Source organism: Erpetoichthys calabaricus, chromosome 14 (assembly GCF_900747795.2).
Source record: "Erpetoichthys calabaricus chromosome 14, fErpCal1.3, whole genome shotgun sequence".
Taxonomy (NCBI): Eukaryota; Metazoa; Chordata; class Cladistia; order Polypteriformes; family Polypteridae; genus Erpetoichthys; species Erpetoichthys calabaricus.
In genome coordinates this window covers 26951511-27080045 of record NC_041407.2, presented here as the reverse complement: position 1 = coordinate 27080045, position 128535 = coordinate 26951511, and the positions used below count along the sequence as shown (strand labels likewise).

General features: G+C 43.4%; 2 protein-coding genes across 5 annotated transcripts; one reads left to right on the top strand and one right to left on the bottom strand.

Annotated features, from left to right (window-relative positions):
• Positions 1 to 8442: 8442 nt before the first annotated feature.
• LOC114664781 (endonuclease V-like) lies at positions 8443 to 108570 on the top strand. 4 transcript variants are annotated; one of them, XM_028819047.2, is made up of 9 exons: positions 8444 to 8559; positions 66365 to 66536; positions 67358 to 67492; positions 67576 to 67615; positions 67725 to 67837; positions 68203 to 68271; positions 68446 to 68574; positions 102594 to 102655; positions 108168 to 108570. In XM_028819047.2, the coding sequence occupies exons 1-9, from the start codon at positions 8492 to 8494 to the stop codon at positions 108232 to 108234; spliced, it is 855 nt and encodes a 284-aa protein (XP_028674880.2). In that variant the 5' UTR covers positions 8444 to 8491; the 3' UTR covers positions 108235 to 108570. The 4 variants fall into 4 exon arrangements, with proteins under 4 accessions (XP_028674878.1, XP_028674877.1, XP_028674880.2 ...); XM_028819046.2 differs by having other exon boundaries at positions 108165 to 108570; XM_028819045.2 differs by lacking the exon at positions 102594 to 102655 and having other exon boundaries at positions 8443 to 8559.
• An 8322-nt stretch (positions 108571 to 116892) lies between these two features.
• Positions 116893 to 122078, bottom strand: nptx1l (neuronal pentraxin 1 like). The gene is made up of 5 exons (XM_028819042.2): positions 121558 to 122078; positions 120580 to 120787; positions 120096 to 120340; positions 119384 to 119563; positions 116893 to 119123 (listed from the first exon to the last, which is right to left on the bottom strand). The coding sequence occupies exons 1-5, from the start codon at positions 122005 to 122007 to the stop codon at positions 118902 to 118904; spliced, it is 1305 nt and encodes a 434-aa protein (XP_028674875.2). The 5' UTR covers positions 122008 to 122078; the 3' UTR covers positions 116893 to 118901.
• Positions 122079 to 128535: the final 6457 nt, after the last annotated feature.

Below are 128535 nucleotides of genomic sequence, written 5' to 3'. Positions count from 1 at the left end.
ATTTTTACATTTTGTAGTTCATTGTGCAATTCATGCAAAATTTTCATTTACAGTGCATCCGGAAAGTATTCACAGCGCATCACTTTTTCCACATTTTCTTATGTTACAGCCTTATTCCAAAATGGATTAAATTCATTTCTTTCCTTAGAATTCTACACACAACACCCCATAATGACAACATATAAAAAGTTTACTTGAGGTTTTTGCAAATTTATTAAAAATAAAAAAATTGAGAAAGCACATGTACATAAGTATTCACAGCCTTTGCTGTTAAGCTCAAAATTGAGCTCAGGTGCATCCCGTTTCCCCTGATCATCCTTGAGATGTTTCTGCAGCTTAATTGGAGTCCACCTGTGGTAAATTCAGTTGATTGGACATGATTTGGAAAGGCACACACCTGTTTATATAAGGTCCCACAGTTGACAGTTCATGTCGGAGCGGAGCACAAACCAAGCATGAAGTCAAAGGAATTGTCTGTAGACATCCGAGACAGGATTGTCTCGAGGCACAAATCTGGGGAAGGTTACAGAAAAAGTTCTGCTGCTTTGAAGGTCCCAATGAGCACAGTGGCCTCCATCATCCATAAGTGGAAGAAGTTCGAAACCACCAGGACTCTTCCTAGAGCTGGCCAGCCATCTAAACTGAGCGATCGGGGGAGAAGGGCCTTAGTCAGGGAGGTGACCAAGAACCCGATGGTCACTCTGTCAGAGCTCCAGATGTCCTCTGTGGAGAGAGGAGAACCTTCCAGAAGGACAACCATCTCTGCAGAAATCCACCAATCAGGCCTGTATGGTAGAGTGGCCAGATGGAAGCCACTCCTTAGTAAAAGGCACATGGCAGCCCGCCTGGAGTTTGCCAAAAGGCACTTGAAGGACTCTCAGATCATGAGAAAGAAAATTCTCTGGTCTGATGAGACAAAAATTGAACTCTTTGGTCTGAATGCCAGGCGTCACGTTTGGAGGAAACCTGGCACCATCCCTACAGTGAAGCATGGTGGTGGCAGCATCATACTATGGGGATATTTTTCAGCGGCAGGAACTGGGAGACTAGTCAGGATAAAGAGAAAGATGACTGCAGCAATGTACAGAGACATCCTGGATGAAAACCTGCTCCAGAGCACTCTTGACCTCAGACTGGGGCGATGGTTCATCTTTCAGCAGGACAAAGACCCTAAGCACACAGCCAAGATATCAAAGGAGTGGCATCAGGACAACTCTGTGAATGTCCTTGAGTGGCCCAGCCAGAGCCCAGACTTGAATCCGATTGAACATCTCTGGAGAGATCTTAAAATGGCTGTGCACCGACGCTTCCCTTCCAACCTGATGGAGCTTGAGAGGTGCTGCAAAGAGGAATGGGCGAAACTGGCCAAGGATAGGTGTGCCAAGCTTGTGGCATCATATTCAAAAAGACTTGAGGCTGTAATTGCTGCCAAAGGTGCATCGACAAAGTATTGAGCAAAGGCTGTGAATACTTATGTACATGGGATTTCTCAGTTTTTTTATTTTTAATAAATTTGCAAAAACCTCAAGTAAACTTTTTTCACGTTGTCATTATGGGGTGTTGTGTGCAGAATTCTGAGGAAAAAAATTAATTTAATCCATTTTGGAATAAGGCTGTAACATAACAAAATGTGGAAAAAGTGATGCGCTGTGAATACTTTCCGGATGCACTGAATGGTTTTATGTGGGAAAAGAAAGTCCCGCTACCTTAACATCACTATGTCAGATGCTAATAATTAGAATCGGGACCCAATGATTAGAACAGAGGGTCCTCAATTATGGTCCTGCAGGTTTTCCTCCCCACTAATTTCCCAATTGGAAGACGGTCCTCCCTGATAATGAAACTTGCTATGTTACTGTGGAGCTTGTTCGTGCTTTCATTCGTCCAAGAGAATTTTTAATTGCACTGTAGAGTTTCCCTCTCTGAGAATGTTATCCATGCATTTCGTGGACCAGAACAGATTTAAACTAAATGGTCCTTCCAATTCCGCTCTTCATTTATTTTTAAACATTCTTTTTAGGGTTTAAAAGGAAGCACGTTTTATTATTAACTAATATTTGTTAAAGAAAACGGGCAACAATTAAAACTTCAATGCAGCTGCTAAAATGTAAAGTATGCAGTTAAGGGTTCTGAATTGTAACAGGCAGTAAGCACAAAAATGCTTTGATTTAGTAGTAAATAAGTGGGTACTAATTAAGAAATTGGTTGAAGTGAAAACCTGCAGCCACTGCGGACCTCCAGGTTTGTAAATGAGGACCTCTGAGCTACAGTGTAACTAAAATCTGTCTTTGAATGAAAGTGCTAACAAGCCATACTGTATATGTTATCGGCAATGATTGTGTTCTAATTAAGCAACTGGTTAGAATGAAAACCTGTAGCCACTGCAGCCCTCCAGGACCGTGATTGAGGACCCCCGCTTTAAGGGCTGCTTTGTTGCAGGGCCTGGGCAGCTCACCACTGTGACTTCTGCAGGGGAGTTTGAGGTTAATGTGAGACCATCTGTCAGAAGACTTGACTCTCAACCGAAAAGTAGACCTTGCAACATGGCAATGACCCTAAACATACCAGTAAATCCACCAAGAACTTAGCAAAAAAGAAAGAAATGAAGGGCTCTGGAATGGCCATCAGGGACGCCGTGGGGGTTATTTGAAACAGGCTGTGGATGCGAGGCACCCCTTAAATGTCACAAAGCTTAAAGAACTGTGCATATAGGGGTGCAAAAAGCGTTCTAGTCAGGCAGTTACAGAAAATACCGTCTTAAGGGACAATACCGGCTAACTTTTCCACTGATGGAAATAATAATTCTTCACATTTATATAGCGCTTTTCTCACTATGCGGGGTAATTTTTTGTGAATAAATTATAACAGTTGTTTCTTAAATCGCCTTTATCAAAAGGTGCTGCTTAAGTGAAGATCAAATCTTGACATGTCCACATACGTTAAAAAGCAGAAAGAATTTCATGGGGTGTCCTTTCTTTTTCACACGAGTTTTCTAAAGCAATGCATTGATTCAACTGCATAATGGTTTAACCCTGAATTAATATTGTACGTATATTTTCCAAGGATCATGAAACAAATTACTGTACATTTTACCTTATTCTGTATTTGCAGCACAGTGTCTGTTAATGGAAGGCTGAGATGTTTGGCTCTCTGACTAATCCAGGATCTGAAACAGCAGGGTTTTGTTAGAGCCTGAGCCTCATTTAGTTGTTACCATCTGATCATTTGGGTCTTGTCAAGGACAACCCTCTCTCTCTCCCGCATCAATGCAAATGTTTTGACTCCTACAGCAGGAGTTCTTATCTCTAAGTCCAAGCTGACCAGGTATTCATTGTTCCAGTAAGTGTGGTAGATGTAGTGAAGCAGATTAGAGTGATGAGCGGGTACTGTGGAAATAAAAACAAAATGGAATTTCTTTTAAATTCCGCGGACACAATACATAAAAATGGGACTAACCTGGTTTGGGACTGGATATCTGGCCTGCCTTTCTCAATCGCATGTTCATGGGCCATCAATCCATGTGGAAAGGAATCCTTACTCTGTCTCTGTGCATGTAAAGGGTGGCACATGAAAAACCGAACCGTCTCCGACCGGCTAGCTCGAGCTGTTATACAGGTGGGTGCCATTGTGACATGAATGGAGTGACATGTCACACTTCTCGCGAGTCACTTTCTCGAATTCACAACGTCTTCACAGAGGAACGAACTGTCAGCAAAGGTTTGTGGCCACCAAGATCACTGGACTTATCCACTTGGGACTTTTACCTGTGGGGCAATCTGAAGGGAAAAGTGTATGTCGATAATCCAAAGACATTAGAGGAACTGAAGTACAATATTCGGAGTGAAATTGGACAAATTGAAGCGGCTGAGCTGCGTTGCGTCTATGACAACATGGTGTGGCATTCAGAAAAGTGTATTGATGCCCAAGGAAATCATTTCCAGCACCTCCTCTAACCAGCAAGTACAGATTTTTGTATTGCATATCTTTCGTTTGGGCGGCACGGTGGCGCAGTGGTAGCGCTGCTGCCTCGCAGTTGGGAGACCCAGGTTCGCTTCCCAGGTCCTCCCTGCGTGGAGTTTGCATGTTCTCCCCGTGTCTGCGGGGGTTTCCTCCCACAGTCCAAAGACATGCAGGTTAGGTGGACTGGCGATTCTAAATTGGCCCTACTCTGTGCTTGGTATGTGTGTGTGTTTGTCTGTGTCCTGCGGTGGGTTGGCACCCTGCCCAGGATTGGTTCCTGCCTTGTGCCCTGTGTTGGCTGGGATTGGCTCCAGCAGACCCCCGTGACCCTGTGTTCGGATTCAGTGGGTTGGAAAATGGATGGATGGATGGATATCTTTCGTTTCGTGTATCGGCTAAGAAACGTATGTCGACGTTGGAGTCGGAGATGGTTCCGTTTTTTCGTGCGCCACCCTGTACAATTTCTTACAGGCTTGCTTAGGAAGATTTCAAAGCAACATAGTTGTAGGTGGCCCTCTACTCGTCTACGGTCAAACACTGGAAGTTCTGGTTGCCATTTCATGTGCGGTGCAGTGGCCCAGAATTCTGTATGTGGCTGTAATTAGCCTGTCATTTGTATGTACCTAAATATTTACTGTATATAGAATTTTCAATGTAATGGTAAATGTCCTTCTATGGTGATCAGATCATAGGTAGTCCACCCTAAATGGCAATACTGAAAGGGGGTTTAATTTTGAACGTAGCACTCTGTGTATGTAATTTTTGGAGATTGTTCAAGTAAGAAAGACACAAGTTTCTAGGTAAGGTTATGCAGGTGATGGTTATTTGTGACGAGATTGCGGGTAAGGTTTCCTTCTGGTGCCTCTGTTTATGTCATGCTACACAGTACAGCAGTGCACCACCACAACTTTCTGTGCTAACCCTGCCTGGTGGTACCATGGAGTCATGGAGGGGGGGATTTGCTTATCTTTCCTCCACAGGATACAGTATGCGCTGTTCTATCTGCTGGTTTTCTTGGTCTTCCAGATCTTGTCAGTGACATTTCAGACTGTGGGAATTGCTAGCAGGATGTGCTTTGATAATCATTTTCTAGCCTTCCCCTGCTGTGTATGCATCAATTAGTTTCATTTTCAGATCCTCAGAGGAGCTCATCGTGGAGTGTTGCACAATGTTTGAAGTGTCAACGAGTTAATTAGGCTCTGGAATTGTCATCAGTGGGCTGATCCTGGTGACAATTCCTGACCAAACACAGCCCTTGTGAACCAAGCCAGCCTAGACATAACACTATGCACTTCACTGCCCAAAGAACTGCTGCCATTACAGTTCACGTATTGCTCCAGTAGATCCATGGACGATGCCAAAATTACCAGCTCATCTGAATGAGAGAAGAGAGAATTGCGTGTGAATGGTACTTACTGTGTTCAATGCTGAACTCTAGTGTGTAACACTTCTAAAGCTCATCATCACCAAGCTCAGGGACCTGTGTCTGAACACTTCACTGTGCAGCTGCTTTTTTAACTTCTTGACTGGCAGACCCCAGATGGTTCGAGTGGGTGGCTGCACTTCATCATCCCTGACGCTCAACATGGGCTCTCCACAGGACTGTGTTCTGAGTTCTCTATACATATCACTGCATACTGCATTGCGGCTCTAGAGGGCCTGATCTCTAACAGCAATCCGCAGGCTTACCTGGACGAAGTGGAGATCCCGTCACACTGATGTCAGGACAACAGTCCTCTCCTAAATGTCAGCAAGAAAAAAAGACCAGGGGGGTATTTTTCGTACGTGAATTACTCGTTTAGCTGGATGTAATTGTTGACGATTTGGCCTGATCCTGGATCGGTCGGTTTTTCGAAACTCTTGCTGGAATTGTTGTCATAGCAACACATCCTAATCCTCAAACCTGCTCGGAGCAGTTTGTTCTGTGTAAACAAGGATTAGTTTACACACGTGATCAGTGACGGTGCATGGAAGTCATCCAGTCATGGCTTCATCGTTCAAGAATGAGCAACCAATTGATATCGGTACGCAACTTATAAGAAGAGAATTTCATATAGAGAGGGTTTTGCGCGATCGGCAAGATCCTTTATTGCTCCCGGAGGAAATTCTTTTCGAAAGATACCGCTTTAGCCGAGGGGGAATATTGTACCTCAAAGATTTATTAGCACCTTATATTCGAAGTCAAACTCGGCGAAGTCGTGCTCTCACAACCACACAGACAGTATGCATTGCTTTGAGGTTTTTTACAAGCGGCACTTTTTTATATACTGTAGGTGATGCGGAAAATCTAACTAAAAGTGCAGTTTGCCAGGCAATTCGTAAAGTCTGTTTGGCTCTGAAATATTTCCTTCGGGTTTTCATAGTGTTTCCTGGACACCTGTGTGTGCAGACAATAAAAGAGGCGTTTCATGCCATTGCAAGTAGGTAACACAGATGTAAAAACACCTACAGTTCCATGAAGAATCTCACAATCAGCCTAACATTCTCATTACCCAGGATTTCCAAATGTGATTGGGGCACATGGAACTGATCAGAGTGGAGTTTGATCAAACATTATTTGGAAAATGTACCTCTCCTCCTGATGAATAATCAGACACAGTGTGTCTTCATCAAGTATTTGACCTTCGTCAATATCTCGTTGGTCAGACACAAGTTCAAGGGAGATGACATTCCCTGCAACTGACCCAACAAAAAAGAGAGGGCTATATGGAACATACCTGTGGCACACATGGAGGACAAATATATGCAATGACCATCCTTTACCTGAAATGAAGTACCACTGCATCCTGCCACTGGTTCTGAGGAGGAGCTTCCCCCTGGAATGCCCTCAGAAACAGGGCGATGGGCATTTTGCTGGAGAGCCAACTCTTCTGCAGGGGTTAGGTCTGGACCGCGTGGACCTCCACCTGTTTTTTGCTTTTCGCCTTCTTATTAGCTTTAAAATTAATGTTTTTTATATTATATGATTATGTCAACAATTCTTTAAATAGTTATATACCAATATTTACTAGTTTGAAGTATATTCTTGTACTTCACTTTAACCTGTTACCATGTTCTCCTTGTGCTCACGTTTGATCTGGAATTATGCTATATCAAATATGAATTTACATGCATATTTAATATATTAAATGTGAATTTCCCCTTGGGATGAATAAAGTATCTGTCTATCTATCTAATTAATCTGACACATAGGAGATGAAACGCTGTATTCAGTAAGTACAATGCACACTACTTAGCGTTTAATTTGTCGGCCACTTTTTGCCAGCCGTCTTTTCTGGTTTGGGCTGCTTTTGCAGTGTTACCCCTTGTGCATATTAAATCTTCAAATTTTTCATGTCCTTCGAATAAAAGGTCTTGCTCAGCTTGTGTGAAAAAAAAAATGTGCCCGTTCTTTCGTCATTTTGTTACAGCCTATCAAAGACTTGCTGATCGTGTTTTCTAGACTCAATATATATGGGCTTTTCACTCAGCGCGGGCGTGCGCATTCATCTCGGATGATTAGATCCAGCTTGACTAATCTAATACACGGCTGCGTTTGAAAAACCGACTTATCCCGGATGAGTTTCACCGACATTAACTCATCCAAGATGAGGCATCTGATCTCGGATGATTTAAGCGACGTACGGAAAATACTCCCCTGATTGTGGACTTTGAGAGAAAATGGCACTACCACCCCCTCAGTATTAACAGCACTCCAGAGGTCCATACCTGGTCCAAGCACATTTACACCTTGGCGAAGAAGGCTCAGCAACTTCTGTACCTCCTCAGACGCCTGACTAAAGTGCTTCTATAAACAACACGGAGCAGGCCAGCAAGGTTCTGCAGATAGTGAGGCAGTCATCTGAATGCACCAGGGACCTGTGCACCCTCTAACCTTTAGGCCGTCTACAGTAAGCGATGTCAGACGAGAGCAAAGAAATTGATCAGATGTACCAGCCATCCCAAACTTCATTTTGCAGCAGCCAGGGAAATGCTATGGCTGCTTGCACATCCAGTTCAGAAAGACTGAGGAGGAGCTTCTGGCCACGGTCCGGCCACATCCTAAACTAGGACGGGTGCTAGAGCTACATGATGGCCTGCTGTTAATTTTTCCATATTGTTATTATTTACTTATTACATATTTTTTATAATTTTAATATAATGCATACTATCTGTAAAATACCATTTACATAAAAATGACATTGTTGTAGTCAGCTGGGAACTGTATATATTATAAATGTAATAATCTATATGTAACTAGGCAAAGGAAATTCAACTTCAGGTACTTTCGTCTAAAATGAGGAACTACATGCAGTTTAAGTGAATGGACACCCCAGACGTTTGATGACAATCCTGTGGTGTATCCCCGTTCCCGGCACAGCAGGTCTTTGCAAGCAGGACTGGAGGAGATCAAGTGAAAAGTTCCGATTCTCAAAGTGGAGGAAGGCAGAACTTCCTACCGAGCCACTTGCAATCCCGTAAATAACAAGGTCAAAATACTTGCCACGCCCATGGTGACGCATCACAATTCGACGAACTCAACTCTGAGGACATGTGCGACAGCGGGCAGCAAAAGGTCGAAGAGAAATTACCAGAGGAGACCCTGAAACGTTGGGAGAGGTCAGACTTTGGGATCGCGGAGGGAGGGAAGTGAAAAGAAGTTGTGATAATAAAACTATCGGAACACAGGTTGTTAGTTCGACGCGCGAGTAACGAAGTACAGCTGGATGTATGATACTCTAGCATGTTCACATATACAATGACGGAACGGATCGGTGATACTGAGACAGCGTTCGCTTAGGTTAGCTTGACATTTGTGTCCGCCGGTGTGTCCAAATCGGATAGCGACAGGATTCTTTTTGTCCTTGGGCACGCCCACTTCCGAACACTTCGATTGGCTGCTGCTTACGTCTGACAGTTAAAAAGAGCCTTCTGCTGTATAATTGATTGGCTAGTTCTTGCGTGGTCTTACACTATCGTCATTTTTCTGTCCAATTACTAAAAGAGTTGAGTAGACAGACACGTAGATAAGCCAATCCCTGTCAAGGGACTATCCGGACCTAATGGCCTTTTCTGCCAATGGTATAGTTGCCTCTGTGAGAGTCGTGTTTGGCGTGTAAAATTGAGGAACGGAAAGTGACGAAATTAGAGTAAGAGTGAGTACAGTTTACCGCAGGCTCAACAGAAAGGTCTTACAGGGCAGACGTGTCTGCAGATTTTAGTCTTAACCACAGTCTCGCTTCTCCTTTTAGAAAGTATTTTTGCTGAAATCAATGCTTGGTTTCCCGTACGTGCGCTTAGTTGATTTCAATGTTCTTCAGCGTTAAGAAACGTATCCAAAAAGTTCATAGTTGTCAGTTTTATTTTGTGGATGTTGTCGTTGTCAAAATTGTGCTTTTAATAATTTATAACGTGTCTTTTAATATTAAGCATTTGGCAGTGAAGGACTTTTGTGTGTGTGTGTGTGTCGGGCAGTAAAATTAGTACTTAAAGTTTTTCCATGACAAGCTCGCATCATATAATTTGGTAAGTGCAATCAGTAGCTCTCCATAACAACTGAAAACTGTTTGCAGCACAGTCTCGCTTTTTATAAAGGCATGTTGAGGCCCATAAACATACAAGGTCAGTAATGCTTTAAAATCCTTATCTATCCCCCTGAATTCCTAAGGTTGAAGAGTGTTGCCCTAAGATGCACTTTATCTTGAGAAAATGGAAGGCTGGACAAGCAGTTGTTTTTTTGTTACTGCGTCCAAGGAAGTAACCAACACACACTCCCTTAAACAGGCAACTTAGAATTTCCATGGAATTTGACGCACATGTCAAGGAATGGGTGAGAAGATGAGGTTACCTTGTGAGACCGCAGGGCCTTGCTGCCCATACGTTTTCTGAACCCACGTATCCAAATAAAAAAAGGGGGTGCACAACACAGCGTGTATGAGATCCACCTGAATGATGGATGCGTTGGTCTCCTAGTTTGACTTATAAACTGCCAGACTTAAACAAATGGACTCAGTAAGTTGTCATAAGTGTGCCCCATAGTAAACTTAAAATTGAACTTTTCCGAATAGCCAATTTCATCTCACGCCGCAGATGTTAGAATGGGATGGAGATCTGGTGACTGGGAAGGCTGCTGCTTATTGTCTTTCGTTTGAATCATTCCCAGAATTTCAAAGCCTTTTTGCTGAAAAAGCCCCCTCAGAGATAGTTGCACTGCACAGCTGACATTAAGGGTTGCCTCTGATTGACAGGTAGGTATATTGCTGACATTTTTATGGCAGACAGGTATACTGCTGACATTAAGGTTTACTTCTGATTGGCAGCAATGATCAGATACCCTGTGGCATTTAAGTGCATGGGCTCATGCAGCTTCTGTCACATCCTCGTCATGCTGAATCCTCAAGTTTATGTGGCTTAGCTTACTAAATGTGACAGTTGTGACCCTGTAAATGTATAAGGCAGTAACATCTTGACTTTCACTAGTGGAAGTGTGTGTCTGTTGTACTGTGTAGAAAGGCCAAGAGTGAGCCTCCTGCTGCTGCTGCTGCTGTTGCTGCATAAAAGGTCCTTTCCCAGTTCTGGGCTTGAATGCACTCTGTCACCAATGGGGTAACTCCTTTAGCTCCACCGGCTAAACTGGGTGTTCTGTAATCCAAAAGCCCCCAGTTCAAGTCCCAAAGACGCTCAGGAAGGTTGTGCAGCAGTTGGACGGGTTGACACTCTGACTGAATCAGTGACGGCCCTTTTCTTTTCTTGTTTTTTTTTTGAACCACAGTTAAACTAAGCTGCTTGGTGGTCTGACTGTAGCTTGGCTGCTACTTGTCTCAAGTCACATAAGCCTTTATCCAATCAGTCACAATCAGTCTGTATTATCGGTGGGTGAGTGGGGCTGACTTGATTCATTATAGGTTGGTCTGCTCTCATGCGCCTTAAGCTTAATGCACTCAGAAAAACACACACACACACACATTCTCTATCCACTTAAGCACTGATTATGAGTGACACCTGAGCAATCCATTGTAGGAAGGGATCCAGTTAGAGGGGCTTGGTTTGAGCCCACCCAGGGACAACAAATTCATGCAGGAATTTTAGTAGTTTTAACTTGTGTTTAGCCCACCCAGGAACTCCAAATAACGAGTTTATCGATGTGAGATATACAACTAATTCATTGATGTTAATCAATCACTTAATTAATTATCAGTTGTGCCTTTGGCGATGCCAGTAGTTTACTAAATAATGGGGAGCATGAACTGGTACATAGAATTGCTGCAGCCATCTCACAATGAAACAGCTCAGGATTCCAGTTGGCAAAGGCGGACACGTGGTCCAGTCCCACCCTCTGGAAATGACCCTCTATCTGCCACAGCCAGGTGTTAGGTGGGTGTCCACTTGACCTGGTCCTCAACAATGAGGGTCCTGTGATTCGTGTTATATGGTCGTAGTGCCGTAACTGACGCTCCCTCACAATGCGGGTGATATGCCTCATTGAGGACTCCATGAGCAACACAAAGTCAAACCAGCGATACCCAAGGATTTTCCGGAGAGACAGTACCAAAGGAGTCCAGTCTTCATCTCAGGTCACTGGATAGCGTCCATGTCTCACAGCCATATAGCAAGACAGGAAGCACCAGGACTCTAAAGACTTGGACCTTCGTCCTTTTGCAGAGATATCGGGAGCACCACACACACCTTTCCAGCGACCTCGTGACCCCACATGCTCTCCCAATCCGTCTACTGACTTGGGTCTTAATTTGATTAGACTCCCACTTTATTTTCCTTGCCTCTCTCTATTGTAGGTGGTCTCTGCCCGTTAGACCTATATCAAGGTAACTGAAGCACACTTGTTATAAGTGAGAGAATAGTACAATTTATTGATAAACACAAAGATTATAGAAATATGACATCTGCATCTCTCTAAATACAGTAGACCCCCACAAATTTGCGGTTCAGAGTTTGTGGCCTCAGGCATTTGCAGATTTTTCCTTAGAACCTAACTAATACTGTAATTATTATTATTATATCAAATATCCTTCTCAATTTTTTGTGGCTTTTTTCGTGGTAATACTGCACTGTAGAGAGAACACAAAGCAACTGTAGAGGAACATGCGTCATGGGATGGTGAAAGTAGCCAATCCGAGAGCATTATTCATTTCTCCTTGCTGCTGATTGGCTGCTGCCCTGTGACACATCTCTGGCAGATGCAGCCCAGCGTTCCCGTATCGTAACAGTTTACCGCGTGTAGCTATCTCGAGTGTTTTGCTGAGTGTTCTCGTGTTTTTCGTTTTGTTCTTCTTAAAGCCCTAAGATGCCACCCAAACGCCCTGCACCTTCTAAGGCTTCTGGCAAAACCTAAGTGCTAGAAAAAGTTTATGACACTCCAGGAAAAGGTTGAACTACAGTAATCCCTCGCTATATCGCGCTTCGACTTTCGCGGCTTCACTCTATCGCAGATTTTATATGTAAGCATATCTAAATATATAACGCGGATTTTTCGCTGCTTCGTGGGATTCTGCGGACAATGGGTCATTTTACTTCTGGTACATGCTTCCTCAGTTGGTCTGCCCAGTTGATTTCATACAAGGGACGCTATTGGCGGATGGCTGAGAAGCTACCTAATCAGAGCACACAGTTAAGTTCCTGTGTGCTGATTGGCTCAGCAATGGAGTGCTGCATTAACCAGGAAGTCTCATCTCACGCATTCATCATTAACGCACGTTACTGCTACTGCTGCAGGGGCCGTGTCCAAGCGCCAACAGAAGATGCAAATGATTACAGAAAAGGTAAAAGTTTTGGATATGTTGAAGGAAGGGAACAGCTACACCGCTGCAGGACACCATTACGGCATCAATGAGTCCACGATTCTTTTTATTTAAAAAGGTGGAAAAGCATATAAGATCTACGGCCGCAGTGTCCTTTAACCAGGGCGTAAAACGAGTTGCAAGTGGACGTGATAAGGCAGTAGTCTGGATGGAATCTGCTTTAGGGATTTGGATTGAAGAGTGATGGAAGAAGAACAACGGCGGTCCTAAACAGTCACCTGAAGAGGCACATTTAGAAGAGCTGTAACGCTCTCCTTTGTTGTTCAGTAAAATTAAACTCATCGTTATCGGACAAGTCGTCGTGTTATTGTTGGTGAGTAACCATAATTAATTATCTACATACAGTACTTATTACATGTACATAGTTTAGTGTAACTGTACACACATTTTATACAATTTTTCTTGCATTGTACGTATTTATTGCTGGTGGCCTGTCTGCCGTAATGGCTGTAACATATGTGATATCGGAGACGCTCGATATGTTTAAAATAATATTTAGGTTTTACTGTATATAAACTGTGTTTACATACATAATTTCAACAAATCTTACCTAATATCTAAGAGAATACAAAGGGTTTATGCTGTATAATTGTGCGGGAAATGTTTATAATAGTGTGGGAGAGTTTATAAGGGCTTAAAATATATAAAAAGAACCATATGAACATATGGTTTCTACTTCGCGGATTTTCACCTTTCGCAGGGGGTTCTGGAACGCAACTCCCGCGATGGAGGAGGGATTACTGTACTCGATTTGCTCCGGGAACTAAAAAGTTATGCCGCAGTAGCCACCTGAGGAGCTGTGAATCCTCTGCATTGCTGTGCAGTCATTGTCTTCATTGCATACCTTCATCGTACTGCACAGCTAATTCATCATCATCTTCAATCAATATCATTCATTATTGCTGAGTACCTGTACATTTTACTGTATTTTTATTAAATTATTACATATTTACCCTACTTATACCAAAGAAAACGTGCTTGCATGAATTACAATACATATTGTGGTAACATCGGCATTTTATATTCTAGCACTGTGGGAGACAGTACAGTACTGTGCAGTATACAGGTTACCTTTTTTTTTAGGGTAATGTATTAAGCTGAGTTTGAAATGAAATTAAAGTGTTTTGGGGGCATATTTAGGGTTTAAACTATAAAAATAGGCATTTTTTTTAACCAGATCCAAAATTTGCGTTTTTTCACAATTCATGGGTGCTCTAGGAATGTAACCCCTGCGAATTTTGGGGGTTGTCTGTGTATAAAATCCAACACCTGTCTGTATGTCTGTCCGCTTTTCACAGGAGAACTACTTAACGGATTTAGATCTTTTTTTTTTTTCTATAATTTGCTGGAGCATTCCTGTTGATTTTGTGATTTCTCTCATCACGCTAAGAATCATAGTTTGCTTGCAGGAGCAATTTATTCGCGCTAATCCAAGACACAGGCTGCAGGCCGAGGAGGGAGGGGGGAGCGTGACGTCAGGATTGGGTTGCCAGGCAAGGCCCTCCATAACTGTCTACGTGGGCAGAGCCGTGGGGGACGGCTACTACTTTATATATTGACATAAAAGGCAGAATGTCCGACACAAAGGAGGCCTGCTGTTTAAAGTTCTAATTTTTGTTACCACAGATAAACAGTTTTACATACCATTGCATTGGAGTGCCCTCTTGGTTTTTGCTACGTTGTCCTTTTTCTGTGGTGTGCTGTGCTGTTGCCTTCTGCAGCTCGCGGTTAGGCTTTTTGTCGTGCCCTCTGTAACCTCATAGGGAGCAGTGTTACTCTTTCTGGCACCAGAGAAGTTCTCTGCTGAACTAGTGCTGCTTTCCAGTTTGGGCCCAGTCACTGGCATAGCGCTTGCCCTGGGAGATTGGATCTTAGCATCAGATCAGGCCTCCAGCTCTAAGTCTCTCTTCATAGAACCTTCCAGGCCAAAGAAAGTTTGTGAGCTTTTTTTTTTTTTTTTTTTTTCCCACGGGAAATGGGTGGCTTCTTACCCCAAAGAGAGTGGGCTCTTCAGCTTTCAGTTCCCCCAAGGAGAGCGCAGCTTATCAGCTTTCAGGTCCTCAGACAGAACGGCTGGTTAGCCTTTAGCTTTCCAAAGAAGCAGCTACTTTTGAAGAAAGGTGTAACCTCTGGTGACTGGATGAAGGTCTTTTCCAGTTGCAGATCCAGTGCCTGCTTACAGTTGTGTTATTTTGTCCTTTTGTCCATCAATGCCAGCCAGAGTTCAAGTAGCAGTTGTAAGCCTAAGACGAATGTCCATTTGGATGCTGTTTTGTCTGAATGAATGTCTACAAAGTGTCATCTCAACTCTGATTTATACCTTTGTTATCAGATGAAGTACACGGCTGACCAGAGTTTTGGTGGAGCTGCAGATCAGCAATTAGCCTCAGGAATGCAGGTCAGTTGCAGCTACATTTCTGCACCCCTGTTAAATCTGCTGCCTTACCAAGCCTTGTGTGCCACTAAAAAGTTTAGAAAAATGGGCAATACCCACTTTGCCCTACACCATCTCTCCGCACTACTCCACATACTGTAGGTACGTACTGCCTTTGGCTTGGCAGGCCAGACGGGTGTCCCCATGACCAGGGGTTCTCAAAGGCGGTCCTGGGGGCCCACTGTGGCTTCAGGTTTTTCTTCCAACCAAATTCATAATCAGTGACTACACCTGATAACACTGATCACAACTAATTAGCTGGTATTTTTTTCCTCTTCTCTTATTCTACATTAAGAAAGCACCACAGCATGATTTTTACATTTATAAGACATTTAGGAATATTTCCATTTTTGCCAGAGATTTAAATGCTTAACCATCTTTTTTTGTTGATTGTATTATATTTTGCCCTTTCTCTGTGCAGTTTGCTTCCTTCATTGAATTTTAATAATGACAACCAGCAGAGCAGACAGCCAGGCAAACAACACTGAATGATCAAAGGCTGCAACTACTTTAGCATTAGACCCACTAATTAGAAAATAATTAATCAATTAATTAAACAATTAGAACACCTGGCAAAAAATAGAATGAAAATCAAGATGAAAATATTGTTAAAAAGAAAAAAAAACATTATTCCCATATAACTGCTTGGTACATTTTTATATATATATATATATATATATATATATATATTTACCAAACTTAGTTTTCTAATTTCTACATTTTTCCCAAAACACAAAATATGGCAAATAACATTTCACTTAATTAGCCCAGGAGTCCGAATAAAAATAGAAACTGGTTGGAACAGAAACCTGCAGCCACAGTGGGCCCCCAGGACCGACATTGAGAACCCCTGCCCTACATCAGGGGTGGCGAACTCCGGGTCTGGAGGGCCGCAGTGGCTGCTGGTTTTCATTCTCACCCTTTTCCTAACCAGTGACCAGTTTTCACTGCTAATTAACTTTTTCCCCATCCCTTTAATGGCCCTGTTAGAAGAGTTCAGCCCTCTGAATTGATTCCTTTCTTCATTAAATGACAGCCAGACAGAAAGGAGATGTGAAACGAGCTAACAGATGACCAGCTAAACTTGGGCTCCAAACTCCAACCAATTTCACTCCAATCACTTTCTTAATGAGAAGCCGATTCTTGCTGTTAATTAAACCCGTTATTTAATTCCATGGCTTGTTGCTGCTCTCATTCTGCCACAGCAGACATTTTGAAAACTGTTGTTTTTCCGTTCTTTCTAAGAGCACCGTCAAAATGTTTTGGTGACCTGAGAGATCAACCTTACCAAGACCATCACCTCTCTTTAATTTCAGATATTGTATGATGGACACTGGTTAGCTGGTCATGTGGTGGCTTGTTTTGTGTCTCATTATTGTTTGGCTGCTAATTAAAGAAAAAGAAACAACTATGGGGCCTGAGTCGAGTTAATTAAAGGAAGTAATCAGCAGCAAAAACTGGTCACTAATTAAGAAGATGGTAAGAATGAAAACATGCAGCCACTGTGGCACTCGAGGCCTGGAGTTTGCCACCCCTGCCCTAGACAGTGGAGACCTGGCACTTACAATAGACTTAAAAAACTAAATCAAATTTTATCTTTGATTTGATATACTTTATTAATCCCAGAGGGGAAATTGTCGCATGGCCTTTGGGGTGTCAGAACGCATGGTTAGATTATACAGCGCCTTGGAGCAATTCTTAGGTTAAGGTCCTTGTTTAAGGGCCCAACAGAGTAGGATCCCTTTTGGCTACATAGGACTATAAAGTAAAACATGAAATAGAGTCTTACAACACTGCTCCATTTAGAACATCTGTGAGTACTGGTCCAGGTTTGTAGGTTAAAAAATAAAGACCAGAGTTCAATTACGGTTCACACAGTCGGAGGAAAACTTAACAGCAAAAAATTTGGACGTGAGTGTCAGTAGGCTTTGAGCCCCACTTCAGTAATTATTTACTGCTCTGATGCTGATCTCACTGATCATAAAGTAGTTCATTATGACAGCAATTGAAAAGAAGAATTCATAATCAATTGCAGAATTAACAGTATTTGGGGGTTCCTTTAGATTCCCTCTTTCTCTTGTATGATTTGGCTCAAAAACTAATCAGCACATCGTTATCTCATAACAGGCTTAAAGTTTCGAGTTTGGTATTTTTCATCCAGCCATTTTAACTGTAGATTGTCCTCAAGAAACTGTGACACACAGACAGACACACACCCATCATTGAGCTATCAGTGTTTTCAGTATTGGGGGGACCCTAAAACTTCAAGATGCATCGAAAACCAGAGAGTGTAATTTTTGACGAATCTAAATCTTTTGCTTCTCCCCCAAAGATGATAAGTTGACTCCTTCAGAGTTCTTGTGTGTATCTTGCTGGCCTCCTTCTCTTGTTGTCTTCTGGTATGTTCACGCAGTTAGCCTGTTGTTACAGTTGTTCCATACTTGTTCAATTTCTTATCGATCGATTTAACTGGACTTGGGTATTTTCTTTTCCCTATTCCCAGACATGTGCTTTTCAGTGATCTTTTCATGGAGTTGCTCGAATGTTCTTCTGTCTTTTGTGTGTAGATTAGGCCAGGGGTCACCAAGTCCAGTCCTGGAGGACCACCGTTTCATTGTGACACTTTTTTTTAATGAGTGCCCTGTTTGTGCTGCTAATTAACTTCTTTTGAATTCATTTTAATTAAATTGCTTTTTTAAGATTTGTTTCCCTGAATTTCTTCATCGTTCCTCTGAATGGCTTCATTTCTTTCATTAAATGGCACCCAAACAGAAATGAAATGTGAAGTTAGTGAGCCAACAGAAGACCAACTAAGTCAGGGCCTCAAACTCCAACCAGCTGCTTAATGAGGCGCCGACTCTTGTCATTCATTAAACCCGTTCTTTGATTCCGTGGCTTGGTGCTGCTTTCGTGATACATTAGCAGACATTTCTGAAATTGTTGATTTTCTCTTTCTAAGCGCACTGTTAAAATGTTTTGGGGACCTGAGCAGATCGACATTCCTGAGACATTCATCATTCTTTATTTTCAGATATTGTATGATGGACACCAGTTGTTTTGGCTCATTTTGTATCTCATTATTGTTTGGCTGCTAATTAAGGAAAAAGAAACAAATAAGGGGTCTGAGTCTTCAAGAACAAGTCAGTGAAAATTAGTTCAAAAGAAGTGAATTAGCAGGAAAAACACGTCACTAATTAAGTAAAGGGTTCGAATGAAAACCTTCAGCCATGGTGGTCCTCCAGGCCCGGAGCTGGTGACCCCTGGATTAGGCCACCATACTGACTCACCACAAGTTGGACCTTTCACATTCAGTTACATCCATTCTGCAATGAAGTGGAACACCAGACCGGTGACCTCCACTGAACTAATTCTATGACTCCAGTAATGGTGTAGGTGTGTCATTTTAAAGTGGGTGAATGCTTATGAAGTAAATTATGTTGTGTGTTATTTTTGTAATTAATTTAGACCATTTTGCAGAAATCTGTTGTTGTTTTGACATTACAGAGTCATTTTTTTCAGTTGATCAGTATCAGTAAAGTCAAATGAAATCCACTGTGGTTCAAAGTTATATAACAAACAGTGCTGGGCAACGATTAAAATTTTTAATCGCGATTAATCACAGACAATCACAACAATCACATTGTTATGTGCAAAATTCAATAATGAACTCAAAAGTAATGTATTGTGTGTATTTTGTTTGCAAACACATTAAACAAATAAGGTGCTTTTTAACAACAGTATTCCCTTTACATAGTAGCAGTTAAAATATTTCTTGTAAATCTCAACTTAAACGTTAATGTAATCAAATCAAATATAAAACCAAAGCTGTTTGCCACTGCCAGGGCATTAACATTTTCTCTAGTTTGTTATAGAAAAACAAGTTACCCTCAGAGTCCAGAGCCACAATCGCACCTTCTGATCAACAGCAAGTTAACATTTCTAAATCTGTTTTCTTTTTTAGCTGAACAGATACCAGCAGAAACATTTTCTTTTATCAGGGAGCAGCATAAACAGTCGATGTTCAGCAGCAACTCTTTGAGGGCTAATATTTTTTCCAAAAAACTCAGTTTTTTGAAAAGCGCACAAAGTACTCAAGTACTCAACTTCGAGCGCTGAGAACAAATGCCAGTGCCGGTGTGGTTCCCTATTTACCCGACGAGGTAAGAAGGCGGTATCGTGGCAGCAGAGCCGGCACTAAGCTAAAAATGAAGCAGCTTGCGAGAAAGTGGCGTTTTAAGCCTTCGGTGCCTTCTGTTATTCTGGGGAATGTGAACTCAATCTCAAATAAGATCGACGAACTGGCTGCGCTGGTGAAAAATGTCAGAACCTACAGAGAATGCAGTTTGTTGTGTTTCTGCGAAACGTGGCTAACTAACACCATCCCAGATGCTAATGTGGAGCTACCCGGGTTTAGCACAGTTAGAGCGGACAGAGACGCAAGTACCTGTGGGAAGCACAAAGGAGGAGGACTCACTCTCTATGTTAATACACGGTGGTGTAACTCTGGACATGTTAAAGTCAAAATCTCCACTTGCTGCAGGGACATCGAACTGTTGGCCATAAGTCTGCGTCCCTATTACTTGCCCAGAGAGTTTGGACAAGTCATTGTTGTCATCGTGTATATTCCTCCTCGGGCGGACGTGGAGACAGCGAGTGACATCATCCATTCTGCTGTTGCTAAGTTACAAACGCAGCACCCTGAGGCACTTGTGCTAATCGCTGGAGACTTTAACCATGTGACGCTGGACAAAACATTACCTGCATTCTCCCAGTATGTGGACTGTAACACCCGGGGAAATAAGACTATTGATTTACTGTATGCAAACGTTAAAGACGCATACAGTGCCACCCCGCTGCCTGCGCTTGGGAAAGGAGATCATAACCTAGTTCTGCTTCAGCCTCACTATAAACCAAAAGTGAGAGTCCTACCTGTAACCAAACGATCATTCAGGAAGTGGACCCCGGAGGCTGAGAATGCTCTGAGACAATGTTTTGGAACTACAGACTGGGATATCCTGCAGGGATCACATAGTGAGAACATTGAGGAGGTTGTTGACTGCACTACTGACTACATCAACTTCTGTATGGACATTGTAGTTCCAGTAAGAACTGTACGCTGCTATGCTAACAACAAGCCATGGATTACAAGTGACATCAAGGGCCTTTTGAACCAGAAGAAAAGGGCTTTTAAAGACGGTGATCAGCATGAGCTCAAGCGCGTGCAGAAGGAACTCCGAGTCCAGCTCAGGGCGGCGAAGGAGCAGTACAGGAGAAAGCTGGAGCAGAAGTTGCAGAACAACAGCATGAAGGAAGTGTGGGATGGGATGAAGATCATCACTGGCTGCAGCTCGAAGCGGGGTGCCACCATCGAGAGAGACGTGAAGAGAGCAAACCAAATGAACATCTTCTTTAACAGGTTTGACCACCCTAACCCACTCTCACCTCGGAGTACTGCACTCTCTACACATCCTTCTGCTGATACCAACATAGGAGAGACATCCCCACCCACAATTACAGCAGCGCAAGTGAGCAGAGAGCTGAGGAAACTTCGTGCCAGCAAAGCAGCAGGTCCAGATGGAGTATCGCCACGACTGCTGAAGGTCTGTGCATCAGAGCTGGGGGGTCCTCTACAGCGCATCTTCAACCTGAGCCTGAAACAGGGGAAAGTCCCGAGGCTTTGGAAAACATCTTGCATCACCCCAGTCCCAAAGGTATCACGTCCTGGTGAGCTGAATGACTTCCGGCCTGTCGCTCTAACATCACATGTGATGAAGACCATGGAGCGGCTGCTGCTTCACCACCTGAGGCCACAGGTCCAACACGCCCTCGACCCTCTGCAGTTCGCATACCAGGAGAAGGTGGGAGCGGAAGATGCCATCATCTATATGCTACACCGATCCCTCTCCCACTTGGACAGAGGCAGTGGCGCTGTAAGAATTATGTTTCTAGACTTCTCTAGCGCCTTCAACACCATCCAACCTCTGCTCCTTAGGGACAAGCTGACAGATATGGGAGTAGATTCATACCTGGTGGCATGGATCGTGGACTATCTTACAAACAGACCTCAGTATGTGCGTCTCGGGAATTGCAGATCTGACATTGTGGTCAGAAACACAGGAGCGCCGCAGGGGACTGTACTTTCTCCGGTCCTATTCAGCCTATATACATCGGACTTCCAATATAACTCGGAGTCCTGCCACGTGCAAAAGTTTGCTGACGACACTGCTATCGTGGGCTGCATCAGGAGTGGGCAGGAGGAGGAGTATAGAAACCTCATCAAGGACTTTGTTAAATGGTGCGACTTAAACCACCTACAACTGAACACCAGCAAAACCAAGGAACTGGTGGTGGATTTTAGGAGACCCAGGCCCCTCATGGACCCTGTGATCATCAGAGGTGACTGTGTGCAGAGGGTGCAGACCTATAAATACCTAGGAGTGCAGCTGGACGATAAATTAGACTGGACTGCCAATACTGATTCTTTGTGCAAGAAAGGACAGAGCCGCCTGTACTTCCTTAGAAGACTGGCATCCTTCAACATCTGCAGTAAGATGCTGCAGATGTTCTATCAGATGGTTGTGGTGAGTGCCCTCTTCTACGCAGTGGTGTGCTGGGGAGGCAGCATTAAGAAGAAGGATGCCTCACGCCTGGACAAACTGGTGAGGAAGGCAGGCTCTATTGTTGGCATAGAGCTGGACGGTCTGACATCCGTAGCAGAGCAACGGGCACTCAGCAGGCTCCTATCAATTATGGAGAATCCACTACATCCATTAAACAGTGTCATCTCCAGACAGAGGAGCAGTTTCAGCGACAGACTGCTGTCACTGTCCTGCTCCACTGACAGACTGAGAAGATCATTCCTCGCCCAAACTATGCGACTCTTCAATTCCACCAGAGGGGGTAAACGTTGAACATTATTCAAGTTATTGTCTGTTTTTTTTTTTTTTACCTGCATTTTTTATTACTCTTTAATTAAATATTTTTGCTGCTGGAATATGTGAATTTCCCCCTGGGATTAATAAAGTATCTATCTATCTATCTATCTATCTATCTATCTATCTATCTATCTATCTATCTATCTATCTATCTATCTATCTATCTATCTATCAAAGCAATGGTTTCACACATAAAGCAACATAAAAAGTCTGCTGTTGGTGCCTGTCTGCCTGTTTGCGGCAGCAGCAGCAGCTTTGTGGGGGGCAGCTTGACAACCAGCAGGAATGCATGTTGGGCTGGCTTGCCTGGCTGTCTTTGTGTGACAGGAGTGCAGTGAGACCTCCTGTCATCGTAAATGTCTGTCCTCCCAGGTGAACATTGCCATAGATGCATCAGCTACACGAACATGCTCAGACCACGATCAGCTGATGGTGGTACCTGACTTTCGTTTTCGATCTACATCTCCGGATCACCTACAGTGCATCCGGAAAGTATTCACAGCGCATCACTTGTTCCACATTTTGTTATGTTACAGCCTTATTCCAAAATGGATTAAATTCATTTTTTTCCTCAGAATTCTACACTCAACACCCCATAATGACAACATGAAAAAAGTTTACTTGAGATTTTTGCAAATTTATTAAAAATAAAAAAATTGAGAAAGCACATGTACATAAGTATTCTCAGCCTTTGCCATGAAGCTCAAAATTGAGCTCAGGTGCATCTGGTTTCCCCTGATCATCCTTGAGATGTTTCTGCAGCTTAAATGGAGTCCACCTTGTGGTAAATTCAGTTGATTGGACATGATTTGGAAAGGCACACACCTGTCTATATAAGGTCCCACAGTTGACAGGTCATGAGTCACGAGTCACAAATCTGGGGAAGGTTACAGAAAATTTTCTGCTGCTTTGAAGGTCCCAATGAGCACAGTGGCCTCCATCATCCGTAAGTGGAAGAAGTTCGAAACCACCAGGACTCTTCCTAGAGCTGGCCAGCCATCTAAACTGAGCAATCGGGGGAGAAGGGCCTTAGTCAGGGAGGTGACCAAGAACCCGATGGTCACTCTGTCAGAGCTCCAGAGGTCCTCTGTGGAGAGAGGAGAACTTTCCAGAAGGACAACCATCTCTGCAGCAATCCACCAATCAGGCCTGTATGGTAGAGTGGCCAGACGGAAGCCACTCCTTAGTAAAAGGCACATGGCAGCCCGCCTGGAGTTTGCCAAAAGGCACCTGAAGGACTCTCAGACCATGAGAAAGAAAATGAGAAAGAAAATCTCTGGTCTGATGAGACAAAGATTGAACTCTTTGGTCTGAATGCCAGGCATCATGTTTGGAGGAACCCAGGCACCGCTCATCACCAGGCCAATACCATCCCTACAGTGAAGCATGGTGGTGGCAGCATCATGCTGTGGGGATGTTTTTCAGTGGCAGGGACTGGGAGACTAGTCAGGATAAAGGGAAAGATGACTGCAGCAATGTACAGAGACATCCTGGATAAAAACCTGCTCCAGAGCGCTCTTGACCTCAGACTGGGGCGACGGTTCATCTTTCAGCAGGACAACGACCCTAAGCACACAGCCAAGATATCAAAGGAGTGGCTTCAGGACAACTCTGTGAATGTCCTTGAGTGGCCCAGCCAGAGCCCAGACTTGAATCCGATTGAACATCTCTGGAGAGATCTTAAAATGGCTGTGCACCGACGCTTCCCATCCAACCTGATGGAGCTTGAGAGGTGCTGCAGAGAGGAATGGGCGAAACTGGCCAAGGATAGGTGTGCTAAGCTTGTGGCATCATATTCAAAAAGACTTGAGGCTGTAATTGCTGCCAAAGGTGCATCGACAAAGTATTGAGCAAAGGCTGTGAATACTTATGTACATGTGCTTTCTCAGTTTTTTTATTTTTAATAAATTTGCAAAAACCTCAAGTAAACTTTTTTCACGTTGTCATTATGGGGTGTTATGTCTAGAATTCTGAGGAAAACAATGAATTTAATCCATTTTGGAATAAGGCTGTAACATAACAAAATGTGGAAAAAGTGATGCGCTGTGAATACTTTTCGGATGCACTGTACATCAAAATCGGAGTCCGACAAATCAGAGTCCGATTCAGCGACAATACGAAAAAAGTTTTGCTTTGAGCATTCATTTTGGTATCTCTCCACTTACCATGTTAGAAGCTGTTTGCTCTTCGCTACTCATGCACGCACAGGGACTCGAGGTCAAATCACCAAAGCTATCTTTCCTTCTAGCAAAAGCGTATTGAAAAGCTCTGTAACAAGATCACTGATCTCTATCAATTGCTAGCAAGACTGAGGCTTTCAAAATAATAATAACAGAAACTTCGTTAACGTGCGATAATATAATTGTCGGTGTTAATCCGTTAACGCAGTAATAACGCGTTAACTTGCCCAATCCTAATAACAAATATAACAAAGTTATATAACAGTTAAATGGAGCCACTATTTTTAAAATTGCTTTGAGTTGCCAATTGACTTTTGTTTCATGTAGGCAGCCAGAGTCTAATTTCACCCAGCCTGTCCTCTGAAGTTGGTATTAGCTTTGTGCATCGGCTTTTTATCGTCCAAATAACCAAAAGATGTGTGTAAAAGACCTCTTGACCACAGGTGCCATGTCCATTCTAAACAGTTGATCACAGAACACGTAGTACGTAAATCGAGAAGCTGGGATAGATCTCTGTGTGACGGTGATTAATAAGGAAGGCATGACGCACATTTTAGAGCAATTTGTTTTAAATTGTGGCCCAAGCAGTGCAAAATCCATTAAAAATAGAAAAGCAAATCTGTGACCCAGAGTATACATTTAACACCTTCACTTTCTTCTATTTAATTTAAGAATAAAGTGTTGGGTAAATTTAGGATGCATTATTTGAGGGCACATTTAATGTTTTCCCATTCAGTTTGTGTCACTAAACCTTACAGTACAAAGAAAAACATGTGTTGCTTGTCCATGTAGTGGAAATTCAGTACAGGGTATAATAAGTCACCAGACAAAGATTACTAAATAAATCGGTGATAATGAAAAGGCAATAAATGTTGATAATATGATACTGCTGTATTAACTCAAAAAATAAATGTCAACCTGCAACATCAGCCAACATTCAGGCAATACAAGTAAGCAAGCAAGCTATGGGTGGCTAATAACATTGACTCTGTAGTGCAAACAGTGTGGGAGCTTCCATAATGGCATCTTGATTGCAAGCTGAGTTAACAGTTTAATGGCAGGTTGCAGGCGAAAAATATGTGAGCCTGCCGATGGAATTGCACAGAATGCTACAGAACAGCATGCTGGATGTTATTAGTTTTATGAATGTGGTGTGTGTGGTCTGAAATAATGAAAGAGTGCTTCCTTCAGGTAAATACAAGACATTTCATTACAAAAATGCGACAAAGTGTGCTTAAATAAAACACAGCAGAAGAATACAGTGAATAAGATGAACATCCAGAGTCGACTGTGGTTTAGTGTTAAGATTGGACAGTGGTAAAGAGGAACAGAATAAAATACAGGTAACTATGATTATTAGTATGTGACGGCAGACGATGATGTTTAGTGAATGCATTGGCTGTCCCTGAGATGATCATATCAATCAAATCAAATGTTATTTGTCATATACAAATTATGCATACAGTACAATATACAGTGAAATGCTTAGTTGCTCAACTTCCATAACTGTGCCTTAAGACAAATATAATGGAACAATAACAATACTTTATAAATTTAGAAATCATTAATAGAATTATAAATATGTCTCTCTATTATATAAAAAAATCCTGGGACGAGACGAGACTTTTTAACCTGGGACAAGACGTGACTTTTTCAGAGAGATACTTTCATGTCCCGCGAGACGAGACTTTGTGCCAAGAGATTTAACCACGCTCGGGTCCGGAAATAAAAGAGAAAGAGTAGATGACAAAGTAGAATGTCGTAAAGAATTCAAAAACGTTGGCGCGATACACATGCAAAGCAGGTTAGAGATAATGAAAGTGCTAAAATTCGAAAGTCTCAAAAAAACGATGGTAAAGATCGCATTAGCACAAACAAACAAATTATTACTCAGTGAAATAACAGAACAGTGAAAAGAGATCGAATATATTGTTCGGATTTAAACTTTAAGTCGGAGACTAGTAGATCGTCTGATTCATGTTGCTATCTTGGAAAAGTACTGTTTCTTCCCAAAGAAGAAGCCTATCCGCGAGAATTAAAAGATTTGTTTTTGGTGAAAGTGAAATCCAGAGATGCGAAGTGGCTGGTGCATAGCGCAGGCCAGGGGGTTGCAAAGCACCCTAGTAATAAATATTAATAATCTTGTTGAGATGGCCAGCGTCACGTATAATTTTCCTTGCCCTGGTTCGACATGGCTAGGCCTTGATGTCCTGGATGTTAGTGAGTGGTCACCCCGTGATGTGTTCAGCTGTTTGCACCACTCTCTGCAGGGAATCACGGTCCTGCTGTGCTGTGTGTGTTTCCCAAACCAGGCGGTGATAATTCCTGTCATGCACACTTGCACTGGTGAATATATTGAAGTTCATTAGTTTCTAAGAGGGCAGCCTGAAATACCTGAGGCATCTGATGTGGTGCAAACGTTGCCATGCCTTCTTCACCAAAATGCTGATGTGCTTGGACCAGGTCAGATCCTCCGTGATGTGGACTCCGAGCTATCTGAAACTGTACACCTTCTTTGCTTAGTGCTGTTAATACTTTTGGGGTGGTAGTGTCTGCTGTTTACTCTCAAATTCCACAATCAGCTCTTTCGTCTTGCTGACAAGAGTTAGAGTGGAGAATGATGCAGAGGGAGAACAACAGTGGACTCAGAACACAGCCCTGTGGAGTCCCTGTGCTTAGAGTGAGGGATGATTAGGTGTGGCCACCCACTCTAATCATCTGGGGACTGCCTGTCAGGAAGTTAAAATCCAGGTGCACAATGAAGTTCAGAGCCATAGGTCCCTGACCTTGGTGATGTGGTTAGAGGGGATTATTGTGTTAAGTGGGCAGCTGTAGTCTACAAATAGCATTCACACATTGTTCACTTTCTTACTTTTGCAGTCTTATCCAAGGCACATGTGGCAACATCTACAGACAATAACAAACTATAAAGCAACTACTCCTGGGTATGACGTTAAACTGCATCTGGCCCTGCAATCGATTCTTCAACTTACAGGGAAATTTTTGGGTTTGGTGGCAGGATTGGCACTCTAGCCACTGTAAAAACTTCATGCTGCTCCGAAATGGCAGACAGGGCTCTCTTCTACTCTCCTTGGGAGTAGCTCTGCTGCAGCCACCCATAGGAAGGCTGCTTGCATTATGAAGGGGATGGGGGAAAGCCCTCGGGAGCCTCATCCTTGTAAGAGTCAAAACCGTCAGAGAGCCAGTAATGTCGGGCCTGTGGTGGATCGAAACTGGTGTGTGTAGTTCTGAGGCGTTGCCCACTGCACAGCAGCACTCAGGTCCCAATTTGAGGTGGTCCATCTGGGTAGGCGCATGGAACTTGTTGTCTCTCCGTCACAATGATCTTCTTCCTCTGCTATCGGAGGAGCTTTGTAAACTCTGCATTTCAGTGGCGGCACTCTCTGAGGTGTGCAGACCTGGGACTGGCCAGATCTTTGTAGGTGGGTTCACCTTTTTTTGGTCTGGTCTCTCTGATGGCTGTCATACTCAGGAAGCAGCTGTTGCTGTGGTGGATCAGCTCCTTCCAATGGTGTCCGATGTTACTCCTTTCAACAAGTGTATTATGAGACTCAGATTAAGGCACTCATTTGGTGTCTTGTCTGTTGTCTTAGTAACTGCGGTGAGTGATGTTTCCGCAAGGAAGACATTTTATTTGTAATTTCGTTTGGAGGTTGATGGATGCCCGTGAGGTGACACTCCTCTGGTCATGGGTGACTTCAATGTGACCACTAGTACTAACAGGGATGGCTACAAGGATTGTGTTGGTCCCTATGGGTCTGGTGACCGTGGTGATAGTGGCTCCACATTCCTTGACTTTGCAAAAGGTCAGGGCGGATCGCTGGATCCTGGTTCCAGCACCCTGAGCCGCATTGTTGGACTTGGTACTCCAGTACTGTTGGTGCAGTGAAGGAGATCGATCACATCCTCGTGGGCAAATGTGGGAGGCTTCTACAGTACTGTAGGGTCTACAGAAGTTCCCAGCTTGTGAATTCTGACCACAGACTTGTTGTTGCTACTCTGAAGATTCAGCTTAGGTCCAGTAGTCTACCACCTACTAGGAGAATGAGGCTGGACCTGGCAAGACTCCTGGATCAGGCTGTTTCTAATGAGTCTGCACACAGTTTGTGTGAGGAACTTGCAGAGTTGGGTGCAACTGCTGATCCTAATGTAATGTGGGAGACCTTTCATGACAAGACCCGTGTTCCTAGAAAGTGGTGTTTCATCTCGCAGGGCACCCTGGATATCATTGAGAGGTGTCTCAGCACATGGCTCGATAGCAACTCCAGTCTGTACCAGGAACTGAGAAGGACATCTGCAAGGGCTCTGAGAACAGATAAGGAGACATTTGTTAGAGGAATCTTTGAGCCAGTGACACACCATCTGTGGTCTAGTGAACCACATCCTGCTTACTGAGGAATCGAAGCATTAATGCACATCTTAATCTGTTCCTCCTCAGAGACTCGCAGTCAGGATGGGTGATAACACTGTAATTGTGACCCGCTGGACTGGCTACTTTGAGCAGCTGTTTAAAGCTGATCCTCCAGCTAAGACTTAGGACATCTCTGGGTCCTCCGTTCTTGAGGATGATTCACCAATTAGCTGTGAACCATTAGGACATCTCTGGGTCCACCGTTCCTGAGGATGATCCACCAATTAGCTGTGAACCACTTAATCTCACTGAGATTGTGCAGGTGGTGAACCAGCTTAGGGATGGGAAGGCTGCAGGGATCTGTGCTATCCGGGATGAACATCTCCAAGCTGGTGGTAAGGCTGTCCTCCTTGCATTGCAAGCAGTCTTTGCTTCCAATTAGGAGACGGAATCATCCCAACTGACTGGAAAACGGGACTTGTCGTCCCTATCTGGAAAGGGAGGGGTAATCTCCTGGATTGCGGCAACCACAGTGGGGTAACCCTGCTCTCAATGCCGGGTAAGGTCCTTTCTAGGGTCATGCTTAATAGGATCTGTGATTACTTGGTCACCTACCAGAAACCGGAGCAGTCTGGTTTTATGCGTTTTTTTTAAGTCATGTCAGCGTATATTCAGTCAATTTTCCAAATTATGTGGTGTATTGAGGAGACCCTGGAGAGGAATGAATGTCAGTAGGAACAAGACAGAATACATGTGTGTGAATGAGAGGGAGGTCAGTGGAATGGTGAGGATGCAGGGAGTAGAGTTGGCGAAGGTGAATGAGTTTAAATACTTGGGATCAAAAGTACAGAGTAATGGGGATTGTAGAAGAGAGGTGAAAAAGAGTGCAGGCAGGGTGGAATGGGTGGAGAAGAGTGTCAGGAGTAATCTGTGACAGACGGGTATCAACAAGAGTGAAAGGGTAGGTCTACAGGACGATAGTGAGACCAGCTATGTTATATGGGTTGGAGACGGTGGCACTGACCAGAAAGCAGGAGACAGAGCTGAAGGTGGCAGAGTTAAAGATGCTAAGATTTTCATTGGGTGTGATGAGGATGGATAGGATTAGAAATGAGTACATTTGAGGGTCAGCTCATGTTTGAGGGTTGGGAGACAAAGTCAGAGAGATGAGATTGTGTTGGTTTGAACATGTGCAGAGGAGAGATGCTGGGTATATTGGGAGAAGGATGCTAAGAATAGAGCTGCCAGGTAAGAGGAAAAGAGGAAGGCCTAAGAGAAGGTTTATGGATGTGGTAAGAGAGGACATGCAGGTGATGGGTGTAACAGAGCAAGATGCAGAGGAGGACAGAATGATATGGAAGAAGATGATCCACTGTGGCAACCCCTAATGGGAGCAGCCGAAAGAAGAAGAAGAAGATCATTTGTAAAATGTTCTTATTAATAGCTGCAAGAAGCTGTGATGACTTGAGCCTTTATAAAGAAATAATATATAAAAATATCTAATGTACAACTTTCTCCAAAGAAATGCACAGATAATAATGCAACACCTCTTCAACATACCGAACAGGGATTAGTAATAGTAATAAAAATAAATCTAGCAGCAGGTTGTGAAATTCATTAATTAGTTCAATGTTGCTTAAAATAATTTTGTGATTCCCTCCATGTGGAAAATAATTATAATTTAAATGCAACAACATACAGTAGAGTACAATTAAAATTACGACTTTAGGTAAACTCTATGTAGGTACAGTGGTGTGAAAAACTATTTGCCCCCTTCCTGATTTCTTATTCTTTTGCATGTTTGTCACACAAAATGTTTCTGATCATCAAACACATTTAACCATTAGTCAAATATAACACAAGTAAACACAAAATGCAGTTTCTAAATGGTGGTTTTTATTATTTAGGGAGAAAAAAAAATCCAAACCTACATGGCCCTGTGTGAAAAAGTAATTGCCCCCTGAACCTAATAACTGGTTGGGCCACCCTTAGCAGCAATAACTGCAATCAAGCATTTGCAATAACTTGCAATGAGTCTATTACAGCGCTCTGGAGGAATTTTGGCCCACTCATCTTTGCAAAATTGTTGTAATTCAGCTTTATTTGAGGGTTTTCTAGCATGAACCGCCTTTTTAAGGTCATGCCATAGCATCTCAATTGGATTCAGGTCAGGACTTTGACTAGGCCACTCCAAAGTCTTCATTTTGTTTTTCTTCAGCCATTCAGAGGTGGATTTGCTGGTGTGTTTTGGGTCATTGTCCTGTTGCAGCACCCAAGATCGCTTCAGCTTGAGTTGACGAACAGATGGCCGGACATTCTCCTTCAGGATTTTTTGGTAGACAGTAGAATTCATGGTTCCATCTATCACAGCAAGCCTTCCAGGTCCTGAAGCAGCAAAACAACCCCAGACCATCACACTACCACCACCATATTTTACTGTTGGTATGATGTTCTTTTTCTGAAATGCTGTGTTCCTTTTACGCCAGATGTAACGGGACATTTGCCTTCCAAAAAGTTCAACTTTTGACTCATCAGTCCACAAGGTATTTTCCCAAAAGTCTTGGCAATCATTGAGATGTTTCTTAGCAAAATTGAGACGAGCCCTAATGTTCTTTTTGCTTAACAGTGGTTTGCGTCTTGGAAATCTGCCATGCAGGCCGTTTTTGCCCAGTCTCTTTCTTATGGTGGAGTCGTGAACACTGACCTTAATTGAGGCAAGTGAGGCCTGCAGTTATTTAGACGTTGTCCTGGGGTCTTTTGTGACCTCTCGGATGAGTCGTCTCTACACTCTTGGGGTAATTTTGGTCGGCCGGCCACTCCTGGGAAGGTTCACCACTGTTCCATGTTTTTGCCATTTGTGGATAATGGCTCTCACTGTGGTTCGCTGGAGTCCCAAAGCTTTAGAAATGGCTTTATAACCTTTACCAGACTGATAGATCTCAATTACTTCTGTTCTCATTTGTTCCTGAATTTCTTTGGATCTTGGCATGATGTCTAGCTTTTGAGGTGCTTTTGGTCTACTTCTCTGTGTCAGGCAGCTCCTATTTAAGTGATTTCTTGATTGAAACAGGTGTGGCAGTAATCAGGCCTGGGGGTGGCTACGGAAATTGAACTCAGGTGTGATACACCACAGTTAGGTTATTTTTTAACAAGGGGGGCAATTACTTTTTCACACAGGGCCATGTAGGTTTGGATTTTTTTTCTCCCTAAATAATAAAAACCATCATTTAAAAACTGCATTTTGTGTTTACTTGTGTTATATTTGACTAATGGTTAAATGTGTTTGATGATCAGAAACATTTTGTGTGACAAACATGCAAAAGAATAAGAAATCAGGAAGGGGGCAAATAGTTTTTCACACCGCTGTATGTGTATGTATTTATCTATCTGTTTTATCATTTCCTGGCCTCTCGCCAGTTTTGTATTGTTGTTTTACTTAATGTGATTTCACTCTCTATGGTGTACATTGACCTGCACCAGTTTATTATGTCCTGCTGGTTATTCATTTAGGACAGCTAACAGAGCCTGAAATCAAACTACTTTGAACAGGATCATCTAACTAGACACAGCTTATACATGCATTGTGACCAATAAATAAATAAAAATGTAGTATGTACCTAAGCATTCAAATATCACAATAAAATATCACAATAAAATACCTACAAACAAATTCCAACTTTTCTTATCTTTTCTTTTATTGGAAACTCGAATACTAGATCAGTGTGACAGTGACACACCTTCATAAATAGAGGTACGAGTTACTGTTGTCCTCTAAGGGGGGTATGACAACTGTATCGCTGGCATCACAACTTGCATCATTTCCAAAACCCCCAAGACGGTGCACAGTGGAAAGTGAAAGGAGAGGAGGCTGGGCAACGGGCCGAATCTGTCTAAGGGATACATTCAAGTAGCAAGAGGGGCACCTTCCATGAAAGGGCATAGGCTGGAGATGTGGACCTGCAGCCCACCTTCAAATTCCTTAGGAGGAATAGTTAAGACAAATACAGCAGATGGCATGGAAGAGCACTGACAGCAATTTTATAACATATTTAATATCCAGAATGCCTTGCATTTGCCATGCACTAGTCAAAATCTCATCATCTGTCTGTTGTGTTCACAATATTAGAAGCACTTTTAGTGTCTTATATTATAATTTTATAATTTTATTTGATTTGATCTATATCATTTAAAGGCACATTGTAACAGCTATTCTTATTTTTTTATTGACATAATAATGGTGACCAATATGACTGTCGATTTATTCCACCCCATCCAGTCTCAAACACATTAATGTCCTTGATACAATATAATTTTTCACATAGTCATGATAATATGTAAATATATGTAAAAGCCATAACATGGAGCGCAAAGCTGTATCAGAACGTGAAAATAAAATATCATTACTTATGTCCACACAACAAATAATGAATCTTTAATAAATATAATGCAGAAAAAAATTAAAGAACCACTTTTTAATCCGAGTATAGCATCAAGTCAATGAAACTTGTAGGTTATTGATTTGTCAGTTAAGTAGCAGAGGGGCTTGTTAATCAATTTCAGCTGCTTTGGTGCACTTGAGGGGCAACAATGAGAAGACCACCAAAACAGGAATGGTTTAACAGGAGGAGGCCACTGACATTTTTCCCTCCTCATCTGTTTTATCACTAGTTTTGCATTTGGCTACGGTCAGTGTCACTACTGGTAGCATGAGGTGATACCTGGACCCTACAGAGGTGGCACAGGTAGCCCAACTTCTCCAGGATGGCACATCAATACGTGCCATTGCCAGAAGGTTTGCTGTGTCTCCCAGCACAGTCTCAAGTGCATGGAGGAGGTTCTAGGAGACAGGCAGTTACTCTAGGAGAGCTGGACAGGTCTGTAGAAGGTCCTTAACCCATCAGCAGGTAACAGGATGAGCACTGCCAGAGCCTACAAAATGACCTCCAGCAGGCCACTGGTATGAATGTCTCTGACCAAACAATTAGAAACAGACTTCATGAGGGTGGCCTGAGGGCCCGATGTCCTCTAGTGGGCCCTGTGCTCACTGCCCGGCACCGTGGAGCTTGATTGGCATTTGCCATAGAATATCAAAATTGGCAGGTCCACCACTGGCTCCCTGTGCTTTTCACAGATGAGAGCAGGTTCACCCTGAGCACATGTGACAGACGTGAAAGGGTCTGAAGAAGCCGTGGAGAATTGTATGCTGCCTTGTAACATTGTTCAGCATGTCTGGTTTGGTGGTGGGTCAATAATGGTCTGGGGAAGCATATCCATGGAGGGACGCACAGACCTCTACAGAATAGACAATGGCACCTTGACTGCCATTAGGTATCGGGATGAAATCCTTGGACCCATTGTCAGACCCTATGCTGGTGCAGTGTGTCCTGGGTTCCTCCTGGTGCATGACAATGCCCGGCCTCATGTGGCGAGAGTATGCCGGCATTTCCTATAGGATGAAGGAATTGATACCATTAAATGGCCCCCACGCTCACCTGAGCTAAATCCAATGGAACACCTCTGGGACATTACATTTCGGTCCATCCGATGCCGCCAGGTTGCACCTTAGACTGTCCAGGAGCTCAGTGATGCCCTGGTCCAGATCTGAGAGGAGATCTCCCAGGATACCATTCATCATTTCATTAGGAGCATGCCCCCCTGACGTTGTCAGGCATGCATACAAGCACATGGTGGCCATACAAACTACTGAGGACGATTTGGAGTTGCAGTGAAATTTTGGCAAAATGGGCCAGCCTGCCACATCATTTTTTCACTTTGATTTTCGGGGTGTCTTTGAATTCAGCCCACTGTCTGTTGATAATTTTAATTTTCATCAAACAATGTGGCATCCTTTTGTTCCTAACACGTTATGCAGTCCATATCAGTAGAGATATCCATCAGGATTTTTTGCCCATTGAAATCTGAATTTTTTTGAGCAGTTTATTTTGGCATGAATACTTTTACAAAAATCAAAATATCAATATATTGCTGTTTTTGCCTGTATTTTAAGGCTAACAGAGCTAGCTAGGTAATTGAAACTACAAACTAGTAATAAAACACAACAACACAAAGCAAAGTTAATAATCGGGAAAATGCTAGTTAAAGTAGGATATGAAACATAAAAAATCATTAACATAAAATGCAAAATAATATATAATAAACAAAATTAATAAATGAAAAGAAACTGAAGTCAGGGACTGAGCCCTGCTCACATCGTGATAGGCTTCTCCACTCACTTAAAATAGCCTGTCAGAATTGGACATTAAATTAGATTAGCAATATACTGTACTTTATTAAGCTTCAAGGGGAGGATGCATACTGCAGCAAAAACAAAAAATACATAAGTACTGACTCAAAGTACAATATCAGACAATAGAGTAAAACATACAATTCAATAAATATTGTGCTAAAATAACTGTAGTAGATTGCAGTTTGTACTATTTTCATTTGGCTTATTGCAGGAGTGAAGGATGGGGCATCAGGTGGAAGCATTGAACTGTCCTAATGGCAGCCGGTTAGTAAAGATCACCAGAGGTGCTTCTTAGTGCACCATGGAGGTGTGAGCTTGTGGCTTAAAGTACTCCAAAAAAGCACCCCCTGCATGGGATGGCCAGAATTGTTCATGATGGCATCCAGTTGTGTCACTATCCTCTTTTTCACAATAGCCTCAGAGTCTGTCCTGTGATGAAGCTGACTTTTCTGATGTTCATTCGTGCATTTTGCATTACCGTACAGTCTGCCCTTGGCTTTCTTATATAGCAGCATTTTGTTGTCAGACCAGTCCAATTTGCTGTTCAAATGAATGCTCAGGTACTTAAACAGACGATACTTTACCTGTCCCCAAGGAGAAATTAACTCTTTACAGAAGCTCAGGGTGTCCATAAAGTCCATGTGCAATTTAAAATAGTTGTAACTTTGTAAGAATATGTGATAGAAAGAATTCGTATAAAGGATTAGAAAACTTGATGTATCTTGTTTTTTTGTCTTTAGAAGTTTTATTTTTGCCATATTTGGGGAACTGAAAATCCACATGAGTTTGTTGAACATGAAAAAGATTCTCCCAAACTTAATGTGTGGTGTGCTTTGGGAAAAAAATCGAGTCATAGGGCCATTCTTTTTTGAAGGGTGTGTTGTTAATGGTGATAGCTGTTTAGAAATGCTGCAAAAGTACCTTATTCCTCAACTTGAACAATTAGGACTGATAGAGAATACAGTGTTACAACAAGATGGTGCTCCTTGTCATTTTGTTTTGCATGTTAGACAGTTTCTACCTGAGAAATTCCCTAACAGATGGATTGGAAAAGGTGGACCATTTTCTTGGCCTCCACGTTCGCCAGATTTGACTCTATTGGATTTCTTTTTATGGGGACATGTGAAAACTAATGTTTATTCAACCAAACCTCAATCTTTAGAAGACTTGCAAGCTAGGATGACTGATGTGATTGCTGGTATTACTGAAAATCAGCTTGAAAATGTTTTCTGAAAACTACAGAATCGTATTACCCCTTGTATTAGTAATGATGGTGGACATGTTGAAAATTCACAAGAACAATAAAAAATGTAAGTGTTTCTTCTTTCTAATCCTTTTTACAGATTCTTTCTATCACATATACAAAGTTGCAACTATTTTAAATTGCACACAGACTTTATGGACACCCTGTGTGTGTGTGTATATATAGAAACTATTAAAATCGTCAGAAAAAAAACTGAAATGTCGAGATGTCAGGTAATTGAAAGGAACTACTCTGGGCATCTCTCTCCTAGGAGGATCTGTTTTGCTGACGTGTTCGCATCACTTGTGTATTAGTGGCGGGAGGAAAACTAAAAGGGATACTGTTTTGCCGATCTGCTTGTCTCGCCTGTGTTATTAGCGGCTAAGCGAATTTTCTGTTTCCTCTGGGCCTGTATCCAACTCCACCTCTCACTTCCAGGCCGGACAGACTAACACAATTCCATGCGTAGACATATACTGTATGTATATATATATTGTGGAGGACGGCCAGGGTCCATGCCCGGCCAGGACGTCCCTTCTACTTATATTCCGGGGGAGCAGCCATGGACTTCTCAATACCTCCCCCGGGACGCTTAGTGGCAGCCTCCCTGGTTGATGATGCCTCAGTTTCCCACAGGGTTTCATGGGAGATGGAGTTCTTCCCAACCCTTTGGGAACATGGGATGGCCGCCAGGGGGTGAGGCAGAGATAGTTAAGCCTAGCTGGTCTAATCATGGGCCCCACACGGGAAGGCAATTGGGAACAGGTGAGCAAGCACCAGGAGCACTCCCGGGAGGGCCATAAAAGAAGCCAGCAACCACCACTCAGGGCCAGAATCGGGAGGAAGAGGATGAGGTGCCTGAGAGGAGTGGTGGTGCCAACAGAAGGATTGCTGTCTTGAGAAAGAGGTACTTTGGGAGTGTGTTATACCTGTGGGGTTCACGGGGAAGACGTGCCCCACAGGTGAAGAAAAAGATTTATTTGTGTTTATTGCGTTAAGTGCTTGTGGGACTGTGTTGGGCCTGTGGGACACGGGGAAGACGAGCCCCACGGCTGAAGAGAAAATAAAAAGATTTGTGTACAATTTATACGTGCCTCAGTGTGAATCTGTGCCGGGTCGGATACTTATATAGCGCCTTATTCACTATATATATATATATATATATATATATATATATATAAGCAATAATTATAATAAAAACAAACAATAACCCCCTCAAATACACATAAGAACGTCTGACCTGGATAATGGAGAGTTGCTGCTGTGAATAACAGAGCTGTAGGTGGTAGCAAGATGAGGTCAGACCTGTGCAGATGTACCACAGGTTTATATTGAAAGTCATTAACATTTGAATAGAGAAGGTCCAGCTTGTATTGTTCATGAATGGAACATGCTGATAGAAGTTTATTTCCTTGTTTGAAATCACCGGTATTCAGAATGATTCATCATTGAGATATTGGTAGTGAATCATTTCTGTTGCTGAGACAGCCAGTGTGATGTAACTTATCTCCTTGGTCACAAACGTGGACTGGATAATGACTGGTCACAGAGGTTCCTGGACACACCAGAAGTCCACCACCAATTCTTCTGTCTTATTAAAGCTCATTTGCACCGCCAGATAAAGGCCTCCAACAGCCTCCTGTTTTCCAATGCCCTTTAATCCAGGGCTGCACCTGGTTGTTGCTCTCCAAACCTTCTAGAGCCACATATGTTTTTTTCTGTTGTTGTGTGGTGGCTTAATGCTTCAAATTCAGTCTTATTATGGCATAGAATAGACCTAAAATAGCATTCCTTGTTTTTTATGATGTGACATTTTATTTCTCTTTATAATTGTTTCAACATGGAAAATAAAATTGTTCCATGCATAAGCCCTTAGCTGCTTTTCAGAGCTTTCTTCTTGTAAGTCAGCATTGCACATCCTGTATTCATAATTAATGTTCAATTTACCTGCATGAAGCTCAAGTCAATGACAGTTAAAGTTGATCGACAGCAGAGCAAAGTCAGCAGCAGTACAGAAGGTACAGCAGAGGCTTTTATAAAAGGAACAGCAGGTCTTAAACTGAAAAGCGAGAAAACCTTCAAGTGAATGTTCAGGCTGATGGAGCATCACAGACAGATGTAGGGAGATTATTGTTCTAAACTGACTAGCGACAAAATGGAATGTTTTGTTCCTTTGGTGTGGGTAGCACTATATTGAATGTAACCTTGCAATTCATTTGCAGGAAATAAAGATTTCAATGGAGTGATATTTTGAGGATATTTTTAATGTATATTTTGAATAAGGGTTTCAAAATCGCCAATGTATGCTTTAGTCCCCGAATACAAGGAAAGCATGCATAAAGAAGGCGATATTGGTAAATAGTGCAGACCAAAACGTAAAGTAGAATAGAAGAGACAAGTACTCTGTGAGAGCCAACGTAAAACCCAGACTTTTAAAGACACGGTCCTCACTTCAGGTTTTTAATAGCTTCTGTTTCCACTTTAGGTTCATGGGTGCCAAAGCCTGTCCAGCATGGATGGTACGCCTGATCATACACACTTACACTCTGACAAAGAGTAAAATCTAAAGTTCATTAAAACCAAAGCACAGTTGTGTTAAGGCAGTTAAATTTAACTTGATTGTATAGAATGCTGTTTGCTTCAAATCAATAAAAAAGGCAGTATTAAAGATGTTGGTCCTGTTAAGCTGATGTTACTTTAGTTTTATAACACCAAAAATGAGGACCTGTTCAACATTTCCATCAATAAGCTGCCAGTTGCCAGTATGTGCAGGAAATCTGAAGTCCAGCACAGTTTAGTATTTGCTTATTCAATTAAATACATGTGGCAGGTCTTTCTGGAATTGGACTAAATATTTAGTAAAAGACGGACAGGGCAGCCTGGGGAGATTGAGACTTACTGTGGTGTTTTCTTGGAATCCATCTCCTCAAAACTGTATACTTTTACTCACGTTATACTGGAAACCAGTGCTTTTCAGTTTCATCCAACCATCCTTCCATTACAAAACACATGTATTATATAATAAAATGCTAAGATCTGTGTCTGATGACCTTTTGATGATGATGATGATGATGATGATATACTTTATTAATCCCTGAGGTGAAATTGTCTTCTCACATGACTTTTGGAGGTCAGAGTGCGGGGTGAGCCATTGTACTTCACCAGTGGAACAGTTTTCAAGTTAAGGGCCTTGCTCAAAGGCCCAATGGAGAATCCCCTTCTGGCAGTAATGAGATTTGAATCAGATACCAGCGCAGATCCCTAGCTACTGTGAAAGAAAACTGAACTGCTAAGGGTTACTAAGGGTTAAAAAACTGACAAAGCTGTTTTGCTATAACAGTAGATTATTCATACAGGCATCTGTCTTAAGGCCGGGTGCAGTAAGCTGACCAAGGTCAATTTCCTTTTTAGGAACTCGTCCGTTACACACAGGAAAGATGACTTTTCCTTCTTTAGGGCCCCATCTGCAATGTACATAAAAAAGAAACAGCCGATTCACGCAATGTAAGATGAAATGATTAGATAAACATATTATGCTTATTATTATTATTATTAAGTAATAATAATATTATTACTTAATAATAATAGTAATAAGCATAATATAAATATTTATATTATAAAGGGGGAGATATTAAAAGTCGATCGAAAAGGAGAACTTTGCTCTTCTGCCTTGCAACGTAGAATCCATGTACTCATCTATGACTGAATAAAGACAGATTGATTGAACTATTCCTGTCTTTCTTGGGGGTTACTTCCACACTACCAAGCTACCTAATTGAGCAATTTAAACGGTCAGTTTGGCTTTAGTGACATGTTCGAAAGAGGAAGTGTGAGTGTGAGACACATGAGGAAGGGTAAAGGCGTATGTGGTAGGCTGAGACCACCTCCTTCAAAGGCGGCATGTATAAAACCAGACAGGAGGTGAGAAAGGCACATCAAAAGTAATGATGGGGTCTGAAAAACAAGCTTTCCGTTCACGCTCACAAAATACATCAGAAACGTGCTGAAGGTACATGTAGAACAAGAGATAGCAAATATTTTTCAGTTATTCTATTACCTGTCTTTGACATGTACCGTGGCTGGTTTAATATAATTCACGTTAGATAGAATCCGACCCTGGACAGTGTCATAAGAATGAATCATAGACATTATAAAGGTTTGGGGCAGCCACCTGTATATTGTTTCCTGACTGCAAAAAGTTGATTTGAAATAAGCATGATGTGCATAGAACAGAGTCCAAAACAGAAATGACTGGCCTTGAGTCAAAATGGCTGTTTTAAGCAAGAGTAGGGGAAATGACATTACTGGTGCCGGAACCAGAAGTGATGTCATAGTTAGCGTCAGAACCGGAAGTGGCCTCGTTGGCCCCAGAACCGAAAGTGATGTCATCGTTGGTGCCGGAACTGGAAGTGATGTCATCAGTTGTGTTGGAATTAAGCAGGATTTCCTGGGAATGGTCTGAAAGAGACTGAGAGAGACAGTCAGCACACTCCGCCGCCCCCTGGTCTGGCGTAGAATTACTATTATTTAGGCCCTTTAGCTGTTTCCCATGCGCATGTGTGTGACAACAGGATGCCATTCCATTCCAGGGCACAGTCACATTCACTGGCCATCTGGACCAGTAGGCCCAGTATATGTCTTTGAACTGAGGGGAAAAAATGAAGAATGTGCAGACCTCATACAGAGAGTGAGGTAGCCATACTTATCACTGCATCACTGTGCTGCTCTTTTCAGTTTCATTGATAACTTTTGGTAACTGTGGAACTAGTTTTTGACAAGTCAAGCCAATTCGCGTCAAATCAGGTTCATCGTAATCAAGCCTGGCAGTTTCCTACAGGAAGGTAAAGTTTTCCCCCAGGAATAATAAACCTTTCCCTAACGTAACCTTTATAAGGCTGTATAGTTTTATAGGGTCATTATTGTCTTGTGTACAGAATACAATGGAATTCTTAGTTGCATATGAAGAAGCCCCCATTTGCATTGTGTACCCCCTTGATTTAACTCTGTTTTTTTTTCTGTGTCTAAGGAGTAAATGTCTTGACATTCAAAAGTAAAATCTGGTGCAAGAGCCACAACAAGGTCAACCACCCTGCAGTAGTGTATAGCATCTTTTGACATTCATCACTGTACATTACACAGATTACAAATATAATTTGAAAAGCATTCATTTCCATGGTATATGAAGTATTCCACCTCTTCTATGTAAGGACAATCATTGAAGCATTTAAAAATGTTTTAAGAATGAAAAGTCTTCCTAATATTATTGTTCATTACCCCTTGGGGCTTGTTTTGCTAGCAGCAAGTCTTATTGCATTAAGAGCCAGGAGTCATTCTAGGTGAGTGTCTGCCAACACTGCCCGGTGGGATCGTATGGTTTTTGCTTTTGTTTTTTAGGCACAGTAATTTAGTCTGTCTGGGGATTCCCTTTTAAAGCCAAAGTCCTCATGCCTTCGTACAGAATTTATGTTAGATTCAGGTGTCGGCTTTAACTGGCCCATGATGAGCCAGTTCATTGTCCTGTCCAAAGACAGAGCTGCTTTTTCACTTTTGTCTCCCTGATCTGCCTGTACTTGGCACTATTAAGTTACCTGCCTTGTTCCTTAGTGTAGACAGTCTAAGAAGAGTAGAATAAAGCTTTAGATCGTTCCACGTGTTATCGCTTGGGTCACCACAGATTCCATGACACTCTCAACGCTCACGAGCTGCACTTCATTTTCAAATTTTTACAGTTTCTCCTTGGCCTCGAAAAATATTTGACAGTTTGTTTTGGTGGTTTTAAAGGTTAGGGAATCTGGTTGCCACATTGGTATTTCAATCTGATGCATTTTTAATTGTGCCCTGCTGCTGCACCATCTTGTTTTTGTCATAGCCACTGCTACCTTGAGCACATGTATTTAAGAACATGTTCACAGATTGCTGAAAGACGTCTCCCAGATGTCACAGTGAGTGTTGTATTGTGTAGGGTCTTATAGTGACTTTATTTTCCCTCCTTTATACTCCTAATAAAATATCTAAAATTCCATCCACTTACCTCTCAGTGATCAGGTACTTTAGGACTTCCTTTCCTCTTCCCTTCTACATCTGTAACCTCAGGAAATTAGACAGAGTAAAGAAATAGGCAGAAGTTACAAATTTAATTATGTATTACTAGGAGGCTTCGCCCCCTGCTTACTTTGCTTATCAACCCCCCGGCCTGCACTATGCACCAGCCACTTCATGTCTCTGCCGTTCGCGTATGTGGATTTCACTTTTACCAAACAAGAAATCTTTTAATTCACACAGATACACCTCTTCATTCATTTTTTTTCTTTTTTCTTTTTTTTCTTCATTCATTTTTTTTAACCAGATTGTTTAATGGAATCTTGGAAAGTGAGAGGATGCCTGAGGAGTGGAGAACAAGTGTACTGGTGCTGATATTTAAGAATAAGGGGGATGTGCAGAGCTTTAGTAACTACAGGGGGATAAAATTGATGAGCCAGAGCATGAAGTTATGGGAAAGAGTAGTGGAAGCTAGGTTAAGAAGTGAGGTGATAGATAGATAGATAGATAGATAGATAGATAGATAGATAGATAGATAGATAGATAGATAGATAGATAGATAGATAGATAGATAGATAGATAGATAGATAGATAGATAGATAGATAGATAGATAGATAGATAGATTATTAATCCCAAGGGGAAACTGTTAGTGAGCAGCAGTATGGTTTCATGCCAAGAAAGAGCACCACAGATGTGATGTTTGCTCTGAGGATGTTGATGGATAAGTATAGAGAAGGCCAGAAGGAGTTGCATTGCGTCTTTTGGACCTGGAGAAAGAATATGACAGGGTGCCTCGAGAGGAGCTGTGGTATTGTATGAGGAAGTCGGGAGTGGCAGAGAAGTATGTAAGAGTTGTACAGGATATGTACGAGGGAAGTGTGACAGTGGTGAGGTCTGCGGTAGGAGCGACGGATGCATTCAAGGTGAAGGTGGGATTACATCAGGGATCGGCTCTGAGCCCTTTCTTATTTGCAATGGTGATGGACAGGTTGACAGACGAGATTAGACAGGAGTCCCCGTGGACTATGATGTTTGCTGATGACATTGTGATCTGTAGCGATACTAGGGAGCAGGTTGAGGAGACCCTGGAGAGGTGGAGATATGCTCTAGAGAGGAGAGGAATGAAGGTCAGTAGGAACAAGACAGAATACATGTGTGTGAATGAGAGGGAGGTCAGTGCAATGGTGAGGATGCAGGGAGTAGAGTTGGCGAAGGTGGATGAGTTTAAATACTTGGGATCAACAGTACAGAGTTATGGGGATTGTGGAAGAGAGGTGAAGAAGAGATTGCAGGCAAGGTGGAATGGGTGGAGAAGAGTGTCAGGAGTAATTTGTGACAGACAGGTATCAGCAAGAGTGAAAGGGAAGGTCTACAGGACGGTAGTGAGACCAGCTATGTTATGGGTTGGAGATGGTGGCATTGACCAGAAAGCAGGAGACAGAGCTAGAGGTAGCAGAGTTAAAGATGCTGAGATTTGCATTGGGTGTGACGAGGATGGACAGGATTATTAGACATTAGAGGGTCAGCTCAAGTTGGACAGTTGGGAGACAAAGTCAGAGAGGCGAGATGGCGTTGGTTTGGACATGTGCAGAGGAGAGATGCTGAGTATATTGGGAGAAGGATGCTAAGGATAGAGCTTCCAGGCAAGATAAAAAGAGGAAGGCCTAAGAGAAGGTTTATGGATGTGGTGAGAGAGGACATGCAGGTGATGGGTGTAACAGAACAAGATGCAGAGGACAGAAAGATATGGAAGAAGATGATCCGCAGTGGCAACCCCTAACGGGAGCAGCCAAAAGAAGAAGAAGAAGATACGCCTCTTCATTCAGAAAAACACTACTTTTCCTTGATGGCAACACGTATTAGATAGATAGATAGATAGATACTTTATTAATCCCAATGGGAAATTCACATTCTTCAGCAGCAGCATACTGATACAATAAATAATATTAAATTAAAGAATGATAATAATACAGGTGAAAAAAACAGACAATAACTATGTATAATGTTAAATATTAACGTTTACCCCCCCTGGTGGAATTAAAGAGTCGCATAGTTTGGGGGAGGAATGATCTCCTCAATCTGTCTGTGGAGCAGGACAGTGACAGCAGTCTGTCGCTGAAGCTGCTCTTCTGTCTGGAGATGACATTATTTAATGGATGCAGTGGATTCTCCATAATTGATAGAAGCCTGCTGAGCGCCCTTCGCTCTGCCACAGATGTTAAACTGTCCAGCTCCATGCCAACAATAGAGCCTGCCTTCCTCACCAGTTTGTCCAGGCGTGAGGCGTCTTTCCTCTTAATGCTGCCTCCCCAGCACACCACTGCGTAGAAGAGGGCGCTCGCCACAACTGTTTGATAGAACATCTGCAGCATCTTATTGCAGATGTTGAAGGAAGCCAGCCTTCTAAGGAAGTATAACCGGCTTTGTCCTTTCTTGCACAGCGCATCAGTATTGGCAGTCCAGTCTAATTTATCATCCAGCTGCACTCCCAGATATTTATAGGTCTGCACCATCTGCACACAGTCACCTTTGATGATCACTGGGTCTATGAGGGGTCTGGGCCTCCTAAAATCCACCACCAGCTCCTTGGTTTTGCTGGTGTTCAGGTGTAGGTGGTTTGAGTCGGACCATTTAACAAAGTCATTGATTAGGTCCCTATACTCCTCCTCCAGCCCATTCCTGATACAGCCCACGATAGTAGTGTCGTCAGCGAACTTTTGCACATGGCAGGACTCCGAGTTGTATTGGAAGTTATTATTAGATGATTTACAAGTCTCCAACTTAAAGTTTAAATCCGAACAATATATTCAATCTCTTTTCGCTGTTCCATTATTTCACAGAGTAATAATTTCTATTTGTTAGCACTAATGCAATCTTTACTATCATTTTTTTTGAGACTTTCGAATTTTAGAACTTTCATTATTTCTAACCTGCTCTACATGTGTATCGCTTGAACATTTTTGAACCTCTTTATGACGTTCTTCTTTGTTATCTAATCTTTGTCTTTTATTTCCAGCCCCAGGTGTGGTTAAATCTCTTGGCACAAAGTCTTGTCTCGAAGGACATGAAATTATCTCTCTGAAAAAGTCACGTCTCGTCCCAGGATTTTTTTATATAATAGAGAGATTAATAAATATGCCCAAAAACATTAATGAGGAAGAATACAATATGAATGTTAGCAAACCATACCCTTATAGCCTAAGTAGCAGTGTATCTTGCGTCCATAGGTGGCTCTTGGCTTATCTTCAGTCTTGCTTGCTTTGCTACCACAAAGGCTTTTTATGGAGTATTGAAAAAGGCCAAGTTTTACAAGAAGAAAAAAAAAAAGGGTTTGCAACAAATCAACCCCCACCCCTGGGAAAGAGAGCTAGGCCAGCGGTGTAAAACTTTATGCTAGTAAAGACAAATGAGTAGATAAAATAATAAATGAATAAAGATAAATGGAGTAAAAGAGGGGAGAGAACCTGCTTCCTCAATTTAAGTGCTTATTCTGAAAGTTTATTGATTAGATCCTGCCAGGTTCTGAAAAAGTTTTGTATAGATTCTCTAAGTGAGAGATTTAATTTTTTCCAGTTGCAAATAATATATATATAACATCAGTTACCCACTGACTTAAAATAGGAGAGTTAGGATTCTTCCAATTGAGCAAGATAAGTCTACATGCCAATAGTGTAGTAAAGGCAATCACAGTTTGTATGTCCTTCTCCACTTTAAGCCCATCTGGAAGTCCACCAAACAGCTGTTAGTGGATTAGGAGGGATTGGGACACCAAGGCTGTCTGAAAGGCATTTGAAGATTTTGGTCCAGAATTATGTTAATTTGGTGCAGGCCCAAAACATGTGACCCAGTGAGGCTGGAACTTGATTGCAGCGTTTGCAGTTGGATTTTGCCCTGGAAACATTTTGGACAATTTTAAACAAGAGAGATGTGCTCAATGTATAATTTTAAGTTGAATATTTCTATGCTTTGCGCATATGGAGCTCAAGTGAATTCTGTGCATTGCTACTTTCCACTTCTTTTCAGAAATGTTGAGTAAGAGATCCTTCTCCCACTGTTCTCTTGGATCTTTGAAAGAGAGGAACTGTAAAATAGTAACATACATTACGGAAATGCTGTCTGAGTCCTCAAGACTGAGCAATATTTTTTCTGGCATAGAGGTAGCCGGGAGGTGAGGAAAATTGAGCAGGTTCTGTTTAATAAAGTTTCGAATTTGAAGGTAGTGAAAGAAATGTGTTGCTTGTAAGTTAAACTTGGAGTGTAATTGTTCGTAGGATCCAAAAGCGTTGTCTATGTACATTATCTCTAAGTGATTTAATCCCGAATGTTTTCCAGGCATTAAAAACTGCATATGTTTGAGAGGGTGGTTCTCGTGCAGAGGTGCCACAGATAAAAGCTTACATTCCTGTCTTAATGTGGCTGCTGAGATTGAGTTGTCTTCATCATGGTCTTCCCTACATGGGTAGATGGTTAGAGAACAGAGGTAAAGGAAACGAGACCAACTTTATACCATTCTTACCGCAAAACACTGACCAATGAGTTGTAGTACAGAATGACCGCCAATTCAAAACCAGATCATAAACAGTCATACTTTAGACCAATAGAATTAGAATATCTGTATTTTCTGGGCCATCTACCAATGAAAGCACTCGGGTACAAGTCGTACCCCACTTGCTTTGTTTAGTCAGTTTATGGTCTTCTTGTGGTGGATGACCTATAGACTTCAAGTCCAAACACAGTCACCCTTGGCGAGCTGGTCTGATGCTCCATCCCTCCCACCATAAATTTCAGTCAGTGTCTGTCCTAAAGACACTAGTGGGGGGGGGTTTGATTTACATCAAAACACCGTTGTTCTCATCAGTGAAGTAACACCTGCCTCCTGAAACACTATCTAATATTACATTTGCTTTGTCTAGTTTACAATTAAAGCCATACATAATATTTATCAATTTGTATGCTGGAAATCACTCCATCTCAGCGTGACGACTCATAAACTGGCAACACAGTGCATTAATTGTGCACGTTTGTGGAAATCACCTAATTTCATAGCATTTCTTTGTTGCAGCACTTTAAAAAAAATCTCTGTTCTTGATCTTTGGCTGTATTCATTTCTTGTTTCTGACATTCTTGCTACGATACTTAAAATGTATATCTCATATCTCTTATATCCTATGCTGTGCTACTAAATCTTGTCTTACTGGTTTTACTTTGGCTAGTTATTTTTTATCATCCGTCGTCTGATTCCATCTGTATTCAAAAGGACTGCCGCTCTTTGCAGCCAGTACACAGATGGTATGGCACTTCTTCTGCAGTTGTACCCTTCTTGCTATCTTTTTAATTGTTACAGAAAATATTAATCTGCAGTCTCAGTCCGAACCTCTGCAGTTCTTCTAAAGCTGAGATCACATAATGTGACTTCTACTGGGAGGGGACATCAAACTTGACAACTGCAGTTGCACATCTCATCACCTGAGGATTTCAGATTACACGACAAGCAATCGCAACGTATTGCAAACTACATGACTTTGAAACATTTCTCAATTATTGCACACATGCCACATTCTGACAGCCAGTAACACGCTGCCTGACTGCAATACTGGTACATCCTAGGCATGCCGGGTTCGGCGGTGATGTTTTTGTTTTTTTTATTTATTTTAAAGGTCCAAAAACACCAATGATCCTTATTTCCTTGGGAGTTCATTCTATGCGTTGTACTTCCATGTGAGCCTTCATTGGTTGTCACGTGATATGGATTCAGAAGTGACTCTCAGACTTGTTGGACTGAATTGGTAGGGATACCAAACTACACAAGTGGTGGTCTCTGGAATGCACCACGACTGCCCCCGATTTGCAAAAAATTATGTAAATGTATGCAGTCAGCAAGAACTCAAATAAAAGAAAGAGTAGTCAGTTTCTAAATATGCATATATGAGAGGCATTCAATAATTTATCTACCTCAGTAGGAAAGAAGTTTTTCAAAAAAAAAAATTGTTTCATTTTTCAATGTAGTCCTTTGATAGCTCCATACACTTCATCCACTTTACCTGCAATGACATTATTCCCTTTGAAAAGAAAATCTTCTGTTTGACCTTCAAACCAGGACATCACAGCTGCCTTGACGTCTTAATCAATTGAAAACCGCTGTCCACGGTGAGATTTCTTCATAACTCAGAAAAGGAAATAATCTGAAGTAGGGTGGATGGTTCAGCTGCTGGAACCTACATTCTCAGGTGGCAGCCTGTGATTGATGTGACATGTGAACTGGCATCGTTATGAAGAAGCAACACGCCTTCAACCTGCCTGGGACACTACAATACTTAGGAATTTTACTGCTTTCATATTCTTTACCTTTCTCTGCATGTGTATCGCGCCATCGTTTGTTTGAGCCTTTTTCGAATTCCACTGCCTTCATAATCTCTTATCTGTTTTTTCTCTCCAATGCTTTTGGGTCTCTTTTCTCCGCGCTGCTCTTTCTTCTTTGCTTAACCTATTTTCCTTATATGCTTTATATGTGCTGAGAATCTCATGTTCTATATCCCCGCAAGACGCTCCTTGGCCATTCTGTTTCGTCTCGCGGGTCTTTTATTTGTCTTCCGTGATCTTAACGTGAAGTTCACGTATCGTCTCCTAGTCATTCCCTCCCACAGGATTTTTTTTTATAATATATATATATATATATATATATATATATATATATATATATATATATATATATATATATATATATATATATATATATAAAAAAGAACTTAAGAAAATGCAGGATATAAATTGACGTTTGGTGAGTGTGACGTTATTTAAAAAACCAAAGTTAGTTGAGCAATTGGAATATAGGAGCAGTGAAATGAATAAACAGTACAGCTAGTGAGATTGGGGGGTGTGTGCTGTTGAAATAAAGAAAAAACAATCCAACAGAGGGCATAATAAAGAGTTTGTAGAAATTGAGAACTATTTAATAGCTGAAAAAAATTATGTGGTAGTGTTTTAAAACTATTGTAAAAAAAATAGATAAGTTCACCTGCTGTGTTTCCAGGTCATTTTTTCCCCCTGCCAATATGTGAATGGCGAGCTGAGAGGAAAACATTATTTAGCAAACTGTGGACAAACAGGGTAGATTTTGGAAGATATTTTTTTATTAATACGGGACCCAGGTAATTGGACACATTGTAATATAAAGAAAGATGAAAAAAGGAATATATATACAGTGGTGTGAAAAACTATTTGCCCCCTTCCTGATTTCTTATTCTTTTGCATGTTTGTCACACAAAATGTTTCTGATCATCAAACACATTTAACCATTAGTCAAATATAACACAAGTAAACACAAAATGCAGTTTTTAAATGATGGTATTTATTATTTAGGGAGAAAAAAAATCCAAATCTACATCACCCTGTGTGAAAAAGTAATTGCCCCCTTGTTAAAAAATAACCTAACTGTGGTGTATCACACCTGAGTTCAATTTCCGTAGCCACCCCCAGGCCTGATTACTGCCACACCTGTTTCAATCAAGAAATCACTTAAATAGGAGCTGCCTGACACAGAGAAGTAGACCAAAAGCACCTTAAAAGCTAGACATCATGCCAAGATCCAAAGAAATTCAGGAACAAATGAGAACAGAAGTAATTGAGATCTATCAGTCTGGTAAAGGTTATAAAGCCATTTCTAAAGCTTTGGGACTCCAGCGAACCACAGTGAGAGCCATTATCCACAAATGGCAAAAACATGGAACAGTGGTGAACCTTCCCAGGAGTGGCCGGCCGACCAAAATTACCCCAAGAGCGCAGAGACGACTCATCCGAGAGATCACAAAAGACCCCAGGACAACGTCTAAAGAACTGCAGGCCTCACTTGCCTCAATTAAGGTCAGTGTTCACGACTCCACCATAAGAAAGAGACTGGGCAAAAACGGCCTGCATGGCAGATTTCCAAGACGCAAACCACTGTTAAGCAAAAAGAACATTAGGGCTCGTCTCAATTTTGCTAAGAAACATCTCAATGATTGCCAAGACTTTTGGGAAAATACCTTGTGGACTGATGAGTCAAAAGTTGAACTTTTTGGAAGGCAAATGTCCCGTTACATCTGGCGTAAAAGGAACACAGCATTTCAGAAAAAGAACATCATACCAACAGTAAAATATGGTGGTGGTAGTGTGATGGTCTGGGGTTGTTTTGCTGCTTCAGGCCCTGGAAGGCTTGCTGTGATAGATGGAACCATGAATTCTACTGTCTACCAAAAAATCCTGAAGGAGAATGTCCAGCCATCTGTTCGTCAACTCAAGCTGAAGCGATCTTGGGTGCTGCAACAGGACAATGACCCAAAACACACCAGCAAATCCACCTCTGAATGGCTGAAGAAAAACCAAATGAAGACTTTGGAGTGGCCTAGTCAAAGTCCTGACCTGAATCCAATTGAGATGCTATGGCATGACCTTAAAAAGGCGGCTCATGCTAGAAAACCCTCAAATAAAGCTGAATTACAATAATTTTGCAAAGATGAGTGGGCCAAAATTCCTCCAGAGCGCTGTAAAAGACTCATTGCAAGTTATCGCAAACGCTTGACTGCAGTTATTGCTGCTAAGGGTGGCCCAACCAGTTATTAGGTTCAGGGGGCAATTACTTTTTCACACAGGGCCATGTAGGTTTGGATTTTTTTTTCTCCCTAAATAATAAAAACCACCATTTACAAACTGCATTTTGTGTTTACTTGTGTTATATTTGACTAATGGTTAAATGTGTTTGATGATCAGAAACCTTTTGTGTGACAAACATGCAAAAGAATAAGAAATCAGGAAGGGGGCAAATAGTTTTTCACACCACTGTATATATATTTATATATACTAGGGGGCTCCACCCCCTGCTTGCTTCGCTTGCTTACCCCCGGGTTTGGTTTACCGGATATACAATTTGAAGAGACTTATTTTTATGGGAATTGTTACATATGCATTATTTTCACTTTTACTTTAAAACTTTAGTATAAGCAATATTTGGAATTAACTTTTATTCAAGATTGCATTGAATTTTGATTCCGTGTTTGGACTTACATCATGAGTGAATAATCGTTTCTTTCTCTCTAATAAATAAAACAACTTTCTCGAATGTTTCTCCATGCTCTTTCTTCTTCAGTTTGTCGTTAATGTGTCATCTAGAACGTATAAAATTGTTGTCCTGATAAAATTTATAAGAGCTGAGAGCACAGGAACTGTGTCTGACAGAAGCATCCACACGACTGAGCTTAGATGACTGTGGTCTTGTTTGAAAATAGTTGTAAGTAGGGTGTGACTTGAAAGAATCTCATGTTAAAAGTCTCCGTCTCACGGGACTTCATACCGCACCAATATTTTTGGAATCTTTTAATTCTCGCTGGCAACATGAATTAGACGATCTACAAGTCTGCGACTTAAAGTTTAAAGCCAAACAACATATTTGATCTCTTTTCGCTGTTCCGTTATTTCACCTAGTAATAATTTCCGTTTGTTTGTGCTAATGCGATCTTTACTATCATTTTTTTTGAGCCTTTCGAATTTTCATACTTTCATTATCTCTAACCTGCTCTGCATGTGTACCGCGCCAACATTTTTGAATTCTTTACGACGTTCTACTTTGTCATCTACTCTTTGTCCTATATTTCCGGCCCCAGGCATGGTTAAATCTCTTTCTCGTGGGCCATATAAGTGTCTCTCTGAGAAAATCACGTCTCGTCTCCTTCCAAGATTTTTTTAATTTACATATATATATATATATATATATATATATATATATATATATATATATATATATATATATATATATGCGCAGCTGGAGATCCACAAAGGGAGAAAATTGAATCATGTATCATAAAGTAGTTTTTATTCCTGAGCTTTCAGCCCCTACCAGGAGCCTTCATCAGAGGATAATGCTTAGACTTACAACAATCAAAGGCAATATATAGCACAATTTGTTGGGGGTGGGGGAAAAAGAAATGAACCGACAAATCAGCTTCCTGGACATCTCCATTGAAAGAAATAACAACGCCACCCTGACCATTAGTGTTTACCATAAGGAATGCTATGCAGACAAGATATTACACTTCGCCGGCAACCACCCATTGTCTCATAAACGGAGCTGTGTTAAAACTTTATTCAGAAGAGTCCACACCCATTGTAATACGATGGAAACAAAAATGAACGAAAGACGCTATCTTTTCCACCTTTTCACTTCAAACGGATACTCAAAGACATTCATTAAACAATGCCTACACAGAAGACGCCAAAAAACTCAGCAAACAATTGACTCGAACCAGACCCCCTATCCCACTTGGTACACACTCCCTTATCAATACGGTGCACGGTGTGTCTGAAGGCGCAGCACGCATCCTGTCCAAATCAGGCGTCAGAATTGCACACAAACCCGCTAACAATCTGTGCACGGTCCTTATCAACACTAAAAACAAGAAATCAACAGCAGAAACACGAAACGCAGTTTATAGAATTCCATGCAGTTCTTGCCCAGCGGTATACATAGGACAAACATCAAAAAAGAATTGCAACTCGCATACAGGAACATCGCAACGCCGTTAGAAGTAAGGACTGACGATCACAGATCTATACACATACAAAATCAACAGGACATACGTTTAATGGGACAATGTACAAGTAAGATTTAAGACCAGTACTAAAAGTGCCAGAGAGCTGGCTGAATCTTGGCTATCAGACAAAAACACCATTAACAGACATTTGGATATAAACCCAGCATATGCAAACTTAATTAGAACATGTTCATAATAAATAAAACGTTACGACCTGTACCCCCCCTAAACCTTTTTTGAGTGTGTTGAGTCTATTTATTTCACTATATATATATATTTATATATGGAACATAATTACGTATAAACAAGGAAATGTAAAAAAGGCCGTGAAGTGACATTAGTTTAAAAAAAACTAGTGAAATTATTTTGTATGCACAAGAAACTAAGTATTTGTGAAACCTATTTTTTGAAAAAATGTAATTTGTGAATTCTTATGTACAGTACACTTATAGAATGCCATCCATCCATCCATTTTCCAACCCGCTGAATCCAAACACAGGGTCACGGGGGTCTGCTGGAGCCAATCCCAGCCAACACAGGGCACAAGGCAGGAACCAATCCCAGGCAGGGTGCCAACCCACCACAGGACACACACAAACACACCCACACACCATGCATACACTAGGGCCAATTTAGAATTCCCAATCCACCTAACCAGCATGTCTTTGGACTGTGGGAGGAAACCAGAGCGCCCGGAGGAAACCCACGCAGACAACATGCAAACTCCACGCAGGGAGGACCCGGGAAGCGAACCCGGGTCCCCAGGTCATCCAACTTCAAGGCAGCAGCACTACCCACTGCGCCACCTTGCCGCCAACACTTATAGAATGCTTTATGTAAATACCTATAATTGCTGTTTGATGTAGATTTTTTTTCTTTCTTCACTTACTTTAATTTACTAGCCACTTATGTGTGTGTTATTTTAGTCCAGCTAAATATAGCAGCTCCTCCTAGAGACGGAAAAAATTAACATTGGACTTTAAGAAGCACACCATAAATTGTAAAGAGAGGATGCATGTAGTCTGTGACTATAAAACTCCTGTAGTGCCATGGGGCCTTAAGTGGTCTTATACCACTCAGTAAGACATTCCCAATTCCTGTAACTTACTGAGGTAGTGTACTGGTGCTGTTAGACTCTTTCTTTTTCCATTATGAACCACAGCAGTGCCCACTGGGATATTCAGATATATTTAAATGTTCTTCTGGCCTCCTGTCTCCCAGTCTGTACCTTCATTAAGTTTATTCCATAGTTGTTGAAGGCCTTTTTTGGCAGGTTTTTATCTATGTAAGACAAAGGGTGTAACACCTTAGGGAATTAAAGCCTTTTTTTTGCAGTCGCATTGAGTGAAATCCTTATAATGAAAGCATTAAGGGCATTCACAAGGCAAAGCAGAGAGCATCAGACAGAAGCTCCAATATTTCCATGTCAGGCCAAGTGAGTCATCTAGCCAATGCCATTTACTACATATGCATACTTAACCCAAAAACTCCAGTACCACAGCCGGACTTGCTTGTTTTTGCAGACTTTGCACCAATGAACATACTGTTTTCTTATAAATAATGTAGCTCGCTAGAAACTTGGGTTGGCAATTTACAACACCGCAGTCACTTGTAATGCCCAGTGTGTACAGCAGGTGTCACTGGTGTGCAGAACATTCTGATTAGAGCTGTGCTCTTCAGATCTGCGCAGGAATCCTTGGCCGAGCGTAACTGCTCTGTGTAGATAGGCTTACAAGTACAGTGCATCCGGAAAGTATTCACAGCGCATCACTTTTTCCATATTTTGTTATGTTACAGCCTTATTCCAAAATGGATTAAATTCATTTTTTTCCTCAGAATTCTGCACACAACACCCCATAATGTCAACATGAAAAAATTTACTTGAGATTTTTGCAAATTTATTAAAAATAAGTGAGCATTCAATGCTCACGTGGGCAATGACAGTGAGACCTGGAAGGGTGTGATTGGGAGGAATGGCCCCCCCTGATCTGAACCCGAGTGGTGTTTTGTTATTGGACTTCTGTGCTCGTCACGGATTGTCCATAACGAACACCATGTTCAAGCATAGGGGTGTTCACATGTGCACTTGGCACCAGGACACCCTAGGCCTCAGTTCGATGATTGACTTTGTGGTCGTGTTGTCAGACTTGCGGCCACATGTCTTGGACACTCGGGTGAAGAGAGGGGCGGAGCTGTCAACTGATCACCACCTGGTGGTGAGTTGGCTTCGATGGTGGGGGAGGATGCCGGTCAGGCCTGGTAGGCCCAAACGTGTTGTGAGGGTCTGCTGGAAATGTCTGGCAGAGCCCCCTGTCAGAAGTAGCTTCAACTCCCACCTCCGGCAGAACTTCGACCACATCCCGAGGGAGGTGGGGGACATTGAGTCCGAATGGGCCATGTTCCGTGCCTCTATTTTTGAGGCAGCTGACCGGAGCTGTGGCCGTAAGGTGGTCGGTGCCTGTCGTGGTGGCAATCCCCGAACCCGTTGGTGGACACCGGTGGTGAAGGATGCTGTCAAGCTGAAGAATGAGTCCTACAGGACATTTTTGTCCTGTGGGACCCTGGAGGCAGCTGATAGGTACCGGCAGGCCAAGTGGAATGCGGCTTTGGTGGTTGCTGAGGCAAAAACTCAGGCGTGGGAGGAGTTTGGGGAGGCCATGGAGAGCGACTTTCAGACGGCTTCGAGGAGATTCTGGTCCACCGTCCGGCGTCACAGGAGGGGAAAGCAGTGCAGTGTTAACACTGTATATGGTGGGGATGGTGCGCTGCTGACCTCGACCTGGGACGTTGTGGGTCGGTGGGGGGAGTACTTCGAAGACCTCCTCAATCCCAATAACATGCCTTCCAATGAGGAAGCAGAGCCTGGGGACTCAGAGGTGGGCTCCCCCATCTCTGGGACTGAGGTCACCGAGGTGGTCAAAAAACTCCTTGGTGGCAGGGCCCCGGGGGTGGATGAGATATGCCCGGAGTTCCTCAAGGCTCTGGATGTTGTAGGACTGTCTTGGTTGACACGCCTCTGCAACATCGCATGGACATCAGGGACAGTGCCTCTGGATTGGCAGACCGGGGTGGTGGTCCCCCTCTTTAAGAAGGGGGATCGGAGGGTGTGTTCCAACTACAGAGGGATCACACTCCTCAGCCTCCCTGGAAAAGTCTATTCAGGGGTCCTGGAGAGGAGGGTCCGTCGGATAGTCGAGCCTCGGATTCAGGAGGAACAGTGTGGTTTTCGTCCTGGTCGCGGAACAGTGGACCAGCTCTATACCCTTAGCAGGGTCCTGGAGGGTGCATGGGAGTTTGCCCAACCAGTCTACATGTGTTTTGTGGACTTGGAAAAGGCATTCGACCGTGTCCCTCGGGGAATCCTGTGGGGGGTACTCCGAGAGTATGGGGTACCGGCCCCCCCTGATAAGGGCTGTTCGGTCCCTGTACGATCGGTGCCAGAGCTTGGTCCGCATTGCCGGCAGTAAGTCGAACCCATTTCCAGTGAGAGTTGGACTCCGCCAGGGCTGCCCTTTGTCACCGGTTCTGTTCATAACTTTTATGGACAGAATTTCTAGGCGCAGCCAGGGCGTTGAGGGGGTCCGGTTTGGTGGGCTCAGGATTGGGTCACTGCTTTTTGCAGATGATGTTGTCCTGTTTGCTTCATCAGGCCGTGATCTTCAGCTCTCTCTGGATCGGTTCGCAGCCGAGTGTGAAGCGGCTGGGATGAGAATCAGCACCTCCAAATCCGAGACCATGGTCCTCAGCCGGAAAAGGGTGGAGTGCCATCTCAGGGTTGGTAGCGAGATCCTGCCCCAAGTGGAGGAGTTCAAGTATCTCGGGGTCTTGTTCACGACTGTGGGAAGAATGGAGCGTGAGATCGACAGGCGGATCGGTGCGGCATCCGCAGTAATGCGGGCGCTGCATCGGTCTGTCGTGGTGAAAAAGGAGCTGAGCCGCAAGGCGAAGCTCTCAATTTACCAGTCGATCTATGTTCCTACCCTCACCTATAGTCATGAGCTATGGGTAGTGACCGAAAGAACGAGATCGCGAATACAAGCGGCTGAAATGAGTTTCCTCCGCAGGGTATCTGGGCTTTCCCTTAAAGATAGGGTGAGAAGCTCAGTCATCCAGGAGGGACTCAGAGTAGAGCCGCTGCTCCTCCGCATCAAGAGGAGTCACATGAGGTGGCTCGGCCATCTGATCAGGATGCCTCCTGGACGCCTCCCTGGTGAGGTGTTCCGGGCACGTCTAACCGGGAGGAGGCCCCAGGGAAGACCCAGGACACACTGGAGGGACTATGTCTCCTGGCTGGCCTGGGAACACCTTGGGATTCCCCCGGAAGAGCTAGAAGAAGTGGCCGGGGAGAGGGAAGTCTGGGCATCTCTGCTCAAGCTGCTGCCCCCGCGACCCAATCTCGGATAAGCGGGAGACAATGGATGGATGGATGGATATTAAAAATAAAACAATTGAGAAAGCACATGTACATAAGTATTCACAGCCTTTGCCATGAAGCTCAAAATTGAGCTCAGGTGCATCCTGTTTACCCTGATCATCCTTGAGATGTTTCTGCAGCTTAATTGGAGTCCACCTGTGGTAAATTCAGTTGATTGGACATGATTTGGAAAGGCACACACCTGTCTATTTAAGGTCCCACAGTCGACAGTTCATGTCAGAGCACAAACCAAGCATGAAGTCAAAGGAATTGTCTGTAGACCTCCGAGGCAGGATTGTCTCGAGGCACAAATCTGGGGAAGGTTACAGAAAAATTTCTGCTGATTTGAAGGTCCCAATGAGCACAGTGGCCTCCATCATCCATAAGTGGAAGAAGTTCGAAACCACCAGGACTCTTCCTAGAGCTGGCTGGCCATCTAAACTGAGCGATCGGGGGAGAAGGGCCTTAGTCAGGGAGGTGACCAAGAACCCGATGGTCACTCTGTCAGAGCTCCAGAGGTACTCTGTGGAGAGAGGAGAACCTTCCAGAAGGACAACCATCTCTGCAGCAATCCACCAATCAGGCCTGTATGGTAGAGTAGCCAGACGGAAGCCACTCCTTAGTAAAAGGCACATGGCAGCCCGCCTGGAGTTTGCCAAAAGGCACCTGAAGGACTCTCAGACCATGAGAAAGAAAATTCTCTGGTCTGATGAGACAAAGATTGAACTCTTTGGTGTGAATGCCAGGCTTCATGTTTGGAGGAAACCAGGCACCGCTCATCACCAGGCCAATACCATCCCTACAGTGAAGCATGGTGGTGGCAGCATCATGCTGTGGGGATGTTTTTCAGCGGCAGGGACTGGGAGAAGAGTCAGGATAAAGGGAAAGATGACTGCAGCAATGTACAGAGACATCCTGGATGAAAACCTGCTCCAGAGTGCTCTTGACCTCAGACTGGGGCGACGGTTCATCTTTCAGCAGGACAACGACCCTAAGCACACAGCCAAGATATCAAAGGAGTGACTTCAGGACAACTCTGTGAATGTCCTTGAGTGGCCCAGCCAGAGCCCAGACTTGAATCCAATTGAACATCTCTGGAGAGATCTTAAAATGGCTGTGCACCGACGCTTCCCATCCAACCTGATGGAGCTTGAGAGGTGCTGCAAAGAGGAATGGGCGAAACTGGCCAAGGATAGGTGTGCCAAGCTTGTGGCATCATATTCAACAAGACTTGAGGCTGTAATTGCTGCCAAAGGGGCATCGACAAAGTATTGAGCAAAGGCTGTGACTACTTATGAACATGGGATTTCTCAGTTTTTTTATTTTTAATAAATTTGCAAAAACCTCAAGTAAACTTTTTTCACGTTGTCATTATGGGGTGTTGTGTGTAGAATTCTGAGGAAAAAAATGAATTTAATCCATTTTGGAATAAGGCTGTAACATAACAAAATGTGGAAAAAGTGATGCGCTGTGAATACTTTCCGGATGCACTGTATATGTACATTTCAGTTAAATGTATGCAGCCTAAGTAGCCTGCTCAAGTAAAATAATGTTATAATATTTTCAGGTCCAGTTTATTCAATTTAGGGACATAGGGTGTCTGGAACCTATCCCAGCCACATCTGATGCACCAGTCCATTGCGTTGGCAATTCATGGGCAAAGCCACACTCATTTGGGGCTAATTTAAAATTGCAAATCAGCCGGACACAGGTCTTTGGGAATGCGGGAAGGAAAGCATGAAAATCCCAGCGGTTTGGTGATCACGTGTTAACTTTCAGGTTGTGACTAATGCTGCTCACCCTCTCCTGAAGCACTTGTAGTCCGTGGTGGCCGTACGTCTTTTCAGGCACTAGATGCGATGACACAACAGCAACATTTATTTCTATAGCACATTTTTGTACAAATGATGTAGCTCAAAGTGCTTTACAGGATGAAGAAAGAGAAAAAAGACAAAATATATAATAAATTAATTATGGAACACTAACATAAATAAAAGTAAGGTCCGATGGCCGGGGAGGACAGAAAAAACAAAAAAAAAAAAAACTCCAGACGGCTGGAGAAAAAAAAAACAAACTCTGCAGGGGCTCCAAGGCCACGAGACCACCCAGCCCCCTGTACGCATTCTGCCTAACATAAATTACCTCAATTGGTTCACGTGGAAGAATTTGATGATGACGGTCATGTGGACCTCTGACCTTTAATCCATCAATGTAGGGACATCACAGTGCTTTGATCAAGTGGTGATGGTGACGCAGATCGCCACCACAGAAAAACGAAACAAGAACAGCAGAGAAGGTAGGGGGTTAGTACACCAGTCACCGCACAACTTTCATGGATACAAACTGCACTTGTGAATGTTCGTACACAGTGTACTCGATTTATTGCAGTACCTTTATTCAGAACAAAAAGAACAGCAAATAGTAGTAATGTGTTTCACCCAGTAAAGCAGTCTTTATATTCAGTCTTAAATTCTATAAATATGTAAAGCAAAGTTCAGTCACTCACCAGAAAAAACTCTATTTCCCATTTAGTTAAAAATCTGAAATGTGGCAGGATAGTACATTTATGGCAGTAGGTATGTAGTAGTATGTGGCCCTTGGGGATGCTAAATCTCGTACTCACACTGTCACCTGTGGGGTCCCACAAGGATCAGTCCTTGGGCCATCTCTTTTTAATATCTATATGCTACCCCTGGATCACATCATCGACAAGCATGGAGTTTCATTCCATTGCAATGCTAATGATACGCAGCTCTATGTGAGACTGGATTCGACTTCTCTTACACCTCCATCAACCTTTTCCTCCTGCTTGGATGAGATTGAGGCCTGGATGTCCAAGAACTTCCTTAAGATGAACAGCACTAAAACTGAAGCTTTTTTAATTGGTACCCCCCATCAACTTCTTTCCTCTGTCAATTGTATTTCCTTTTCTGGTCATACCATTACCCTCCCTCCCTCTGTTACAAATTTGGGTGTCATATTAGACTCCCATCTGTCATTTGATACACATGTAAAATTTGATACACTTCTGTAAAATTGCATTCCTTCATCTCCAAAATATAACCAAACTCTGTCCTTGCCTGTCCCTTTGTGATGCTGAAAAGCTGGTTCGTGCCTTTGTCTCATCCATACTGGATTATTGTAATGCACTCCTCATCGGGATACCCAACAAGAGCCTTCAAAAGCTCCAACAAATTCGAAATTGTGCTGCAAGGATTCTGATGAGGGTGTGGAAATATGAAGACATCTCACCAATCCTTCGGTCACTTTATTGGCTCCCTATTCATCTCCATATTGAGTAATAACTTTGTTTGTTCACTCACCGGTGTATCCATGGAAATGCTCCACAATATCTTAACTCCTTATATTACAATCCACTACAAGAAACCTCCGTTTTACAAATACCTACCGCCTTCGCCCCCCTGTGACCAAACTTCATACAATGGGTGACTGGGCCTTTGCAGCCGCTGCTCCACAGCTCTGGAATGGCCTACCAGAGAGCCTGAGAACACAGCAGATTGTGGGCTGTTTTAAAAAACAGTTAAAGGCTTTTCTATTTAGGAAAGCTTATTAACAAGAATGCTATAATTATTGTTGTTTTATCTCTGTTTTTATCTTGTTTTGTCTTTGTTAAATTTCTTTTATGTAGCACTTTGAGATTTACTACAAATGTAAAGTGCCTTATAAATAAAATGAATTATTATTATTAGGTATCTGCTGGGGCGGCACGGTGGCGCAGTGGGTAGCGCTGCTGCCTCGCAGTTGGGAGATCTGGGGACCTGGGTTCGATTCCCGGGTCCTCCCTGCGTGGAGTCTGTGTGGGTTTCCTCCGGGCGCTCCAGTTTCCTCCCACAGTCCAAAGACATGCAGGTTAGGTGGATTGGCGATTCTAAATTGGCCCTAGTGTGTGCTTGGTGTGTGGGTGTGTTTGTGTGTGTCCTGCGGTGGGTTGTCACCCTACCCAGGATTGGTTCCTGCCTTGTGCCCTGTGTTGGCTGGGATTGGCTCCAGCAGACCCCCGTGACCCTGTGTTTGGATTCAGCGGGTTGGAAAATGGTTGGATGGATGGATAGGTATCTGCTAAGAAAGGACATTTTAATATTTCAATATTTACAATTAAAAAAAATCTAAATATCCCAACATCTCAACAATAGTTTGACAAATTTGATTGAAGTTTGTTGATATTATAGAAAAAGGAAAATTAGCCAACATGTGTTTTGTTTTATTTGTCCATATTAACTAATATTATAATTTACATGCTCTGCACCTGTCTGTTTTTTGGTGCGGGATAGTTGGAATGAATCACTGGGCATGTCAAATCATGCTAGTGGTCTCCACAGGAATGCAGGCAGCAAGTGAAATTCTCTGGAGAAATGACATAATGGGACATGACCTTAAGTGTGCACACCCCCTAAACTAATACTTGTTGAAGCCCCTTTTGATTTTATTGCAGCATTCTATTGGTAAGAGTAAGAGTCTTATCAGCTTGGCACATCTTGACTTGGCAAATGTTTTCCCACTCTTCCTTGCAAAAGTCTCTTTAGGTCACCCCACCGATTTTCAGGTGAATTCAGCTCTCGGCCGGACCATTCCAGAATGTTGATCATCTTTTGCCGGATCCATTCTTTTGTTCATTTGGATGTGTGTCTTTTGGGTTGTTGTCATGCTGCAAAGTGAATATTGTTCTTCATCATCTGAAGAAGAGCAGCTCCCAATATGCCCCATCATGCTTCACCATGGGTGTGATGTTAGTTTTGTGGATATGCTGCATCTTTGTGCCAAACATATCTTTTGGAATTATAGCCAGAAAAAAAGTAGCCTTGGTCTCAACAGACCATAACACATTTTCCCACATGGTTTTTGGGAGGCTGAATGTATGTTTTTGCAAATCTTCCTGGGCTTGGATGTTTTTCTTTGTGAGAAAAGGCTTGCATTTTGCTACCCTGCCTCATAACCCAGACATATGACGAAGAATACGACTGATTGTTGCCACATGCAGGGAGCAACCAACCAGTACCTGCCAGAAAGTCCTTCAGCTCCGTTGTTGCCATTAGGCCTCCTGGCAGCCCCCCTGACCAGTTTTCTCCTTGTCTTCTCATCCGTTTTGGAGGGACATCCTGTTCTTGGTATCATCAGTGTTGTGCCATATTTTTTCCACTTGTTGAGTGGTATATCTAATGCCTTCCTTTGTGCCCCTCTCCTGATCAATGGCTTTTTATATATATATTTGTTGTAGCCAAACCTACATGTGAATAGGGAAACATAGAGAATTTGGGATAATTTAGCTAGACCTTAATGTGGAAGCAGAGGTTTCCTTCTGCTGAATCAATGCAATCAAGATGACAAAAAGCTAATCTTTTAACTTTATAGTTTAGCCTTTTTGCTCTAAGAAAATGTTACGCTGTATCATATGTAATATAATAGATAATGCTAACCAACTGCTACTGGTCTTATCTTTATTTAGCATTACCGTCACTGATCTGAAAGCCTAACCTAAACATGTTTATGATTAGACACTGTGATATGATCTGCCTTTATCTGTAGCACTTTTCTTCCTTTTTTTTTTCTTCCTAAAAATAGCACCAAGATGGCTTTGACCTTTTCATAATCGATTAGGATGATGTCCGCAGTTCGATAAACTTTTTTCTCAGCTTTTATAATGGATTCATCACTTAGGCTTCATCAGCAAGTGATTGCCCACTACTCCATCCTGTCAAACAAAGCTCATGTCCGGCTAAAGACGAATTCAACTCAATGTGCTACAAATGTAGTTTTCATTGCTTTCGTTTATTGATTTATCTATTTAATTGTATGAAAATCTTGACACTCTTTAGCATTTGCTGGGGTGCTGTTCTATATTCTGCATAAGGAAAACAGGGGCTCATGCGCGTGTTTTGTTAGATGTCATTCAGATTCACTGATCTGTACAGTGGGAAAGTTTGAGAAAACCAGGCCTTGACAAGCCTCCCCTCCATTTTTATACGCTCAGTTCGGGTTAACAGACAGCAGCAGCAGCAGTGGATCAGCAGAAGAGTGAAAGAGGCACCCGCTGTGGCCGTTAGCATGAGTGACATTTGGATGCGATCATGCAGATTGGGTGATGGGGACGTGCTGCATAGGAGGCTGAGGTTTTTATGCACCCCAGGTATTCGCCTGTGCTGACTATTCCAGGAGCTGCCTATGCCTGCAGTCACTGACGTATTCCACTAAGGTGCATTAACAACGCTCCTGGGGCTCCTGTGTAACACAATGTGCTCATCGTCACCTTAGACCAGGGGTGGGCAAAGTCATTCCTGGAGGGCCGCAGTGGCTGCAGGTTTTTGTTCCAACCCAACTGCTTAATAAGAAGCACTTATTGCTCAAGTAACATTTCTACTTCACTTTAGTTATCTCGCTTATACCTTATTGCTTATTTTAGGCTTAAACAGCTGTATTTTCAGTTTTTAATGGCTCTTTATTAGCACTTAGACTAAAGAAACCAGCATTTCTCCATTTTGCTCGTTTCCATTTACACTTGTGTGCATTTATCATGCACTATTGGGTTTAATTAAATACTTGGAAGACAAGTGAAGAGAAAAAAGTGAAGGACTGAGAATTACTCATCCATTTTAGACTTCATATCATTTGGATGATATCCTTAGAAAGGGGATGAAAATCTAGAATATGAGAATGACTTGAGATAGCAGAGTTAAAACACTAACAAGCCAAGGAATTAAATTATTGGCAAGGATTGTTTTCTAATTATGCAACCGGGATGGAAAAAAAAACCTGCAGCCACTGCGGCCCACCAGGACTGACTTTGCCCACCCCTGCGCTAGCCAGTTATAATAGATACATAGATACTGTATATGGACAATATTTCTTTATATTATTGCGTCATTATAATATTGTGTGTGTAGCCTTGCACCAATGTAATGATTTGCACTTCTTTTTGAATTTCCCTGAAAGTATCTGTCTGTCTGTCTATCTGTAGTGATGAGGTTGACATCTGTAATGAAGCCCTCAGAATTAGAAGTTTCTTCACTGATAGAGGACACCCTTCTCATATTGTGGACAGGGCCCCCAATCAAACCACCAGTAGACCTCATAACATTCTCATGGTGGCTCTGAGGCTAGGGATCTGCACTGGCAATCGGAAGGTTGCTGGTTCGAATCCCGTAAAAGCCAATAGGGACTCTGCTCTGTTGGGCCCTTGAGAAAGGCCCTTAACCTGCAATTGCTGAGCGCTTTGAGTAGTGAGAAAAGCGCTATATAAATGCAAAGAATTATTATTATTAGTAAGGAGAACCCCCAAAAATGAAACCTGCATCCTGCTGGGCCCCCCTATATTCCACTCTGACACTCTTATTCGTTCACAGCTCATGAAATAAAGCTTCCCCATTTTTATGACTGATCCTTTTTTCCTAACCCTTTCCTGATCCCTTGAAGAAAACCTAAAGAACAAAACTGAGCCCAAAATCCAATCATCAAAAAACCAGTGACGAGCAAAGTTCAAAAACAAGTGTGTAAAATGAGAAGATCCAACTCCAAAAACAGAAGGAGGACTGAACGACAATTGGAAATCTAACTAATGCAACGGCCAATTTATACATGTATTTTGGATTATTTTATGTTTTGTTTTACCATTGTGAGGGATGGCCGGCCTGTCATCCCGGCCAACACCCCCAAGCCGCCAGATGGAGCTCTCCCTGTGGCATAGAGGTTCCCCGAATTCCAGCAGGGCCTCATGGACCTTGTAGTTTTTACAACCAGCCCTGCTGGATACCATGGGGACCTCCAGGAGACGCTGTAGGGAGGCTCAGGGAATTCTACATGCCCTATAACCTGGAAGTACGTCATAGGAAAAGCGACAAGGGAAATGGCGTGCTTCTGGGATGAAGAAGAGGATTTTTATCTGACCTGGAAGTGATAGTAGATCACATGGACTGAGGGATTGGAAACACTTCCGGGTCAGGGAATATAAAAAGACTGTGGGAAATCCCAGATGATGAGCTGAGCTGGGTGGAAGGGTGGCAACGCGTCTGGGAGTGGAGGATTGATTATTGTATTGGTTTATTGTGTATTATATGAGTATAGTGGAGTGAAGAGTGCTTGGTGTACATTATTATTATAAAATAAGTCAGATTGGACTTTTATCTGGTGTCTGACGTCTGGTCTGAGGGTTCAAGGGGTCGACAGTGCCTCTATCTTTCACACCATGTAGAATCTGTTTTTGAGGTTGTTTGATTATTTCGATGTGATTTGAGCAAGTTTAAATTTAATTCCCATTCCGTTTCTTTATGAGATGTGGTCATGTGACCGCAATCATCCCATCAATTACGTTACAGAATGTGACACTATAAATATGGTGGTATTCGCATTTCACATTATTCCTCAGTGCTTAAAACTTCTTGAACTGTACAGTTAGTTTCTTTTACAAATAGGCCCTAGTGTCGGGCTGTGTGCTTCCTTTTTCGACATGGACTTTTGTTGCTGGTTTTGGTTGCCTTATCATTTATCTTTTTTGGCTCTGACCTGGTTTTCCCTTCTGACTACAACTCTTCTTTCATGTTACAATATTCATGTTATTATATTTTCCAAGAATATTTATTTAACAGTAGCATGTCATAAGAACTAATGTTGCTGTAGGGCTTTGGTGTTTGAGGTCTTGAGGCAGTCCCCATAGCTGGTACGTATGGGGGCATTGCCCTCTTTGGTTACACAAACCATTAAATTGACATACATTATTGGAACACAATAATTTGAAAAATAAAAATACAAAATGCCGTTCATGAAAATATTTCAGCAAACAACAAAAAGTTGAATGAAAATTAACAGAAAATCATCAACATAACAAATATCAGAATAAATAGGTAAAGAAAGCAAAGCCCAGGGATGTAGCCTTAGTAATACCGTAACACCTGCTCTGCTGAGTATCACTGCTAAACTCACTTGCCCTCCCTGTTAAGTATCACTGGTCAAACCAGTTGTCTGCTGAGTCCTCTTGGTGTTTCTCCTGTTCTTACCAGTGAACAACCTCAGTTGCCCGGCTATGTCAGTCTGGGATCATCCTGCTAAGGCTCAAAAAGGAGTCACCCTTCCCGTCTGCACTGGTGCCTTGCTTTTTGTGGAGGGGTGTCTTTCTGTTTCAGTTCAGTTCTTCTTCTTTCTATTTAATGTTTACCGTGAATGTGTCATTCCAGCGAGCAGGCTGCTCTGAAGCTGCAGGTGATTGAGAACAACACAGAGGAATGGCAGGAAGATCCTTTGTTTTGTGGCCTTGAACGAGTGGCAGGGGTCGATCTGTCGTTCATCAAGGGTGATGATGTTACTGCCTGTGCCATGCTGGTTGTCCTCAGCTACCCAGAGCTGGAGGTGAGTGAACATTATGTGCTGTGATGTTTTCTGAGAGCTTCTGGTGCCGGACACTTGTATGAAAAGGCTGGTAACCTTGATGAACTTGGTGAATGGTGTGAAATAAATGACTGGACACACAACAAAGGTTTGGGGCAGCCACCAGTATAGTTTCCCTAGCTGAAAAAGAATTTTAGTTGAGTACAATGTGTACAGGTTCAAGTCCAAAGTAGAACTGATTAGATATGAAGGATGATGGCTTTTTATAGTCTGTTCCCAGGAAGTGACGTCCTCGGGGCTGGGACAGGAACAATTTCTCGTATTTGGTCTGCTGAGACAAAATAGAGAGGTTTAGCACAACCTGCCGCCCCCTGGCCTAGTGTGGGATTGGCGTTTTCTGATCCGTTTGGTTGACTCCCAAGCACACGTGTGTGACATTGGATTGTTCATTTGGTGGGTCATCCTCATTTGAAGGAAGAATCCACCCAAAATCTATGCGAGAACGTCAGTTAGCCACGACTTGTTTTCAATACTTAATTGCTTTTCTAAAATTCCATTATTTTGTAATGTCATCATTGTCAGTGGACATCCCGTCATGTTTAAATTACTAACCATTTGCTAATCATCCAGTCCCCTGCTTCTATAGCCCGGTGTTTTCAAGAGCTTGTGTAAATGTCTATATTGCACGTGCTGTCTGTGTCCTTCCCTAATGTTCCTTCATAACCCTAACCTTGATGTGCTTCCCTTTGTTCAGTGGCCGTACACAGGAAAAGTGATTGTGGACAGTTCTCCATGTTTGTGGTGTAGTCCCTCATGCTCTGCCTCTCTCACGCCCTGTTCAGGTGCTGTATGAGGACTGCCAGATGGTTGCTATCACTGCCCCATACATTGCTGGCTTTCTGGCTTTCAGAGAGACGCCTTTCCTTGTGGAAGCTGTGCTTCGGTTGCAGAGAGAAAAGCCAAGCCTTGTTCCTCAGGTGAGGTTAGCCAATTGTGAGTAAGAAAGTCAAGTGAGTTCACTTTTGGCAGGATCTAACAAAGCCCTTTTTTTCCTCCATAGGTGATCTTCGTGGATGGGAATGGCTTACTACATCACCGAGGTATTCGCTTTTCACTCATGGGTCGTTCTGTGTGAAGCTGTCACAGTTGGTGGTCACATGGATGCCCTGGTGTGCTACACCTCATGTCCTCTCTGTCTTTGCCCTCAAGGTTTTGGCCTTGCTTGTCACCTAGGTGTCTTAACACGCCTGCCATGCATTGGTGTAGCCAAGAATCTGCTGCTGGTGCCTGGAGCCCCTGGTAAAGAGGAGTTCAAAGACCAGGTATGGTGCACAGCCTATCCGGTATACGTGATGTAGGGCTAAAGTAAACATTTATTCATACATAAGAGCATTGACAACCAGACCCCCACCTTTCTTGTCATGTAAGGAAAACCTGCCAGGCTATGCGTAGTGAGAAGGCGTTTGGTTTTACTGAAATGTCTAGCAGCTCTGTCATCTGCCCTGGTGTTGGGGACATCTGTTCTGTTAATGGCCCAGCACTACTGTGAGTTCTGTCAGCCTTTTTTCTTTTGGATAACATGACAGGAGTCTCTTCTGGGACTATGAAAGTCCCTTGTGATAGGTTTTTTGTGGCAAATGTTATGGAGACACGTGTTCACATCTGAATGGTCTCTCTTTGTTTGTAGGTTAAAGCGATGCAGAAAGCTGGCGACTCCTTTTCTGTGACAGACACATGTGGAAGAGTTCTGGGAAAGGTGAGCACCAGACTGCTGCTTCATCTTTTCCCAAGTTGTTTTATAGGTTTCGGCATGGTTTTCTCGGCTGGATGTTTTTCCTGATGCCAACCCTCTCCATTTATCCATCATCTTAGCATATTCCTGGGCACAGTGCCTATGCATACTGATATTCTACTCTCCTTCCTCACTCAGGCCTTGAGGAGCTGTGACAAGAGCACCAAACCCATATTTGTGTCTGTGGGGCATCAGATTAGCCTGGATTCGGCCTTGCGCCTCACACAGTCCTGCTGCAGGCATCGCATCCCGGAGCCAATCAGACAGGTTATTATGGGAGTATCAGTGGTGTTGGGGGAGGTGGGATTTCAGAGGAGATCACAGGGAGCAGCATTTGGGGACAGAGTGGGAGTGCAGAGCAGCAGATGTGATCACTCAACACTTTGGGCTTCTATCATATAATCCTAAATCTGTGATGTTATGATTCAGCATAAAAATGGGTCATGAAAAGAAGAAGCAAGCGTGGGCTCGTGCTGGGCTTATGCAGAGCAGTTTAAAGAAGCAAAGCTAGTGAGTTGTGGGATGGATCTGGTTTGTTTCTGGAAGGCCTTTTTTTTTCAAAGTGGACACAGCTTTGTTGAAGTTTTAATACTTCTGTGTGGGCTGTATTACATAAAATCAGGGCAGCAGTATTTCAGATTTGGTCCTGGGAGACCCCCATTTTAATTAAAGCAGCGGTTTCAATGTGTCTGCAGTTATTGTTTCAATGTGCAATCGTCCAGCAGCAGTGAGCTTTGCTTTTCCAGGGAATGACCTAAATGTCTTACATGCAGGAATTGAATCCATTTATTATGGTTGTGCTTACGTGTTCTGTGTGTGTGTATGATACATATATATTACACATTATAGGTAGATACATACATAGAGAGCAAATGTCCTGATTGACTCACTGCCTGACTGTAATTCTTGGCTGCTTGCTAACAACCTAAGGAAAAGTAGTTTTCACTAATGGGATAATCTTGTGGCCCCGAGGCCCAGAAAAATCCAGCTTCGCCAAACAGTTAATTTAATGATATAAAAATGAGAGTTGTTTAATATTTAATAGTCGGAAAGGGCGATCTCAGTGCCGCTCTCTGATGGTTTCAGAATAGTGCAGATGATAGCATATCTGACTGCAAGTTAGTGTCATTGTGGTTCGGGTTCCATCTGTATCTTATTTTTTTCATTGAACTTGTTTAAATTTTATATACACATATTTGCAGAAGGGCGGCACGGTGGCGCAGTGGGTAGCGCTGCTGCCTCGCAGTTGGGAGACCTGGGGATCTGGAGTTTGCATGTTCTCCCCGTGTCTGAGTGGGTTTCCTCCGGGTGCTCCGGTTTCCTCCCACAGTCCAAAGACATGCAGGTTAGGTGGATTGGCGATTCTAAATTGGCCCTAGTGTGTGCTTGGTGTGTGGGTGTGTTTGTGTGTGTCCTGCGGCGGGTTGGCATCCTGCCCAGGATTGGTTCCTGCCTTGTGCCCTGTGTTGGCTGGGATTGGCTCCAGCAGACCCCCGTGACCCTGTGGTCGGATTCAGCGGGTTGGAAAATGGATGGATGGATATTTGCAGAAGAATCATTTTTAAGACCATGTAGGTGAAATTAAGAAAAAATATGTATTTCTTGGGAGGGAGTCAGTCAGCAACATGTAGCTGTATACAGTGTGTGGGTATTTGTGTGTGTGTGTGTGTCTATACATATATGTATGTATAGTATTTATTATACACACACACACAAGCTTTCAAATGTTTGGATACTTGAGTAATGGCTCCTGAACATGTGGCTTTGCAGTCATGAGAATAATAAATTATGAATTAGTCATTTCAAGCAGCAATAGCCATTTTCAACATTATTAATGTTATGGTTGTGTTTAAAAAAAAAATGTATCAAAAACAAGAAAATGTCTGGGTGAGTCTATACTTTTGAACACTAGTTTGTGTGCTTATATACAGTGGGTATAGAAAAGAATCCCCCCCTTCGAAATATTCCTATTTTTTTTTTTGCTTTACAGCCTTAAATGAAAACACACACAAAAAAACATTTCTTCCCAGCTTTACTTACTCAGTGCAACCTATAACATCCAAGTGAAAGATATCACAGTTACAGTTCAGAAAAATTATAAAAAAAATTAAAAACAAGACCTATTGAGATTAATAAAGGATCACCTCCCAATGTCAATATTTTGTTGAACCCCCTTTTGCTTTAATGACAGCCTTGAGTCTGTTGGGATACTTCTCTATCAGCTTTGCACATCTTGATTGAGCAATATTTTTCCCACTCTTCTTTACAGAACTGTTCAAGTTTGGCCAAATTGGATGGTGAGCTTTGGTGGACTGCTACCTTCATATCTTTCCACAGATTTTCAATGAGATTTAGGTCTGGGCTCTGACTGGGCCACACGAGGACATTCACTTTTTTCTCCTTCAGCCACTGTGTGGTCATGTTTGCTGTGTGCTCGGGTCGTTGTTTTGTTGAAAGGTGAACATTCTGCCCATCTTCAACTTTCTGGCAGAGGGTAGCAGGTTTTCCTCAAGAATTTGATGGTATTTTGCCCCATCCATTATTCCTTCTACCCTAACGAGAGCCCCAGACCCTACAACAGAGAAATACCCCCACAACAGAATGCTGCCACCTCTATGCTTTACTGTAGGTATGGTGTGTTGTGGATGGTGAGCTGCATTGGTGTACTGTTTGGTATTGAGACCAAATAGGTCGATTTTGGTCTCATCTGACCTTAAGACCTTTTTCCACTTGGCATCAGAATCTTCAAGGTGCATTCTGGCAAGGCTCAAACGAGCCTTAATGTGGCCTTTCTTGAGAAGAGACTTTTTCCTTGTGACCCTCCCGAACTAGCCACAGTCATGGAGCGCTTGTGAAATTGTTGTCACATGAACACAATGACCACTCTTTGCCATAAAATCCTGTAACTCCTTCAAAATGGACATTGGCCTCTTGGTAGCCTCTCTTACCAGTTTCCTCCTTGCTCTTCCATCCAGTTTGGAGGAACAGCCGGATATAGGGAGGGTCCTAGTAGTACCAAACACTTGCCACTTCTTTATCATGGACTTTACTGTTCTCCTTGAGATTGATAAAGCCTTTGAGATTTTTTTGTATCCATCTCCTGCCTTATGTCTGTCCACAACTCTGTCCCAGAGATCTTTTGAAAGTGGCTTGCCACCCAAAGTCAGTTGTTTGCTGTCAGTTGCACTACCAAGCAAGGGAATGAATGCTCCAGGAAGAGCTTCACTAATCACACAGATTACAATTGATCACAGGTGGAAGGAAGCCAGTAACCATGGTCTGCAATCAAAATGGTGGTTACGTTTAGGAGGATGGGGGGGGGGTTGATCCTTTATTTATCTTAGTATTTCTTGTTTTTTATTTTTTAAAATTCTTGTGAACTATAGCTGTGATATCTTTCACTTGGATGTTAAAGATTGCATTGAGTAAGTAAAGCTGGAAAAAATATTGGTTTGTGTGTTTTCATTTAAGGCTGTAAAGCAAAAAATAATGGGACTATTTCGAAGTGGGGGATTCTTTTCTATACCCACTGTATATAGTGCCTTCAGAAAGTATTCAGATCCATTCCTTTTTTCACATTTTGGTATGTTGCAGCATTGTATTAAAGTCATTTAAATTCATTTTTTCCTTCAGAATGAAAACATCCATATAACTAACCGAGAATAAACCGGATATGGACGCAGGTACACGGTGATGGGATCATGAGACCTAGTGCGCAGGCGCGCGTCTCATAAACCTCAAGCGAAGTGTGATCCACCACGAATGAAGGAGTCATGGCCCAAAAACGAAAGAGCTCACCTAATGTAAATAAGACATGAAGCAACAACGCGCCCATAGCTAACGACTAACGACACAGCCACACAAAAAAGACGATTCTGCGCTGCACCCCAGAGTCAGACGGAAGAGGCTACGGAGGCCCCACAGGTCCACAAAGATAGTACGGAAGGCGCGGGAAAGTACGAAAGGCGCAGGCACCTACAACGCACTTCTGAACTAAACGTCCACACTACACAGCATGGTCCATAACACACCACAAGCATAAACACGAGATAGTACAGAAACCACACAGATCCGGACTCCACAACATATGTGAATCACATTACAGTAATACAATATTAAGCACATTACAGTATGGTCCACGCGCGTCTAAAACACCGCAAGCAAAAACCCGAGATGGTACAAAAGCCCCAAATATCCGGATTCCACAACATATGTGAATCACATTACAGTAATACAATATTAACAGTACAACCACAGAAAACACAGGCTCGACACCAGATGGGTAATAAGAATAAACGAACGCTCCGTATTAAACATACGGCATCCTCACACGTCCAAACTACACAGCATATATGAATCACATTACAGTGATGCATTACTAACAGTACAACCACAGAAAACGCTCCGTATTAACAGTAAGTGCAAATATCCATATTACTAACGGTAAACAACGTATAACTAATGGAGACACGGTCACGGCTCCATGTACTCACGGAAAACACAAACAGAAGAGGCTTCAGCGTCCCGCCCCGCAGTCAAACCAGACAAAGTACGGAGTCCCCAAACGTCCACAAAGCACAGCATAGTCACACCCGAGATAGTACGGAGGGCACATGCGCCTATGCAACGCAAGCGAAGGAGCCACGGCTCAGAAACGAAAGAGCTCAACTAACGCAAATAAGTGATTTTAACAGTAAGTGCAACACAACATATGTGAATCACATTACAGTAATACAATATTAACAGTACAACCACAGAAAACACAGGCTCAATACTCATTCAAGGACAACACGCCATCTTTACTACAAATGTTGTGTATAAGGATATCCTATGTACGTCATCTACACCTTTACACTCCAATATATCTCATACATAGATCTGCGCAAACTCAAGGACATTCTATACTTGCATAACATACACTTACACTGCTATTCTCATTTGCATATATTACATAGACCTACAGATATCGTGACAGTGGACATGATACATATGTAACAATTACCAACACAGATGGTAATCTCTTTTAAATGTATTTCGGGTTACCCAAGGCCAGGGGTTGGCAAGCGAAGCGAGCAGGGGGCGGAGCCTCCTAGTAATCAAAATAAATGCTGTACCCTTTACAATGACACTTCAGATCTGCTTCAAATGCATGTCTCATTCTATAGATCATTGTTGAGATGTTTCCACACCTTATTTGGAGTCCACCTGTGGTCAGTTCAATTGATTGCACATGATTATGAAAAGAACATACCTGTCTATTGAAGGTCCCACCGTTGGCAGTGTTTTTTAGAGGAACATCCAAGCCACGAGGACGAAGGAATTGCCTACAGAGCTTAGAGACTGCATTGTGTTGTAGCACACAACTGGGGAAAGCTACAAACGATATTCTGCAGTATTGCAAGTTCCCCAGAGCATGTTGGCCTTCATAATTCTTAAATAGAATACATTTGGAAGAACAATGATTATTCCTAGAACTGACTGAAAAACAATAATCTCTGTTCTGGTAAAACCAAGATTGAAATGTTTTGCCTCAGTTCTAAGGGTCACATTTGGAGTAAACCAGTTATTGCTCATCAGCCATGCAAAACTATTCCAGTGGTGAAGCATGCTGGTGGTAGCAGAATCATGCTGGGGAGTTGTTTTTCAGTAACAGGGACTGGGGAACTAAGTAATGGATGAGGTTAAGTTGAATGGAGCAAGAACAGAGATATGCTTAATGAAAACCTGCTCTGGACCACAGACTGAGCCAAAGATTTACCTTCCAATAGGACACTGACCCTAAGCACAAAGTAAAGACAGCACATGAGTGGCTTAGGGACAACTCTGAAAGTCCTTGAGTGTCCCAGCCAAAGCCTGGATTTGAACCTAACTAAACTAATCTCTGGAGAGAACTGAAAATACGGCAGCTGTCCACTGACATTCTGCGTCCAACCTGACAGATTTTGAGAGAAAGATGTGCAGAGAAGAATTTCAGAAAATCCGCAATTCCAAGAGTGTGAAGCTTGTCATGTCATACCCAAAGAGACTCTAGGGCAGGGGTGGCAAACTCCAGTCCTGGAGTGCCGCAATGGCTGCAGGTTTTCATTCTAACCCTTTTCCTAATCAGTGAGTAGTTTTCACTGTTAATTAACTTCTTTTTCCCTTCATTTTAATAGCCCTGTTTTTAAGGATTCAGTGCTCTGAATTATTTTCTCCATTAAATGATAGCCAAACAGAAATCAAATGTGAAACAAGTCAACAGATGACCAGCTAAATTGGGGCTTCAGACTCCAACTAATTTCATTCCAACCAGTTTCTTAATGAGAAGCCAATTCTTGCTGTTAATTAAACTCGTTATTTAATTCCATGGCCTGTTGCTGCTCTCATTCTCACACAGCAGACATTTCCATAACTGTTGATTTTCTGTTTTTTATAAGAACATTGTCAAAATGTTTTGAGGACCTGAGAGATCAACCTTACTGAGACCCTTCACCTTTCTTTATTTTCAGATATTGTGTGATGGGCACGGGTGAGCTGGTCATGTGGCACCTTGTTTTGTGTCTCATTATTGTTTGGCAGCTAATTAAAGAAAAAGAAACAACTAAGGGGCCTGAATCAAGTTAATTAAAATGAAGGCAAAATAACTTAATTAGCAGCAAAAACTAATGAAGAAGATGGTTAGAATGAAAACCTGCAGCCACTGCGGCACTCCAGGACTGGAGTTTGCCACCCTTGCTCTAGGGTATAATTGCTGCCAAATGTACTTGAGAGATCTGAATACTTGTGTCAATGGCATTTGTCAGTTTTTTGTTTTTAACAAATTTGGAAAAATTCCTTAAATCCTGTTTTTGCTTAGACATTCTAGGGTATCCAGTGTTGTTTGATGAGGAAAAAATGAATGTAATCGATTTTAGCACAAGGCTTCAACAAAACGATATGTGTAAAAAGTGGCGACTGTCGATAGGTACTCACCACAGCTGACCATGAGCTCTCCCACAAGGATTGTTGTTTCAGAAAAGCTCTGTCCCTGTCATCTGGCCATAACGATTTGGCCCATATCAAAAGTCATGACAGATTTTATACCTGCTCATATTTTCTGCATTCAACACATTGACTGCTAGTACCTAACATCATTTTCCCATCTTATATATCCCTGACCTTGATATGCGTCATTGTTAAGAGATAGTTGACATCATTCGCTTCTTATGGGAGTGGTCATAATGTTTGGCTCAGCAGTGTAAATATCTTTGTATGGTAAGATTTGCCACCAACAGGATGATCTTACTTGCATTATCATAGCTGAATAAGTTCTGAATATTAAACATACTGAACATAAAGGTGTTTGTTCAACAAAATGTGAGAGAGATGAATAGTAGGAGTAATGGAAAATTCTGTACCGTATATTCTCACATTTAAATTCTCCCGCGGATAAGTCGGGGCTTGATTTTACCATATAATTTCCGGTATTTTATAATGTCGGTCGTATAAGTCGAATGTGGAAAACTCACAGTACTGGTCCAAGAGATTATGATATGCTAACACCCACCTGAGAGAGTAACCACGGAGCAAACGGCCTTTTTTTCTAAGTATTGTGCCTACGTGACCACACGTTAATACCCGAATTATTCCGAAGCAACATTTAGTGTTTTTTGTATCTCACACCCTCATACACCTTCATCGTAACAGCATCTCTTATCTACTATGGAGCATTTGATCAGAAGAAAATATGAAGCTGGTTTTAAATTAGTCGTTGAAGTGGCAAAAGAAATTGGTAACGGCACTGCTGCAACAAAATTTGTGGTGTCTGAGAAACTGGTGCGAGATTGGAGGCGGTAAGAAGGTGTAAAAAAAAAAACAAAATTAAGTGTCGCTTTTTTGAACGGGCGTATAAGTTGGGGTCTGATTTTATGATCGATTTTTTGGGTTTCAAGACCCGACTTATACACGAGTATATATGGTGAGTATTCAAAAGCTAAATACCTTTAAGGTCCACTCACTTTAAGGTTTTATTGTTTAGTCATGGGCGGCACGGTGGCGCAGTGGGTAGCGCTGCTGCCTTGCAGTTGGGTGATCTGGGGACCTGGGTTCGCTTCCCGAGTCCTCCCTGCGTGGAGTTTGCATGTTCTCCCTGTGTCTGCGTGGGTTTCCTCCGGGCGCTCCGGTTTCCTCCCACAGTCCAAAGACATGCTGGTTAGGTGGATTGGCGATTCTAAATTGGCCCTAGTGTGTGCTTGGTGTGTGGGTGTGTTTGTGTGTGTCCTGCGGTGGGTTGGCACCCTGCCCAGGATTGGTTCCTGCCTTGTGCCCTGTGTTGGCTGGGATTGGCTCCAGCAGACCCCCGTGACCCTGTGTTCGGATTCAGCGGGTTGGATAATGGATGGATGGATGGATGTTTAGTCATGCTGGTCCAAGGTAACCCAGGTCCTCTTGTTCATTTGGCTGTAGGTTTTGTTCCAATCAAGCTTCTTAATTAGAAGTTGATCCTTGTTAATAACGGAATTTGTTACTTGATTTTTTGGCTTATTCGTCTTTTCATTCTTCCACCGCAGGCCATTCTTATATTGTAGATTTTTTTCCACTGTACAATGTCAAATAATTTGTTGCCCAGAGCAGAGTAGTAATTCTCAATCCACAACTTCTTTTACTCTTCAATTTCTTTTTCATTTTTGTTTAGATCGATTGTTTATTAAGTATTTCCAATATCGCAAATTAAGCAGAACTATACAGAAAATGTTTTAACAGAGACCATGAACTTTTAACGCCCACCCCCAGAGTCGGCAAGCCCTGAACTAACAGAAGCATCGATGAGCAGCAGGTATCCTGTAATTAAAGGACTGAACAGCGGTCGACCAACCTTCAATAGTCTTTGTGGATTCTTTGTCAATTCAGGATGCATTTAACTCCAAATGTAATAAATTATAAAATGAAGAAATCCAATTATCATTTCTGATAGTCTCTGGGGCTTTTCAACATGAAGCAAGGAGGAGGTTAGCAGCAAGGGTGTCTAAACAGATAAGGTTCTGCTTGTAAAAGGTAAGATGTAGGGATGACGGGTCTAAAACGTAAGTTTCAGGCAGCAGCAGTGTATCAACAAAGTAAAAAGACAAGGTGAGATACAAAGGTCCAGAGGAGAGGGTATAACCAGAATATGTATGTAAAAATGCCAGGTACACCAAATGAGCAAAGGTGACAAAGGGGATCAGGTTCAAGATCCAGCGGATTGCACTTCTGGGGAGTAGGATAACATCTGTGAAGGATCTTTAATTGGGTTTGGTGATTACTAAGATTTCGGGAACAGCATGTTACATTATGAAATATGGTCACCCAGGCTGGAGGAGTAAAAGAAGAAGAGAGGTCTCTGAGCCATACTGAAGTTGTGGTGAGAGTCTTGTGATTTGAATTCCACAATACAGTATGGAGGCTGGAGACTGGACATTTAGAGGGGGAGAAAAAACTAGACAGGGAATCGAGAAGATAAGCAGGCAAAGCAGAGGCAAGGGAGATGCCACATGCTATTAACAATAACAGAATCTGTAAGTAAAAGGAAAGTTTGTTTAAATGTTTTTTTTAAACAGATCCTGTATGATCAACACATAATAGGTGTAAATGTGACCAAGCAAGGTAGTGAACTGCTGCTTTCTTTGTTGTTGGCGTCACATTGTTAATTGGAAGATCGTCAAGAAAGCAAGAAGCAGTTAATTAGAACATGGGTTTGGAGCATGTTAGGGTACTCTCAATGGCTGCTTTTTATGAATGCACTTATGTATGCCAGTATTATGCCTAGACAGATACAGTCGTAAGAAACCCTTTGTGAAATAACCAATTTTATATATCAGTTTGTCTTAAAATATGGTCTGATCATAATCAAAGTTGCAGTACAGTCTGGTTTAACTAATAACACTCAAATTCTTGTATCATTCTTGTACATATTAAGTACATCATTCAAACATTTACAGGTCTGTGTTGGAAAAGTATGAGGACCACTAGGCTGATAACTTTAACAAAAGCTAAATGGAGGCAGGAGTCAGCAAACCTGGAGTCCAACCAATGAAACGAGATTGGAGGTGGGCTTTAGAGACACTTTGACCTATAAAAAAGATTTGAACATCTTGAGTTTGCTATTCACTAAAAGCATCTACTCATTCAAAGCATATTTCACAGAAAAGATACCTCAGAAGATCTACGATCATTATTTATTGATTTGCATAAAGTTGGGAAGAGTTGCAAAGTAATTTCAAAGAGTTTAAATATTCACCAGTCCACAATTAGAGAGCGAAGTTAGGAGCAAGCGCTGATAGAGCACATTGCCGCATCCACCACATGACGAACCAACTCAGGATCCCAGATTAGGACCTGAGTGCAGTCATACAACGCGTGACACCTCAGCACTACACTAGTTCAGATGGCATGGAACACAAACAATGTATAAATGCAAACAATTTAGTACTGTGGCTGCTCTCCCTAGAAGTGGGTGCCCAGGCATGATGACTTGAAAGGCTCAATTCAAGAATGCACAGGGAGGTAAAAAGGACCCTGAGAGTAAAAGCTAAAGGCTTATAGAAATCAACAAGTTAGCATCTCTGTTCTAGAAAGTTGATTCAGTTCATCCATACATAGTTATTTTCCAGGGAGATACGTTACATCACTCATCCAAGTGACTTCCTCAGTCTCAGTTGACTGCAGGTTTCTCCAACCTTATAAACAGTACCTTTGCATAATGACTGAAACTAGCACCACTAACTAAAAATGGGCCGTGTGATCAATGATATGCAAATTGTCCATTGATCAATGGTCATGAGTACCATTCACAGAGAGTTGGGGAATGGCTGCAATCAGAGTATTGTAAGATGGTGAAAGATGTACCCTTAAGACCCCTCCTCGGTTCAGAGATGGTTGTTCTTTTTTCACGTAAATGGTCTCCTTGACTCCTTGCTCAAACCTGCATTCCTCCCTGTCCAGGATGTGCATGTCTTCATCACTGAAGGAGTGACAACTGTCCTGTAGATGTAAATAGACTGTGGAGTCCTGGCCTAACGAGGTAGCTCTTCTGTGTTGTGCCATTCGCTTCACCAGTGGTTGTTTGGTTTCCCCGATGTATAATTCACGGCAATCCTCTTGACACTTAACTGCGTAAACTATATTACTCTGTCTGTGCCTGGGGCACCTGATCCTTGGGGTGGACCAATTTTTGCCGTAGCGTGTTTTGGGGTTTAAAAGCCACTGAGACCTGGGGCCTCATGTATAAATGGTGTGTACGCACAGAAATGTTGCGTACGAACGTTTCCACACTCAAATGTATAAAACCTAAACTTGGCGTAAAGCCACACACATTTCCACGGTACCTCATACCCTGGCGTACGCAATTTCTCCGCTCGGTTTTGCAGACTGGCGGCACCCAGCGTCAAAGCAGTGCTACTGTTCCTGTGTGATCACCCTTTCTATCTTAGACCCACATTCCTGACGCAGCTTTATAAATACACTGAAATTAACTGCATATTGTTTATTAGTGTAATGCATCTGATTGTAACTAACCTGTAGCAATATAATGGTCCAGGGAATAGCCATAGTATTCCAAATACCATAACTGCTTTAGCGTTGTTACTCTCACTGCATGTTCTTTCAGCTGATCCCGTTAAGGGTTGCCACAGCAGATCATCTTTTTCCATATTACTCTCACTGCACCACTCGGAGTATTTATATCACTGTATCTGAGTGGGGAATCACAGCAGCAGCTGATTGGAAAGAGAATTATCGGTATACAGTTTCAAGCACACACTACATCAGTCATGGCAAAACGCGTCAAAGCCTTTCCTGTACGGACCTCGCGTTTCAGAAACAGTTTCATCCCAAGAACTATAAACGCACTCAATCAGTCCATCAAGTGCTCCTTGTAGAGCTGTTTACTTATAAGTACAATCACCCCACTGTAAACTTGCACTACAGTTATAATATTGCACAACCTGCGCCAGTTTATAAAGCGTGTATGATGACAATATCATTTTTAAGATGAAATGCAGCAAAATATGTTGTTTATAGTATACAGATAAAACTTTAACTTCATTTAAATAATCTGTATTGTTAATAATTAAACATGTGAGGACACGGTGCCGCAGCGCTAGCTAGTTCACGGATAGCTCCTGCCTTGCGCTGTATTATTGCTGGTGCTGACGCGACACTGGAAGGATAGACGGATAGAATAATTAAACATGTACTATGAAGATATTTCAATGTTCCCTAAAAGTTTTGAAGAATCGGAGTTCTAAGCTTACAGATGGCTTAACATCTATTACAGAGCCGATTGTGTGGCGATTGGGTATTTGGAGAAAGAAAAGTAAGGACAAGAATTGGAGGTTAGTACATTTGAAAGAGACAGTATTTATGTAATAAATTATTTCAACGAAGGTCGTGCATGGCGCAGCAAGCCTCTTGCGTGAGATATGAAGAGTCACTGCGCCACCATGTTCCCATGTTTAATAACATGCTTTCATTCCTATCATCATGAAAATGATATCACGTATACATCTCAGTATTTTAATTATTCAGAGAGTTGTAATATCTCGAATGTAATGGATTCTGTGTCCTGTCGGAGAAAGAGAAAGAACGGAAGCAGGTAGTGATTCACACACATAGAGCACATAGAAGATCAAACAGAGAACAAAGCATTTAACATCCTACTTTAGTTACGATGGGATTTGAGAAAGTAGTAAAATAAACGATTTTAAGATGAAGTTTATGATGTTCTACTTTAATGACAAAATAAACTACATGATTAAAGTGGAAATTTCGAGATTAAAGTTGACATTTCGTGCTTTTTTCCCACTGTGTGCCTATTTTTTTTCTCTGTACCCTAATAAGCTTTCATATGACACTCAGATGGTCCGCTACGAGTGGCCTTTTCATGCCGACTTTGATATGTGACAACTTCTTTTTTATTTCGGGCACTGTGCGACTTTGTGAACTTGAGCTTTCGAGTTTCTCTGACACTCTGTCACTCGATCAACTTTATTTTGTTGATTATACCACTGTTTAAACCAACAAATAGTACGTTTTTCCTTTGCCTCCACTTGGTATTCGCTGAAATTCTTATATTTTCCCCCTTGCTTTTCCCATTGTCTTTTCACAGAAGGCTATTTATATCAATTTGCATATTCAGAGAGGCGTAATTTTGGGAGGAGTTGGGGTGGGACAGAAGGTGCGTGCACGTGCGTTACTTTTCACGCTGATTGGGATTTATGTAGTGGAAGAACGTGAAAGTTTGCATACACACAAATTCTTGCATCTGGATTTTTCTGTGCGTACGCACATTCCCGCTTTTGTGCTTACGCCATGTTATAGTGTGAGTTCTACGCACGCCGTTATACTTGAGGCCCTTGGTGTTTTGAAAAAATGCGTCTCAGCTGTTCCGATACTCCTGACACATAAGGGATCACCAAAGGTTTTCACTTAAGCAGTGGTTGTCCTTCGTCTCTCCTGGATTGCTTAGAGCATTCTTTAGGTGTCTTCCCTGATTTGACAAAAGCCCAGATAGGATAACCACATTTACTCAGGGCCTTTTTGATATGATGTTCTTCTGCTTCCCTGGCCACTGTGTCTGTTGGTATGGTGTTTGCTCTGTGTTGTAGAGTCCTGATGACACCTATTTTGTGCTCTAGTGGATGGTGAGAGTCAAACCTTAAATACTGATCCGTATGCATTGGTTTACAGTACACATCAACTTTCAAATGTCCCCCATTGCTGATGGAAATTTCAAAATCTAAGAAAACTAGACTGTCACGTTTCATGTCCTCCCTGGTGAACTGGATGTGTTTGTCCACTGAGTTGATGTGGTCAGTGAATTGTGGTACCTCCTGAGATTTGATTTTCACCCAGGTGTCGTCCAGATACCTGAACCAATGGCTCGGTGGTGTTCCAGAACAGGATAATAGTACCCTCTTTTCCACTTCTTCTATATACAGATTGGCCATAATAGGTGAAATTGGGGAACCCATGGCGCACCCATGTTTCTGCCTGTAGTACTGGCCTTTGTATATGAAATATGTGGATTGAAGACACAGTTCCAAGAGCAGACACACTTGGTCAGTGCTGAGAGTAGTCCATTTACTGAGTGTGGGGTCATCCTGTAATCTCTTACGGACCACCTCCACTGCTTCCGTAACTGGAACGCAAGTGAATAGAGATGTAACATACGAGACCATAGTTTCATCTGCCTCCATAATGATATCTCTCACCTTCTCCACAAAATCCAAAGTGTTCTGAATATGGTGTTTTGAGCTGCCTACCAACGGGTTGAGGACAGCGGCCAGGAACTTTGAGATGTTATATGTAACCGAATTGATCATGCAGACAATGGGTCTTAATGGGGCATTTTGTTTATGTATCTTCGGTAAACCATACAGACTTGGTGTAGCTTTCCCTGGGTATAATCTGTGGTATGTGGTCCAGTCAATAGCATTGTCATGCACTAACTGCTTGAGACAATCTATCACCTTTTTCCTGTAACCACTACCTGGATCTCGTTTTAGGGGTTCATAAGTGTTTTTGTCACTAAGCAGAGACAAAATTTTCTCATGATAGTCTGTCTGGTTTAGCAACACTGTGCACCTCCCCTTGTCTGCTGGAAGGATGATGATGTTGTCATTCTTACTGAGTGCCATGAGAGCCTTCCTCTCCTCAATACTGATATTGGGTGCAGGGGGCTTAGCATTGCTGAGACATGCCGAAGCTTTTATCTGATGTTGCTCTGCTTCCACATCTGCAGTGTTGCTGTTTCTGATTGCTAACTCTGTGGCTGTCATCAGTTCCACTAGCGGGATTTGTTTCGGTGTGTACCATACACAAAACATTGAAAAGGCACGATGTCCTAGAAGGAGGAAACAAATAATAACTCCATACCTGAAGTTTGCCAGCGACCATCATGACTCTTCATAATGCTATTGGCAAAAATGTTTTTTGGACTGATAGAGCTAAAGCTGAATTGTTCAAGAATGATATTCAGTAGTACGTATGACGCTAAAAAAGCAACACCAACATGAAACACATCATCGCAAAGGTAAAATGCACAGGAAGGAGCATTATGATTAGGGGCAGCTTTGCTAATTCAGGGTATGGACAGCTTGCTGCCATCAAGGGGAAAAGTTCCCAAGTTTATCAAGGTATCCTACCAAATAATGTCATGGTGGATTTTCACTTGATGCAGCAGGACAATGGCCCTAAATATTGAAGAACTACAGAACAGTTTCAAAAAATGAAAATCCGGCTTTGAGAGTGGCCCAGTGGAGATGCTGTGGAATGACCTTGCAGCATGCGTCCTAAAAAATATGACTCAGCTGAAACTGTTCTACAAGGAAGAACAGTTAAAAATTCCTCCTGAACGTTGTGCAGGTCTGATCTGCAGCTGCTGGAAGTGCTTGTTTGAGGTGATTGCAGCCAAGTGAGGTTCGACCAGTCATTAAATCCAAGCGGTCAGTTACTTTTTCCACAGCACACTGTGTGTGTGAGGGGTGTGTTCAGTAAAGACATGAAATGTTATAATTTTTGTGCATTATTAGCTTAAACATATTGTGTGTGTCTATACGTGTGACTTAAATGAAGATCAGATCACATCTTATTAACAATTGATGCAGAAAACCAAGTAATACCAAAGGGTTCAAATACTTTTTTTTTATATTTTTTGTCCTATAATTTACCCAGTTAGCAAAAGGTTGCCAAGGAGAAATAGGCACCAAAACGGGAGACAGTAAAGGAAAAGCTTGTCAAAAACAATATATGAAAATAATTTATTTCAGTGACTGTAGATTCCCTTTTTATAGCCAGTGTGAGCGTGACCAGAATTATGTAACATATGTTAGTGTAAGGGGCATCCCAGACTGGAATTATGCTTAAAACAGGAGGCTGGTGGAACTGACAGCATGACAGGTCTGTTCCCTCGTGCACAAAACGGCACTTGTCAGCCACCAGTTGATAAATGGGTCCTATTGCTTGCTACTGTTTGTGGCAGGTGTAGTCCCAAGTGCTCGCCTCTTTAAATGAAAACTAGATTGAGAAGGATGTAAGCAAGTACTTGCTCTCTTTATGTTTCTGATTAAAACGATTCTTTTTACTCTTTTTGACCTTTTACTCGGTGATAGAATCACCTTTCAGAAGCTTGCACTTATAATAGATATAGATACAGAACGTGTATGATGCATGCAGAAGCAATCGCTCACGGCACACAGTGACTTAATTGCTGCAGCGCCGTCAGAGACACTTCTCTGCTAGCAAGCTCTCTCAGATCATTGCTTGTGCATGTCTCACCCAGTACCGTCACTCCCCATTTAGCACGAACTCTTGATATTGTTAGTCACATTGGGGGCTCAGTTGTACACGCACATCTTCCACCGTCCCTGCATCTCACACGCATTCTCAGATTTCCTCTGCCACTTCAGAATTAATTTGTGCTGCTGGAATGTCAAGCAAACCTCGCACCGTTTTTGTATTCTGCTCTGAAGCACAACTCCATCTGTTCAGAGTATGCTACACTTATTTGCTGCGCATTTCATTGTTGGTTCCACCATGAATGTGATTGTTGTGGACACACCCTGCATCTATATTAGGCTGAAATGTGACGTGCTACTTTTATTGGCCTTTTTAGGAAATTGCGGAATGCAGCTTGTCAATATGATAGTTAAATTTTGAAAGTGCCGCTGACTGAAATTAACAAAGTTTGACCTTCCACACTGAAAGAGAAGAATTCACCTTTACAAAGTTTTGTTTAACATTGAATTAAAATGGATTTAATTTGGCTTTTTTGACACAGAAAAATTACTCTTTAATGTATAAGTGAACACAGATCTCTGCTGAGTCTAAAGGTCTAAATTAAAACAAATATAAAACAGAAAATTATTGATCGCACAGGTATTCACCTCCTTTAATAGGACTCGCCAAAATCTTCACTGGAGAAGCCAACTGGCTTTAGAAGTTCAGTGGAGATCACCTGCCTGGGGTTTCAGTTGATTGTATTATAAATGCGCCTGTATCTAGATAGTCCAACTTGTGGTACGTCGGTATGGTGAACTAACCTACACAAAAAATAAGAGAAAAGAACGCTCCAAGCAACTTTGTGGAAAGGACAGGTCAGGGGATTGAGACAAGGAAATATCCAAGTCACCTAATATCCCTTGGAGTCCATTAAAATGAGTCATTAAGAAATGTTGTAGAGTATGGCAGAGCTGTCAGTCTGCCTAGATAAGGCCATCCACAAAAAAACGAGTGATCATTCAAGAAAAAGGCCACCAAGAGATCTGTGAGAGCTGTAAAGGATCTGCAAGCTAACGTAGAGAGATTGTGCAGACAACAACTGTGCCTCACCAGTCGTAGGTTTATGAGAAAGTGGCAAAGAGAAAGCCACTGTTTTAAAAACAAAATGCATACTGTATTACACACCATCTCGGCCTAGTTTCCTGGAAGACACATGGGGGACTCTGAAGTTAGCTGGAAGAACAAAATGGAGATTTTTTGGTCATCAGACTAAATGCCATTGTATTACTGAGAAGTTTTGTGAGACTTATGAAGAACATTTATTAGGTTCATCTACTCTCACCCTTCAAGATTAGCACACACACACACACACACAGTGATCCTAGCCAGACTAACAAACGTGCAGGTGTCATCGTGAAACACATAAAAGTGCTGCCCTTGGTTTTATGCCACTTAACAACCAAATAATTTCTTTTTTTTGTCGCAGTTGTTCTAATTATTGAGGAGTGACCTTAACAGTCTCGATAAACCCTGTGGGCAAGAAAACAGTGATCTTCCCTACATTAGGTTCCCTCTTATTATTTAAACTACTCTAGATAAAAAGCAAAGTGTAGAAAATGTAAAAGCAATGTGGTGTTTATTAACATATAACAGTACCAAATAGAAGAAAATAAAATAGATAGCAAAGTCTGGATCTTTAAAGTCTTACTGAAAATCAGAACTGTCAAAAAGCGGATGTTGTTCTGGCCCTCTTTTGATGAGCAATCGGTATTATTTCATAGTTTACCTTCTCCGACATCCAAATGAAATGGTCACACGTGTCTCAATCTCTGACATCGCTTCCTGTGTCGTTGCCCTTCAGTCGTTGTCTCTTTTGGTCCCTTTGTATAAACCATATTTATGTTAAAATGCTCGTGACCCATGGCATTGGCTGGCTTGTCCTTATGATGAATGACTCTGATCGGAGTGTTTGATCGTTGAAGCTCCTCCGTGCTTCTTCCTTTCTCAAACTATAAACTAATTCTGTCCTGTGGTGTCCAATCTTTGAAAAGTTTTAAACTATTTAAAAAGCACTTGCCTTCTTTTCTCTTCGCCATTAAATTGTAAACCAGTTAACTCAGATGTACTAAGGTTATAATTTACTAGTACACTACAGGATGAATGTAGAAGAAAGGATGCTTCCAATATGTACAATTAATGTCCTGTAAATTCAGTTCATGCTAGTTTGTTTGAGCAAAATAATTAAAACTTAATATAATCGGTCTGCTGTTCAGAAATGGAAGATTTTCCACTCCAGGGCACCATGTTTGGAATTAACCGAACAGCACACATTATTAAAAACACACCATCCCCACCATGAACCATGATGATGGCAGCATCCTGATGTGAAGATTCTGTTCTTCATCAGGTCCTAGAAGGCTTCTGAGAGTGGGGGGAGAACATACAAGGAAATCTGGAAGAAGAGTCTGCAATAAACCTGCACTTTTGATTTCCAACAAGACAACAAGCCCACGTATTAAGCTAAAGCTACACGGGAATGGCTTGAAAACAACAATGTTAATGTCCTGGACTGGCCAAGTCAGAGTCCTCCACATCTCAATACAATTCAGAATGTGTAGCTGAACTTGACTATGCACGCTGGCAGAGCTTGAAAAGTTTTGGAAAGAAGAATGGGGGAATTGTCAGAGTCCAAATGTGCAAAGCTGACAGAGAGAGACCTGTGCCTGAAGACTCGAGGCTGTCATGGCAGCCAGGGGTGCATCTGTTCAATCCTGACTTGAAGAGGGCGAGTGCTTTTATGTAATCAATTAGTTTGCATTTTTCATTTGTGATTAATTTGGACCACTTTGCAGAGATCTGTTTTCACTTTGACATTAAAATTGTTTTTTTTTTTCTCTTGATCAACAAACCCTAATTAAATCCACTGTGACTCGATGTTGCTTAATAATAAAATATGGAAACCTCCAAGTGGGTGGGTACTTTTTAATAAGCGCTGTATGTACAGGTGCTGGTCATAAAATTAGAATATCATGACAAAGTTGATTTATTTCAGTAATTCCATTCAAAAAGTGAAACTTGTACATTAGATTCATTCATTACACACAGACTGATGTATTTCAAATGTTTATTTCTTTTAATGTTGATGATTATAACTGACAACTAATGAAAGTCCCAAATTCTGTATCTCGGAAAATTAGAATATCAATTAAGACCAATGCAAAAAAAGGATTTTTAGAAATGTTGGCCAACTGAAAGGTATGAACATGAAAAGTATGAGCATGTACAGCACTCAATATTTAGTTGGGGCTCCTTTGGCCTGGATTACTGCAGCAATGCGGCGTGGCATGGAGTCGATCAGTCTGTGGCACTGCTCAGGTGTTATGAGAGCCCATGTTGCTCTGATAGTGGCTTTCAGCTCTTCTGAATTGTTGGGTCTGGCGTATTGCATCTTCCTCTTCACAATACCCCATAGATTTTCTATGGGGTTAAGGTCAGGCGAGTTTGCTGGCCAATCAAGGACAGGGATACCATGGTCCTTAAACCAGGTACTGGTAGCTTTGGCACTGCGTGCAGGTGCCAGGTCCTGTTGGAAAATGAAATCTGCATCTCCATAAAGTTCGTCAGCAGCAGGAAGCATGAAGTGCTCTAAAACTTCCTGGTAGATGGCTGCGTTGACCTTGGACCTCAGAAAACACAATGGACCAACACCAGCAGATGACATGGCACCCCAAACCATCACTGACTGTGGTAACTTTACACTGGACCTCACGCAACGTGGATTCTGTGCCTCTCCTCTCTTCCTCCAGACTCTGGGACCTTGATTTCCAAAGGAAATGCAAAATTTACTTTCATCAGAGAACATAACTTTGGACCACTCAGCAGCAGTCCAAAGGCGAGACGCTTCTGACGCTGTCACTTGTTCAAGAGTGGCTTGACACAAGGAATGCGACAGCTGAAACCCATGTCTTACACACGTCTGTGTGTGGTGGTTCTTGAAGCACTGACTCTAGTTGCAGTCCACTCTTTGTGAATCTCCCCCACATTTTTGAATGGGTTTTGTTTCACAATCCTCTCCAGGGTGCGGTTATCCCTATTGCTTGTACACTTTTTTCTACCACATCTTGTCCTTCCCTTCACCTCTCTATTAATGTGCTTGGACACAGAGCTCTGTGAACAGCCAACCTCTTTAGCAATGACCTTTTGTGTCTTGCCCTCCTTGTGCAAGGTGTCAATGGTCGTCTTTTGGACAACTGTCAAGTCAGCAGTCTTCCCCATGATTGTGTAGCCTACAGAACTAGACTGAGAGACCATTTAAAGGCTTCTGCAGGTGTTTTGAGTTAATTAGCTGATTAGAGTGTGGCACCAGGTGTCTTCAATATTGAACCTTCTCACAATATTCTAATTTTCTGAGATACTGAATTTGGGACTTTCATTAGTTGTCAGTTATAATCATCAACATTAAAAGAAATAAACATTTGAAATACATCAGTCTGTGTGTAATGAATGAATCTAATATACAAGTTTCACTTTTTGAATGGAATTACTGAAATAAATCAACTTTGTCTGATATTCTAATTTTATGACCAGCACCTGTATGTAGGGCGGCACGGTGGCGCAGTGGTAGCGCTGCTGCCTCGCAGTTGGGAGACCTGGGTTCGCTTCCCGGGTCCTCCCTGCGTGGAGTTTGCATGTTCTCCCCGTGTCTGTGTGGGTTTCCTCCGGGTGCTCTGATTTCCGTCCAAAGACAGGCAGGTTAGGTGCATTGGTGATCCTAAATTTTCCTTTGTGTGTGTTTGGTGTGTGTGCCATGCTGTTGGCTGGCGCCCTGCCCAGGGTTTGTTCCTGCCTGGCACCCTGTGTTGGCTGGGATTGGCTCCAGCAGACCCCCGTGTCCCTGTGTTAGGATGTAACGGGTTGGATAATGGATGTATGTATGCCTTTTTTTATATTTGCAATGAATGAAGCTTTTCTTATCTCCAGTAAGTAATGTTTGATAAGGGGCAAAGTGGTAATGAAAATGAGAGGACTGCTCCAATATCGCCAAGTGCCTTAGAAAGCAAACAAAAGCTCAAAAAAAGCCATGCAGCATAACAAGCAGCCCTCATTTTTTAAGGAGAGACATGAGCAAGCATAACAATCTCAAACCAACTTAAGCTAATTCAAGGTCACAATAGGAACAGGGAACAATAATCCAGAACAAGGCAGAAGCCAACTGTGGACACTGTCTTTTGCAGAAGTCGTTCCAGCATGCCAGTACAGAATTGCTAATTAGCCTCACACGCACAAATGTTTGGGATTTGGGGGAAAATGCATGTGTACAACCTGCATACTCCATAGAGGCATGAATCAGAGCTCAAGACACTGGACCTGTGAGGAACCTCTGACACCCAACAAGCAGGTTCATTGTGGTACACGATCTGAAAAGTTAACATCCGAACTGATGTCAGCCAATGCTGGAAACAAAGCAGAGTAAAGTCAACTTTTTTTTTAATATAATGCTTTTCAAAACAAAGTCCATCCCAAAACACCAGCTAAAATGGAGCAGTACACGTAACACGGATAATTGTTTAAAGTAAATTCGCAAAGAGCTGGTGAAACTTACCAAGGGAGTAACATTTGATTTGACAACCTTCTGTAGTTTTTAAATCCAGAATTGGGTGGTGGTGCGGTTTGACTCCACTTTCCCTGTTACCTTTGTGGAGCCACTTGAACCCGTCACCGTCAATATCATAACCAAATTGAGCTGGGCAGATGAGGACACGTACATATAGCAAGGAGTAGGTGAAAAAGTGAGCAAGTGCTTTTAGTAAACTGCCAGAAACCAATAAGTGTTCAAAAGCGCAGTGCTCAAATGGTCTTCCATACAAGAGTGGCATTTGGGGGTGACTGCCCCAGGCCCCGCACCTAAGGGGGCCTTGCTTTTGAGGTCCGAATGTCCCGTTCGAGTAGATTTGTCAAGTTATATTCTCCAGTTTGATAAAGTCCGCGTGTTATCTTCCAAAAATTTAGCTAAATACTGAAAGGAGAAAATCCGGTGTATGTTAACATTATTTTTATTAAATTCGCACGCAGGTTTATACAGTCCACACATACCGGTAACAGCTTTTGACCCTGCATGGAGTTGATCACCCCTAAGGCCACCTCTGCTTACATAAGTAATCGATCCAATCAAAACAAAGTGCTTGTGGAGGTTAAAAACAATTCAAATTAAGTATCCATAAAAGCAAGGTTAAGATAGGAAACTGTCCTTTAAAATTCAGTCCCCGGTGCAGCAGAGGAGACCCCCAACCGACAGACGCAGCCATCCTTCTTTAAGTGGCCCGGGTCCCTACGCTCCATGGCTCTACAGCAGGGCTCCCAATCGGAGCCTCCCTTCCCAGACTTATGCAGAAGCTGCATCAGAGTCGCTCCAGCTCCATGACTGCTCAGCTGGAGTAGCCTTCTCCAGCCCCTAAGTGTTGGCCGCACGCTCCTCTCAGGGGGCTCTCTCTCCCCTCCTGCCTGCATATTTTCATTTTAAATTCTGTCTCCTTTCTCTGTTCTCATTCTTTCATTTTTCTCTCCTCTTTCTGCCCTGTGCAGGCTTCTCATATACCGACACTCCTAAAGGGGCACAGGTGTAAACACACCGCTACCTCCGAGGCGGCACCTGACAGATGCACACACTCACACGTGCCTTTGCAGTCAGCCAGACATCTGCGCTCTCAGTCACACCCGATTGTGGCACTTTCCTGCACTTTACTGGGGCGCGATTATTGATTTATTTCAAATTAGCTCAACACCATGGACCACGTGTCACACACTGCAGGCTCAAAATCTGACTTGCTTGAGTTTTTTTTTTTCTAATTGATAAATTAGAATTCACGGTGTCATTCTGTAAATGAAATGTGCGTGTTTTGCACCTTTTTTATTTTCTTTCCCTTTCCAACAAGACACATTAACCCATTTCACTTTTGAAGTCATAAAGTTTTAATTGCTGCTTCTTTCTAATAAAATGTGGAATGCATTCTGGTAAGTATTTTAAGAATTGCTTTTGAAAGAACCGGTAAAATGAGTAATTATTTATTTTCCACTCTGACTTTACGAACTGTTCTCAACATCATTCAGATTACTGAAAAAGGTTAATTTCGAGAAATAGTCTGCAATGCATTTTTCACCATTAAGTGCATTTGAAAATCGATCTCAACATATACAGTATAATCATTTTTTTTAAGAAGCCACTTGATAAGTACCCAAATGCAGACACTTATCTTTCGCTCAGAATGTAATTGGAGCCCTTGGCTGTTGGTGAGCCATTCATTTGATAAGAAACAAGAAAAGGGAGAAAGCCTGTGACAAGTAAGCAATCCTGAAAGAGAGCACTAAAGTGAACACGGGGGCATTAAGAAATGGCACGGTATGTGCTGGTCTGCAAGGCACCATGGTAAACAGTGAGGGATAAGGCGGTGTGACATTAATGGTTAAGGCTTTGGACTTCGAACTTAGTGGTTAAGGTTCTGGGTTCAAATCCCAGTACTAACACTGTGTTACCACGGGCAGGTCACCACCTTCCTGTGCTACAATTAGAACAACTTACAACTGGTAGCAATTCTTTTATCTTCTTATATAATACGCTACCTTAGCTGTCCGTTTGTCTGTCCAGAGTTTTAAATCACCTGTGGCTCACAAACCATTTGACCTATTGACCTGAAATTTGGTACACACATATACTACGTGACGTCTACTATCCGCATTCGAAGTGATGATTGACCTCCAAGGTTATTGATCTTTTTGCTTTTATTTTATTGTCGAATCAACTCTCAGCAGCGGCCAGCAGGGCGGCCGTACGGTGCATGCTTATGGGCACCGTTCTCATCCCTACCACCTTCACCGTCACTTCCCCTACATTTTCATATCTTAAATCATTCTTGAGGCAGATTGCACTTAACCGCCCTCTGCCGGATATATCCGGCATCGTAGCTTTAATGCTCACGCCTTACTGCCGGAATTATCCGGCATATTTGCCTGTGGTTATGTGAATGCCTGGCGCGTAGTACAACTGACAGTTTGGCGTGGGTATTATTACTACGTTGTATTTCGACAACTCTGCGCTTGTATTGGCCGATCACGTGATGTGATTTGAAAGTGAAAGCTGTGAATATGGCGAAACGTAAACTGACTTCACGTGAGGTTTTGCAGGCGATTTTGGACAATAATTCTGATCATGATTGTAGCAGTTCTGAAGAAGATTTTAGCAACAATGATGATCAGCAACGTGCGCTGCATGATACTGTGAATGACGGCGCATCGGATGACGGCGATGAGTGGGTGTATCCCCAGCATCTCAACTGGACTGCTGCCCGTGGTGAACTACCTTTTCTGCATCCGTTTGAGGCAACGTGTGGCTTTACTGTTGATGTAAACAATTACGCTGCTGAGCAGTTTTATGAGCTGTTTGTGTCACCTGATTTGATCAGACATTTTGCTCATCAGACAAATCTGTATGCAGCACAGTTTATTGAGAAAAATCCCAATTTACCTCCACATTCCCGTGTTCGTGCTTGGGTAGACACTGATGAAAACGAAATGAAAAAATTCATTGGGATTTTGATGTTGATGGGAATAATCAGAAAACCAGATATTGAGATGTACTGGTCTACAGATCCTATGTATGCAACACCTATTTTTGCAGCTATCATGACACGTAACCAATTCTCTTTGCTGCTGAAATTCTTTCATTTGAATGACAACAGAAATGAGCCAGATAAGAAAGATCCAAACCGCGACCGCTTGTTCAAGCTACGTCCTTTGATTGACCATTTATTTGAAGCATTTCAGTTGCCCTAATGCCAGGACCGTCAGTTACAGTTGATGAAAGTTTATTGTTGTGCAAGCCTGAGAAAAGGTACATTTTGTGTTTTATTATGTGTTTGCCCATTTCTAGAACTTGCACAACATTTAGTGGTCAATACTGCTTGAATAAATGTAAAAAATGTAAAAAAAATGTAAAAAAGTAAAAAAACGAAAATTGTTCAGATTTCGCCTGGCGTGGGGAATATTTAGGGTGTTGGCGGTTAAAGGGTTAAGTGAAAAATTAAGGAAAACATACTAAGTAATTGCAACACAAACACTGACTTTATCAGTTTTAACGCGAAAAGATGCCGACGGAAGAAGAGAAGAAGCGGGCCGCTAGGGTGGAGAAAAGAAGAAGAGCTGCTCAGGAAGCAGCAAGCGCATCAACCTCTGAGCAAACGAATGCTAAACGTACAGAGAAAGAGGATGAAAACTAGGAATGATCATGTCAAGTGCATTAACTTAAATGTTGTAAGTTACCTTAGATAAAAGCGTCAGCCAAATAAGTAAATACGAACCTCATTGCCCACACTTTTGACCCCTTAATGAAAGTGTCACTTATTAATATACTTTCCTTTATTCAAGAGAGTATTTGAATTTTGTTTTACTAGTAATCAAGACGTTCTTTGTTGTTCTTTTATTTATGTTTGCTTTTTAAAAACCTATTTCAAAGCCTAAGAAAAATCTTCAGCAAATGTCTTTACTGATCTTCATAAAAAATATCTGTATTGGCAGGATTCTGTTATTACAGTTACCAATTTGAATTTTTTTTTTCTTTTTAGGGGTGTTTTTTTTTAATCCAGGAATTACATTACTTTGAATTTCTGACTCCTGCAAAACTTGTTCTACTGTTTTGCAGATTCAATTTTACATTTCTTCCCATAAGAGAAAACACTGGGGGCCCAGGGGACCTTTGTCTCTTTAAAAAGTGCAAAATTGTTAAAAAGTGCCTCCGAGTTGCACAGCCCTCCAAGCAATTCTCTCTTTAATTAATGACATTTATATAGAGGGTGGCACAGTGGTGCAGTAGTGATAGCGCTGCTGCAGTAAGCAGACCAGGGTTCATGTGCTGGGTGCTCCATTCATGGAGTTTGCATCTTCTCCCCGTGTCTGTGTAATGTTTCCTTCTGGTGCTCCAGTTTTCTCCCACTGTCCAAAGACATGCAGGTCTAGTGAACTGGTGATGCAGAGTTGGTTCCTAATATGTGTGTGAGTGTGTGTGTGCCCTGTGATGGCCTGTTGCCCTGTCCAGGGTTTGTTTCTGCCTTGCACCCTGTACTAGCAGACAAGCCCCATGTACGACACTGGTCTGGACTAAGAGAGAGGAGAGGAGAGATTAGGAGCACATACTGATACAGCACATTGCCGCACCCACCACATAACAAACCACCTCAGGATCCCAGATTAGGACCTGAGCATAGCCATGCAACGGGTGACACCTCAGCCCCACACTAGTTCAGAAGGAATGGAACTGGTGTGAGATTTTTTATGGTGGCTGGAGTACTAATTCTGCCACTGACCCCCAGGATTTTCCCTGCAGGTTGGCGGGCCTACATGCAGGGCTGGATGCAGATTAACGTCATACTCTGGACTATGTGAGTTAGAACATTGTATGACCTGACATGACATTTACCTACTCAAAGCACTTTACTTAGAAAGTTGAAAACCACTTTGACCGCCACCAATGTGTAGCTTTCACCTGGACAATGGGTTGGCAGCCATTCATACACCAGTATGCTCACCACACTTCTTCATCTTTCGGCTACTCCCGTTAGGGGTTGCCACAGTGGATCATCTTGTTCCATATCTTCCTGTCCTCATCATCTTGCTCTGTCACACCCATCACCTGCATGTCCTCTCTCACCACATCCATAAACCTTCTCTTAGGCCTTCCTCTTTTTCTCTTCTCTGGCAGTTCTATCCTTAACATCCTTCTCCCAATATACCCAGCATCTAACCTCTGCACATGTCCAAACCAACGCAATCTTGCCTCTCTGACTTTGTCTCCCACCCGTCTAACCTGAGCTGACCCTCTAATGTACTCATTTCTAATCCTGTCCATCCTCATCACACCCAATGCAAATCTTAGCATCTTTAACTCTGCCACCTCCAGCTCTGTCTCCTGCTTTCTGGTCAGTGCCACCGTCTCCAACCCATATAACATAGCTGGTCTCACTACCGTCCTGTAGACCTTCCCTTTCACTCTTGCTGATACCCGTCTGTCACAAATCACTCCTGACACTCTTCTCCACCCATTCCACCCTGCCTGCACTCTCTTTTCACCTCTCTTCCACAATCCCCATTACTCTCTACTGTTGATCCCAAGTATTTAAACTTATCCACCTTCGCCAACTCTACTCCTTGCATCCTCACCATTTCACTGACCTCCCTCTCATTTACACACATGTATTCTGTCTTGTTCCTACTGACCTTCATTCCTCTCCTCTCTAGAGCAGATCTCCACCTCTCCAGAGTCTCCTCAACCTGCCTCCTACTCTCGCTACAGATCACGATGTCATCAGCAAACATCCTAGTCCACGGGGACACCTGTTTAATCTCGTCGATCAACCTGGCCATCACCATTGCAAATAAGAAAGGGCTCAGAGCCGATCCCTGATGTAATCCCACCTCCACCTTGAATGCATCCGTCACTCCTACCGCAGACCTCACCATGGTCACACTTCCCTTGTATATATCCTGTACAACTCTTACGTACTTCTCTTCCACTCCTGACTTCCTCATACAATACCACAACTCCTCTCAAGGCACCCTGTCATATGCTTTCTCCAGGTCCACAAAAACGCAATGCAACTCCTTCTGGCCTTCTCTATACTTATCCATCAACATCCTCAGAGCAAACATTGCATATGTGGTGCTCTTTCTTGGCATGAAACCATACTGCTGCTCACTAATCATCACCTCACTTCTTAACCTAGCTTCCACTACTCTTTCCCATAACTTCATGCTGTGGCTCATCAATTTTATTCCCCTGTAGTTACTGCAGTCCTTCACATCCCCCTTATTCTTAAATATCGGCACCAGTACACTTCTTCTCCACTCCTCAGGCATCCTCTCACTTTCCAAGATTCCATTAAACAATCTGGTTAAAAACTCCACTGCCATCTCTCCTAAACACCTCCATGCTTCCACAGGTATGTCATCTGGACCAACAGCTTTTCCATTCTTCATGCATTTCATAGCTGTCCTTACTTCCTCCTTGCTAATCCGTTGCATTTCCTGATTCACTATCTCCACATCATCCAACCTCTTCTTTCTCTCGTTCTCTTCATTCATAAGCCTCTCAAAGTACTGTTTCCATCTGCTCAACACACTCTCCTCGCTTGTGAGTACATTTCCATCTTTATCCTTTATTACCCTAACCTGCTGCACATCTTTCCCAGCTCGGTCCCTCTGTCTAGCCAATCAGTACAGGTCCTTTTCTCCCTCCTTAGTGTCCAACCTCTCATACAACTCATCATACGCTTTTTCTTTAGCCTTCGCCACCTCTCTCTTCACCTTGCGCCTTATCTCCTTGTACTCTTGTCTACTTTCTGCATCTCTCTGACTATCCCACTTACTTTGCCATCCTCTTCCTCTGTATACTCTCCTATATTTCCTCATTCCACCACCAGGTTTCCTTTTCCTCCTTCCTCTGTCCAGATGTCACGCCAAGCACCCTTCTTGCTGTCACCCTTACTACATCTGCTGTAGTTGCCCAGCTGTCTGGTAATTCTTCACTACCACCCAGTGCCTGTCTCACCTTCTCCCTAAACTCAACCTTGCAGTCTTCCTTTTTCAACTTCCACCATTTGATCCTTGGCTCTGCCCTCACTCTCTTCCTCTTCTTGATCTCCAACGTCATCCTACAGACCACCATCCTATGCTGCTTAACTACACTTTCCCCTGCCACGACTTTGCAGTCTTCAATCTCCTTCAGATCAGCTGTTCTGCATAGGATGTAATCTACCTGTGTGCATCTTCCTCCACTCTTGTATGTCACCCTATGTACCTCCCTCTTCTTAAATTACATATTCACCACAGCCATGTCCATCCTTTTGGCAAAATCCACTATCCTCTGACCTTCTTCATTCCTCTCCTTGACGCCATACCTACCCATCACCTCGTCGTCTCCTCTGTTCCCTTCACCAACATGTCCATTGAAATCCACTCCAATCACCACTTTCTGTCCCTTGGGTACACTGTTCATCACTTCATCCAACTCACTCCAAAAATCTTATTTCTCCTCCATCGCACACCCAACTTGCAGTGCATATGCACTAACAACATTCATCATCACACCTCCAATTTCCAGCTTCATAATCATTACTCTGTCTGACACTCTTTTCACCTCCAGGATTCTCTTGACATACTGTTCCTTCAGAATAACCCCTACTCCATTTCTCCTCCCATCCACATCATGATAGAACAATCCACTTCCGATCCACCTGGCCTTACTCCCCTTCCATTTAGTCTCTTGCACGCACAATATATCAACCTTCCTTCTGTCCATCATATCGGCTAACTCTCTCCCCTTACCAGTCATACTGCCAACATTCAAAGTTCCTACCCTCAGTTCCACTCTCTTTACCTTCCTCCTCTCCTCCTGCCTCCGGACACGTCCCCCCCCCCCTCTTCTTCTCCTCCTCCTTCTTCTTCTTTGGCCAGCAGTAGCCCAATTTCCGCCAGCACCCTGTTGGCTACAGTACTGGTGGCGGTCGTTGTTAACCCGGGGCTCGACCGATCTGGTATGGAAATTTGTATTGTTGTCTGCATATTGATTTGGCAAAATTTTACACCGGATGCCTTTCCTGGCATAACCCTCCCCATTTATCCAGGCTTGGGACTGGCACGATGAAAAATGCATCCCCTGTGGCTGGTATGCTGACCACACGTTAGCTATTAAATGGCTGAAGTGTTGAGAGAGCTAGTTAGCCAATTAGGGCAGGGGATGATTTGGGGGCTAGAATGAGAGAGGCCATGGTGGGCAGTTTAGCCAGTACTTCGGGAGACATCCAGGGATTTTTTATGATCGCAGAGAGTGTCAGGGCCTTAGTTTAACATCTCAGCTGAAGGAAGGTGATGATTTTTATATTACAGTGGACCTGTCACTGCAATTTGGGTCACACACAAACCACAGGGTAAGTACCCCCACCTCTCCCTCCAAGTCACCCCTCACCGATAAGCTGTTGTGTGATGCAGTGCTGAATGAGTGCTTGGGGTGGGCCTATGCAGTTAGTAGGAAAGTTCGGTGCTAATTATGATTCAGGGTTGCAGGGTCATTTCCAGGTTGACATTCTCAGAACACACAAGGTAACCCAGTGGTTTAATGATCATAATATCAAAAGCGTCCATATGCAAAACAGCCTTCTCATTCACAAGGTATAAATCCAGTCTGGGATTTATTGTAGACTCCTGAGTAATATTTTCAAAACAGATAGTATTTTAAACGGTGCTCTGAGATTTTTCAGGTAAGGAAAACAGTCATTTCAAGGTGAGTCATTTATAGGCAATAATCATGGCACTGGTGAGTGGTGACGTGCTGCATGTTGTTTAGTTGAAAGTAATGATCCCATCCACATATAAAGTAGCGGTAACTGGTGAGAAGACCCCTTGGGGTCTGATTCATATCTTGTCACAGAGGTGCTGGCTGTGGACCTGTGATCTTTGAGTCAGTATGTAGCAAAACAAATCCAATTTTATTTGTCAAATGCAATTGTATGTGCAGCACAATATGAAATAAAGAGCTCCAAGTGTTTTAGAAGTGGAGTATAAAAGGTAATAGACAATAAATATACTTAAATGACAACAAATTTGTGAACATTATATGAATATTATAAAAAATATATAAACACCAGTTCATCGTATATATCTAGGCACTGTTCTCAGTTAGGGTGCAGAAGGAAGGAGGACAGAAGCTCCTCCTCAGACTCTCTGAATTGTCTTCAGGTAGCCATAGGATTTCCCTGACCGCAGCCCACAGAAGAGGCCGTTGTTGGGATGGCTGGTATCTCTGATAATTTTCTTTGCTCTGATTCAACATCGTTCAGTATAGATGTCCCAGAAGTTAGAGAGTGCACAGCTAGTGATGTGTTCAACTGATGCCCCACTCTCTGCAGAGCCTGGCAGTTTCCCAACCTGGTGGTAATTCCTCCTTTTAGGATTCTTTCACTGGTCGATATGTAGAAGGACTTTAGTAACTGGGAGGGCAACCTAAAAACCTTGAGGCGTCAAAGAGCTTGGACCTCGGACCAGGTAAGGACCTCTGTAATGTGGACACAGAGGTATATGAAACTACCCACCCTCTGTACCTAAGTGTGGCTAATACTGAGGAGGTGGTAGCGCAAAGTCCACAATCGGCTCCTTTGTGTTGCTGACATTGGGAGTAGTCACTAGTGCAGGGGTCTCCAACACATCGCTCACAACCCCTTTCCAAGGAGCTCACCAAAGGGTTAATGAATCCTACATAAATTTGAAAACTTGATTAGTCAAATCAGGGGTGGGCGATCTTTCAAAAAAATCATCACAATCCACAATCTGAATTGCAATCTATCTTTTCAATGTGGCATACACTTAAGAGAATATCGAACTTAAACTCATCAAGACCTTAGTAACACTTTATTTAAAATATCAAACAAAGTTGAATTCAATTGTTTTCTTGTTCGCTAGCTAAGCGGAGTTAAGGTACACACCCCGAAGCTGGTGAGTGAGTGAGGAGAGCCAAGCTGCATGTTTCTGAGATTCGCACAAATAAATGGGTACTGCAAGCGAACTACGATACATAGCGAAATGAGAGAAGTCGCAAAATCAACCGGAATGTTCAAGCAAATTATAGAAAAAAACCCGATCTAAATCCGTTAAGTAGTTCTCACTTGAAAAGCGGACAGGCAGACATTGGATTTTATATATTACCAGACATTAAGCCCGTTACAATATTGTGCATGGCACCATGCGATGTGCGGCGCGGCCCGGCGCATGCGCACCTCACCAGAAGACACACACACACACACGGACACCCTGGACGCACACAGGGGTTTTATTAAAGAGGATATATCGGTAAACCTTCAAAATAATGTGCAGTTAAAAGTCTCAACAGCATTCTCGGCATTTCTGGAGCTTAGTAGAGCCAGCTAACTATAAGAATCTTCGCCAAGCAGCTCTGAAAATGTCTGCTTTGTTTGGGTCTCCATACCTCTGTGAGTCTGACATGAATGTCATGAAATCAAAGTTCAGAACAAGACTGACAGACGAACATTTAAATGACTCCATAAGAGTGAACCTCAGTGGCTCCACTCCACCATACACCTGCCTCTCTTATTGACGTCATCTGACTAACTAAACAACACGTCACACATGCGACTGGACATGTGAATAAAGTGACACAGTGACACGTAACACAATGACAAATGAAGAAGTCATATCTGTGTATTTGGAATTGCATTGTGTTGTTTTGACAGCATTCATGTTGTAATTCAATAGTGTGAGATAGACTAGGAAATGCATACAGACATAACAAAATGCACTTGCAGGTGAACTAAATATTTTTAATACAAAATGTGAATTGTGGACACCAACATTTTGTAAATGTTCAGGCAAAACAAGCTTATTCAGTTTGTTTGGATTGAAAAAAGCTATGAGAATAAACGTTAGAAAACAGGAGTAGCTCTCGGCCATTTTCATTTTGTAAAAGTAGCTCTCAGGGGGGAAAAAAAGGTTGGAGACCCCTGCACTAGTGTGACAGATTCTCCTCTTCATTCAGGTAAGCCTGCAAATTGTTGCTAGGGTTAGAGATCATGTCTACCTCAGCTTTTCAAGTTGAGCTAAAGCCCGTAGAGGACAACTGTGAACTCACAGTCTCCAAGTCACTAAGCTGAAGCTTATCCAGTTAAGCTCCTTCCATCTGTGTGAGGATATAAAATAAAGAGGACCAGAGCCCTGAAGAAGTTTCGTGCTGATGACGGTAGTCTTGTGGAAACCTTGTGTTTCATTCCTTGTGCGTCTCCGTTACAATTCATACAAGTAGTTGCCTAACACCTTCATTTTTTACGTTTCCACTAGTGTTTGGTCGTCACTTTTATTTCTCCTCACAGACTGGGAGTCTAGTCAGGCCGGACGTTTGTTACAAGCAAACCATTCGGCACTCTCAGGCACATGCCTTGCTTTAAGCACTATAATTTAGAATGGTTGCACACTTTCTCCCAGACCTCGACTTTTGGCGTTGGCTGCTGCTGTTAACCAGTTTATCCTTCCTGGGAGCTGTCTTAATAAATCGGATGTTTCGCTGTCATAATCTGCAAATTACTGACATTAAGCTTGCCGTTAAAGGCACTTAATATGAAGCAATTGCTTCCAAACTTAGCACTAAACAATGTCTTTAACATAAACAGCGTGGCCTAAAGAGATTTTTTGACAGCACTGGGGAGTCATAACTTTGGTGCGTGCGGCACTGGGAAGCGATATAACAGCACTTTAAAACACGTTAAGCTTTTTCCCACTTGGTGCATTGTGTTTTTCTTTTTTTTTAACTGCCTGATGTCAGTATTTTAAAACAAAGAGCTGCTTGATCCTTATACCTTTTAAATATTTTTTGATTAACATTGGTGACCCCCAAGCCTCATTAAATCTCATGTTAATTGGAGATTTGAAATGATGGTGTGTGCATCAGTGGGCCTGGGATTAGACACACCATCCAGGGATGGTTCTTCAAGGGCATCCCATGTTACCAGGATGGGGTTTGGACCCTTCGCCACCCTTAATTGGATGTAAGTGGGCTTGTAAATGTTGTAAATATTTTATATTGTGATTTTCGGGCAAAATGTGCTTCAGAAATGGAAGCATTTCCATAGCCTAAGTGAACACTATGAAGAGGGTTTAAATACAGTTGCCACCTTCCTTATTGGTGTGTTTCTTGCCTGGCATTGGCACATCATCTATCTTTGACATGCAGTTCTGCCACTACACTGATTTCCACAGGCAGCTTATTCATCTTGCCGTGTGTACTAACAGAGACTGCATGTCTTGTGCAGATTCTTTATCACTACGGTGAAGATGACAGGAGAAAAACGAGCTGATTGGGAATCAGCATATCGCTCAGACGCCAGTGAGATCTAATCACTTGGCACACTGCCCCGGCCCGTGCAGTAGCAGCACATGAAAAACGATCAAGACTAAGAGTTTCCTGTGCCGCGGCTAAATGAGATCTAGTACATGAGCTCTCTAACCGCACTTTCTGCATTTTACAGGCTGACATCCGCTCCCGGGAGTTCTTGAGGAAGCACTTTTCCTGTGGAGAGCCCTCAGGAGAGTGAGTGTCAATCAACAGGATCCAAGGGTGGAGGGGAACGCTTGCCATGTCACAGTCAGTGCTGCTTCATCTAGATTTGTCTTCCCTCTGCTCCATTTCTTTAAATCTTTCTTCCTCTAGCTTTGTATCTCCAGTTTAATCACTTCCTAAGCATCTCCTGTGTCACTATTTCCTGGCTCCATCCTCCTCTCATAGCTCCCAGTGATCCTTTCCCTTTTGCCTAGGTATCAGTGCCACCCATCCTCTTATCGATGTCTTCTCCATGCTCAATTTCCCGGTATGTGCTTTCTCCCTTGTCTTGAGTGTCCCTTTTTTTTTTTTTTGTATAGTTTGGTGGGTACCTTCAATATTTTTACACACAGCCCCCTGACCCACTGTCTCTTCTTCTTTGTATAATCCCTCTCTCCTCATTTTGTTTATCCTGTCTCATAGTTATACTATGCACCCAGTCCTTATTTTCCAGGCAATCTACCCCTTTTCTAGTAATCACTACCCTGGCTACACTCACATTTCAATGGCTCCTGTGGTTTTTTGTTATTAATTTAGGTCACTTTTTAGAGATCTGTTTTTCTATTAAGGAGTCTTCTTCTGTTGCTCAGTTTCAAAAAAGCCAAATGAAATCCATCATGATTCATTAATGTGAAGATAGCCAATGGGGTGAGTACTTTTGATTGGTACTGTAGATGGATGGATAGATATGATAGGCATTATATAATAGACTAGCCATGTGCGGCCAACTACGTTGCACGTGTTAAAGTTGTCTGTGAAGGGCTCCCTGTTTAAACACGGCTGCCAGTCGTGAACTGGGCCCTTCGTCGCACAGCATTGTGATTTTTTATAAGGGAAACAAAATTACAAAACAAAACCCTTGGACACTGATTCGATAGGAACGGCCTACTCGGAATCAATGTCCGAATAGTAATTATGTGGTGGTGGAGGAGCATTTCTGCTTCTCTCCGTTCACAGTCTGTCTCGTTTTCACTCACGCTGTCGTTTCCTCTCACGATCTCTTCTCAACCTTTCTCCAGTCTCGCAGGTTGCTTTGTGGTAATCCAAAGAGTAAGGCGATATACAATGGTTATAAAATGGGGACACTTAGGTATCCAGGCTCTTTAAAGCATAAATAGGGATCACTTCACTGAAATGTGAGCAAGCCAGGGTACAACTGTGAGACGCGCAGCACTTGCCGGCTACAACGTAACAATAATAATGTCCAGAATGTGCTGTAACGTTGGCATTCATTTTACCCACTGTCTTTCTTTCATTCATATGTTACGTAGGCACGTACCTTTTATCTTCGGTAATCTCATTCTCTAACCAGGCCTCAGGAGCTAACCAGCGTAACACTGTCCACCACCCCTTTCGTTATTCCGGTACATTGTTGATATCCGTGAGTAACAGCAACGTACTAAACTGGTAGGTGGTCTACGCATGCATGGAATTCGCGGACAATCAAAGATCAAGATCCAAATGAAGATTATATATAAAGATTAGTTAATTTAAAGCACGACAATTTGTTTAGTTTGAATGTCTGTGTTTTGAGGTCTACATTCTTCAGTAGTATAAGCCTGGAGGAGATTCTTAATGCAAAGCCTATGTTTGAGCTGTCTCTCTGCTGCCATCTAGTGCTTCTTCTTCTAATTCATTCGCGGACAAACAAAGATCAAGATCCAAATGAAGATTATATGTAGAGATAGGTATGAAAGGCACTATATGATAGAAAGGGCACTACATAATAGACAGATAGATAAGAAAGGCACTATGTAACAGATAGATTAACAACTTAAACATAATTATAGTTGTATTAACAGAAAAAGTTCAATAACATGTATATAACGTTTTCTGTGGAACACAAGACATCATCTGCACCCCAGATTTCTCTAAATTTATCTAATTGAGTAATTATATGATGCAAATTCAATCTTCAGTTTGCTTTGAAGGAGTACTGTAAACATTAGTAGAGCATCAGTGGTTTGCATATCTTTATCCTTATTTCTTCTGTTTTTTAAAATTGCCATCTTGGCTTGACCTGACAAAAAATTGCTAAGTAAATGTTCTCTTTTACATTTTCTTGATATAGATATTCCAAAAATATAAAAGAGTTCTATTGAATACAATTCCTAAATCCATAAGCAATCAACAAATAGACAGACTGACTTTATTTCTCCTAAGGAAACATATCAGCTTTATACACAAGCTCAAGAAATATAATAAACTAGCTATTCCCTGCGGCGCCGCCCGCGTAGTAGTGAAACAGGACAAACTTTAAAAATCAATAAACAAAAAGGTATCGCTAGCTAAGCGGAGGCAAGTTACTCTCCAAAAACTCAGAGGTACACCGACTCCCCACTCCTGACGTCAGCCTCTCTCTCGGATTAGCGCAAATATATCGCTCCCGCAAGCGAACTATAATTCTTAGCGCGATGAGAGAAATCGCAAAATCATCCGGAATGTTCAAGCAAATCGTAGAAAAAAACCCGATGTAGATCTGTTAAGTAGATCTCTCGTTCGCTAGCTAAGTGGATGTAAGATACGCCCCGAGGCTGGCGTGTGAGTGAGGAGGGCCTTGGCCCACTGCTTTTCTCTCTGATTCGCGCAAATAAATCGGTACCGCAAGCGAACTTTGATACTTCGTGCGATGACAGAAGTCCCAAAATCAACCGGAATGTTCAAGCAAATTCTAGAAAAAAAGCAATTTAAATCCATTAAGTAGTTCTCTCGTGAAAAGCAGACAGACAGAGAGACGTTGACACAAAAGAATTACAAAAAAGAAGAAAACGTGGCTTATGATAAGAGAGCGGCCACAGTAAGGCACTATAAAGGTGTATTGCCGTTGGTATAAAGGAGCCCTGGTAGAGTTTCTTGACACACTTCTGTTGAATAATTCGCTGGCTACAAGTCCTTAATGTTAGTGTGTCAGTTCGTCGTATTACTTCCTTTTCTTCACTTGGCCCTTCCTATGTCACTAAGCTGGTTCCGTGTTTAATTTCAGGTAAATTCCTTTGACCAACTGTAACATTTTGAGACTTTCTTGATCCCACGTCACATACAAGCTGTGCCAACTTGGTAATGCCATCAATGAGGCCGTGATAACAGCAGGGTCACTAATTGCTCTCTGCTTGTGTTGTAATGCAGATGACCTGATTTTAAATGCAGCATTGTGTATCCCTCCGATTTCAAACATGCATGGCTGTCTGTCTTATACAAAGCTTATTTATTGGCGCAGTGGTTAGATTCAGTTTTCTGGGGTTGATCATCTCGCCCCTAGTGTGTGCAGTTTGTACCATCCATGAGTGCCTGTGTGAGGTTTTTCTCCCACAAACAAAACTGTGCCACCAGTAAATGGACCAGCACCCCATCCAGATTGTGTCCTGTCTTAACCGTAGTGTTACTGGGATGGGCTCCTGCCCTGACTCCCAACAACACTAAATTCATTTGAGGATGCTACATTATGGTGGTGAATTGTGTCAAAACAAATCTTGAGTCACCACCAAGAGTCAAATGTTGACCAGCAGAAGGGGTCTTTATTGAAGATACTTGATCAAGGAGACAGAAACATGGGGGCTCGGTGCCCTCTGTGATAGTGTGCCTACTATACCTTGACATTGAGCTGAGTATATACTGTACGGGCAGGGTCTCTAAGAGCCCTTGTGACTGTCACACAGGGGGTTCATAGACAACATTTAGCCTTGACTTTTAGCAAACTTATTCAGGCATCTGCCAGGTTCCACACAAGAAACAGGGAGGCTTGATTAATGACCTGGAGTCTAACTTCTTCTTTTGGCAGCATACATGGCTTTAACTTCTTCTTCTTTTCAGTTTTAACTGAGCTGAAAATAAATCATAAAGAACATTAGGTCAAGAGTAACTCACTGCTGCTTCAGCCTTATAATTAACGTGCTTCACTGAAAGGCACTATATTAGTACAAGTCAATGCAAAATAATGAGACAAAATCCATAGTAGTGACAGACACTGAATGAAAATGGTGTGATAGCAACATTGCACAATTGAGAAAAAACGGTATAGGCTAAAATAATAAAGCTTTACAAGACCAAACAACAGCGTGTTAAGTAATGGAGGCTAGACCAGGTTAAAAGACCTCAATTTTTGTGTGAAACAGAATTATAAGAGCACTGGTGACACTGCACTGTGAAAGAGTTCTACAGACGTTGGAAGAAACGGTTGTAGTGTGGTGCTTGAAATAAACTGAAAAATGACAGTCGCCCTCCGTGTCTCCAATGAGAGTTAAGTGTGCAAACGTTCACCACTTTATATGTACAGGCGGCGCCTTGTGTACCAGTCTTCATTATACTGGGGGAAAACATGGAAAGAGACCATTAGCCTGCTTTTGGTGGTAGTAGAAAAAGTGCCATTAGTTTGCCAGGCCTGCTGCCTTATTACAAGTATCCGTGAACGCCAATCCCAGGCTTTTCCCCCCAATCCCCCCTCATTCTCTTGCTCTCTTTCTTCTCCGTTACTTGTATTCTCAGTTGTCTTTGTTCCCCTGTGCTACCAGAACACTTCCATAGCATGGCCCCTGTCCCTGTGCCCTATCTATTGTCTCGTCATGTCCCCGGTCTTCCCTGGCCCCACACCTCCTCATTCGCCCCCCCCCAGCCTCCTGTGCTCCCGTTCCATTCTTCTCGGCCATCACCTCCCTTTACTTTGTTCTCAGGCTCCGCCTCTTTTCCATGTCGCCGTTGCCTCCTTTTGCTCACTTTCCTCGTAGCCCCGCCCCCCCCTCATGCTGCCGCAGTCACAGATGAGTTTCGGCTCCGAACAGAAGCAAAAAATCTTCTGCAGGATTTCCCCATAAATAATAAATGATTTGCTGTGCTGCAAATGTTTCTTCTCAATTAGAGCCGAGCCACTGTCAGAAAGTGCCATCTAGAGTGCACGCTTGGGCTGAGCAGCAAGGGGGGAGCGTATGGGAGGGGGGTCTGTGCTGAGGGGCTGGTGGAAAGAGCCGCTTCAGGAAAGCAGGAAAGCCTGTTAGACAAAAGAAGGAGAGAGAAAAATAAATTGAAAATTTGATTAAGGGGGGGGGTTGTGGGTGATCGAGGGTCTTACAGAAAGGAAAATGTTACCAGAGGAATCAGAATCGGCATTAACGCTGCTGCAGTAATCATAGCCTGAGCTGCCAGGCAGGCAGCAGTGGAAAAGAGCGCATCCCCTCATTCCTTCATCATCCCAGCGGCGAAAGCTATGAGGGGCACACGCTGGGAGAAATTGTCTGCTACATTACCTGAGGTGACTGCGACTTCACGCCCATTACTGGCCGGCCCGTGTATCCTGCCTGTCCAGCAGATCCCCATCATTTCACTCTCTGCCAGCCCACTAGTTGCCTGTCCTAGTTGTGCCCTTCAGCCCTCTCATTTTCACTTTTCGCTCTACTTCAGATTGAGAACACTTTATTGCCAGTATGTCGCTGTTTCTCACCACAGGAGCAGCAATGACTTCTCATTGTATTGATTTTCTAGCTAGTTCACTTTTTTTTTTTTTCTCCAGCAGCTCTTCTCAGGATGCTCAGAATGTCACCGAGCACAAACCAAAGAGTGACCCTCAAGAGGAGAGCTAGCCCTTCCAGCTGCTTCCCAGTTGTGAGAAGAGGATTTGTGGAACTCGGGGCTGTCTGAGTGGACTGTGTGTCATGGATAGGAAGCTACTGCACCTGTGTGCCAATGACCAGTTCATGCTGCCCACCTACCGTACCAATGGACAAACCACTGAGGGCAACTGCTGACCATCAGCCCTCACTTTTGCCTTTTGTGGATCACAACAGTCCTGTCTTTACTAGTGAGTGGGGATGACTTGCTGGGCTGGGAGTTGTAATTAAAATGTTTCCAGTTATGACCACTGATAGGCCACTTTTGATCTCGGACCGACCACAGCCCACCTCTACTTGGATCGCCAACACAGTGCCATAAAAAGTACTCACCCCTTGGAAGTTTTCCCCTTTATTGCTATACAACATGAACAAATATACAAATCCCAGTGGATCTCATGTGTCCTCATTCACACAGATCAGCAGAAAAAGACTCCTTAATGTCAAAGTGAACACAAATGTCTTAAAGTCGGGTGTTGAAGTTTTGGTATTAAAAGGACTTTTTGTGCTGATGAATGTCATGGAGCCTGACAGAGAGAAGCGGGTTATTATATAGCATGTATGTCCTGCTGGCGGCGAATCTATCATATAGTGCCATTCATATCTATCTATCTATCTATCTATCTATCTATCTATCTATCTATCTATCTATCTATCTATCTATCTATCTATCTATCTATCTATCTATCTATCTATCTATCATATAGTGCCATTCATATCTATCTATCTATCTATCTATCTATCTATCTATCTATCTATTATATAGTGCCATTCATATCTATCTATCTATCTATCTATCTATCTATCTATCTATCTATCTATCTATCTATCTATCTATCTATCTATCTATTATATAGTGCCATTCATATCTATCTGTCTATCTATCTATCTATCTATCTATCTATCTATCTATCTATCTATCTATCTATCTATCTATCTATTATATAGTGCCGTTCATGTCTATCTATCATCTATTATATAGTGCCATTCATATCTATCTATCTATCTATCTATCTATCTATCTATCTATCTATCTATCTATCTATCTATCATATAGTGCCATTCATATCTATCTATCTATCTATCTATCTATCTATCTATCTATCTATCTATCTATCTATCTATCTATCTATCTATCTATCTATCTATCTATTATATAGTGCCATTCATATCTATCTATCTATCTATCTATCTATCTATCTATCTATCTATCTATCTATCTATCTATCTATCTATCTATCTATTATATAGTGCCGTTCATGTCTATCTATCATCTATTATATAGTGCCATTCATATCTATCTATCTATCTATCTATCTATCTATCTATCTATCTATCTATCTATCTATCTATCTATCTATCATATAGTGCCATTCATATCTATCTATCTATCTATCTATCTATCTATCTATCTATCTATCTATCTATTATATAGTGCCATTCATATCTATCTATCTATCTATCTATCTATCTATCTATCTATCTATCTATCTATCTATCTATCTATCTATCTATCTATATAGTGCCATTCATATCTATCTATCTATCTATCTATCTATCTATCTATCTATCTATCTATCTATTATATAGTGCCATTCATATCTATCTATCTATCTATCTATCTATCTATCTATCTATCTATCTATCTATCTATCTATCTATCTATTATATAGTGCCATTCATATCTATCTATCTATCTATCTATCTATCTATCTATCTATCTATCTATCTATCTATCTATCTATCATATAGTGCCATTCATATCTATCTATCTATCTACTATATAGTGCCATTCATATCTATCTATCTATCTATCTATCTATCTATCTATCTATCTATCTATCTATCTATCTATCTATCTATCTATCTATCTATCTATCTATTATATAGTGCCATTCATATCTATCTATCATCTATTATATGCCATTCATATCTATCTGTCTATCTATCTATCTATTATATAGTGCCATTCATATCTATCTATCTATCTATCTATCTATCTATCTATCTATCTATCTATCTATCTATCTATCTATCTATCTATCTATCTATCTATCTATCTATATCTGGCCCTACGGTTCATGAGGCTGATCCTCCAATTAGCTGTGAACCACCCAATGTCACTGAGATTGCACAGGTGGTGAACCAGCTGAGGGGAGGAAAGGCTGCAGGGATCTGTGGTATCCGGGGTGAACTTCTCCAGGCTGGTGGTAAGGATGTCCTCCTGGCATTACAAGCAATCTTTGCTTCCATTTGGGAGACTGGCATCATCCCAACTCACTGGAAAACGGGACTTGTCGTCCCTATCTGGAATGGGAATGGTGATCATCTAGACTGCAGCAATATAGGGGGTAACACTGCTCTCAGTGCCAGGTAAGGTCCTTGCTAGGGTTGTCCTCAATAGGATCCGTGATCACTTGCTCACCTACCAGTTCCTGATTTTACACCTAAGAGGTCTCCTATCGACCGCATCCTGGCACTGAGGGTTCTCATGGAGCGCAAACATGAATATCGGCAGAGTTTCTTTGCAGTCTTTGTCGATTTTCGCAAAGCGTTGGGCTCAGTTGATCGAGCTGCCCTGTGGGACATCCTGAGGGTTCACAGGATTCCCTCGAGGTTGCTGGATATCATGGCCAGCCTGTACACTGGTATTGTAAGTGCTGTGCAGAGTGGAGGCAGGACCTCTGTGTTTTTCCCAGTTGACACTGGGGTTCATCAGTGGTGTGTTCTGCTCCTACTCTGTTCAATGCTTGTATGGACTGGGTGTTAGGCAAAGTCGTGGGGTCCAGCGGCTGCGGGGCATCTGTTGTTGAAGAAAGATTCACGGATCTTGACTTTGCTGACGATGCTGTGATCTTCATGGAGTCAATGGAGGCTCTGATCGGGGCACTTGAGAGACTGAGTGAGGAGTCTGAGTGTCTGGGCTTGCGAGTGTCCTGATAAAAACCAAAATCCAGGCCTTTAATGACCTCTTGGGCACGGCCATCATCAGTGTGTCTGTCTGCAGAGAGAGTGTCGACCTCGTCGAGAGGTTTACTTACCTTAGCAGTGACATTCATGTCTCTGGTGACTCTCCCTATGAAGTCAGTAGACGGATTGGGAAAGCATGGGGGTCATGAGGTCGCTGGAAAGGGGTGTGTGGCACTCCCAGTATCTATGCAAAAGGATGAAGGTCCAAGTCTTTAGAGTCCTGGTGCTTCCTGTCTTGCTATATGGTTGTGATACATGGACACTATCCAGTGACCGGAGATAAAGACTGGACTCCTTCTTTAGTACTGTGTCTCTCCGGAATATCCTTGGGTACCGTTGGTTTGACTTTGTGTTGCTCATGGAGTCCCTAATGAGGCACATTACCTGCATTGTGAGGGAGCGTCAGTTACGGCACTACAGCCATGTGGCGCATTTCCCCCGAGGGTGATCCAGCTCATAAGATCCTCATTGTTGTGGACCCAAGTGGCTGGACCAGACCAAGGGGTCAACCATGTAACACCTGGCTGCGGCAGATAGAGGGTCATTTTTGGAGGTGGGACTGGACTGCGTGTCTGCCTGGGGGATTGCCAACTGGGATCCTGAGTTGTTTCATTGTGTAGTGGGTGGAGATGTGAAGAAAGGGTTCAGTTTTGGGGGATTATGGGAAAATGGAAAAGAGGTGAGGAGAGAAGAGAACGGCCTCAGAACTATGGGAGTAAGTTGATAGGCACAGAGCAGAGAGCTGGCAAGCACAGAAATCTGGAGAAATGGTGCACAGAGTTCAAGCTGGCCTCTCCAGATTGGTAAGGAAACGGGTGGCAAAGCAAGGAACAAGGTGGCGGAGGCATTTTCCACTTTGCAAGGGTCTGGTTTCACATTCCTGTTAAAGAATCTTTTTCTGCTTCATCTCAGACTAGACAAATTAAGTCCGCTGTGATTTAACGTTTTATAACAATAATGGGTAAAGTCTGCCAAGGGACTGAGTACTTTTTAACAGCGCTGTATGCTGGGGGTCTTGGTCTTTTCCCTGAAGGTGCTCTTAATTGCTGCATTGTGGTTCACAGTCAGTATGAAACATTGGAAAGTGAGGTGGAATATTCTAGACCAGGAGCGACATCCCTACGGGGAGCCAGATCTCAGTGGGAGTTTGCGGAGCTGAGCCGTAATTAAGCCAGTTAGTGTATAGATATAAATAGAGGAGACCTTCATGGGCCCAGGCGTTTGTGCAACAAAGACCTGGGATGACCTGTAAGGACGAGTAATGGGATGGTGGGGGGGGGCAGTGATTCAGATCTGAGAAGCTCAAGCGAGTTCGTCAGGCCATTGTGTAATTTCAAAGGGTTTAAGTAAGCACCACACCCCTCTCTTGCCGCCTCGGTGCCCGTGACGCTCTGCCCTCCAACCTCCATTGCCAGGCTTCTCATCAGACAGCTGCTCTCAGGTGAAAATGGGTTTCTTAGCAGGTGTGAATGATCACCATGGAAACAGTGGCACAGCATCAGGCAGCGTCTCAAGTCCACCAAGGTGGTCTGCAGTCCGCTTGAGCAGGAGACGCTAAGCATAATGAAGCTCGGACTCCAAGTCGGTGGCATTTCCCAGCACCCTTAGTTACCCTTATTAGCACCCCTGAAGGTTCTGACTGTTGGTCTAATTTCTTCATCACCTTCTCTCCATCTCCCCATCTTCAGTTAGAGCTTTACAATCAGCCCAGCAAATTCAAATCACAGAATCAATGACTTCCACGTGTTGCCCACCAGTCAAACATGTGCCACCTATACTGGATGGACAGGCACTCACTGTGGCGCTCGAATGCCAGCCACGCTGCACCATTGTCATTGTGGTGACTAAGCTGGCAGCGAGCAGAAGCAGCTTGGACAGAAGAGCGTTAGGGACACCTGTTGTAAGTGGGCACACCCTGGGGGTTTGGAATTGATGAAGGGCACTTGGAAATGAGGAGTGGAGGGTCCACTGCTACTGAATTGCCCAGGAAGGTGGGTACTGTCTATAAGTAACAGTACATGTGTGTCCAGTCAGTGACTTTGTAAAGACGTTTAAACTAAATGTCCACCTTCAGTTGCTCAGAGGGACCGCACCCACCCAGTAGGCTGGTGGGCCTAAGCAGCCTAAAGCTGCAGTGGGTCCTGGAGGAGGAGTCGCTGGCCGAGGGTATTGGCAACTTAAGTACAGAAATACTTTGGTCTCTGCACATGCTAAGTGCTGAATGCTGCCAGTCTAAGGGCTCGCAGGAGTGGGATGAGAAGAGCTAGACTTAGTCTGGGGGGCTGTTAGCGATGTCAGGCCCCACAAAAGAACCGCTACTAATGGCTTCCTCCTCATCCTCACAACATGTTGGCCATTCAGCGACACCAGGATGTCATTGGCGTGTTTTTTATGTTGTCACAAACCGAATGTAAAACATCGCCAGCATGTTTTTTTTTAATAGTACTAGGGGGCTCTGACCTCTGCTCACTTCGCTCGCCAACCCCCGTGTAGGCCCTACGGATGGCCGACCCACAAGGCTTTGCACTTCATCGATGGGTGCCACTAAATCATTTCTCGTCGGTTTACTTGACTGCTCGCTCAACCACTGTGCCGTACCTCAAGTCTGCCTGGTGTGGGTGGCAGCAGTCGGTCAGGGGCGCTCAGTGGGACACTAGGTGGGCAGAGCTGATGTTCAACATGGACCACTCCCGTCCTGCCTCGTGTGGTCCCACCCGGCTCTTGCTGATGTTACGACAAATTTCTGTGCAGCCCATCATCTTGGGTCACCACAAGACAAACCCACTCAAGTCAACACCCCACAATTGTCTGTTTGAAGCCCACTTTGAGTTCTGTATTGAATCGACTTTCCTCTTAACATCCAAAGACCTTCCATTAAGTCAAGTGCTTCGTTTTGTGCAGTGGGTGGGCATCCTGTCCTGGAGTGATACCCGTTGTGATACCCACAAATGGAGCAGGAAGCAAAGCACCAGCATGTAACAAGTTGGGAGCCATATTGAAGAAGCACCCACCATCTTTAGAGCGCTATTTCAGATGATGCCACTAGAGGGGGCAATACAGTGTGTCTAGCTGGTGCTTTGAGAATGGCAAGATGTGTACCAGGAGCATGGCATGGCATGGCATGAGCCTTCTGAGCCGAGGTGATTGTATTAGGGGCCTGCCGGACATGGAACCTGCTAGAAAAAAAGACAATGGTCTGCTCTGTAATGCAGTGGCAACGAAGTGGCACGTCCGGTCTAACGATGCCCTTTGCCAGTCCTCTTTAGAAATGAGTTAATGTGGCTGGATCTTTTGAAACTACTCAAAGACCACCACGTCGAGTACGACCACCAATGTGCAGCTTCCACCTGGAGGATGTGACGGCGGCCATTTTTGCATTGGTACACTCATTAGCTATTAAGTGGTAAAGGGGGTGAGAGAGAGAGAGTTCATTAATTAGGGGGCTAGGATGACTAGACTGTGGTGGGCACACCCTGCCCTGGGGTCTCTTGTGTTAGGACCTCAGTTTTACGTCTCATCTGAAGGACGGCACCATTTGTGCAGCTCAGTGCCACACACGGACCACAACTGAGCACAGACCCAAGGTTAGCCACACCAACCGTCTTTTCCAGGATGGTATCCCCTCCAGGTTCCAGCCTGGCCAAACCACGGTAGTCTTGAGGTGGATGGCGTATTCAGACCTACTGTACTGGTGAGCTGGGAAGAAGGGCTTCTGAGTAACGCGGTGCGAGTCGGACCCCGCTGGACGGCTGTGAGGTTCTACCTCTGCCTTTGTGCCGAGCCTACAGTTTCAATTGTTGTTCACCCAAGCATTGCATTTTGAATTTCGGACCCTGATGTGAGGGAGGGGGGTCAGCATCTACAGTACTGGCACAAATCCCCCCCTCCAGCTGAAGAGAAATGGCGAAACGCGGCCTTGAAGAGTAAGCAGCAGCAGCGGCGGAGTGAGTGAGTGAAGCCCACATCTCCAGAGACGCACGTCTCGCTGTGTGAGTATTTGTTCCTCATTAAAGTGGTATTTCATTAATTTATTATTCTTATTTCCTGACCGTTTCAATCTCTATTTATAGCCATCCATTTTCATGCCCGGTTGTCTCCTTCAGGGCCGCAGAATCTATATCTGGATTCCAGTAGAATTGATTTGATTGTTTCTGCTCATTTGTAACTGTAATATTTTTGTGTAAATATCCCGTGTCATATTCTACATTTTTAATGCGCCAGCTTTGCCAATAAATCCCTCCTGAATCCGAGCAGCATGCCCGGTGAGTGAGAGCGACGGGCAAAGGAGACGCCAATGGGGGGCCTCGAGGCCACAAGGGGAGACCCAGAATGCAGTTTGTGTAGGAAAACGGGGACTGCGGCCATCACAGGGGCTCGGTGGGCCAGAAGATGGACGGATGGAAGTGTAACTCACTTGGGACAGCTGGAGGCCATCCCAGAATTTAGCAACGGCAATCCAGCTACCCTGCATGGCTCTGGGTGGACCACCCACACAGAACATGGGGGAGCTCAGACGTGAGCCCTGTTGTGACCCTGCAGTGCCACCACCGTGCCACCCCCTCATCTTTAAATCCTGCTACCTGATGGATTCTCGTTTGATATTTGCATTAGCATTGTATGGCACCCTGGGAGGACCCACCATTTGCACCTCATTCTGCACCCACCCACGCTTCGGCTCTCATTATAACCCCAAGGGTTTCACGTCTGCCATCCACAAGCCCACTCGTAAGCCGGCGCATTAAATGCGAGGCACTATAGATCACAAAGGAGGGACGCTGCAAGCCATCGAGAAGAAAATGTCCGCACCGCTTCCAGTACAGAAAAGCGAGTGTGTAATAGTCGAGGTGGTCCCCTGAGGCGCTTGCTGGAACTCTGGCTGCCAGCGAGGCGCCTTTAGTCTCCATCTTGAAATCAAAGCAGAAGCGGACCCCCCCCCCCCCACCCCGAAGTGATATTAAAGCCCCTGCCTCCTCCTTACCTAAACGTGCGTCTAAGACTTGATGGCCTCATTCCTCTTCTGTGTCCAAGAAAGTGATTTGGGGGGGGGGGGGCCCACCGCAGTGTGAAGGGCACAGTCGTGTGACCACCAGCTTTGGCTTCGGCCAGGAAATAATCAGGTACGTCGTCAACCCAGCAGAGCAGCGGCTGCACCGCGAGTCCTTGAAAGATGACACCGCGGGGGTCATTGACGTCCACTGGGCTTTAGGAGCCGTCACTCAAGGAGGCTGAAGCCCACCGGTGAGTGCTGCCATTTCACGTGGCATTAACCCTCAGTTTGGGCTTTGCCCTATAGAGACGGGGTGGGCTTTGTCCCACTGAAATGAAAAGGCAAAACAAGAATGTTGTTACTGGGAATGGCAGGCTGCTTCCACCCAAATGTAATTCCAGTGGAGGACCACGGCGGGGGGGGTTTGGGGGCATAAAAGTGGCAACCTGTTTTTGAACATTCAAGTTTGAATCCCATTCAGCAGGCTCAGTGCTCAACAATAACACCTAAAAGACTTTGGGCCGCAAGACCTGAGGTTCAAATCCCACTCCCGACACCAGCAGCAAGCCACTTGCCCCCCCCCCCCTCGGATGAAGGCCAAGTGAGTACTAGCTGATCTAATGGAAAGGAAATAGAGAAGCGGGTACGGGTTCAAGAAATCAAACGCCACCAGCTGATGTATCACAATTTTATTAGAAAAATTAGATTTCTTGCTCTCTGGGTGTCGCCATGCGTTGAGCAAATAACAATGGAGTAAAAAACCCTCCCGGGACCGTGAGAGAGGTGGCCCGCCGGCCTCGCATGCTGCAGCACACACCACATTCCAGGCCGGGCCTCTGGGCACAGCTACTGGAGTCATTGGTACAAGAGCGATGAAAAAGAAAGCAATGAAGAAGAAGAAGAAGAGAACAGGAAAGAAAGCACACCTCCATGTCGAGCTGACGGGAGCAAAAAACTTGAGTTCAGGCCCAAGGCACTCAGGCATTGGATTTTTTGTTGGCAATTAAACTTTGCACATCGAGGCGCAAAAGCAAAGAAGAGAAAATGTGAACAAAACAAAATAAATAAACCAACAAAGCCCCTCCCATGCAGTGGGCACAAAAGACTTTGCCCTCAGGGGGTCACAGTTTATTCACAGTGTGGGCTTCTTAAGCCAGCCAGGCAGTGGTGATATGAGGTCCATGAAGTCATTGCCAGTCTGTATTTTGGAATCCTGGGTCAGTGCCAGTCTGGGGTGAAAGGTCCAAACGGATGCCAGTCCATGATAGTGAGATTTTAAATCAGTGCCAGTCGTGGTGTGATGGAGACAGCAGTGGTCCATGCTGAAAAAATTACAGGTGAGTGCCCCTCTGCGTTGATGAGGTCTTATCAGGTTGTTGTCAGTCTTTTATAGATGGCAATAATCTGTTATGACGTGGCAATGCCTGTGCCAGTCTGTCATAGGTCAGTGCCATTCAGAAACAGATGCCAGTCCGTGATAGTGAGATCTCAAATCAGTGCCAGTTGTGCTGTGATGGAGACAGCAGCAATCCATGATGACAAAATTACAGGTGAGTGCCCCTCTGCGCTGATGACATATCACGTTGGTGCCAGTCTTTTATGATCACAGCAATCTGTTGTGAACATGTTAAAACATGTGCCAGTCTGTCATAGGTTTGTGCCACTCTGGGGTGACGTCGAATTGGACATAGACACAGTTGTCACTACATCATGATAAAAACTAAAGTCCATGCCAGTCTGAGGTGATGGAAATTTGGGACAGCAGCTACCCAAAATTATGGGCATGTGCCAGTCTGCACTGATGAGGTCTCTCAGGTTGGTGCCAGACTTTTATGATGGCAACAATCTGTCATGACTGGGTTAAAACATGTGCCAGTCTGTAATGGGTTAGTGCCACTCTGACTCAATGGAGGATTGGGCACGGTCACAAATAGATGCCAGTCCAAGATAGTGAGATCTCATGTCAGTGCCAGTCTGATGTGATGGTGACAACAGCAGTCCGTGATGACAAAGATTCTAGCTGTGTGACCATCTGCACTGATGACCTTTCAGGTTGGTGCCAGTCGATTATGATAGCAGCAATCTGTTAATGACCGCATCAAAACATATGCCAGTCTATTACAGGTTAGTGCCACTGTGGGCCAATGGAGAAAAAAAGGACAATGTCACAAACAGATGCTGGTCCGTGATGGTGAGACCTCAAGTCCATGTCAGTCTGAAGTGAGCAGTCCATGATGACAAAGCTATGGATGTGTGCCCATCTGCACTGATGATGATGTCTCAGGTGGGTGCCAGTCTTGGATGACCATGTTTAAACATGGTCCAGTCTGAGGAGATGGGAGCCTCAGGTCAGTGCTGGTCAACAAGCTTGAGACCGTCGGTCTCACAGGTCCCACATCAGTGCCAAGTAGGAGATGGCCTGGTCTCGGCTTGAGTCGTCCGATGAAGCGTAGCCTTCCCTGTACTGTGAATGAAACTGCCCGCAGCGGCAGCAGCGCTTAGAGTACGGATGCCCAGCAGTTGTTAAAGTCTGGCAGACTTTCCAAAAATGATTTTTTTTTTTAACGCCAAAAAGTGATGAACGCAAGTCACTTTGATTTCCCTTCCTTCGGTTATCCAATAAATTAAAACAAAAAAGGGATGCCGGGTAAGTGCTGTCCGGTTTGCGAGAATGGCGAGTCGCCTAGTTGATCTGACGGCACGCCTCGAATGTCCATTTGGTAGCCCCACCGTAGATGTCGATATTGCTTTCTGACCAGGAGATGACGTTCCCTACGAGAGCCTTGTTGTTGCAGGTGGCCAGATTGTAAATCTCCCCAGGTGACAGCTTTCTGTCCCAGATATTGAAATTGGCGAGCTCTCCCACGAAGGCTTGGGTGGCATCAAATCCCCCGCCCAGAGTGTCCTGTAAAAGAAAAGCGATGGGAGTGTGGAGTGGTCAGAACAGCTTGGACACATGGAACGTTGCCATCCTCTCTATGGCAACCCTGGCTCAGCCCCCCAAAATATGTCAGCCACCAAGCAACACTCACACCCACCCACACCATCAACTTAACTTGGTGGATTTTTGGGAGGTTTCCACATCATAACCCCTCTCTAGTATTTGGAGCGCCCCCTTTAATATCCTGCTCTGCAACTCATCAAGAAGACAGACCATCCACTCACCTGCTCCTGGCCCAAGACCAGTACTCCCAGTGGCTTGATGGGATGGTAGGGGGCCAGATTCTCCCCATTGCCTCGCATCATGCCATCTTGAAATGCCTCCCACACACCATCTCGGGTGGTCCAAGTGACGCAGATGTGATGCCATTTTCCGTCATTAATGATGAAGGGCAGCTTCGCCACCTATGAGCAATGAGAAGCATGACGTCAAAGTGGGGGCGCCTCTCGTTTGAAGCCCCCCGCTAACGACGGGTCCCGCGCGGAGGCTTAGCCCTGCCGGATTTCTTGATAACGAATCTCGTGGGCGCTTCATGGCACCGAGCCGAGACTTTTCTCAGCGTGAAGCTCCGCTGAGCCTCCTCCCTCCATAGCTCAGATTTTCAAAGTCTCGCACTTATTAATCAATCGGAGTTTTGAGTTTGCTGTTAGGCGTATTTTAAATCGAATAGCAGGGTCCCTCGAGTTATTTTATGTATGTTAAATCGCATAACGGGGGTCCAACGTAAGGTTTAATGCCCGTTGATCCAGCTTTATAATTTGGACATTGTCATATTTCAGTTATTAATCGGGGCGCAGAGACTGGACTGGTCAGCCAATCACTAGCCGCCTTCTCTCACGTGCCTCCTTCTTTAGCGCGGCTATAGTGCCCCGATGCAGGCGTGCGCACGCGCACAGCTCACCCGCCCCGCCTCACCTCCCCTCCGCCACCGCTTACCTTGTCGTTAATGAGGATCTCCATTGGGTTGTTCCCCCACTCGATGAGCACAAGTTCGTTGGTCTGCCCCGGCACCGCGTACGAGAAAGGGGTGCCGACACCGGGGGACGCGTTGGATTTAATCCACATACACACGGTGAAGGCGTACATCTCGGGCAGGCTCTTCTTCACTTTGGCGTACATGTAATTGGTCCGCAGCGGGAAGGTCAGCTGGAATTTATCAAGTGGCCTGTTGTCCTTCTGACCTGTAAATGGACAGCAAAATGTTAAATCACCTGTAACGACCCTGCCTTGCGGGAAGATGGCCAGGTGTTCCCAGAGCTGCAGTGTGCGTGAAGGTGCGTGCGCACCTCGAGATCTGCTTGGAACACAAGCACTGGGGATTATCAGAGGTGTGGGTGTGGGAGTGGGAGTAGTAATTAATATGACAACTGTACCAAATTCTAGTAAGTTGGTTTACACCAAACGTCTGGCCAGCACTCACCCTTCTCCAAATCGCTTATCCTCTGGTGCAGCGAGGTGAGTGTCGACTCCACTTTGCCCCTCTGCTCGGTCTCGTTTCTCAAGCCGGGCTTCCCTTCTTCCAAACTGTTGACCCGGGACAGAACCTGCCTTTCCAGGTCGTCGATCTTGCTCTGCAGGAGCTCCTTGAGGCTGTTCGCTTGCGCCGATCCGTTATTCCTGCTCATTGGCTGCAAGACAAGAGGAGAGGGAAAAAAAAAACACCGCAGCGTGAGGACGGGACGTTCGACTCCGTGCCACGCAATGCCACTCCGCGCCGCTCGGGATTCTTCTGTCCGAAAGGAGATTAACTCGATTAGAGCTTATCGCCTCCGCTCGTTGCATCAAGGCTCTAAATTTGTTGGAGATAAGTCGGCTGTCCTCTCATGGATGTGTTTACCCTGAATCGCGGGTTCACATCAAAGCTGCAGTGGAAAAAAAAAATCTTTTTACAGGGGGCAGCCTGTCCTCTTCCGTGTCGGGATGATCGATGACAAGAGTAAACTGCCTGCCAGCCCCGGACCCGCTGCGACACCTTTAAATCCCCGTTTATACCTCCCACGATTTCTAGTTTGTGGCGGTGGGAGAAACGAAATGTATAAGCAGTCTCCTCGTTTTTATTTCAAGGACAGGATTCCGCCAATCCTAGCTTCAAATTCAATGCCCACCGAACACTCGACATTGTCATCCTCTGGCCCATGACCCCATCACACTCCCAAATGATCTTTCTTTTGAAATTCATCCTCGTAAACTGGAAAGGCACCCTAGTACAATCCACCCCCCCCCCCCCAAAAAAAAACCACTTACCTGTCCGATTATAATTCGGGTAAACTGAAAACGCGCGCGCCCCTACACACCTCCCACCTGAATTTTTACTCCGTGAATCTCCAGCCCAATTCCTTCATTTTCAGGACCCACTATGCCTCTGGCAGCATTGCCCTTTCTGTCCGTGCCCACTTACCTCCAGGTTTTCGAGCCGCTGCTTCAGTGACTGTAAAGTTTGCCCCAGTTGGCTTAACGTTTCGGCCGGTGCCCGCGATACGTCCCCCATGGTGTTTTTGGAGGATCCCGTTTCCTTCCTCCTTGAACCCGCTTTTGCTTCTCCCGGAACGGTCTCTGTCATACTCTGGCTCTCACATCGGCTCAGTTTGGCAGTCAGCTCTTTGATCGTCTCTTTTTGGTTCATGATGGTTTCCTTCTGCTGCAGGACAGTGTCCCTCAGCTGCATGACCGTGTTCTTCAGGTCCTCGGCCAGCCCGCTGTTCTGCATCGTCGCGGCGCACATGTCCATGTTCGCGGGAACAGAGGTGCAGATGAAGCGGGTCTGTCCAAAATCTTGGCATGTGCCCTCCAGGAGCAAGAGAGCCAGCAACGGAAATCTGAGGGGGAACGAGCGCATAGTCGCCCGCATGCGATTTTATCAGCAACCGTCTCTGTCCACTCGAGCGGAGATGCGCTACTCGCCGCACACCGCCTCTTTATATAGCGCGCTGCCGAAGGCAGGAATCCCACTCTGATGGATCTGACGCCGCCTACTTAAGGTGGACGGCTACGGGAAAGCGTGGCAGGTGGCGTGCTGCGCAGGCGCTTTTCACCGAGAGATCTTAAGAGAGAGAAACCCCGCGTGTGAAACATTAATTGCATCCATAAGAAAGCGTTTATCAGCACTTCCTGCTCCTAGGGATCGAGCATGCGGGACTCCGTTTGCACCGCCGCCACCACTGCCCCCCCCCCCCCCCCCCCCCCCCCCCTTGTCCCTATCAGCCTCCTTTTTACGTGCTTTGCTTTGTACCCTAAAGGGTTACGTTATATAGTATGTCAGCGGCTGAGGGATCCATTATCTGCAAGAGCCGACTCGTAGAGGCACGATGTTGTAGCCTCCTGTCAGTGCCGCATCGCAAGGAGAGCGGGAAGTCACCGGGGGTCCGGGATGAGTATGTAGGTCACCCACGACGGGACTCACGAGATGCTGTGTCCATCAGAGCGCTTCTTTAGAATTGTCAGCAGCATCATTAACATAATGCGGTAATGGGAAACAAATCACCGGACGGAATCGGAACGGCGCAGGTGCGACAGACGCAGTGCAATAAAGAGAAAGCGACGAAAAGTCTCCTCCTTCATAACGGCCCATCAATGGGGAACCCCGCGGAGTCGCACGCACCCGCTCGTGCCTCGCGACGGGCCCCTCACTGGACGGCTCGGCCCCGCGGGGTTTCCTCTCACACTCCGGTCCAGCGAGGGAGGGGTCAACAGGAAACAAAAGAAAATTCATGGAGTTTGCACTACGGCGCTCTCTTTGTGTGTGTGTGTGTGTGTGTGTGATCTGGGGGTCTCAGGGTCACATGGCTACTCACTCCTCTTCTAAAGGGGTTTCCAGTCCCTGAGCCCCTGCAGAGAATAGCTGGAGCTCTTATTGCAGCAGCAGAACCCTGTAACTGTTAGTTGCATAATCACTCCTGGGGGCTTCCTAATGAATATTTATGAAAGAGAGAAAGAAGCTACTTTGGGGTCATCCCTGGCAGGCAGGCAGAGTGCTCAGCATCCTTTACCTGTATCTGCAGCAGAGCTCCCGCCTCCTTCCCGAGCCCCTGCGTGGGAGTGGGGGGTGCAGCTGAAGCCATCTCCAAAGATTTCTTTTGTGCAAAAGATGGCACTCAGGTTTCTGATTCTTACTGCCAAGGCTCTTGCACCAGAATCCGTGTGTGCGCATCGGTACAGATTGGCTCCTGGGCCCCATGCCCGAGGCTGCAGAGCAGTGCCAGTGCTTATCAGTTATTGGAGTCACTTTGAACATTTTTTGTTTTGCTGTCAGCATTAAATTCAGGACTCTGGGCTCTGAATGTGGCACATGTGGTGGCGGGTGCACAGGGACTCTGATCCTGCTGCGGAGGCGCCCATACACACTATGCCCTGACTCCCGCCACCTTTACATACACTGGACTTGGTGATTAGATAACCATCCGTCCATTTTCTACCACTTACTCAATCTGATATAATGATGCCCAGGCGTCCGTTTTCGCCACCCAGTATGCCCTGGATCTGCCCCAAGTTCCCCCCAAAAACACCTTTCCAGGGAGGCAGCCTAATGAGATGTCTGAAGCCCCTCCTTTCAGTGTGGAGGAGCAGCAGCTCTACTTTGAGCCCCTTCTGAATGTCTGCACTCCTCACCCAGAGTCCAAACACCCTTCGAAGGAAGCTCCATTTGCACAGGGACCGAATTGCCTGCAACAGCAAGCCTGGTACCCCATACTCCCAAAGCACCGCCAACAGGAGACCCCAAGGGACATAGTCCTATGCCTTTTCCAAGTCCACACATCATATGTAAACTAGTTGGGCATACTCCCATGAACCCTTCAGACCCCTGCAAGGGTAAAAAGCTGGTCCAGTGTTCCACAACCGGGACAAACTTCTCATTGTTCCTCCTAGATCAAAGGTGTGACTAACAGCCGGACCCTCCTTTCTAGAACTCTGGCATAGACCTTCCCAGACAAGGCTGACAAGTGTGATCCCCCTGAAGTTGTAACGCACCCTCCGGTCCCCTTTCTTAATGATTATCAGCCTACAGGAATGAAATGCTGCTCTTGCCGCCCACATTCCCGGAAGGGTCTGGACCTCACGCATGCTGCATGAAGCCAGCTCATTCCTTGCAGACGTGCTGACCGTGGCCCCCAGATGTTGCTGCTAATGGCCAGCCTGAATGGATTCATTAAGGGCCAACAGAGTTAAGGCTCGCCTTCTTACTTCTCTGCCCTTTTTTTTTTTTTGTGTCCAATCTGGGCGCTCGGTGATCAATTGCATGTGAGACATCATAATTAAAAGAAAAGATGTAGCCGTCGTCTGAAGCAAAAAATGAATCCGACGGATATGGCTTTCTAGAAAAATGATTTCGAAAGCCAGCTCGTGTTTTATTAACCAGCATCATTTGATTTTTCTGTCCAATCTGAGTCATTGTAGATTAACACAATACATCACAGTCCCCTCCAGTGCGAATTCACACCAGAGAGGGAGTGAGAGTGTGGGAGTGTGTGTGAGTGTGCGTGCAGTTAGACTAGGAGGTGTGCCTACTCTCACACCGGGCACCTAGGCAGTCACCCAAGACATCTTCAAATTACTCTGAGCTCTAGGGACAGAACAACGTGGAGAGCACAGGGTGGGCAGAAAGACGAGAAGGAGACAAAAGATGGGGACTACAGGGATGGAGGCAAGTCATGAACAGCCAGGTCCCAAGACGGAGGTGAGCAATAATGTGTGGTGGTCACTGGCAAAGAGAAATGGAGGAGTTATGGACCAGAGTAGCACAAGTAATGGACAGGAGGTGTAGAAGCAAGTACAGGACTGCAAATCAGGGATACAGAGAAGACTGGGCACCACAAATGGAGGCAGGCAGGGTTCCAAATGGGGGCTGAAGCCGAAATAGTGAAGGCAGGGACACCAAGGTCTGAGATAAGTGGACAAGCAGGTGAGAAAACATGGGTGTAACAGAGATGGAGACAAGCAATGAACTGCCAGGTCCCCAAGACGGAGGTGAGCAATAATGTGTGATGGTCACTGGCAAAGAGAAATGGAGGAGTGGTGGACCAGAGTGGCATGTGTGTCCATCTCAGGGACAAGTGATGGGTTTAAGAAGCAAATGCAGAACTGTGAATTAGGGACACAGAGAAGAGTGTAAACCACAGTCTGAGACAAAAAGGGTGCGCTGGCCAAACAATGAGGGCTGAGGCCTGAGAAAAGAGAACAAGCAGGAGATAAAACTTGGAGCCTGCAGAGATGGAAGCAAGTAATGATCTGCCAGGCCTTCAAGACAGAGGTAAGCAATAATGTGTGATGGTCACTGACAGAGAGCAATGGAGCGATGGACCACAGTGGCACAACTAATGGAGAGGAGGTGTAGAAGCAAGCTGTGAAATAGGGACACAGAGAAGACTACACCACACTTGGAGACAAGCAGGGTGCTCTGGCCAGACAAGGAGGGTGGAGGCCTGAGACAGAGAAGTGCAGCACCTGAGTGACAGAAGCAACCATCGAAGTCTGAGGTTAAGAAACAGATAGAGAAGTGTAGATCTCCAAAAGCGAAAAGTGGGACAAATAGAGCATTTGAAGACCCCAGAGATGGAGAAGTGTTAAACTCAAGAACCAGACAGACAAAGGCATGAAATACCTGAGAGGTCTACACACCTCAAGACATTTTACAAGAAAAAATAAGAAGGGTTAAGAAGCAGAGACCGACTAAGAAACACAATGCTCCAAGGGGAGAGACAGAATAGTGCAACACCCAAGAGCTGGAGATGGATAGAGAAACGGAAAGACCAAGTGACAGCGACAGCGAGGGAAGCATATGGTTCAAGCTGCAGAGAGACATAGACATGTAAGGCCTGAGAGATGAAGATGGATGGAAGTGTGAGGTTCAAGAGGCACAGACAGAGAAATGCTAGGTACACGTACTCATAGGTGACAATAATGACCCTATAAATCTATAGAGATGTGTAAGGAACACTACCAGTGGTGCAGGGCCCAAGAGGCAAAAGTCCACAGGGGCTGAGAAGGGTAAAGCCGTATGTGTCTCAGACAAGTCGGAGGTCTGACCCCAAGTAGCAAGGGTCCCAGGATTAAAAACAGGAAAAGAGGTAGGAGGCAGAAAACAGTAAGGACCCCCCAAAACAGAGGCAGGATGCCTAGGCATGTTTAAAGAATATGTGGCAGCATTCTAAACGACAAGACTATGTCTGAAGATCAAACAAGATCAAGCCGGTAAACTCACTGAACACAAACTGAACCGGGTGCTCCCTGTGTGGAGTTTGTATGTTCTCCTCCTGTTTGCTCAGGTTCCATCCTGGTGTTCCTGTGTCCTCCCGCTATCTGGAGATGAGCAGGTTAGGTGAATTGGTGATATTCATTGGGATGGTTTCCAGCTTCCCCATGACCCTGCTCTGGATATAGTAGGTTTGGGAAATGGATTGGTGTTTGTAGAACGTCGTGAAGCCATTTTTTCTCCCAAAAGTGCCCAACTGTCATTTTAGACTTGACCCATAGCCTTGTGTTCTGTAAAGTAGGCACCTCTTCACAGAGCAACTACCTGTTAGAAGATGGGCAGAGTAGGAGGCCTGGGAGACTGGACAGGTAAATAAGGGCCAGTTCAAAAACCAGTGATGAGGTGTGGGGCCCTGAAGTAGAAACGAGCAGAAGAAAGCACATTTCAGCCAGAGTGGGTTTCCTGGCTTATGTTTGTTCTCACGTTTAGTACCTTCTTTGTTTATTTTAATTTACCGTATTATTTTTCATGTGTTTATTGTAATTCTGTATTTTTTGTTCATTTTGTCTTGATTACCTACTATTTAGGGTCTTATGTATTTTGCGCAGTTCTCTTGTGTTCCTTGTACTGTGTGGGTGGAACTCTAAGAGGCGGGGCCACCATCCTGATGTCACTGCTGAAGGACCGCCCTCAGCCTTTATAGTCTGAAGATGAGAGTGGACCCTTCAGTGACTCGTTGGAGTGGGCTTCACAGTGAGGACTGATGTACTGGACTCGTGCTTCTCTTTTGTGGATTTTGTTTTTTGGATTCTGATTTGGGACTTGTTTGCTTCGACAAACCCTATTTTTTTGTCTTCTTTTGCATTTCTTGCCATTTTCATTCTTCTTGTATTTTATAAATAAATAGCTTTGTTTTTAAAGATTTTGCTTTAATCTACTCCTTTCTGGCCAGAGGCATTTTGTAATACCAGTCCCTACAAGAGCATGTTTTTGGGATATTACAGATGTTTTGAACTTTTGAAGCCAAAATCCCCTTTTAGGCCAAAACCAGCCAGTGGAAATATTGGGGTCAGGTTACCTTAGGTGTGGCTTTTTCTGGGCAGGTTAGGGAAGGCCCTGGCCTGTTTTATGGGGCTTTTAGAGACCTCATTCTCTTTTTGTTATTAGAGTGCTCTTGATTCATGACATCTACAGATGTCCAGAAGGCCCAACCAGTAACTACTTCCAAGGAAGAACCCAGAGATAACTTCAGGCCTCCTTTCTAAAGCCTGCTGAGCTGAGTGGCTTGAAGTTAAACCAGTGACCTGGGAGCGACAAACCCCATGCTGCTTGACCACTATTGTTGAGATGTCTAATTTTTATAAATGAATTATGTCTTTTCTGACTGTATTGCTGGACATATATCTATGGGATCTCAGGATTTCATGTGCAAGAATCTCAAATATTTGGTCAGAATTGGTGTATTTAGCTTTTTTTAGAAGAATATATTTTGTTCACATTTTGCCAGGACACCATTTTGCTTTCTCGATGGGCACTGATTTTTTAGAGCCATTTGTATTAGCCATTTTCTTGACAGCGTTTCCCAGAATACACTGCAATGCAACCATTTGTGATGTCATCAAAGCAACAGTTTTAGGGTCTTCCCGGGCAGTCTCGTGTTACCCAAGTTTGATGGATAAACCCTTGTTTTGCTATGATAAGGAATATTCAGTTGTTTCCCTTCCCAGTTACTGAATCTCTGCTCTTGTTCTTTGTTTTTTTGACTCTGATTTTTGGTTTTTATTTTGCTTTTGATTCTTGGTCATGTTGACTCCTGGTTTGCCTTTCACTGACTACAATTCTCCAAGTCATTTTTTTCTTTTGCTCTCTCTTATGAGTCAATAAATGGTAGCAGAGAAACGCGGACAGCATATGGGCCTCACTGCTGACACCTACAGCCACACTGCATTACGCAACTTTTCCAGCAACTTACAGTTGTAGATTTCATTAACGTAATCTTAGCGAGTCGGAGGCAGTCACTTTTTTGAGAAGCCCGTCGTGTAATGTGACATTGCTAATGACTCAGTCCAACTAGTCTGCAGGTCGTAGGGCTGGAAATACAATGTGTAGATGCAGTGACAAGGAATAAGGAACACGGGTGTTTTGGACCTCAAAAACAGAAGAGAAGCTGGTCTGTCTGATGTCTCAAGT

What these genes read in the sequence shown, in the direction of transcription:
- LOC114664781 (XM_028819046.2), top strand. Translation starts at nt 8,492, where the DNA reads ATGTGCGACAGCGGGCAGCAAAAGGTCGAAGAGAAATTACCAGAGGAG. An exon ending in AGCCAAGCCTTGTTCCTCAG is followed by an intron (nt 67,493 to 67,575) that starts GTGAGGTTAGCC and finishes TTTCCTCCATAG; the next exon opens with GTGATCTTCGTGGATGGGAA. An exon ending in AAGAGGAGTTCAAAGACCAG is followed by an intron (nt 67,838 to 68,202) that starts GTATGGTGCACA and finishes CTTTGTTTGTAG; the next exon opens with GTTAAAGCGATGCAGAAAGC.
- nptx1l (XM_028819042.2), bottom strand. Translation starts at nt 122,007, where the DNA reads ATGCGGGCGACTATGCGCTCGTTCCCCCTCAGATTTCCGTTGCTGGCT. An exon ending in GATAAGCGATTTGGAGAAGG is followed by an intron (nt 120,341 to 120,579) that starts GTGAGTGCTGGC and finishes GTCCATTTACAG; the next exon opens with GTCAGAAGGACAACAGGCCA. An exon ending in TGGTCTTGGGCCAGGAGCAG is followed by an intron (nt 119,124 to 119,383) that starts GTGAGTGGATGG and finishes TTTCTTTTACAG; the next exon opens with GACACTCTGGGCGGGGGATT.